Below are 122856 nucleotides of genomic sequence, written 5' to 3' on the forward strand. Positions count from 1 at the left end.
TGTTACATTACCTTTGAGTGTGAGGGTTGCAACAGAAAATGATGCATTTATTGTTCTCACGTGGTATCGGACGGGATTATTGGAACAATCAAGGACATTTTGCCTGATAATTATTTGTATCCTCCTGTAACTTTACTGTACAGAGACCTAAAACCTCCAAAGTTTCAGGAGTAGTTGGTTGTTATAAGAAGTATTTGTGAACTCAAAATCAAAAACGTGGGATACTGTTTATCAATGATTTGGAGAGCCCAGCGTGTGCTCCCAGCGCAGGGGAAACAAACTCTGTTTGGAGACATTGAAACAATGTACGCTGTAGATGGCCGGGACAGACCATCATAACACTTATAAATGTCTTAAAGAGAAACTGCAAAGAAAGTTGAGGTTTCCTTCAGCATCCAAAGGCTCAGAAACAAACTGTGACAGGAAGAGGTCTGCAGACAAAGACACGACCGAATCAGAGGACACGTTCCTGAGAGTGAACAGCTGTGTGATGGCGGCTCACAGGAAAGCAGCTTCATAGTGGTCGTAGTGAGTCCAGTTTCAGCTGTGAGAAGACTTCAAGCTGCAGGTCCTTTAGTTCATCACACAGGATCTTTGTACGCCGTTGAGTGGGTGAAAGGACGGTTCCACAGTGAGTGGCATCAACTGTCAAACACGGAGGAGGAAGTGTGATGGTCTGGGGCTGTTTGCTGGATGCAGGGTCAGTGACTGGTACAGAGTGAGGGGCTCCCTGAACCAAAACAGCTACCGCAGGACCCTCTGGTGTGCATCTAGTCTGTGAGGGCTTCATCCTACAGCAAGATAATGATCCAAACATAAGTCCGAGCCGTGGCAGAACCACCTCAGGAACGAAGAACGAGACGGTAAGGTTGTAAACGTGGAGGTCCAGCACAGTCTCCAGACTGAAACCCCATCGAGCTGGTTTGGGATGAACTGGACAGAAGAGTGAAAGCAAAGCAGCTACAAAGTCCACAGATATGGGAGAAGATTAGACTTCTGTTGTAGACAGAATGCAGCGGCTGTGTTCAGCTGTTACATCTGCCAAAGGAGACACTTTAAAACATATTTATATGATTTTTATTAAATAAGGGTAGCATGGTGGCATGCCTGTTGCCTCACAGCAAGAAGTTCCCGAGCTTAACGCCGCCATGTGGGTGGGGTCTCTCTGTGTGGATGTTCTCTACATGAGTGTGTTCTCTCCGAGTACTCTGGCTCTCCGCCACAGTCCAAACACATGCAGGTAGGAGGGTGGGGTTCACTGGACATTGTAAGCTGTCCATAGGCGTGAATGTGAACGCTTGTTTCCCCACCTGTCACCCTGTGGCAGCCGGGACAGGCTGCAGTTTGACTGTAGCCCCTATAATACATAACTATGCAGCCCAGTGAGTATAAAATCCACAAAACTACACATCAGGTTTTTCAGTTACAAACACGGGTGTAACTTCAGTTGGTTTTGTTTTTTGTTGCTTAAATTCACACAAAGTGTCAGAAACCTGCAGTGTGATGAAAACACTGGTCACCAAAATTCAAACCTAATTTTTCAGGATTTGTTGGGTTACCCCTCTGAGTCCAAAATATAATTGGACACTTTTGACTACAGTTAGATTTTACGTTTGTATTTTACCTTTAATTTTTCTCCTTGTTGTTGGTCGACATGGGACATTTTTTGTGATGACCTTAGAAAATTACCATTTCTTCCCACACAAACGTGACAATAGTACTCAGGGAAAAGAAGAAGTTATTTATATAAATATATGTCTACATCCTCCTACCTATCTATACATAGGTAGGTAGATGGAATTGGAAATGTTAAATATTTGGTTCTGATCAACGAGATCTCAGATTTGTTATAATCTTTAAAGCTGAGTGAATGTTTTGTCCTACCTGGATATAAGGTGTTAACCAAATACCTCCTCAAAAACTGAATATTGCATTTTTCATTAACCAAGTCAAGACCATCTAGTTTAATTTTATGTAAATTTGGAGTCGGTATATTTGAAAAATTGTTCTTTATCGTATTTACAAGGACTGTTGGGACATTCTGTGAGACCTTTTTATAGAGCTCGGATGAGCAACTCATGTCATATTTCTCATTAAGCCTGTTTAATTCAAGTATATCTCCATTTTCATCCATTATATGTGTCACAGACCAAATTTGTTTTGTCATCCATTCTTCCACAAACATAGATTTCCCCCGATTCAATATCACCCTATTGTTCCACAGTGGAACGTTGTGGGGACTAAAGTTATGTTTAAACATTAATTTCCAATTTAACAAAACTTGTTGATGAAATTTGGAACGTTTTATGGGCAGTTTACAAATTTCAAAATCACACACTAAAAGGAATTGGATCCCCCCAACTTTGTTGAAAATAAGAGATGGTATCAAGAACCAGATCTCATTATCATTTTTCAAGAAAGATCGGAGCCAATTAATCTTTAAAATGCCATTCATTATTTCAAAATCGATTGCTTTTAAACCCACCTCTTCATAATCTTTTATCAAGTCCCTGTTACTGATATAATGATGTTTATTTTTCCATATGAAATTAAAATTCACCTTATTGATGTCTTTTATAATTCTTGGTGGGATGGCTAGGGAACAAGCTGGACAGATTCATCTGGACAAAGATTCAACCTTGGTCAACATTATCCTGCCGAACAACGTTAAATCTCTCTGTAGCCAATGGTTCAGAGTTTTTTTGCATTTGTCAGTTGTATTCTGAATATTCTTTTCTTCACTATCAGCCATGCATTTAGTTATCCAGATTCCAAGATATTTGATTTCATTTTTGACAGGTATATTGTACAAAGAAGAGTGAGAACAATTGTGGATACTCATGAGTTCACATTTGTCCAGGTTCAGGCGTAGTCCAGAAGCATCAGAAAAGATCTTTATTGTATCTAAGGCCAATGGAATTTGTTCTTTATTTTTTAGAAAGACTGTTGTATCATCGGCAAGCTGACTTATTATTAATTTGTGGTTATTTATGTCTAATCCTTTGATGTTTGAATTTATGACAGTAATAGCAAGTAATTCAGTGGCTACAATAAATAAAAGATGTTAGCATAACATAAACAGTGAAGCTGGAGGATGAACGCTAACTTTTTTTCCTCTCGATAAAAGTTAACGTGAGGGTTCCTCATGGTTAGAGACAAATGCAGTCGCATGGCAGGATGCTGTAAACAGACCAAACTTCAGCCAGGGCCCTGTTTCAGGAAGCCGGTTTAGTGGAAAAACTGAGTAAGTATACCCTGAGTTAACGAAAACTCTGGGTTTTCGGTTTCAGAAAGCGAGTTCAGCTGAAGCCTGAGTGAGTCACTATGACGACACACTCCGTGAAGCTAACCTGCCCCCTAGCAGGTTTACTACAACTAACCCTGACTGTCTCCGCCCCTTTGTCGGAAACCTGACAGTAGGAAGTGTCGGACATGGCGTGTCCCTTCCTTGAAGAGCCAGTAGATCGTGAAGCCCAAATTCTCCACAGAGCTCTCCGCCGGGAGAGAGTGATCAGAGCGCGTTTGGACATTTTATCATTTCCTGATGATTTTCTGTGTGAACGTCACCGTTTCTCAGCACAATCTATAAGTTATTTGGATAACATCCTCAGGCCATATATTACGCATGTGACACATCGCGGACATGCTCTCAGTTCATTACATATTATTTGTATTGCACTTCGGTTTTTTGCAAACGGGAGCATTCTGTATAATATTGGTGACGCTGAGCACGTTTCCAAGGCTACCGTCTGTCGGGCAGTCAGGAATGTTACAGTTGCACTGAAACGTCTCCTGTACTCGTCTGTGGTGTTCCCCGGTCACAGACCCACAAGATTTATCAAAGAGGGATGCCACAAAATTGCAGGTATCAGGATGACCAAAACTTAATTTATGATGTGGTGATACTTGAACTACTACTTAAATTTTACATTTATTTTCAGGGTTCCCAGGCGTGATTGGCTGTATAGATGGCACTCACATTCCAATCATTGCTCCTTCAGTAAATGAAGGAGACTATGTAAACAGGAAGTCTTTCCACAGCATTAATGTACAGGTACATAGTTCCCTGTAGCATTTCAAACTAACAAATTATTTTATCATAGTAATGGATGCTAATTTGTGTTCTCTGCACTGTGAAGATCATATGTGATGCTGCCAACATTATCACAAATGTGGAAGCCAAGTGGCCAGGCTCTGTCCATGACTCACAAATATTCCGTGAATGTACACTGAGCACAAAATTTGGACATGGTGAGTTGAGAATACTGTAAAATATATAAAGACCAATTGCTTCAGGGACATTTGAACTGAAGTGTATCCTTCTGTCTTAGGAGAGTTCACTGGCTACTTGCTTGGTGATAGGGGGTATCCATGTTTACCCTATTTGCTTACCCCTTACTCTGACCCTGAACCGGGCCCACAGCAGCGATATAATCTGGCTCATTGCAGGACAAGAGCCAGAATTGAAATGACTATCGGAATGCTTAAGGCCCGGTTCCAGTGCCTGCAAAGACTCAGGGTCACCCCAGAAAGGGCATGTGACATTATTGTGGCATGTGTGATTCTTCACAACATTGCCACAATTAGAGGAGAACACTGTCCTTCTGAACCAAACATCAGCAGTGATCCAAACCATGAACATCCTGACCCTCCCACGGACATACAAGATGGAAGAGCAGTCAGAGACACCATATGTCACAATCATTTCTTTTGACCCATCACCTCAACATGTTGAAAGAAGAATAAACAGATTTTTGTTCAACTGGCTTTATTGGTCGCCTGTGTTTCCTGTACACAAAGTATTAAAAGATGTAAACCTCATAAAGTGTCTCTGTTGCTTCCTCCTCTGTAACAGCTGTCAATGTTTCTTCATTATTTTCCTGTAGTAAAGAAATAAACAACATTGCTGTTCTACTGTAAACTCATATAATCTGTGGAGTATTACTCACAACTGCATGTTGGTCTGGCTCAACAGGAGGCTGCACCAGATGCAGTACACCACCACCATCAACTGATAGAATATGAGGTTTATTCAGGTCACTTATGACTTACAAGGGACCAAATGGCAATTAACAAACATACCAATCAGCTTACACTTCATTGTCATTATGCTCTCAAAGACAACCAAGACTGAGGGAAGGCAAAATCAGTCGGAAAATAACTTCACTACAAAATAATTCATTATGGTAAAGAGTTTATCAAATGAATGAGCAGCACTGCAAAGGTGACTGTGAAGAAAGGATGTATGCACATCATGTATTATTTTGAATTTACCCCCTATGTAGGCACTTGTGTCTTGCGGGGTTATTGACTCAGAGGATGTCCCCGCAGAGATGCCTTCGGCCACAGGGCGCCCACTGTTTTGGCTGAGGGCCAACTGCTCAGCCTCTGTGAGTGGTGGTGGTGGAGGACCTCCACCTGTTTTTCGGGCCTCCGCTTTTTTTCTAGTGGCCATAACGGGTCACATTTGAGCATACAGAGTAAGCAAATATGTACTTGTAATGTGCTCAGATAATTTCAATAAGTGCTTACAGAAAGAAAATTACTGTAGCCTCTAACTGCAATTGATTTACATGGGACAAACAGACCAAGCACTATGGCTCATAATACAATTACACCTTACCTGTTTGGACTATATTTTTATATTTCATTTTTACTTGCTGCCAGGAACGTTTGGGGCCTGTTGGGTTGCACCTGCGCTCACATCACGTCACAAAATAAAATGTATAAATTAACAAATAAAATAACATATGATAAAATAACGTGTTAAATGGGTGGAAATCCCTCGATCAATGTTTATATTAACACTCACGCATTGACTCTGTCGGCTATGTTTTGCCATGCATGCTCCCTTTCTTTTGCAGCTGAGGCTGTGTTACTTTTTTCCGCGGAATTTGCATGTTATCGGCATATGCTGCCATCAGAATTTCGGCCTCAAGCGCTGTGAAATACATTGACCGCGCCTTCTTTCCCTCCGTCTCCATGGTGACTCGCTTAATCTGTGCTCCGCTTATCAGGGCTTTATGTATCCTCGTCCGCGCACTTCACTTGGGGTTGACGCAACTCCGCGTTGATTGAACTAATTGTTATCAGCCTTTCTGAAACGGAATATTCCGAGTTGGACAGTTCGGGGTTACTCAACCCTGCGTATCGTTTTTCACTCTGAGTTTTCTAAACCGGCTTCCTGAAACAGGGCCCAGGAGAACAACTGAGATAATCCATCCACAATACGAGGTTAGTCATTCATATACTGCTGCATGGGCTGGGCTGCAGCTACATGGTAAGGTTTTAAACACTGAGCTTTAAAATAAACAGTGATGATGAAAACGGAGAGAGACCGACAGTGATCACTGACTATTTTAGGGGTGTTTCAGATTAAATAGAACAAGATACAAAGCTTATTTTAATAAACAACAGTGTCATATGCAAAGCTAGGATGGCACTAGGGGTGGCAAGAGAGCATTTTAGGGTGGCACATGCCAGCCCATGCCAACCCCGTAGATCTGCCTTGTCGCAATATCGACGCAACATCGTCACTAATCGGCTTCCATACTTCAGTCCCGCTGCCTTTGAGGACGTGACGGGTCGGGTCTGTGGGCGGAGCTCGGGTGGTGGGTTCTATGCTGTGATTGGTTGGGAGCGGCTCTTTCCTCGCGGTGCTCCTCCCTGACTCCCCACCACATTCAGTCCAGTACCGGCTGCGGAGGGTCGAGTCTCACCGGGGAGCGTCTTCAATTTGTCCACATCGAGCACCGAGCAGCCGCCATCATGGCTCTGACCGCCGACGCAAACTTCCAGAAGCTGAAGCAGTGGCACGAGGCAAACGGCGCGAGCCTCAACATGAGGGCCCTGTTCGAGTCCGACCCGGAGCGTTTCGGCCGGTTCAGGTGAGGACAGCCGGAGGACGTATCCCCGTGGTTGGAGGTCCTCAGCGCTCCGCCCGGTTATCGATTCTCCTTCTCGGACTGTGACCGCAGGTGACCGACAAGGTCACCGATCCGCTCCGCGCGTTTCCGCTGTAAGCCCCCCCACCCCGTACTCCCTTCGTCATCATCGCCCCCCGCCCGGGTACTGAGCCCGAAACCTGCAGACCAGAGGCCCGACACCCGGTGGCTCCCTCCTCTACCGATATGGGTTACTGTTAGCTGCTTGCTAAAACGACTGCTTCCATTATCGGACAGTCTGCAGAGATTTCCTGTTTGTGCCGAACCTGCGCACGTGCTTACTAAGCGTTCACCAACACACCACCAGGCCCTCGCAGGTGGGTCTCAGGTGTGGGGTTGACCTCATACTGACGTTTACGTTGCAGACTGTCACGGGAGCGACAGGTTGCCTGTGGCGCGTCTGTCCGTTAATGGAAGCAGAAAACCTGAAGGAAGTTTCAGGTGTTCTGCTTCCATTATCGGACAGACGATAATGGAAGCATTAGCCCTGACATCGGGCGAGCCCCCCCGCCGGGCTCGCCCGATGTCAGGGCGGGATGCGGGCGGTAATGAAGCACAGGAGCCGGGGGTGGGACAACCGGGCACCGGTTCTGCCCGCGGGTACGTGCGCTGTGACGCATCCGCAGACAGACTGTTGAGGGTGATGCTGCTGGTCATCACCCTCAGGCGGTTGCTCTGTTGTTGTTCAGGTCCTGTGTTTGGCTGCTCTGTGCGTGTCTGTGAAACTGGGTGTAAATAAAGGTTTTTGGCTCTGCTCACAGCACCACCCTGCAGACGGATGATGGCGACATCCTGATCGATTATTCCAAGAACCTGATCAACCAGGACGTCTTGGCCATGCTCCTGGCCCTGGTGAGAACACACTCGGTCTTTGATTTTGAAAGGCAGCTGGAGCTCACCTGTAGCAGCAGGTTCAGCTAAAGGTGAGCGGAGGAGGCGTGCCTTATCTGCTCAGAGCTCCAGTGAAACAGGAAGGTTTCCACACTTTATTTGGAAAGAGAAGCGTTGCGCCACGGCACCAGTGGCGGGCGCCGTGTCGACATGTCACCGCTTCCTGGTGGTGAAATGAGCTTCCTGAAGTCACCTGATTGCTGCCCGTGTGTTTCCTGTGTGCAGGCCAAGTCTCGGGGGCTGGAGGAGGCGCGGAAGAGGATGTTTTCCGGAGAGAAGATCAACTTCACCGAGGTAACGCCTCCTCACACGTCCACGTAGAAACTAAAAGGGGAACGAAGGTCACGTGACCGCTTTCCTCTAGCTTCACTTATCCATCATTAATCCCACGAAGGTGTTTATCAGGTCGATCGAGCAAAGGTTTGTAGAGCGAATAAATGATTCAGGTGTGTGTGTGCACTCGCGTTAAAGTACACCTGCGCAGGCTCGACCTGTACGCATCTAAATTCCAACTGACACTCAAACGCACCACGATGGCTTTATTTTGTTGGTTTCAGAGACGCTCTTCATCCTCCACCTGACACCGCGCAGACTCAGAGCTGCTGACACACACACACACTGAAGGTCAATGTATTGCTCAGCAGCGGCTGATTGAGCAGCTCCTGATCAACACGATGGATCACAAATCTTAAATATTTACGCAAACACGTTTGTATCACTTAAATCAGGCTGTGTGGTGACGTCATCGATCACAGGAAGCTGTTATAATTTTACCAAACACTGTAAATGGCTCCTGTATCAATAAAGTTCAGCCTGTTTGAACGTACTGATGGATCCTGACCTGATCGGGGGATTCCACAGATCTGATTGATCAGTATGGTGATGTCACACCTGCTGATCTCTAACCTGGGAGCAGGGTAGGGTCACAGCATCTGTTGCCATGGTGATATATCCCAGTGTGAGGTGGCCCTCAGACTCGGAGGTGACTCCGACATCAGCGCGTGCGTTTGTGTGAGGGGGTCGCTGCTAACCCCGTTGTTGTTACCGCATGCGCTCACAGGGCCGGGCCGTGCTCCACGTCGCTCTGAGGAACCGCTCCAACACGCCGATCCTCGTCGACGGCGAAGACGTGATGCCCGAGGTCAACAGGGTGCTCGACAAGATGAAGGCGTTCTGCCAGGTGAGTGTGTGTCTGTGAGCGTGTGTCAATGCGTGTGACGCCTGGAGGTCGTGACCTTTGTGTCGTGCGTTTACAGAAAGTTCGCAGTGGTGACTGGAAAGGCTTCAGCGGGAAGAGCATCACTGACGTGGTGAACATCGGCATCGGAGGCTCCGACCTGGTGAGTGACCGCTGAGCTCTCGCACGCGCGTCAGCAGTCATGTGACTCACTGTGTTGTGGTGCGTTCAGGGCCCTCTGATGGTGACGGAGGCTCTGAAGCCGTACTCGGCGGGAGGACCAGACGTTTGGTTCGTTTCCAACATCGACGGGACTCACCTGGCCAAGACGCTCGCCAAGCTGAACCCCGAGACCACCCTGTTCATCATTGCCTCCAAGGTCACACACGCCTAACTCCTGGGTCTGAGCGTGCTCAGTCGGTTGCTTTCAGTTTCGAGAGACTATTGGTTTGAGTTACTGTTTGCTAACTCTCCGTTCCTCACTCTGACCTCCTCAGACCTTCACCACCCAGGAGACCATCACCAACGCCGAGTCCGCCAAAGACTGGTTCTTGCAGACCGCCGCCGACGTGAGTAGACCCGAGCCTGACGCAGCTGCTCTAAAACACACAGTCGCTTTAAAATGGAGGCAGACGGGGTCAGGGGGTCGGGTGGTGATCTCGCCATCACGCTCACGAGCTTCTCTCCTCTCATCCTCCACAGAAATCTGCTGTGGCCAAACACTTTGTGGCTCTGTCCACCAACTCAGTGAGTCACACACGCAGACACACACACACATGCAGACACACGCAGACACACACACACACGCAGACACACACACACACACACGCAGACACACACACACACGCTCTCATGCACACACAGGCAGACACACACACGCTGCTCTAATCAGATCATCTGCAGCCTCTCTGTCTCCGCCTCCTTCAGGCTAAGGTGAAGGACTTCGGCATCGACACGGCGAACATGTTCGAGTTCTGGGACGTAAGTGCGCCTGTTACGATGATGAGGAGGATGATATGACTATGAATGCATGTGACTCGGATGGTTTTCAGCGGCGGGCTGGTGACGTGTAACCTGGGTAACAGGTTTTTGAGTCGACCCTCGTTATTTATTTAATAATATTCGTTTGTGTTGATTCTGGCTCCTTCACAGTTAAATTCATCGCTTTTCTTCAGATTTAAGGAGCTCGTCATTTTTACCGTAGTCGGAGTTCCTTCGTGTTTCTCGTGAGGTCGCTCCTGTCGTGACCTCGGTTAACGCTGCCATCCTTCTGCTGAAAACAAACTGACAGAAAGCGGCTCAGTGCGAGCTCGCTGCTTCCTGTCACTGCTTTTATTTTGACGATCTGCTGCCCTGCCTGTGCTCTGATTGGTGGAGTGACTGTGTGATGTCATGTTTGCTTGTCCTCAGTGGGTCGGAGGTCGCTACTCGCTGTGGTCGGCCATCGGTCTGTCCATCGCTCTGCATGTGGGTACGTCTGTGACTCTGCTGTCGCCGGGGCAAAGTTGTCAGTCAGTGATGGCGTCGTCCTGTCAGAGGAAAGAAGGATTATTCTGGACTGAGAATCAAGCAAAGCTGCTCTGCAGCGAGCTGAGCTTCAGCCTGTTGATATGTGCACGACTGAGTTGTTGTCCCTCCTTCTGAGAGCCTGATTGATAAACTCTGGTTTGTTTTGTGTTTCAGGCTTTGAGAACTTCGAGCAGCTTCTCTCCGGAGCTCACTGGATGGTACGCCGCCGTCTCTTCTGCTTTCTTGCGAGCGAGTTACTTCACGTTCGTCCGCGGGACAAAAATGGATTTCAACACGTGTTATTTGATCGTTGCGTCACTCTGAAATGTTTCCACGCTTCCCGTCAAGTTACTGAATAGGACACTTTCACAACTCGGGCTCGAATGTGAAAGGCGAGAGAATGGCGCCCTTTGTTTCTGCACGCGCTCTGTGCACAATACTTGCACACGCTCTGCTGACTGCAGGTGAACATCTCACCTGCAGTCAGCAGAGCGTGTGCAGCCTGACAGCAGGAGCATGTCACTCTCCTCCCCCCTCCTCCCAGGACAACCATTTCCGCAGTGCCCCCCTGGAGCAAAACGCCCCCGTGCTACTCGCCATGCTTGGCGTCTGGTACATCAACTTCTTCCAGGCAGAGACCCACGCCATGCTGCCCTACGACCAGTACATGCACCGCTTCGCCGCCTACTTCCAGCAGGTCAGTGACGCAGGGAGGCGGGTCTGCAGGTGTGACGCCTGCGTCACGTAACGCGCAGGAGACCACAGAAACCTTACATTACATCAGACTGCGGCGTGGGGGTGGAGTTTCGTGTTCATGATGAATGTCGGCGCTGATGACCCGTCTGTTTGGTCTTCAGGGCGACATGGAGTCCAATGGGAAGTACATCACCAAAGATGGCGCCCGCGTCAACTACCACACTGGACCAATCGTGTGGGGCGAGCCGGGGACCAATGGGCAGCACGCCTTCTACCAGCTCATCCACCAAGGTGAAGCTCCACCCTTTAATTATGTAACAGTGACCGCTCGTTAGTGAACATCAGGGCAGCTTATCACACCTGCAGCCCCAGCGTAGGTCACACAAACCTTCATGATCCAAGCACAGGTGAGTTAAAATGGTCACAGACGACGTGCCGCGTACCTGGAGCGCCCGAGCCTGAAGCTGAAGCTCCTCCCCCTGTGGAAACACCTGTACAGGTCCTTTTGTAAACATAATCAGATGTCTTTTATTTAATAAGAGACGTGAGAGGGGCACACCTGAGTGTCTTTGATCTGCTGCTTATTGATCTGAGAACATTCGAGATGCTGTGATTGGATACCACAGGGCTCCTTCCACAGATGATTGGTGGCGTCGAATGCTCCCCCCCCCCCCCCCCCCCCCCCCCCCACAGCAGAGGGAGCCGGATTATTCTGGATCACTGAGGCCAGACAGAGTTTTCTTCTTTGGTCTGATCTGATTGGAGCTCGCCGCCTCGTGCGTCTGAACAGCCTGTGATCAATATCCAGAGTTAACAGACTGCTTGTCCTTCCTCAGGCACTCGTATGATTCCTGCTGACTTCCTCATTCCTGCTCAGTCTCAGCATCCAATCAGAAACAACCTCCACCACAAGGTCTGGACATTTAACGTTACCTTAGCCAGGCTGAACTGATTAGCTGGAGGAACCGAGAGCACACCTGGATGATGTAACGCCTCACGGGTGTTGTGTGCTTCATGCAGATCCTGGTGGCAAACTTCCTGGCTCAGACCGAAGCGCTGATGAAGGGAAAGACTCCGGACGAGGCCCGGAAAGAGCTGGAGGCCGCCGGCATGTCGGGAGATGCTCTGGAGAAGCTGCTGCCGCACAAGGTAAGAGCGCACACCTGGACACACCTGTGTGTGACCATCAGAGTAGAAACAGTCAGGTGACTGTACAGCGTGTCGACGTTCCAGCGTTTAAATGATGTTTTTCTCTGCAGGTGTTTCTGGGGAACAAGCCGAGCAACTCGATCGTTTTCAAGAAGCTCACCCCGTTCATACTGGGAGCTCTGGTCGGTGAGTACTGGCTTTTTAATCAAACGTGCTGCTGTGGGCGGAGTCACTGCAGGTGATCTCCGGTTACTGTAAACTTCAGTTGCACCAATAACGTCTCAGGTGTGTCCATTTAAAGAGGAGGAGTCTGACACAGCTGTGTTGTTCTTTCAGCCATGTACGAGCACAAGATTTTCGTCCAGGGCGTCATGTGGGACATCAACAGCTACGACCAGTGGGGGTGAGTCACACCTGGGCGGGGCTAAACTCGGGTTTAAGGTAGATTAAGCTTCCACGTTTGGGTTTTATTTTACAATTAAACATATTCATTTTTTTAAAAATTTTTAACGATCTTGAACGGTCACTTTGCTGCCACTAATAGACCTCCATACATTCCCTTTTTTAAATAACTTAACCCTTTAGAGCCGGTCGGAGCGGGCACGCTCTGTTTTGCGTAACTATTTTTAAATTATTAGAAGACAGGGGCATTGGTACACTTTTATTTACAAAGCTATGCTTGAATTGCTGCCTCCTTATATTTGTACTTTGGTCACAAGGACAAATAGTGGTTCTTACTCCTTGCGCTCAAATGATCAGCTGCTGTTGTCTGTTCCCCTTGTCCGCACAGAGCTGGGTAAGAAAGCCTTTGTCCACTCTGCGCCTTTTTCATGGAACATGTTACAGAAAGACTGGAAACTAACTGAATTGTTGTCTTTAAATGTTTTTAAAACTAAACTCAAAGGCCTACAGGCTGCCTCAATAATGTGTAATTGTTTTGTGTAATTTTAACTTTGTTTGTTCGTATGTATTTGTCTTGAAATGTGCTGCCTCTTGGCCTGGACTCCCTTGAAAAAGAGGTCTTTGATCTCAACGGGACATTCCTGGTTAAATAAAGGTTAAATAAATAAATAAAATAAAAAATCCCGGCAGCACTGCAACCACGTAAGCTAGCACAATATTTTTTATTTTTTTTTGCATTCCTACGTCCATCAGCGCGAACTTTTGCATGACCGCCATGTCCTGCCCGAAACCGGAAGTGACGTCATTTTCACGGAAATGTAGTTTTTTTGTTTTTTTTTTTACCATCAGGGCCTCATGAGCCTATACTGGTGTTTTTAAAAGTTATGTTTGACTTTATGACTTTCTGTGTCGTTTCTGGGATGCTTAGGACTCATATTGCACTGCTGGAAATAGTTTATTTTGATGCATATGCTGCTTTTTTGCAAATTTGCATTATAATATTTATTTTCGTTTTTCCTGCAGTATATGAAAATTGGTGTATTTCAAAAATAAAACTATGAAGACACTCAAAATAAATTTCTTGTGGTGGGAAACTAGTTTGTGCAACTTTTTTGTATTTGCAGTTTTGAGGGATAAACCTCTTAAATTTCTCTAACTACAAATATATGTTAACAAAGCAAAAACGATTTTCAATTTTTTTGTAGTTTATTGCACTTTTTTTGCAATTTATGTAATTACTATGCACTTAATGCAGACATATTATTAAAATCTGGGCTATAATTGTTGTATTGATGTATAGCAACTTGAAATGCTCCCAAAGATGGCTCCACAGCATGTAAAAATATAATATAAGCTCTGGCGGACTTGGTTCTATGGTCGGTCTTAAAGGGTTAAAGTTGTTGGGTTTTTTGTATTTAAATTAAAACAATGAATTTTCACTGTATTTATTTTATCACGTCTTAAAACATGTATTCAGAACTGCTTACTCTTCATCGTGACTCCGTCTTAGTCTAGTTTTACATGTTTTCATTTTGTGCTTATGTCAGGTAACCTTGAGGGTCTTTAAAGGCGCCTTTTATTATTATATATCCAGTTGTTCAGTGATGACGTGACGAATCCTACTTCCGGGCCTAAAGTCTGCGTTTAATATGGCTTTTGTGTTGTTAACATGTTTAATGTTTTGTATTTTCTTATATTTGATCTCAAAAAGCTCCTAAAACAGTCAGTGATCACTGTTGACCTCCCTCGGCTTTTATTACCGCTAATCATTTATTTAAGCTCAGTTTTTAAAACCTTAGGATGTAACTACAGCCCAGCCCATGCAGCAGTATATGAATGACTAACCTCGTATTGTGGATGGATTATCTCAGTTGTTCTCCTGGCTGAAGTTTGGTCCTTTTACAGCATCCTGCCATGCGATTACATTTGTTCCTGACCACCGAGAACACTCACGTTAACTTTTATCGAGTGGAAAAAAAGTTAGCTTGTTTATATTATGCTAACATAGCTGTGTCGCTAGCGGTCACGTAGCACATCATTATATAGCAGCTAGCCAAACTTCAGTAACCCTACAAACGTCACTGCTGTTTAGTTTTCTGTCTTCATTTATGTTGGAAGTGATAGCAGAGCTGTACGTTTTAATTTGTTTCCAAAACCCCGCAGTCAGGACATGCTATATTGTATTTAGATAGAAGCTAGCGAGCTAACTCCCTGCTAACGTCTAACTCCGTTAAATGTCATAAATTCCGTTTTCATGGATTCCTGGATGTTAAACTCAGTTGTTACACCTGGTAGAGCAGAACGCTGATCATTTTATTAAAGATGAAAGACTTTAGACAGTTTTTCAACTCTCAGTAATGCCACAGTGATCGTTTGATATATGGACCTGCAGCGGAGTTTAGACCCAGACACGGCTAGTGACGTCAGACTGAACAACCGGATTTAGTCAAACTTGCCTCATTGGTACCAGCGGTCTTCCGTACGTTTCCCTTACAAAATAATTGTTGTTGACCAACCAGCGTTGCTGTGTAAAGTTGTGTTGCTGAACCGCCTCTTTCCGCCACAGGGTGGAGCTCGGGAAGCAGCTCGCCAAGAAGATCGAGCCGGAGCTGAAGTACGACTCGGAGGTGACCTCCCACGACTCGTCCACCAACGGCCTCATCAACTTCCTGAAGAAGAACTTCGCCTGAACGTTGAGCCCGCGTTAGCCGACCTCATCCTCCATCCTCATTGGCTGAATGATGTTTGTCTTGTCGTACGCTGTGAGCACTTCCTGTCTGTTATCTGTGTGCTAAGAGTCTTCACGTGTAGACGAGTCCTGAAAACGTACACGTTTGTGTAGGTGACCATGCCCAGTCAACTGTGACTTTCAAAATAAAAGCCTGTTTGTCGCCAATGCTGTGTTTGGTTTCATTGTGAGGTCACAGGAAATGCTTCTGTCCAATCAGTGAGCTTGTTTAAAGGAGAAGTCTGCTTCAGCAGTCAGGTAATTACTGATTACTGATCAGGTGTGATGTTGGACTGGCCTCGCTGGACGACGGGGGGGGTGCTGAGCTGAAGCCTCGCGCTGATGTTTGGGGCGGGACGAGGGAAATGCTGTTGGCGCTGCACAACAAGGCCGTGCCGGTGACACATGAGCAACAGGTAACGCACACCTGTAATGCTCACTGGTGCTGATTTTACACACCTGCTCTGAACTTATCATCCAATCAGAGGTCAGCAGTTTAAGATAAAGTAGGATGATTTTGATCTGGATCAAGCAAAGGTGCTCTTATTTTAAAGCCCTAATATTGAATGAACTCTTTAAAGCCTGCTAGGAGTTTAACGTTTGTGTGGAGCAAACATTGATTAAAAACAGCCGCATGCCTGCTCCGACCTCCGTGCACAAATGCATCGTTTGTGCTTCAGTGAGCGCCAGCCCGCTCAGACTGGACGAGCAGGAAGCGATCAGATTTCTGATGGCTGCGCTCCAACTGGCACTCAGTTTACCCTCAAGGGTTTTTTTGCACTAATAAAGTGGAGTAAAGTATTTTGTCAATTATATCATCAGTTATTGCAAATTTTCAAATGTATATCGTGATATTTTTGGTCATATCGCCCTGCTCTAATTACCAGGCCTCTGCAGAACTTCAACACATGCTGATGAGGCCGTTTAAATCAGCTGTGCTGGATCAGGGACATGTCTAAGACCTGCAGGACACCACCTCGAACAGACTGTAGTTAAGAGGACAGGCTGCACAGTGGGAACATGGAGCTGTCGTGTTGCTGCCATCCGATTACAAACAGGCTCGTATTCTTATTAAAGATGTTCGTTTAAGTGGAAATATCTGAATTACACATTATCCTGAGCTTTTTGATCAGGGTTGAATTTATTCTGAAATAAATAACTGAAAGTTAAAACATCAATAACTCAAAGGTACAATTTCTTTTATTTTGAAATTTTAATTTATCCAAACTTCATGTGTGACTCTGAAATTATTTTCAGTTTGAAGTTTTCTAATTATTTCCATATATTTACGTTTATATTTGTTAACACTTTACGTTTCTAAGCCGTCATCTCTAACTGGTTTCCTCTCAGTCACCTTTGGGAACGAGGGGGCCGCCACTCGCCGCGGAGACGAGCTTCTTGCCACCTTCTCCTCCATGGCTCGGGCGGAGGAGACATCTACGCGGTGTTCTGGCCCGGATGTCACGGCAGTCAGCCGAGGATCCGTCTCCCGTGGCGAATGCCGTATGTCACGCTCTGCTGGCAACCCGGCCCAGACCGTTGTACGTTCATTGACCGCCGCCATGTTCGACCCGTTTTTAAACACACCAACTGCCAGGCGGCGGAGCTTCAACACTCGAGCTTAAACGAGACACTCTGAAATAAACACATCCTCCATCTTTTATTTACAGTCTGTGTTTTACTTCTTCAGAGGTCTGAACTAACCTTCACCTCCTCATGACGAGCAAACAAGTGGAGGAGGCGTGGCTTTAAACACCCCTCAGGTGAGTCACATACAGAGTTAAAAAGCAAACAGGGAATAAACATGCAGCTCTCAGGAGCTCTGAGGCTGCTCGTGTCCTCGTGGAATAAAAGCAGGATGTATAACATCCACACAGCTGCTGCTCCACGCCAGCCTCACGTCTAAAAACATCTGGAGCGCGAGCGTCTTCAGTCCTGAGGCTTCACGAATGCTCTCTTCGCCACCTCGTGGTTCTCCTCGTCCGCCTCCTGCGCCACTCGCTCTCGCTTCGTTGCAAACTTCTTCTTCATGCTTCCAACTAAACTCTCGTACCTGCCGAGAAAAACAGCAGATGAGAGCCTCGCCTCACGCACTGTGTGTGTGTGTGTGTGTGTGTGTGTGTGTGTGTGTGTGTCTGTAATGAGCTACAGTAGGAACACGCAGCGCTTCAGCATCAGAGGGAAACAGTTCGTACCTCAGAGCCATTTCTTCATCTGTGACGTCTGTTTGCATCCGGCTCAGGTCCTCCTCTTCCTCCTCCTCTTCCTCTCTGGGGTTCATCAGAGCCATCAGCTTCTGCAGGGACACACAGGACGGTTCCAGTTTAAATGCTGCAGAGCAAACACTCAGAGAGACTCGTCGTCCTGGGGTCAGGAGTCAGGGGGTAGGACAGAGGACCCAGGGTGAGGAGTCAGGGGGTAGGACACACCTGAAGCCTCCAGGTGACAGAGGCAGGGTCGTACTGGGATGCTTCTGCTGCAGTTGTACAGCTGAGATCTTACAGCAATATTTAAACATGAATAAAACAGCTGGTCGTTTCCATGGTAACCTTAAGTCAGACAGTCCCTGCTGGTTTAAATCGAGGCTGATTATTGTTAAAAAAACGAAGAACAAACTGATGTTTCTTAGCTCTGTGTCCTCCCAAACACAGCAGTCAGGTAATCTGACACTCCGCGAGGTCAGGGGTCAAAATAAAAACAGGAAGTGGGCGTGAAATGACACACACCTCGACTTCAGGATTGAAGCCTCTGAAGGAGAGTCGGCCATACTTCAGATCCTCGCAGGGAACGAAACTCCTCTCCTCGATGATCAGGTTCCTGCAGGAGCAGAGACGCCACAGTATTAAGAACACCTCCAGAATAACATCATCCGCCTCCATGATCACATGACCTCTGACCCCTAAGTACTTAAATCACACTTCACTGTGTTCAGACTTCAAACTAGACTCCATTCAGAAAACTGCACATTAAGCAGCTGCATGAAGAAAGTCCTTTAACGACGGTGCGGCGAGGCTGTTATACTCCTAGAGTATTTAAAGTAGAATGGGAGGCAGAGCCTTCAGTTTTCAGGCCCCTCTTCTGTGGAACCAGCTTCCAGTTTGGATTCAGGAGACAGACACTATCTCTACTTTCAAGATCAGGCTTCAAACTTTCCTTTTTGCTAAAGCATATAGTTAGGGCTGGACCAGGTGACCCTGAATCCTCCCTTAGTTATGCTGCAATAGATGTAGGCTGCCGGGGGATTCCCATGATGCATTGAGTTTTTCCTTTCCAGTCACCTTTCTCACTCACTATGTATTAACAGACCTCTCTGCATTGAATCATATCTGTTATTAATCTCTGTCTCTCTTCCACAGCATGTCTTTATCCTGTCTTCCTTCTCTCACCCCAACCAATCACAGCAGATGGCCCCGCCCCTCCCTGAGCCTGGTTCTACTGGAGGTTTCTTCCTGTTAAAAGGGAGTTTTTCCTTCCCACTGTCGCCAAAGTGCTTGCACATAGGCTCGTATGTATTATTGTAGGATCTACTGTACAATATAACGCACCTTGAGGCGACTGTTGTTGTAATTTGGCGCTATATAAATAAAATTTAATTGAATTATACATTTTGCTTGAACTAAAGTGGGCGGAGCCTGAATGACGCTCATACGTACTCTTTAGCCTTGAGCTCGGGTAGGTCCAGGTACCAGTGCTCATCACTGATGATCCTCCGCTCGTCCTCCTCCAGCTGCTTCTTCGTCTCTGCATCCAGACGTCTCTGCATGAACTGTGGACACACACACGTCACCTTCAGCTGACGTTTCTGTGAGGTTTTAACCACACCTGCGCTCATGAATGATTTACTGCACTCAGCTGTGATTGGCTGAGGTCTCCCTGCAGAGAACCACAGCTGTTTTTCTCAGTGTGAAATCTTCCACATCTGCAGACCAGATTTTTAAAGTAAAGGTGAAAATCAGCTGAGAGGGTTTCATTCTGATTGGTCAAGGCATCAGGCCCCAGAAACATCTTCTCCACGTTGGTTCAGCCTCCCCAGGAAACAAACCAGCACCCTGTAGGTTGTAACCGCCCCCTGGATGTCATATCCGGTTCTGATACAGTTTTTAAAGCATGAATTTCAGCCGTTGTTCCCATTATTAGTGACGTAAAACAAATACCTGAGCATCCACACCGGTTCAGATTCGCATCACGTGACAGATCATTTTAAAGTCAGAGCTTATCTTTAGTGTCTCATACTCATACACACATTATTTATTAATAAATTACATTTACAGCCTGTTATTAACTCTGCTGAACGCCGATTTACTCTCCAAGTCACACTTGACATCAGGTAATAAAATTTAGCTTCTGTGTGAGATTTAAAACTTCATGTGAAGCAGAAAACCTTAAATCATCAGATTTCTGAGTGGAGTTATGCGCCGGCGCATTACAAAGCTAACGTTCTGCTAGCTATCGGCTGCTAGCTGCTCTCGCGTGTCCGTTAGCACGCGCAGCTTCACTCACCTTCATCCGCAGCAGGTTTTTGGACAGCTTCACCGACTCACTCGCCATCTTTAATCCAAGAGAATGCGGCTAACCGAACCGGAGGACCCTCGGTGCTGCACACCGAGCTAACGCCACGCTAAACAGAGGCAGAAAGAACCGAGCGCCGAGCTGCTTCTCCAGCCCTGCTAATCGAGCTCTGATGTGCAGCCCAGGGGCGGATCTAGAGAAATTTTCTTAGGGTGGCATGAGGGTGGCAAAGAAATCAAATGGGGTGGCAAAATCAAAGCCTTTTCCCCCCAAACACTCATGCAGGTGGTTACATGTGGTTACATGATTCAAATGCAGTAAGTATGCACGTTTTTCATATAAATATAGTCGATAACTTAATTATTGTCTGTAGCCCACATGATTACACACTTTAGTTACATAAAGCATGTGAGTTTTGATGCTATGTACTGTATAGCCTGTATGATAAATAAATATGTAGCCCAATAAGTATAAACTCCAGAAAGCTACACAACATGGGGCGCTTCATTTACAAACACAAGTCTAACTTAAGTTTCACTGTTTTTGTTAGAAAACAGTCACATTGTTGCAGCTTAAATTACACAAAATGTCAGAAATCTGCACCGTCATGAACAAACATGTAAACCTCATTTTTCATGATTTGTTGGATGAACCCACTGAGGTCTGAAATACAACCGGCGATGTGTGACTCCTTTGAGTTTACGTTGTTTATGTCCAACACAGACATGTTGGGTAAATGTTTATAACTTGAAATGCAAATATAAAACGTACATTTTATAAACATAAACAACTATTTATCTAAAAATGCAGCCAATACACCGTTTGTTTCATTTTCTACAACCATTTAAAAATCTTACTAAAACTAAAATGAGAGAACAATCAGGTGTGGCAATAAGATGCCCCACAAATGATGTGTGCCAGTAAAAAACAAGTTTGTCCACCAAAAGACAGAAGAGCACAGGGACAAACCTGCAGGCCCGACAACAGCAGGTGTATCACTCCGCTGGTTTTCTACTTAGTGACAGTGTTTACGTTGCAAATGTGCCTCTGACAGTCATTAGTGCCCTCACTGACACACTAAACATACGACTACACAACAGAACGACTACACAACACACTAAACGTCACAAATCTGCCACATCTAAACTCTCTCTCTCGCTCTGTCTCGCTCGCCCTGTTACCGTCACTCCCCAAACTTTTCCCTCTTCCTAAACAACCAAATCCCACATGTTGACTTTTTTTTAATTGGTCGACATGGTGCATTTTTCCACCAATAAGAAAGAGGTGGCTTTTTTCCTTTCTTTCCTGTTTTCGTGCTGTCCTTACAAAACGCTTAAAACACACACGTGACGACAGTATTTAGAACGAAGCGTGGCTGATATATATATGATCATAACTCTGGATTTACTGGCCTGTAATTAAAATTTAAAAACTTTGAAGTCCGAACTTTCAATGTGGCTGAAACAGAGACTCAGCGTGGCTGCAGCTTGTTGCTGTGTCAGCTTACATCAGTCATGTGATCTGGGGCCCGTTCTTCGTACGTCGCTTACTACATCCAAGATCAAATCATCGCGCTAACCGTGAGCTCGCTAATCCGGTTCTCCGAACACACCTGCTGTTGACGATTAGTACAGCTGGATGAAGTAATGTGAGATCACTGGGTGTCGTAAAAGGGGCTACGCATCGATAGTGGAAACATTGATCGGCAACCCTCTGATTGGTCGGCGAAAATGTCGAAGGTGCGCGCTCGGTATTTTTCGGCAGCAGAGCAAGAACTCATGAGTGAGGGATTTCAGGAGTTTCAGAGTTTAATCAGAACGCAAGGGAACACTGCAAAGGCTGCAAAAGCAAGGAGCGAGGGCTGGCAGGAAGTTGCTGACAAATTAAACTCGTAAGTAATTTAATAATAATAATAATAATAATGGAGTGGATTTATATAGCGCTTTCCAAGGCACCCAAAGCGCTTTACAATGCCACTATTCAGTCACTCTCACATTCACACACTGGTGGAGGTAAGCTACGGTTGTAGCCACAGCTGCCCTGGGGCAGACTGACAGAAGCCAGGCTGCCATATCGCGCCATCGGCCCCTCTGGCCAACACCAGTAGGCGGTAGGGTAGATTTATTATATTATATTACATTATATTATATTATAATATGTTATATTATATCCCCTTTCACATTAGAGCCACAACAGGACCCACTAGAACATGGGAACAAGTAAAAGTGAAATATAAGAATATTCTACAGAATGGTAATATTTATCACTTATATTGCTTTTAGTCTCTTGGAAAGAGACCCTGGAATACTCTGTTTGTTTGTTTATAACAGCAACCAAGAAAAGGGCAGAGCAACAAAAGACAGGTGGTGGTCCTGCACCCCCTCGTCAACAAGTTGGTTAAGTAAATAATACCCTCACGGGAAAATCGATATCTCTCAATGAGCACACTGTCGCGCTGAGCTAAAGGATCCTGTCTGTCCCGCAATATACGCTGAATTCTGAGGACTCTCCTTATCAATCTTGCACCTTCCGCAATGGGTTGGTCGCGTATACGGACAGGACATGGCTGCGACAGGCTTCCCAAATCCACCTTCGCTTTTATAGCCGTGGTCTCTCATCTTGATTACACGAAGTAATTTACAATTACTACTCTGAAATATGAATTACATCTGTAATAATCACATACATGTAATAGAATGTTAATAGTACATTTCCCTTTTTTAGGAAATGACCTGTATGTATCTGTGTGACATCAATAAAAGGATCAAGTGCTGCATTATCTTTAGTTACATTGATGTTATTTATTTATGGTGAAACAGTGGTGGAATATCGCTGTTGCTTTCATATAAATGAAGCGGACATACCTGCGTGGCCGCGATCTAATCCTGTTTACATAAAGTAAGCCTGCTCCCGAGCAGGTTTACGCTTACGGCTCTGTTGCTATGGCAGCAAGTCCCGGATGAGCTTCGGGGAACCGAACGATCCAAGATCACGCGAAATCGTCAACAATCTAATCCAGCTAACCTACTTAGCGAGGTACGAAGGACGGACCCCTGGAGGTGCAGCGTGTCCGTGGACCACAGAGGGTTAATAACACTCACCTTCCTTCCATTTCCACAGTGTAACATCCACCCACCTGTGTAAAATCCAAAATTCCCATGGTGTTGTTCAAAATGTGCTCTGGCACAATCATGAGCATCGCTTGCTGCTGAAAACAAGAAAAAAGCCGGTCCTGCTATGGGCTGAACCATTTGTTACTGGTGCAGGGGGGACACTATGCAGTATATTCAGTTTTAGCATTTATATTCACTGCTGACTGTAACTACGCTCAAACTGTTAATGCTGTCTTACTTTAATAAACAACACTGTCATATGCAAAACTGGGGTGGCAAGGGATCATTTTAGGGTGGCACTTGCCACCCCATGCCACCCTTCTAGATCCGCCCCTGGGTGGCATGGAAATCAAATGGGGTGGCAAAATCAAAGCCATTTCTTTATACATATGCAGGTGTTACATTCTGTAATATGCATTATAAATGGTTAAAATACATCAAGTGCAGTATAAGTAAACGCATGTTTTATATAAACATTCTTCTTATTTTCTCAAACTACATAATTAAACATCTCAGTTACATAAAACAACTCCAGTTTGGAATTTATGTACTGTATCCACCATATAATAAATAAGCATGTAGCATAATAACTATAACACACAGAAAGCTACACAACATGAGGAGCACAAAGTCAAAGTAAACTTTATTGTTATCTCTGCTATACACAGTACAGTATATAGAAAGACGACACAACGAGGGCTGTGAGTTCGAGAGTCCGATGGCTTGCAAGAAAAAGCTGTCATGCAGTCTGGAGGATCAGGCCCGATGTTATGATAGCGTCTGCCGGATGGAAGGAGAGAAAAGAGTCCATGTGAGGGGTGTGAGGGGTCAGGCACGATGCAAGAGGCCTTACTGATGCAGCACACAAGATGTCCTGTAGCAGAGGGAGAGATGTTCCGATGGTCTTGGCAGCTGTTTTAACTACAAGTTTCTGACAATGACAATAAAGACATTCTATTCACACTGCTTTTATTAGAAATAATCAAACTGTTACATGTTACTACACACTAACTACACACTAACTACACACTCCAAGAACACTAAATGTCACAAATCTCTCACATGTCAGAACTTCCTATTGATGTCGTCTTGCCGTCGTCACATCCAAAGCTTGCCTCTCTCCCCAAACAACCAAATGCCATATAATTTTTTGATTGGTCGACATGGTACATTGTTCCACTATTCATTGCTAATTGTAGAAAGGCTCAAATTCCAAATAAAGAACATTATCATATGCAAAACTACGGCAGCAAGAGATTGTTTTAGGGTGCCACCCCAGTAGATCCGCCCCTGCTGCAGCACCAAGTTTATCAATAATGATCAATAATACTTTAAGGAGTCTGTATCTGTATGCTCATTTATATTCTATCTATCAATCCCTAAATGTGATCAGCTCCTGATCCTTGGACTCACCTCTCAGGAATCTAAAGCCCCTTCTCCATTAGTACCTACTTGGATTGACTCGACACGGATCGACTGGTTTTCCATTACAATCAAGTACCTCCTAATGTTCATGGTCGTTGTCATACGTTTTTTTTTTTTTACATTTTTATGTTCCCCTAAAAAGGTCCAGGGGGTGAGGGGAAATAACGAAATGTGTCCGGGTCAAAAAAAGGAGACAGCGAGACAAAATGGTTAAATTAAAGAGTTTTAGGGGAGTCACATGATGGAGCGTTTGGGAATGGCCGCGCCATAGAGAGTCTCTGACCCCCATCGATCCTACATTAGTTTTAAAACAAGGTAAACGCTCCCAAATAATATATTTCCTCACTGCGGTGACTTGCTAGATCAGTGTCCTTGGATTTATTGAGAGACATGGCCACAGGAACTAAGAAGAAGAGCGTGCAAACCCGAATCTCCACGGTGGCGGCGGGGGAAAGTAATGCTAGCAGTGCCAAGGTTAGCCCTGCTAGCCAAGAAGAAGGGCCAAAGATGGATATAAGCGGCCTGTTTGCCGAAACGACTAAGCTTGGAACTATCCTAACTAGTGTTGCGGCCGATGTATCTCACATCAAGTCAGATATGGTGGAATTTAAAAACGCTATAAGTGCAATCCAAATACGGATGACTGAAGCTGAGGGCCGCATTTCAGATGTGGAAGACAAAATGAGGAGCATAACAGAAGATAATGGCAAAAACGCTAAAAAGCTTGAACAACTTTGGGCCCGAGTAGACGACCAGGAAAACAGAAACCGCAGAAAGAACGTTCGGCTTATCGGTCTGGAAGAGGGTCTGGAAAGTGGTGGCAGCATAAATGATTATGTGATGAAGATACTCGCGGATGGCCTAGGTCTACGAGGGGAGGAATATGAGCTGGAAAGATGACACAGAAGTACGAGACCACGCCCGGGACCTGGTCAGCCACCTCGAATCGTGCTGGTGAGATTTCTCCGTTACACTGCACGACAAAAAGTTCTCATGACTGCTAAGCAGAAGAAAGGAATACTGTGGGAGAACTGCTTCTTGTCATTTTATAAAGATATGACCGCGGAGCGAGCGGCGCAGAGGAAGCTTTTCTCCCCAGTAATGAAGAAGCTATGGCAGCATCAGATAAAGCACACTCTGGCACATCCAGCAAAACTTCGATTAACATGGAAAGGCCAGCAGAAGAGCTTGGATTGAACCGGCTGTTCAAACCCCCACAAGGCTGCCCGCTGGGATTGAAATGATGGGAGAGGCGTGAGTTTCTCAAAATGGGCTCATTGAGTCAGCACGGATAAGCTCTTGGAGAGGCTACGGCTGCTGTGAATACTCAGAATAACATCTCTGACTGCAGACTGGATACATCTCGGGGAGGCACACTGCCGTGAGTTCTCAGAATCGGCTCCTTGAGCACATGAAATGACAACATCACAGAACGCAAGTATGGCGAAGCTCGCGGCTCTCCAGCGGGAGATTGAGAGACCAGTGTCGGACTGTAGAACTGCTTTGAAATTCATATGAGCTGTTCGCACTAAAGTAAAAGCCACCATCACTTCATGTGGATACCCCTTTGGCGCCAGCTGCAAGGCCGGAGCTGAACAAAACACCCTGATAACGACTGTGTTTAGTCTGTTCTTCCCATTCCCTGCAAGGCCACCTGGGTTGGCTGGAAGACTGTTTACTTAGCCTGGCAGGGCGAAGGACACTGTCTCAGCTGAACTATGGACACACACACAAATACATATTCTGATACTGATAAGCACTCACCGACGCATCACCCTCCCTACCCCGGATCCAACGCCACCTCCAACGCTTACCTCCCCCATGATGTGGACATCGGGTCAGCTGGAGGCGCAGTCAAAGATTGCAGCGGTCCCAGATCAGATGTCCACACTGGAACTCTTTGCCATGTTGCTGTCTGTGTTTATTGTGCTATGGTGTGTTGATATCTGTGCATTCCTGTATTATCCTTCTGTGTTACACATTTCAATGTTTTTTTCCTGCTACCTAGCCTGACCTGTCTCCCCAATGTGATGTTTGTGTATTGTAAGTACGGTCGGCAAGGTCTGTCATCTCGGTTGTGGGCAAAAGACCTAAAACTGACAAATAAAGGCTATCTCATCATCTCTCATATATAAGAGACAAATATTGTTCGTTTAATACGTTGGCATTATTACATTTGGCTCAATGCTTACATGTACTGTATAAACACATGTTCATACTTTTATTCCACAATCAGAGAGAAAGAAACAGAGAGAGAGTGCAGGACAGACAGACAGGTGGCAGTCTCAGGTGTACACACTGCTACACAACAACACCAGAGAAGCAGGATTTAGTGTTTGTGTTATTACGAGTGTAAACAAGAAGAGTTCCAGATGGTGCAGTGGACACATGTGTGACTGCTGTGATTAAAGCATCTTTCTTTCAGCTTAACGAGTGAACCGTCAGCTCGTTCAAACACACGTTAAAGTGCGTTTGGCTCGACACCACCGAACAGAGGCAGCAATATAACACAGCTCACATTAACAGTGCAGTGGATCCTGCTTGTGCCGTGATATTCAGGACTGCAAACCGAGCAGCATCACTGACTTTCAGCCTGTTGTGTTTGTGGATATATGACTGACTTTAATTATCCATGAAATCATCACAATCTCTGTGAGATTAAGGTCGACTATATATATATTTAGAAGTAGAGGCTTTAAAACCAAGTTAACACTGAAAGTACAAACATCACTAATGTCACATATCTTTGCTGACATGTGGCCAACAGTAATGTTTTAATGTTCTTCATTATTAAACATTCGCACATAGATAAGTGACGTCATATTCAGTACTTACTTTTGACAGTTCACTCTTGGCCGCTCCCTTCTGCCGTATTTTGTGCCTAGCAGGGCGAAGGACACTGTCTCAGCTGAACTCTGGACACACACACATACACTGATATGCACACACTCATCCCCCCTCCAAACGCCTTCGACGCTTATTCCCCTCCGATGCTGACGGCGGATCAAGGAGACTAGCGCACGCAGGCCCAGATGTCTCTCACCCTTTACCCCCCCTGTTGCTTGTCATGTGTTTCTTTGGTGTATTAAGAGTGTTTTCATTTGCAGAGGTGTTTTTTTCTGTTCTCAGACTGATCTCCCTGATGGAGCTCAGTCTGGGGGGAGTTATTTTTTCTCCTTATCTTTCCTCATGTGGTGCATTTTCCATTGTTAGACCTCTCTGACCTGTCTTCCCCATGTGATGTTTGTGTCATGTATGTATGGTCAGAAGGGTAAGTTGGCGCTGGCAAAGGTCGGCAGCCTTAACCCAATTTCCTTTGGGGTCAACCTTCAGGATCAATAAAGTTTTATTGAATTGAATTGAATTGAAAATTCTCCACACCCACCGCCGCGCTATGAATTGTGGGACATATGGGACCACGAAGCGTGCACCGGACCACGCTTGATATTTGGGGAAATCGACGGCGCATTTGAAGTACACTACGAATTGGGACAGCCGTCGTCGCGTGGCGGTGACGTAATCACACTCAAAATGCGTACTTCAAGCGTGCGGTCTCTGAATTGGGACACAGCCTAATTTGCATTTACGTGAAATGTTGTCTTCACTTGTATTAACATGTTTTTGGTATGAATTCTGCTGTCTGTATTCTATGTATCATATGGCAATAAAAGTAGTTTTATCTTCAATCCATTGTTTATTTGCTGAATTTTAAAGCAATTACAATTTTTTTAACCCAAATATGACTGTAATGTAACCATTGTGATGGGTTATGAGCTTTCTACCCAATTTTTGGTAACCTCAACTTTAATCAATGGTCAATTCAACCCAGTTTTTGGATAGTTATCCTAACCCAGTATGCCAAATCAAACCAGTAACCCAGGGTTGGCTCGGTCTATATTTGACCCAGCACTGGGTTACAAATGCAGTTATTTTTAACCCAGCAGCTGTTAGTGTGTATTAAAGAATGGTAATGATCAACTGCTTTTCATCCAGAAAACTGTTGTTCATGTTAGCCAATGTGAGCAACATTTAGCCAACTTGTGCTCTCATTTTAGTTTTATTTTGCCCCTCACCCCAACCAGTCAAGGCAGATGGCCCCGCCCCTCCATGAGGCTGTTTCTGCTGTAAGTTTCTTCCTGTTTAAAGGGAGTTTTTCTTTCCCACTGTCGCCTAGTGCTTGCTCATAAGGGGTCATTTGATTGTTGGAGTTTATGATGTAGAATTTAACTGCACAGATGTAGCCCCACCAACTGTTCTGTCATCATTACACACGAGGATATTTTGATATTTAATGACAAAAAAAGTTGAGTTACCTAAAACACAGGTGCCAAACTCCAGCCCTCGAGGGCCGCTGTCCTGAAACTTTTGCATGTGTCCCTGCTGCAACACACCTCAATTCAATTAGCAGGTTATTAGGAAGACTCTGTAGAACGTGACTGCATGCTGAGGTGGCAAATCAGCCATTTGATTCATGTTACAGTAGCTCATGACTGAATGAGCATGGTGCAATAAAAGTGCATTTAGAAGCAAGTGTTTTACATTTACTTACATTTAATTGAGCAGCATACTTGACTGTACGCGGAGGCTTGCCTCCAACTCTGTATATTTTTATATATTTTATTTTATTGTTGACTCTATTTAATTTGTAAAATGTGTACACACACACACACACACACACACACACACACACACACACGTAGAAACACACGTTTAGTATACATCCATCCAGTAATGCATATACTATTATATATTGTACATATATTTATTAGTCTCAGATTTAGCCATTCTTATATTTTGCTTGTTCTTATGTTATTGTATTTTTGCACACCTCTGTTGCTTGTGAAGCTCGCACACAAGAATTTCACTCGCATGTACTGTACCAGAGTACCTGCACATGTGATGTGCAGAGATGGGCAGTAACGCGTTACTGTAATCCGATTACTTTTTCAAGTAACGAGTAAAGTAAGGGATTACTATTGCAAAAACGGTAATTAGATTACCGTTACTTTCCCGTAGGAACGCTGCGTTACTGCGTTACTAAAACCGTGATTTTTTGCGAGAATGTCTCACGACAGTGACGTAAGCGAGTGCGACGTTCGTGACAACAGCTGTGTGCAGATCAACAATGGATCACATATCGAGTGCAGAGAGAGTATGAGCGTGCAGCGTTTAAAGCGTGGAAGTACTGACCTTACTTTGAGTTTGATTCCATAAAAAGTGACAAAAACATTAGTGTCCGCTGTGCGTGGGAAGAAAACTTCTTTTTACAGCGAAAAAACCCCTAAACTTCCAACAAGCACCGAGTAGCTACGACGTAATGGGAAACTCACAGAGAAACTCGCGGATTCTTCCACTGACCGCGGCACACCTGCACCAGGGTAAACCTCCGCCTACCCCACTCCTGCTTTACAGGTGAAAATAGAGCAACAGGACCGCTGAGTCTTTGACTTTATTTAGTTTCTGCTGTGTTTTACTTGCATCTATTTGAAAGACTGAGTGTAAACACAAAAAATATTTTATTTTATGTGCTGGAATGTGCAGAAAATAGGTTTAAATGTTAAACTAATTTATTCCAGTCAGAGAATGTTGCATATAATTACATTTTTGCTTGATGCATAAAGTTAAAAGATTAAAACTAATAAAACAAGTTTTAAAAAGAGACTTTTCCATTTGATTACATTTTGTATGATGGATTATGCAGAAAAAGTAGAATTGGGCTGAAAGATCTATCGCTCTATCACCTCTTCAGGTTGTAAATCGTGTTTTTAAAAAGTAACTAAGTAACTAAGTAATTAATTACTTTTGAAAATAAGTAATCAGTAAAGTAATGGGATTACTTTTTGGGGGAAGTAATCAGTAATTAGTTACTGATTACTTTTTTCAAGTAACTTGACCAACACTAGTGATGTGACAATAAAAGTGATTTGATTTGAGATCTGGTTTTCTTTGCCAAATGATGAAAAAAGTGACCACCTTATAATTGGTTCACATTGACAGAATTTATTTGTCTTTGTTGGTCTCTTTATAAAAATGTCATGCCCTCTTTGTATTTCTCCAGTAGTTACTCTTGAATTCTGTTTCTATGCGATGTTGTTAACGTTTACTAACTGGTGTGAGTGCGGGGAAATGTTAGCATGCTCACACACTAGCTAAGCTAACAAGGCGCTGACTCAGTAAACCGCCATATTGATCACCATTGTTGCTCTACTTTACAATACCTCTGCTCCGGCTGTGAGTGCCCTCCCTCTCAGCCCGTACCCACCCTTTCAGGCACCACAGATCCCAACAGTGACATAGCGAGCCAGTTCGAGTTGGACTTTGCCCTCCCCCCAGTCCTCCAGTGCCAGTCTGGACACCTGGCGTGTACAGTCCAGCCTGTAACTTAACCAGAACTGGTTGTTGCCTCCTGTAAAATGTCGTTTTTGTCTTTTTGATCCACTCGTCCATGCGTGTATGCAGAAGCATAACTGTGAAGATTAACATTTTAATAAACACCTGTCATGAACATACATGTCTTCTTCCCCAGGTGTGCACTAACTGCTGTGCTAGGCTCAGTTTGTGCCCAACATGCTGAGGTCCCCTGGGTTCCAACAGGAACCTGGCCATGGAGAAGGTGGCCAACTCTGTCCTCTTCCCCTGCATGCACGCTGCATAAGGGTTCACTGGGTTTATTATCATGTGTGAAATATCAGTGCATCACGAAGAGAAACTGCTCTTGGTTCGTCTATAGGATGTTCAGCTTGTTGGCTCTAGAGAGGACCAAAGGGTGCTTCCTTGTGATGAACACCTCACATCTGCATTTCCACAGCATGGAGCACAAATTATGTGTAGGATCTACAGCATGAGTTAAAATGGTAAATGGCTGTATTTGTATAGCGCTTTACTTAGTCCCTATGGACCCCAAAGCTCCTCACAGTACATTCAGTCATCCACACACTGCTGATGGCAGCTACATTGTAGCCACAGCTGCCCTGGGGCGCACTGACAGAGGCTGCCGGACACTGGCGCCACCCGGCAACAGGTGAAGTGTCTTGCCCAAGGACACAACGACCGAGACTGTCCAAGCCGGGGATCGAACCGGCCACCTTCTGATTACAAGACGAACTGGCAACTCTTGAGCCACGATCGCCCACTGAGTTCCAAAGGCACGAAGAAAAAAAGCCCTCACTGTGTTTGAGTAATTAAGAGTTCTGATCTATGGGCTGATTTAGGAAACAGGATGAAAAAAATGGAAGAATCAGTTATTTAGAAGGAAAGGTAACTTACCAGTAAACAAATCACGCTTCTCCAGTCCTCTGCTGACATCATTGACTGTTACCAAATCACATGATCGAGTTCTGCTATATCTCATAGGATACTGTAACTGGGAATCAGGTATGATCTGTGAGGAATTTTATTTGTGTTAATCCAACTAATGTCATTAATCACACGTGCACATCATCCATCTGTATAAAGTCGGAGTTATTTGGAATTAGATCTTGGAAATTATATCTAATGATTGTAGAACAAAGTTCATTTCTTTTTGCCTGTGTGGTTTTCTGTAAATATACTTGAACAGGTCTAGTTACCACTTTTTTTAAACCCTTACGGGCGACCATGGCTCAAGAGTTGGGAGTTCGCCTTGTAATCGGAAAGTGGCCGGTTCGAGCCCGGGCTCGGACAGTCTCGGTCGTGGGCAAGACGCTTCACCTACCGCCTACTGGCGATGGCCAGAAGGGCCGATGGCGCGATATGGCAGCCTTGCTTCTGTCAGTCTGCCCCAGGGCAGCTGTGGCTACAACTGTAGCTGCCTCCACCAGTGTGTGAATGAGTGGATGACTGGGTGTGTGAAGCGCTGTGGGGTCCCTAGGCGGGACTAGTAAAAGAGCTAAACAAATACAGGCCATTTACCTTACAAGGTAAAAGCACTGGGAATGTAAACCATTACAAACAACTTATTTGTCCTCTTTTAAACAACTTCAATAATTTTAAAAGTAAAAGATCAAGAGAAGAAGATAAGAAATGAAAGGAGAAAACCAGAAATTACACTCAGTTAATTACTTTCCATGGCATGTTTCTGAGAGCATACATGTTTCTGGGTCTCCTGTCAGGTTCAAGCAGCACCTTCATCCTCAGCTCTGCTGCTTCCGTCATCACCAGAACTCCTCCGTCAGTCCGTCACACCCGTGCTCCACCAACTCCACCGGCTGCGGTTAAACACTGTTCAAGTTCAAGCTTCTCCACCTTCTCCACCTTTAAGTCTCTACTGTTCTTCTCTGAACACATCTTCGCCCTCTCAGGTCCTCCGTCCATCACTCTCCACTTTCCAGCCTCTCAGAGCACACTTCCTTCCACCTGTCACATGACTCCTCTGTCCTTACTGATGTTATATTCATGTTTCTGTGAGGTGACTTTAAATCAAACGTATTATTATTCATGTGTTTGGGAGGAAGCCGGAGAGAACACGAGAACACGGACAGTTCCCTGTTGTCATTAACAAATGTACTCAAACAGAAGCTAACCTGGCATCATAACTACAGTGCTGACTTTGGCCACACCCCCACTCACCTGTTGGTTTTCGCCCTGTGCTCACAAACACATCGATAAAAGCTAACGCTCCAGGATCTGTTTACATACTCATGTAAATATGCACATGTGCAAAAATGATGTTTACAGTAAGATGGGTCTCTTATGGATGATAAACAGATAATCCAAATCTCAGATTAGCTCATAATCTCTGATGATGTTAGCTATACAGGGCACATAAACAAGCTAAGTGACATAGTGAGACCTGAACAGTTTGCACTTTGGCTCATTAACATGAGAGATACAGCGAACTTGAATCTGATGATTTAACCTGTTGTAACGTTTGCAGTACACAGACGGTTCCAACTGAACTGAGCAAAAACAGCAAAACACAAAAACAGCTGCGTGAACGAAAAGGTCTTTGTTCTGTTTTTGAATGTACACACAGTCGTAACTGATCTCAGGTGAGCAGCAGCTTGTTCCAAAGAGCAGCAACTGAAAGCAGATCGGAGATCTGATCCTGGAGCAGCAGGTGCTGACCCCCACCCAGAGCTACCACAGGATGACCAAAGACGCGGCTTCAGTACTGTGTGGTCAGATTTCCATGGTAGAGTCAGCCGTTAATCGCTAATCATCAAACATCATGAATCAGACCCAATACCAAAATTACTTTTAAATACTTTATTGCAGGACAGTACTGCAGTACTCTGGGTACTCTGACCCACTGTGAGCTGTTACACCTCCACAGCTGGCAGGGGCTGTGCAGGGGTTTACCTGCTAATCCAGGTGTGGATGGCCGCTCCACCCTCAGAGGAACTCCTGGATCACTACCTCCTTCAGAGAGTGGGAGGACGCTTCCCCACGCTCGGCATCTCTCAGAGCGGTCAACTCATCCTGCAGCTGAGCCACGGGCCGGCCCAATTGGTACCCGAGGTCCACCAGCAGCTCCAGCAGCGGCGCTCTGTAGCGCGTCAGTCCGTAGCGCCTCACCGGAGGCAGCGCTCTCTGAGCGGCGGAGAACGCCCGCTCCGGTTCGTCCAGGTCCCGGTAGCAGACAGCGAGGGCGGCGAGGGCGGGCACGAGGAGGGTGGGCTTCTGCCAGGGCAGCAGCTTCTCCTGGATGTCCAGCACGGTCTGCAGCAGCTCTGCGGCTGGCCGGAACTGCCCCGCCCGGAGCAGGCCGTGCGCCCGCTGCTGCTCCTGCTCTGTGAAGAAAGCCGAGAAGCAAGGCGAGTGTCTGACGCAGCGCGTGGCGTACAGCTTCGCCAGGTAGTCCTGCAGCGCCAGGCGCCGCTCCCCGATGCTCTCGGGGGAGAAGTTCCCCGAGAGCATCTTGCGAGGCAGCTGCACCTCCTCCAGCTCCTCGTCAAACTCCTCCAGCAGTTTGTGGTGGAAGCGGGAGAAGTCGCTGTAGCGGCGCTCCACCGAAACACGGCGGGAATCGAAGCTGCCAGAACGCATCACCACCACCTGGTAGAGCTGCAAACAAACAGAAAGAACCGTGACCTTTGACCTTTAAAGTTTAAAGTTAACTCTGCTGCAGCGCAAACAGCCAGTCAGAGAAACAGGCTGGACTTCCTGTTCCCTCTCAACGGTGAACCCACCGCAGGCGTCTTTTCTCTGAGACGTTATGCTGACGATTACATTCATTCATACAACACCGAATCACGACCGATCACCTCGAGGTGCTTTACACTGTAACATAAAGACTCTACAACCATACAAAGAAAACAGAGAACCCCCAACAGTCATGTGACCCCTATGAGCAGCACTTTGGCGACAGTGGGAAGGAAAAACTCCCTTTTAACAGGAAGAAACCTCCGGCAGAACCAGGCTCAGGGAGGGGCGGGGCCATCTGCTGTGATTGGTTGAGGTGAGAGAAGGAAGACAGAAGAGAGACAGAAGTTAATAATAACTAATGATTAAACACCCAGTGCATCATGGGAATCACCCAGCAGCCTACACCTATTGCACCATAACTAAGGGACTATGTGCTTCGTCCTGATGATGATGCTGTGTTTTGGTCCTCTGGGGCACCATAGACAAGCAGAAAGTTGCTGATGTGTCAGTTTGACTATTTCCTTCATTATGGAGCACATTAGCTTCTGTGACCGCACGGCATCGGTTACCTGCACTCATCAATGAACAGCTCCCTGACTGAGTTTTACATGTTTGAGGTTTAAAATGAACACACCTGACAGTGGCAGGCAGGGAAACTGTTGGGACCGCACAGCAGGTGGACAGGTGAGTGCAGGCAGGTGTGTTAAAGCTGGTCTTTGGGTTGCTTATTATCTCAAATATGTCTCAAATATGATTTCACTGCTCAGCCAGTGCCTCTTATGACCAGAGTTCACCTTTACTGCTTCCTGCTCCAACAGCCACACCTTTGGAAAATAAGCCCCTCCTCCTCAGGTTAAACTTTCACTTCCTGCGGGCTCACCTTCACTGAAAGTTAGCTGGGAACATTTACAGGTTAGCCGCTTTGCCCCTCATCCTCATCCTCTGTCTGAAAGAATCTCTTCTGATTGGCTGTCCCTCAAAAACAGAAGGTATTTCACCTCTATGACATCACAGGGATCCAAGAGTATAAAAACTGCTGAGCAGAGTGTTTGGAGTCGGCTGGTGGGTGTGTTTCGGTGTCTCACCACGTATTTGTGTAGCACGTGCTCGACGATGCGGGTGGAGGGGATCTCAAAGAGCAGCCGGACGGGTCGCTCTCGCTGCTTCACCGCCCTCCAGTTCTGCTGCAGCTCCTTAGTGGTTAAACTGGAAGAGCCGGGCAAGTCCTCTGAAACAGCAAACACAGCGAGTCAGCACCCACTGCTGGACTGGCACACCTGTGGAAAGGCTGCATTATTAGGGGCGGGGCCTCTTTGACTCTACGTGCTGCTTTAGCAGCTGCCAGCCTCTTTGAAACCCACCTCCCTACCAGCTCCTCTTTTCACTGTTTCTGACGTGAATCATTGGCTGCAAACACATAAATATCTGCCAGATTAAAGCTCAGCGTCACTGTTTACTCGGGTGGAGGTCTGAAATGTGAGTGAGACTTGACCTAAAAGTTTGACGTCTCAGTTCAGACAGAAGAATGAAGAAGAGGAAGGTTAAAGGTGAAAGATGACAGAACCTGGAGTCATTGCGTCCACCTCAGTCAGGTCTTGGGCTCCCTGCTGAGCTTCTGCCATCGGGTCCAAACTGCTGATCTGAGGCCAGAGAAGCTTGCTTATCCTCCTGATGTTCACTCAGTGATGGGCAGCTGTGTTTTCTGGCTCTGCTTCATCTCTTTTGGATTTTTTTATTCCTGTAAAGATCAAAGCTGCCAGTGTGGCTCCTGCAGGTGAGTGAGGGGTTAAAAAGGCCCAAGCGGGCCTGCCGAGCGTCGCTAACAGAAGAACGTGCTGCACGTTTGCGTGCTGACAGACGAGTGCAGGCAGGAGGAAGTCGACTTCAGCAAACATGCTGAAGAGGAAGTGAAATGAAAGACCAGTGTGTCGTAAATGGTGTGTGAGAGAGGTGCTTGTTTCATGGCTGCGGAGCAGCAGGCGGGTGGAGTTAGCTAGCAGAAAGCAGTGTTTTGCATGCAGCTCCTCTCTGCTCCTCTAGGGGGAGCTCTGAAAGCTCTTTAAGCTTTAATGTCCATCTGCAGGTGTACAGGCAGGTCAGAGGTCACAGGCAGACACCACTGAGTAGTCTTTATTAGATTTACCTTGACATGCTTCACAGTGTTAGAGAGGAACTCAGACGAGCCCTCTGAGCAGCTTTCTGTGACAGAGGGGAGGAAGAAGACCTCCAGCAGAACCAGGATCAGGGAGGCAGACGTGGTTCAGACGATGCTTGCTGCGGTTTAACAGGATAAATCAAGCTGTGACTCATCTGCACAGCTGAACTTTGACCTATGGTGCTCAGAAGGAACTGAGACTAAAGTAAAAATAAAACCAGTCTCAGTGACGGAAATAAAAATGAAAGCCAGACTTTAGAAAAACAGGAAACCTGACCACAAAACTACCCCCCCCCCCCAGCTGCGTGTCTCCACCCCTGCATGATCACGTGCCTGGCTCAGGGCGGCAGCAGGGCGCAGTTTTAGAGGAAGCACCTGCGCAGACTCGGTTCTTCTGTGCTGTGACGCTGATCAGCTGTTTCTCCGTCAAAGTGAAAGTAAAAGTGTTCTCGCTCGCGTCGCAGCTCCAGGATCAGCTGATCCGACAGGTTCGCTCTTCCTCCTCCGCAGGTGTCCTGGACACGGTGAGTCAGGTGCCAACATCACGGCAGCCCGAGCCGTTATTCCTCGCTCTTAAGGGCGATCGTGGCTCAAGAGTTGGGAGGTCGCCTTGTAATCGGAAGGTTGCCGGTGTTGTGCCAAAAAGTGATTGTCTGCCAAAAACTGATTTCCGGTATTTGCCAAAAACTGATTGCTCGTATTTAAACTGCTTTAAGTAACTTGTTGGGCTATAATATGTGAAACATATGTCAAATGCATCCCTCATGGATGACATAAAGTCATCTTGAGCCACAAACAACATTCGTGTAACAAGGTAGAAGCCGCAATCAGTTTTTGGCAGTGACTTTTATATAACCTTTATTTAAACAGTTAAAAAAAATCTCATTAACATTAAAAATGTCTTTTGTAAGAGTAAGTTGGCCAAGAGGACAGCAGAAATGGCAGCAAATATTACAATATTTCTGTAAAAATATTTTAAGTGGGGATAAAGGACCGGATTGGTTATAATGTAAGTACAATAGCAGAGAGTTGTAAAGATACTTGAAAAACAGATATTGTTTTAATTCTCTATATAACCTCTTTGTAAACCCTGTTCACCGAAGTCTATTTACGAACATACGTAAAGATATTACACATAAAAAATACACAGAAACATTGGAAATCAATTTTTGGCAGACAATCACTTTTTGGCACAACACCGGTTCGAGTCGTCTCGGTCGTTGTGTCCTTGGGCAAGACACTTCACCCGTTGCCTACTGGTGGTGGTCAGAGGGCCCGGTGGCGCCAGTGTCCGGCAGCCTCGCCTCTGTCAGTGCGCCCCAGGGCAGCTGTGGCTACAATGTAGCTGCCATCACCAGTGTGTGGATGTGTGGATGACTGGAGGTGTAAAGCGCTTTGGGGTCCTTAGGGACTAGTAAGGCGCTATATAAATACAGGCCATTTACCATTTAATAACCGCGTGGGAGGACACGGTGGAGAGGTGATGGAAACACAGTGGCTGTAAAAGGAAGCAGGTCGCACTGCCCTAACCCGGCATCACCAGAGAGATGCCGAAATTAAAGGATGATTTATTCATTAAGGGAACAAAGTGATCAAACCTACCTGCCTGTGTGCAAAAGTAACTGCCCCATAAACCTGATAACTGTTTATTGTGTTTGAGTTGGTACAGCATTTAGGAGAGGAAGTTCAGTAGAATACAGTAAAATGCAGTAGAACATGCATCGGTTTTGACAGCAGGCAGCTGATGGCGTGCTCACCGTGCCCACCTGCACCAAACAGGCTCAGACACTGATGTCCACTTTTCTGTAAATAGTTATTATCTGACCGACTCTTCCTGCTCCTTTATTTGTGAATGCTGCACAGAGCGAGCGTGGTGGAGGTCTCTGTTTCTTCATTTCATTTTAAATACAGACGTTCAAATATTCTGGTAAGCTCTGGTTTCTGCTCTGACTCTCAGCAGCTGAAAATGACAAGCCAGCGAGCTGAAGATGCCACGGAAACCAGCGAGGTGTTCCAGCTGCTGGAAAAGTACTGCAGCAAGAGGTCAAAACAGCGCTCACCTGAGATGGCAGTGAGGACGATTGCTGCCCGCCGTGTGAAAGGAAACGTCCCAGGTTGGTTTGAACTGTGAGCACGCAGCTGGTGCTTCCTCCTTCCTCTGCTCACCAACACGGGAAAGATTCTCTGTGGGTCTTCTGATGTGCTCACCTGTGTGCTCACCTGTGTGCTCTCTGGTCAGTTATCTTTCCTCAGGGTCCAGCTCCCAGTGCAAGTTTCCAGAAGTCTCTGGAGGTTGTACTTGATGGAGAAGGTGAGTGAACAGGTGTTTCTCTGACGTCCTGTCCGTGTCGAGGCTCAGACTCATCACGCCGACCGCTCAGTTTGTTTCTCAGGTGAGTCTTCCACCTGTGATGAGGTGCACAACAGGACGCTCAGTACCTCAGCGCACACGGATGGTGAGTGTCCAAAGCGGCAGCAGGACGCTTGTGTGAAGGTGAGAATGTCGGAGTCCTTTTACTCTGCCTGTTCTAACGAGGCGTCTCGCTGTGCCGCAGACATCGTCCAGAGGCTGGTAGAGCTGATCAGAGCGGAGGGAGACGACATCGACAGGAAGGTGAATCAGACGCGTAGATGGCTGCGGCAGGTAGGCAGCTCAGTACTGAACACCGGTGTATTTCTGTCAGATCAAACAGAACCTGGACCTCCAGCAGCAGCTCAGAGACCTGGACTATGACATGTTCAAGGAGCTCACCTCCAGCGTGCAGAGCCTGGTCCACCCGGCGGAGCGGGCGGCACCCTCTGAGGTTCACATTCAGAGGCAGAAGATCGCTCTGGTCTTCGAAGTGACCAGCAGGCTGTCAGCCACGAGTCTGGTCCACCAGAGGAGGGTGCTGAGCTTTGGAGAGCAGTACATTCAGGAGAACCACTCGGCTTGGGTGGAGCAGCACAGAGGCTGGGTGAGCATGAAGATGTGTTAGAACGTGAACTGTTAACTTTCACTGATGTTGAAGCGATTTCTGTGAAATGAAAACGATTTCTGGGTATGTTGTCTCTGTCCAGGCTGAAGCTTTCAGCATCGACTGAGCCGCACGAACCTCAGAGGAATCTCCAGGTGGAGGTCACCACGCTGTCAAAGTTCAAGTATTTGAGCCATATTTGTTTTGTAAAAGTAGAATTTTTTAAAATAAACTTTTGAAAAACACACATGCTGACTGAGTGTCACTGACAGTCTTTGTAAACTGAGAAGTTCTTACACCCATCAAACTCTCGCTCCGCCTTCCTGGACGGTCAGTGACCTCGCAGCAGCCATGTTACTGGTCACACGATGTCATTACAAATGCTCCAAAAGGCTCCAACAGCACAAACACGGTGCAGAGCTCAGCCAAGCAGCTACAGCCACCTGTGTCACCATCCACCTGTCAGTCAAAGAGGCCACGCCCCTAACAATGCAAACTTTCAATCAGCTACAGAGACCAAACGGTTTGTGTATCAGACTGTAAACATGTTGATCTTAACACAGGAGTCTATGAGTGCTGACTTCATTCAGTTCAATTCAACTTTATTTATACAAATCACAACAACAGTCACCTCGAGGTGCTTTATATTGTAACCAGACCCCACAATAACACATACAGAGAAACCCCAACAATCATATGACCCCCTATGAGCAAGCACTTTGGCGACAGTGGGAAGGAAAAACTCCCTTTTAACAGGAAGAAACCTCCGGCAGAACCAGGCTCAGGGAGGGGCGGGGCCATCTGCTGTGATTGGTTGGGGTGAGAGAAGGAAGACAGGATAAAGACATGCTGTGGAAGAGAGACAGAGATTAATAACAGATATGATTCAATGCGGAGAGGTCTGTTAACACATAGTGAGTGAGAAAGGTGACTGGAAAGGAAAAACTCAATGCATCATGGGAATCCATGGCAGCCTACACCTATTGCAGCATAACTAAGGGAGGATTCAGGGTCACCTGGTCCAGCCCTAACTATATGCTTTAGCAAAAAGGAAAGTTTGAAGCCTAATCTTGAAAGTAGAGATAGTGTCTGTCTCCTGAATCCAAACTGGAAGCTGGTTCCACAGAAGAGGTGTTTCTGTGCCGTAGCCTGACTGTGACACATCGTGAACGTTTCAGTCTGTCGTCACAGTCCACTGAAACTAAAAGTCAACCACCTGAATTCTTTATTTTACCAACAAAAACATGTCTTTAGTTTCTGTTATTTGTTAATGATCCTTCAGAGGGTTGTCTCTTTACTTTTAAGTGTTTATGAGTCACATCTACCTCTTTAAAACCCTTTCACCTCTTTCATGAGACCAAACCGTGTGGAAGGGGGTCGGTTTAAAGGAAACGTCCCAGTTTAAACCGTGACGCTGCAGACATTGGCGGTCCTAGCCTGTTTGGAGCGCTGGGCAAGCACTCCCTCTGCCCCCCCCCCCCCCCCCCCCACACACACACACACAGGCAAAACATATTAAGGATTGTACATTAACATAAAACTGTTGTACACACACACACATATGGAGAGAGAGAGAGTATGCATAGTATGCAAACAGCTACCAAACAGCCATCATAATTCGTCATACAATGAGAACAGGACAAATCAACAACTGACACTGACTGATTACTATTAAAATCTTTAACATAATGTATTGTTTGGAGTTTAGTCTGTTACTGTTGCTATTTTTACCATTTCTTCTTGGAGCAACTGTAACTCACATATTTTCCTCAGGGATTAATAAAGTGTTCTGATTCTGATTGGTTCAGGATGACCTGCCATTATCCAATCATACATCTGCTTACCTGCATCTGTTGCTCGTTTCTCCTCCTCTTCTTTTCTCTTTTTTCTAAACTGAGCACCTGATGGCTTTGAACTTTTCTTGTCCATCTTGGTTTTAATTTTGCACTCCAGCATGAACACAAATCCCCCAACCCGAGGATCACCACATAACCTAACAGACCCTAACACACCGACACCTTAGTTCACAGACTCCCTTTGTCTAAGGTGCATTTCTGGGATTTCACACAACCCAGGATTCAGATCATGAATCCATGATGGGCTTGGATTTACATCATTATGAATGAAATGTGCTTTATTTGGAAGCAGCTGGCCCCTCCCCTTTCCACAGGTTGTGTGACACTTTAAATCATCAAACTGTAAATTTTAAATTGTTATTGATCCTTTACCCCGAGTCCTAAAGTGTATATTTATTTTCTTACTCCTCTTTGTTTACTTGCACTGCTGTAGCTGGAGCCTCGTCGTCTCGTCTCTATATGCTGGACTGTCTGTAGCGGAGATGACAATAAAGTTTACTTTGACTTCAGCAGCGAGCACGCGCACCGAGGGCTCTCGCGCTCACTTTACGTGTACAGAATTTCTAAAAAACATCGGTGCAGATTATACGTCTGTATCAGGATGTCTGGTGTTTTCGTGTTTGTTGGTTTGTTTTTATTTTGTTTTATTTTGTGAGTTGGTTATTAGATGCTGCTCCCCGCCCTCTCCTCCCTGTGGCGCAAGCAGCAGGCGCACCTCGCAAACGGAGGGCGCCCTTACTCCCAGCAAAGGGGCGATAGAAAACCGATCAGTGCCTGTGACATTCCCAGTATGCGCTGGCTGATGTTGGGGCAGCATGAGCATTTTTTTTTTTTTTTTTTTGCCGATGCCCGTGATGCCGCCCCCCACCACGATGCCGCCCAGGCAACCGCCCGTGTCGCCCGTATCTAAAACCGCTACTGCATGCAGAAGCTGAAAGGAGGTGACTCGGTAAAAGAAGGAAAATCACTAAGTAGGAATTATTAGTCCGAAGAGCCAGGGAGGGACTTTTTTCTGGGCTCATCAGAGGATCTAACAGATCAGGAAGTAAACACCTGTGTCAGGCTCTTTTAGCCACGTCACTGACAGTAAAAGTTTTATTATGTTGGTTCTGATGAGTTTCAGCTGGATGTGTTCCAGGCTACGTCTTTAAATCCAGTTTGAAATGCTGCTGCTGTAGGAGGTCGCACGTTTTGCTTGCTCTTCATCACTTTTAAAAACTCGGCCTAAACTTTTGGCGCTGTGCACAATCGTGCGCCGCCGTATTTTGCAGACATGTCCTCGCCGTCTCAGCTCTTCAGGTCACTCATTACAGGTCGCACCTCGTACTCACCTTTCAGGTCGTAGCACCTACTATTTGTGAGCATCTCCCCTTTATTATCAACTCTGAGGCTTGTCATCATGTGCTTTCTTTCTCAGTGTAACCATCACCCAGTGTTTAGTTGTAGGTTGTGTACATTTACTTCATGTCTTATCTGTGTTTAGTCGTCAGTCTGGTCCCTGTGTTGGTTTACCTTTCTGTTGGTATTGAAGTGTCACCTGTTCTGTTAGTTCCTGTTTTATTTTGATACTTCTTTGTGTCGTGTGCAGTTCTGCTTCATTAGTCACATTCAGTTCACTTGTGTTCCCCAGGTGTCTCCACTTTGCCCATTCGCTTTTGTGAATTTAAACCCTTTGTCTGCATCCTTTGTCGTGTTGTTCCTCATATTCCTGCTGTCTAACCTTAGTTTCATGTTTATTCTCTTCTTCATAAGTTCCCAGTAACAAAGTTGAAGTACTTCCACATCTCATCTCCTTCGTCCTGCACTCTGTCTGAACATGGTTAAAAGAGAGAGGGCACTTCTCCTTTCTACGAGCAGCAGATTCAAACCTGGCTTAAAGCTGGGCATGGGGCCATGAAGCCTGGAAACAGGATCATGTCCCACCGACACAAACTCACTGAAAAGCCAATTCTGATGGAATGACTTTGAGTCTCGGTTAAAAGTCAAACATCTCTCGAACACCCTAAAGCCCCCAGCTGTTCCCCACCCACAAACATCTGGATGACACACTGAGTTTGTACCATGGTGGGGGTGAGTGTCAGAGGACTTCAGCAGACTGTAACCTTGGACTAAAACCACAGGTAGCCCCACGGGCCGATGGCGCGATATGGCAGCCTCGCTTCTGTCAGTCTGCCCCAGGGCAGCTGTGGCTACAACCGTAGCTTGCCTCCACCAGTGTATGAATGTGAGAGTGAATGAATAGTGGTATTGTAAAGCGCTTTGGGTGCCTAGAAAAGCGCTATATAAATCCAATCCATTATTATTATTATTACCCGTCGGACGCCCTCTGCTCGTGCAGGCATGATGCTCTCACTGCAGGTAAAAATGAAGACACAGAGACCTGCGACACTCGGGAGCTTTAATGGTCCATCATTTACAGGCGTGTACAGAAGCAACACAGCAGCACAGGAAGTTCAGTCAGCCGCGGCCAATCAGCTGAGAGCGCCGCCTGTTCAGTCCACAAATCACACAAACCCTCAGTCAGATCACATGACTCACTGATGCTCTATAGTCACGAGACCTCAAAGCTCATCAGAGGGGAGGACCTTCAGACGGAGCGTTCACACCAAGCACGAAGGGAAGCTTTCACGCTGTGACATCGAAAACGAGACAACAAGAAGAGAGGCGAATGCGTTTTGATCCAATAAACAATGTATTCACCCGATCCTGCTGGCAGGAAGTATGGAGAGAGCTCAGACGGACGCCAGAGGAATCGCAACGCGAATGAGGCGGGAGTCGCACGATTTCGCTTCTTGTTCACTTTGAGCCAAACTGTGGATCCATCACACAGCTGAGAGAGTGCCATGGTTGCCTGTGCAGTTTGGCGCCAAAGTAAAGGAGAAACAAGTTGTCGAGGCAAAAATTTACCAAAAGTTCATTTCTACGATGGATGGCGGTTGGCTGAAGGGGGTTTTGAAAGAGGTGAGTCAATGTGCGAGGGTCTTATTGGACATCCTTCTTACTCACGACATCTTGCTCTGATGAGCTGATCGTACTGAGCTAACCGCCGCCATGCTTTTCAGCAGTTCAGCCCGAAATGCAGCGAAAGAGACGGGATTCAGACGAACGTAGACGGCTTGAAAGTGTCAAAAACAGGCCTTTGACTCTTTGCAGGCAGTCAAACGGAGCAACACGGGGACGTGAATGCTGCACACAGCGAGGTGAAACTTTGCTCTGTGGTTCGTGTGAACGCAGCTTTGGATCGGCGTGGGAAGCCTTACAGGGAGCGTTCCTCGTCCTGGATCTGCCTTCATGAGGAAACACCTGCAGATGCTTGGGCATGGTCTCGGTGACCTTTGACCTGGTCAGTAAGTCGTCATTGATGGATTCGTGGCGCTGTGATACAGACTATGAGCCGGTATGATAGCTAATAACTTCCTGTGGTTGCTACATTGGACTCAGAGGCGTAGATGGACGCGTGATGGCGGCTGATGTTCTGCAGAAGCTTGGTGGTGCGTCCCCAGCTTCAGATGCCCATATAGGTGTTCATCTTCCCCAGGGCGTCGCACACAGTGGTGAGGTCGCTGCGCAGGTCCTGCACCACGTCCTCGATGCTGCGGGTGTCTTTGAGCAGGTCGACGCTCTGAGTGTACGGGTTGTAGTACACCGAGAACGGGCGCTTTATCGTCTTTGCAAACTCTCTGCGGGAAAGGAAGCACGCACAGGAAGTCACGGCGGGCTCGGTCCAGGCAGGAGTTTAGTTCCTGTTCAGACTTTAAAACATTCACGATGCGTTCAGTGACTACTCGCTGCTTACCTCATCTTCTCCTTGGCCTCCTCGAAGCTCTCCGACACGAAGTAAACCTCTTGGAAGGTGGTGATGAGACACTCCTGGTTGCAGGTCGTCTTCGGGTCAAACATCTTTACACATGCCTTTTCAGACAGGGCATGCTGGGAAAAACATCAGCAGACAAACATCACTTCCACCGTGCGTGTGTGCGTCTGTGTGTGCGTGCGCGTATGTGCATTGTGTGTGTTACCCTCAACTCTCCAATAGACGACAGTAAACCGGCTCCATAAGCTCTCAGCTGACCGTCCTGTTTGCACAGTCCGAACTCGATGGTGAAGAAATAACACTGAAACACACGAGGCTCCATCACTGATTGATCACTGATTGGTTCCTTTAAAAACTGGTTTCTATGGCATCATGTCCAAACCTCTGTGTTAGAGACATCAGCTGTTCAGATGGCCTGTGCTTTCATGTAATATCATTTTGCACCACAGGGGGTGTAACCACGCTAACCCTCACAAACAGAAGCTCTGAGCAGCAGCTGGGTGGGGCTTCTGTCCCATCTCTGTGATGTCATGGAGATGTATGACTATAAAAAACTGTGTGAAACTGAGTCTCTAGAGCGCATGTCTTTGCGTTGTTGATTCTGTTTTGTACTGAGTTACAGGGCTTCAAAGTAACTGAGTACTTTTACTCTGTTACTCTAACAGAACAGATCCACTTTAAAGTGATGCTGTAAAGTTAAAACATGTTGGTGATGAAACATGTTTTTCTAGCGCCACCATCAGGTGACACTTCATCATTACATAAGGTGAGAATAGGACTCTCATCGTTCTCAAACAAAACATGAAGAAATAATTTTCGAAATTAATATAATTAACGTGTAATAGGGTGTAAAATATTTAATCTCATACAGCTGCTATTTTTAGTACCATTACTCTTAAAGAGATATTTATTTATTATTTTACTGGCTTATTTCAATTTCTTTTATCCTAAGTCTTCCGTAAACCTCCCACAGCTGGATTCGAACCTCTGCAGCGTTACCATGATGATGAAACTCACTGTGGCGAGTTTCTGAACGTCCTCGTCAGACGCTCCCAGGGAGGCCAGACCGATCTCCTGAGAGAACTGGGCAAACTTTGGATCAGCCAGTAGGGGGACGTGACCCAGCAGCTCGTGACACGTATCTCTGAGAGGAGGAGGAGGAGGAAAGATGGATCACTACAACTACTGAATACACAGAGTGGATTTCACCTCTTTGTCTGCGTGATGCTGAGCTGGAAATCATCAAACTCATCAAACTAGAGATGGATGAAAGGTGGATGTGAGGTGGAGGTACTCACGGCTCGGGGGTGTAGAGCGGGTCGGTGCTGTGCCGGATGTACTGAGTGCAGTTGAAGACTCTGTAGGCCAAACCAGCCAGGAAGTCTCTGGGAGACAGATAACCTGCCACCGGGCGAACGGTGAAGCCAGAGCGCTCTGAAACACACAGGAAGCCACACAGGAAGTGAGGTCATCATCCTGTTCAGCTCTGGCCCGTTCTCATCCATCAAAAAACATCACCGTGGAGGGATTATGTCATCAAAGAGGCGGGGCAGCCACCAACAGCGCTTCATGTTTCAGCAGAACTTCTGGAATCTGTAATGTGACTCATGGGTCACCTGAGTCCAGGTAAGCCGCTCACCTGGACTCAGGTGAACGTGTTCAGAGAGACGTACCTCTGAGGAATAGTGAGACGTCCTCCAGCTGCGGGATGTTGTCCTCTCTATAGCCACAGTGCTCAGTGAGCAGCGGCAGGTTCTTCAGGTACTCTTTGCAGGCGTGAGTCGGATACAGTTTGGTCAGCTCTCTGAACACCACGCCCCACGTCTTCACCTCCTCCTCCGTGTACTCGATACGAGGGATGGGCTGCCCGCTGTGGGGGGAGGGGCACGCGAGACGTGAAACACGTGAGAGGTGAAACACGAGAAAACACGACGAACGGACGAACATACTTACAACTTATAATTCATGGCCACTTCCACAAAGTACTTCCTGCGCTGGCGATAAACATTATCTTTAAACCCCTGACAGGAAGGAAGAGGACACACAGTCAGAGTACAGATATCCCATCATGCCCAGCTTTCTGCCACCTCTGCGTGCACCTATGGGCTGCTCGCAGCTTTGCTGCCACTCGTACGTCCCACCAAGAAAGGCTGACATCTGACACGTTAGCTGGACCTCCTCCAGTGTGTCGAAGCCCCAAAGACGAATTTATTTTGTGTGGATCGAAGAGCGGGCAGGTGTGTGTAAAAAGCCCCGCCTCTTCCACGTGAGGGGGCAGATGAGCAGCACATTGAACTCAGCACCTCAACCTGTGGGGAGGAACTCATTCTGCAGGTCTCACTTCCTGATCTATGCCACCTACAGGCTGGACAGCTGCAGACTCAGTTAAAGTTTTCCTCTTGAATGAAAACAGCTATAGGAGGTCCAGAGGTGAACTCAGAGATGAACCCGAAGACCCGAAGGAGAAACTTAACACCCTGACCTGCACACAAAGGCCCTAAACACTGCAGTCTGGCCCCCTCTTTGTCTCGAATGCAAGATGAACTCACGTTGCAGGCATCTGTGAGCTGTTCTTTATAAATAAAGTTGAACTGAAACGACTCACGGGATGGTCGGCGTCCAGCTCGGACCCGTACATCAGCACTCTGTGAGAGCACTGATCCAACTCGGAGATCTTCATGGGAAACCAGGGAACCTCGTCTTCATCTGAGAAGAACACAGAGAAGTCTCACAACGCTTAAACACTGCGGCCTGTCAAACCTTTACATTCTGTATGATAGCTTTTCATTTCACAGTGTTGTCCACTACCTGCTGTTAGTGTCTGTTAGCTGCAGTTTTAGCTGCTTTTAGCTTGTGTTGGCTGCTTTGTTAGCCTCTGTTAGCCTGTGTTAGCTGCAGTTTTAGCTGCTTTTAGCTTGTGTTGGCTTTTTTTAGCCTCTTTTAGCCTGTGTTAGCTGCAGTTTTAGCTGCTTTTAGCTTGTGTTGGCTTTTTTTAGCCTCTGTTAGCCTGTGTTAGCTGCAGTTTTAGCTGCTTTTAGCTTGTGTTGTCTGCTTTTTTAGCCTCTGTTAGCCTGTGTTAGCTGCAGTTTTAGCTGCTTTTAGCTTGTGTTGGCTGATTTTTTAGCCTCTGTTAGCCTCTGTTAGCTGCAGTTTTAGCTGCTTTTAGCTTGTGTTGTCTGCTTTTTTAGCCTCTGTTAGCCTCTGTTAGCTGCAGTTTTAGCTGCTTTTAGCTTGTGTTGGTTGCTTTTTCAGCCTCTGTTAGCCTCTGTTAGCTGCAGTTTTAGCTGCTTTTAGCTTGTGTTGGCTGCTTTGTTAGCCTCTGTTAACCTCTGTTAGCTGCAGTTTTAGCTGCTTTTAGCTTGTGTTGGCTGCTTTGTTAGCCTCTGTTAGCCTCTGTTAGCTACAGTTTTAGCTGCTTTTAGCTTGTGTTGGCTGCTGTGTTAGCCTCTGTTAGCTGCAATAGCTTGTGTTGGCTGCTTTTTTAGCCTCTGTTAGCCTGTGTTAGCTGCTCTTTTACAATGTGAAAATGTCAAAACTATTTATCAGGGGAAAAGTGTGATTTTTAGGACACTAACTGGCAAAATGTGACAATATCAGGAATGAATGAGCGAGTTTATGCATGTTTTCATGTATTAGCTCCCTGACTTCAGCTCAGGAGATGAACTTGAGCTGCGGAGGAAGACAATATGATTTTGCTTAGATGTCGAAGACATAGTCTCTTTCCTTCCTGTTTTTGTTTCTTTGGTGAAGGGGACGCCTTCTCCAGTGGTAAAACAGGCGTGGTCATTTAAATATCGCTCCACGGCACGTGAACACCTACGACTTCTCTTCTCCTCCACCTTTGCCGTTTTATGCACGTGGCTAGAAACTGGCCACTTTAGTCAAAACAAGATGAAGAGATCCAATCAGAACTAATCAGGTACTACAGAAAAGGTGGGGTGAGTGTGAAGTGATCCAATCGGAAGTGACCTCATTGTGCAGCGTTCCATCTGCTCCTGATAAACAACGAGGGAGGGGCGGTTCAGCCCACTCCCATGAAAACGTAACAGAAGAGGGAGAGAAGAAGAGACGCGGTCTTTGTAAACATCGTGGAGAATCACTCACCGCTCAAAACACAAATTTTACATTTTAGATTTGAGTCACTGAATCAACTTCAGATTACGTCTGCTGTAATCGCATCACATTTAGTTGACTAAAACTAAAGCAGTAGCTGTTAAGACAAAAGCAGAAAGCCTCCAGAAATCCAGGTGTGCGCCTGAGCGCGCTCATACCTGCTTCAGCACACCACACATGTGCTGGCGTATTGAAAGACACGATGTTGACGTGGTCTTTGAGATGCTCCAGCAGCTCGTTGAACTCTTTCTTGCTGCAGCTGCAGTCTGCAAAGATCTCCACCTCGTTAGGAACTCGCTTCGACATCCGAGACTCGATGTGGTTCAGGTTCACGTGCTTCTCCTGCAGGAGGACGCGAGGACAGAGAGGGTGAAGATGGAGGTGGGGCAGAGGTTCAGGCGTGATCTGTTTTTGAGGGCTTCCTGACCTGAAACAGTCTGAGAGCTTTGACCAGACAGCCGACCTCGTTCTTCAGAGAAAACACCACTGCCGTTTTCCCAGAATCCTCTGTGCCCTCTTTGTCCGGCTTCTCGTTGATGGGACAGAAGGACGGACGCCTCGACTGACAGCAACAACACAAACATGACAAAGAACGTGAGGTTATTGTGACAAAATGAAGCGTTTCAATCAATCAATCAAAGCTTTATTCGCCACATGAAGGTTGCCCCCCCCCAAGCTTACACACACAACAAAGACATCACATGGGGATACAAGTCGGAGATCGGTAGCGTTACAGAAAAACACTGAAATATACACTACAATGGGAAAGTACAAGAGGAAAAAAAGAGACCTCTACTCATGCTGTGCTTCCATGGTAGGACAGCACAAGAACAGGAAACAAAAAAACTCCTCTGCACAAAAAGCACATAAATGTCCACAGTACAACTCTGTGAAAGACATGACAAGCCACAGGATTGGGTGGGGGGTGAGGAGTAATCTGAAGCGAACACAGCAGCCGCCCTGCACAGCGCTACCATTCCAGCGCGGCACACAGACCCGCCGTGTTCCCCCGCAGGAAACAAGCATCGAAGGCGTTTGGAAAGGGAGGGGGATGAGTGCGTGCTTATCTCTTGGCGAAGGTGGTCGCACTTTTCTCCTCTCCTCCTTCCCCTTATCTTCCCTGCTTAGCCTCTTGTGTCCTTGTCTTGTCTCGTGTGCATTACTTTCCCTGGAACAGTCTCTCACTGTCGTTCTCTAAAACCTAAAAGAGGAATTATGGATTTGATCAACTGGTCTCTGAATGCTATTGACACCCTTTTCTCAACGAGAAGTCTGGGCTCGGGAGAGCCCGAGTGCCCTGGAGGGACTTTCCCTGCCGGATACACGATGGACGGGTGGCAGAATCGGAGGATCATGTGCCTGGCGGGACTGTCGATCGAGGACGCTGAAGATATCTACCTATTCGGAACCATGATAACAGGGTTCTTGCTGATCTGAGCTGGCTTGGCCCTGGCTTATCGGAGAATTATGAGAGTAGAACCAGCTGTTCAAACCCCCCCCCCAAGGCTGCTCGCTGGAATCGAAGCGATGGGACGAGGCGCGACCTCTCACAACGAATGCAGCATGGCTAACACCTTGGAGACGCTTACAGCTGCCGTGAAGACTCAATAACACCATTGAGCATATATTGGGATACATCAAAGAGAGGCCTGCTCAAAATGAGACCCTTGAGCGAAAGTTGGATCACATCGCAGAACGGCTCACTGCAGTTGTGGGGTCTCAGAATCACAAGAATGATAACACCACGGAACAGAAGTTTGATACCATCATGGGGAGGCTCTATGATGTTACTTACGCTCCATGATGTTGTCATTCTTTTGCTCAAAGAGCAGGTTCTGAGAACTCACGACTGCAGTGCACTTCCCCAAGATGTGATCCAATTTGCGCTCAAAGGTGTTATTCGAGCGAGCCCCTCCAGATGTAATCCAGTTTTTCACTCAGAGGTCTTGTTCTGAGTATTCATGGCAGCCGTGCGTTCTCCAAGATCTTATCCATGCTGCACTCAATGAGCCCATTTTGAAAAACTCACGCCTCGTCCCATCGTTCCAATCCCAGCGGGCAGCCTTGTGGGGGTTTGAACAGCCGGTTCCGCTTCCTTAATTCTTCCATAAGTCAGGGCCAAGCCAGCTCCGATCAGCAAGAACCCTGTTATCATGGTTCCGAATAGGTAGATATCTTCAGCACTCAGGCTCACCCGAGCCCAGACTTCTCGTTGAGAAGGGGTGTCAATTGCATTCAGAGACCAGTTGATCAAATCCATAATTCCTCTTTTAGGTTTTAGAGAACAGACTGTGAGAGAGTGTTCCAGGGAAAAGTAATACAAAAAACACGAGACTAGACAAGGACATAAGAGGCTAAGCAGGGAAGCTAAGGGAGAGGAGGAGGAGGAGAGGAGAAAAGTGCGACCGCCTTCGCCGAGAGCCAAAACAGATGTTTAGAAGCATCAACCAATCAGGCCTCTGACTATGCGATGGAGGTCTCATTAGCAGGGGCGGATCTAGAGAAATTTTCTTAGGGTGGCAAAGAAATCAAATGGGGTGGCAAAATCAAAGCCTCCCCCCCCCAAACACTCATGCAGGTGGTTACATGTGGTTACATGATTCAAATGCAGTAAGTATGCACGTTTTTCATATAAATATAGTCGATAACTTAATCATTGTCTGTAGCCCACATGATTACACACTTTAGTTACATAAAACATGTGAGTTTTGATGCTATGTACTGTATAGCCTGTATGATAAATAAATATGTAGCCCAATAAGTATAAACTCCAGAAAGCTACACAACATGGGGCGCTTCATTTACAAACACAAGTCTAACTTAAGTTTCACTGTTTTTGTTAGAAAACAGTCACATTGTTGCAGCTTAAATTACACAAAATGTCAGAAATCTGCACCGTCATGAACAAACATGTAAACCTCATTTTTCATGATTTGTTGGATGAACCCACTGAGGTCTGAAATACAACCGGCGATGTGTGACTCCTTTGAGTTTACGTTTGTATTTCACCCTCAGATTGTTTCATTTTATTTTCCCCCATTGCCTTGTTTGGTATCTTTTCAACTCAACTGAATTTATTTTTTTTACTTTCTTTTTATTGTTTTCTTTAAACATTATACGGGGGGGTAACAACAAAACAAAACAACAACAACAAAAAGATAAATACAACAGGTAGGATAACAAAACAAACCCATGTTGGATCTCCTTGTTTCTACAGTTTGATCATTTCTCATTATCAGTGTGTTGGTCTTTATCCTGTTGGGTTTATGTACTCAGTCCATTTCTCCCACTTTTTATGGTATTGATCTTCCTGAGTCCTTATTCTGTAGGTCAATTCTTCCATAGTTTGTATTTCATCTATAATTTTGATCCATTTGTCCTGTGATGGTGGGTCTATCTTGTTCCATTTTCTTGTAATTGCCTTTTTACAGGCAAAAAACAACTAAATTCAGCTCAACTGACTTTAGTTGTTTTTTTACTGTAAAAAAACACAGACATGTTGGGTAAATGTTTATAACTTGAAATGCAAATATAAAACGTACATTTTATAAACATAAACAACTATTTATCTAAAAATGCAGCCAATACACCGTTTGTTTCATTTTCTACAACCATTTAAAAATATTACTAAAACTAAAATGAGAGAACAATCAGGTGTGGCAATAAGATGCCCCACAAATGATGTGTGCCAGTAAAAAACAAGTTTGTCCACCAAAAGACAGAAGAGCACAGGGACAAACCTGCAGGCCCGACAACAGCAGGTGTATCACTCCGCTGGTTTTCTACTTAGTGACAGTGTTTACGTTGCAAATGTGCCTCTGACAGTCATTAGTGCCCTCACTGACACACTAAACAAAACGACTACACAACAGAACGACTACACAACACACTAAACGTCACAAATCTGCCACATCTAAACTCTCTCTCTCGCTCTGTCTCGCTCGCCCTGTTACCGTCACTCCCCAAACTTTTCCCTCTTCCTAAACAACCAAATCCCACATGTTGACTTTTTTTTAATTGGTCGACATGGTGCATTTTTCCACCAATAAGAAAGAGGTGGCTTTTTTCCTTTCTTTCCTGTTTTCGTGCTGTCCTTACAAAACGCTTAAAACACACACGTGACGACAGTATTTAGAACGAAGCGTGGCTGATATATATATGATCATAACTCTGGATTTACTGGCCTGTAATTAAAATTTAAAAACTTTGAAGTCCGAACTTTCAATGTGGCTGAAACAGAGACTCAGCGTGGCTGCAGCTTGTTGCTGTGTCAGCTTACATCAGTCATGTGATCTGGAGGTGCAGCGTGTCCGTGGACCACAGAGGGTTAATAACACTCACCTTCCTTCCATTTCCACAGTGTAACATCCACCCACCTGTGTAAAATCCAAAATTCCCATGGTGTTGTTCAAAATGTGCTCTGGCACAATCATGAGCATCGCTTGCTGCTGAAAACAAGAAAAAAGCCGGTCCTGCTATGGGCTGAACCATTTGTTACTGGTGCAGGGGGGACACTATGCAATATATTCAGTTTTAGCATTTATATTCACTGCTGACTGTAACTACGCTCAAACTGTTAATGCTGTCTTATTTTAATAAACAACACTGTCATATGCAAAACTGGGGTGGCAAGGGATCATTTTAGGGTGGCACTTGCCACCCCATGCCACCCTTCTAGATCCGCCCCTGCTCATTAGGCCCTCCCATGAACCTCCTCTGAGCTCTTCTCCTCCTGCCTGCAGCTTCTCCCTTCACCTTTCCTGTGGATTTTAATGCCACCCTGCACCTGAGGGGGCGACAGTGAGTCAGCCCTCAGTCCAACGGGACAGGAAGCAGCACCTCCAGGTCCAAGAGGAGCGTGCAGGCAGGGTGGAGTGGGTGGAGAAAGAGTGTCAGGGGTTTGGAGATGTGGAGATGCTCAGATGTTTGTTGGAAGTGAGCAGTGTGGACAGAATCCTGTCATCAGGGGAACGGCTCAGACTCAGAGAGGCTGAGATGGTCTGAGCCTGTGCAGAGGAGGAAAGGTGAAGGGAGAAGCTGCAGGCAGGAGGAGAAGAGCTCAGAGGAGGTTCATGGATGCAGTGAAGGGAACATGCAGAGGGTCGGAGTGACAGAGGAGGGTGAGTCGTCTGTGTCCTGTGCAGATTTAGCTCAGACTCCCACCAGCAGGGGGCAGTGTTTGAGCGGGAGTCAGGCTGAGGTGCTTCTGCTGCTGTGAATGAATTTAAACTGTACCAGTGTGTCTGCTGGCCACCTGACCTTCATCAGCTGATGGAGCCTTTTCTCCACCCTAAACCTTTTTACCTGCGTGCTTTTGTTTCCACTGCGTAAACACAGTTCTGTTTCTGGTTGGGTGACTTCCTCTCAGTAACGCCATCAGTATGATCGCTTGCTCTGATAGGCCGGCCTCATAAAGGCGTGGAGCGTTATCTGATGCAGACGGCGACAAATTTCCCCAGAACTGCTGTTCAAACACACGGTGGCAACGGCGTGAAGCAGCTTGCTCTGACAGCTGTTAGCGTCATGAAATAAAGATGTGGAGCTGCCGACGGATGCTCGGACAAACAGCCCATAGCCTAGCAACCGACGACACGCTGCTTACCCAGAACTCTGACAGCAAAGACCCCACAGTGAGCACGGACACACAACTCTGAGTGTGTACTCTGAGTCTACTCTTTACCTCATGCTGAGCCTGGACATTATCTTTCGCTCTTCTTCAGTGTCTGGATTGTGGACGGTTTTTGTTTTTCGTGGACGAACTTCGATCCCTGTGAGCCGACTGGCAGGAAAATGCCGCCTGCAAAGCTGCATGGAGGGAATATTTAACGTGTGATGTAAACGATGCAGAGCCATCAGCCTGACTGCAGGTTTTTCATGTTGGCCCAGAGAAAAAGAAGAAATATTGCTTAAATACAGTCCAGAAACATCACTTTAGGCTGACCGTTTCATGCTAGGGTTTAAATTGTATTTGCATTTGTTTTTCTGCTTTTCTTTGACAGATTTCCTGCCATTAGAAAAAGATGTAAATAGAGAGAATGGTGCAGAGATAAAACAGAAATAAAAGGAATAAATAAATTAAAGTGAATGTAAATAACGAGTATCACAGAAAGAACTCTGTAACATAAATTCATGTCAGATTCATTAGTTCCTGTAGATTTCTTTTGGCACATTTGTTCCTCCATAAAGCAGAGGGTCGAACTAGAGTGTGGAGATGAATCTTCAGTTACTGATCTGATCGCTCTGGGCAGTTCTTTTTAAATCGTTTGATCTGTTTCTGCTGCCTGGATGAATATTCTGAGCTGATGGGATTACTGCCTTGCTCAAAGGCTCTTCAGCAAGAAGGTTGTGTGATGAGCCAATTCAAGTAAAAAAGTACTAAAAGTAGAAATAATTAGTTTGACTTTGAATTTTTGGAGCAGAATTTGAGAAATAAAAAGTTTCTTATTATCTTCTCCTGATCAGCAATCAATAAAGTCCTGAAGCTGCTCTCAGCTACAGTACTCGAGTAAAAGTACCCAGTTAGTCTAAAAGGAGGAGGATGAAGACTCCTCACCATCTGTCCGCCGGTGTGCCGCTGCCGCTGATGCTGCTGGTCAAACATGGCCGAGTCCAGCGACAGCCCGCGCCGCGACCAGTACTTGCTGGAGAACATCATCATAGCCGGTTGCATCCTGGGGATGGGTTCGCCATCGTCCTTCATCACGTGGCCCGACGCCATCGGGAACCAGTGAGTGTACGAGTACCAGGACTCCAGCCTGTCGCTCTGCCGCCGCTCAGGAGGACGAAGAGGAGGATGCTGCTGCTGATGCTGCTGGAGCTGTGAGCCGCTGCCGACCCGCCTCCTCAAAAATACTCCCCCAGGAGGGGGAGGGGGGGGGTAAGCTCCACCCACAGCAGTCTCCAGGTGGGCGGAGACTTTGGCAGCAGAGTGACATCATTAGAGCACACATAGCAGCTCAGAGACACACCTGAACACAAACACACACTCATTTTCACATCTCCTTGAGGACATTGAGCTGATGTAACACTTTACCTGCTGTCTCACTCTAACCAATAGGAGCTAATGCCTGACCCCAACAATGACCTAACCACAGCTGAGGACCGCCATTTGGTCCTCCCAATTACTGGTCCCCACAAAGATGTTTAAAGGAGCACACACACACGCACACAGGGACCTGCGTGTTTAAAAGCAGTGAGATTGTGATATTAATGCCACGTTATGCCCCTGAATAATGACTGTGAATTATTATGTAGTTTTAGTTTGCATTATTCTCCTGAGTTACATTTGTTAAACTGCATTACATTAGGCTGCTGGCTTATTGTGAATGAATGATATTGTTTATGATGCATGATACTGCTGAGGTATAAGAAATACTGTTTTCAGAGTCAGGACCTTGTTTTCTGATAATAGAGGAGACAGAGAGCTTCTGCCTGGTAAAAGGTCAGAAGCATCAACGGGCGGGGTGAGGCCGAGTGCATTTGGAGGTTGAGACACACACACACAGTAGTTAGACTCATGTTTAGGTAAGAGTTCAAATAATAGTTTGCAAAAGCTTGTGATGCAAAATTGTGTCTGCCTAAGGGACAGTTTGCTCCAGGAGATAAGCGAGAGTTATTAACAGGAAGCACCTGGCCTCGAGACGGAGAAGATGTCCTTTTAAATGTGTCGAAAGTCGTCAACAGAACATTAGTGGTGTTGAAACGTATGCATGTGTTGTATCTGTTTGACGCGTGAGGGGGCGTCATAAACAATACCCTGATGTTATGAAAACAACTGCTTGTGTATCGTTGGGCGGAGATCGATGCTGTCGGCGTGCAGTGTTCATGTCCCCACGCGTGTGTTCATTAAATCATCCTAACTCTCCTGGACCAATCGTTGTCTTTGTGCTCACCCTCAATATTTCAACTCGTAACACCCTGACACACCTGGTCACCCCACCTGAGCGATTTCCCGCTGACGTCGAGTGTCATGTGACAGGTAGGACATAAAGAGTAAGAAAGGCTCCACGGCTCCGCCCTCTCCGGCTTGGACGGACCATACAACTCCCGCAGGTGAGGGGCGTGTTTCCTGCTCTCACACACCTTAAATACCTGCCTATGTTCATAAATCCTGTCACACAGCTGACCTTCACCCACAGAAAGTCATGTGACCACAAATCAAACATGATTCCCACCTGTACATCCTGCTGTGGCCCCGCCCCCCCGACTGCCAGACATCAGAGAGGGTGGTTTGGTTCGACTGTAAACATCTGCAGCTCTCGGCCTAATGAGCTTTGAGTCTGGAATGGCGCCGTGCTCTGATTGGTCGTTTCAGATCTTAAACTTCAGTTTGAGGTTTCATCAGCTGTGGGCACAGAGGAGCGGAGTCCTCTATTAAACCTGTGGGCGGGCAGGTGATGGACGGCTGATGGTTGGCTGATAAACGGCCATGATGGCAGCCGCGGTTATCAGCGTGCGGAGACAATTTCCTGCCACACAGGAAATGAAAGCTGCATCGGGAGGAGCCGCGGCTGCTTTGTTCCTGAGGCTTTATGAGCTGATTGCAGGTGATACCTTCATCTTCCTCCTCCTCCTCGTCGCCTTTAAAACCAAACTTCTCCAATCTAAGGAGGCAAGGAGGGGGAGGTGGTGAGGGGGAGGTGGAGGAGGAGGCCAGGAGATATCTGACAGTCGCATGAAAGCAGCTGAGGTGACATTTGGAGCAAACGGGAGGAGGCGTGACATTTATGAAGATGAATCGAATCATTTCCTCACATCGATGCAAGCAGAGCAGCTGCCCTCCACCTCCCCTCCCACTCTGACTGTGCAGTGGCGCAGCTCTCTGATTGGAGCTTGGCCCTGCAGGTGTGTTTTCCTTCTGCGTGTGACACAAAGCGAAAACGTCCGCGCGAGCATCATCGTAAATAATCTGGCCTCCCGTGACGAGCTGCGATGCTGTGTCCAGCTGTGGTCTCCATGGTTACTGACAGGTCAGCTCCAATAAGAGAGAGAGATGGCACTCAGTCCTTAACGTATTTTAAGGTGGAAGCAGACCTACAGCTGCTGATATTTATGAGGACAAAGTTCAGCGTGTGTGGGTGGAGGTGAACATGGTGCAGTCGGACTCAGTGTCCCCGTATGCTGAACCGTCCCAGCAGCAGCGACCACAACACGCGCAGGATGTTTGATTGTATTCGGTAAATCCTGAGTGTTTGACTCACATACACCACAGATTTCAGACAAACTGAGCCTCAGGATTCAAAGAAGTGTTTGTGCTGACGTCGGTGAATACGACCCCAGACGCTCCTCCTCTCAACGCCAGCCTCGTTCATATCATCTCCACAAATCGAAGAGGATTTAGTTTTTGTAGTCCGCCTTCAGCACCCTGTAGTTTCAACATGCGTCACGTTAAAGAGCAAAGGGTGTATTGCACCACTTCACCTCACTACAAGCAGCAGGCGATTTTAGACCCAGACAGGCCTCAGGGCTGTGTGCTGCTACATCATTGAGTCTACAGGAGGTGGAGGCCCTGAACCACTCAGGACTCCACCCAGCCACCTGTGGCATCAGTGCCTAGTAGGGGTGCAACAATACACAAAATTCACGGTTCGGTTCGATACTTTGGTGTCACGGTTCGATATTTTTTCGATACAAAAAAAATGTTCATGCCTTTTAATTTGTCATTTATTAAAATTATAAATATATATTTGAACTCAAACGTGCAGTTTTTAAATTTAATGTTGCTGAAACAACAAAGTAAAAAAATAAATCCAATGGAGAAATCTCTCATCTTTGGAAAAGAGTTTATTACAGAGAAATGTCTCTTTCCAAAATAAAAGCTCTACTATATGCTTCTTCTGGGCTATATTCTCAGCAGCATGTTAAACATATCAGGTCCCTATAAGGAGAATCATGTGCTAACAGCTGTCTAAATGACTCGGGTAAAGTTTGTAGCATGCGTGCTTGTTGTTTTTGTCTTTGCACTAGGATGATGTCGGAGTAAATGTGCAGTCATATTCGTTGTGTTCCCACTAGTGCTGTCAGGTTAATCTGAAATGACGTTAACGCCACAACACGGCAAATCTCCGTTAACGAGCTACCGCGGATCGCCCCGTGCGTGGGGCTGGGCGGCCAACACGTTAATGAGCTAACTGCGCTAACGCACTAGTTCCCACCCATGTAATTGAGCATTGCATGGCACATCCAACATACTGTTTTACTTTAGTCCATGACTCGCTTACCTTCAGGGTCATACGTCACATGAAAACCAAAATAGTTCCAAACGCCAGATCTGAATGAGGGTGGGGGAGGTTCAATTTGCCATGTTGCAACGAGCTTAGCTTCTGTCTCGCTAACTTGTGCTGCGCTCATTGGATCTGCGCTCGACAGTGCAGCCTAGGCGGAGTAGTCGAACGCAGATTCACTGAGCGCTCAACACAGACAGCATCGTCAGAAGGAAAGTTGATAAAATAAATTACAAATGTTGTATTGTTCGATACATATGCGTACCGAACCGAAAGCACTGTATCGAACGGTTCAATATCGATACCAGTATCGTTGCACCCCTAGTGCCTGGGTAAGGCTACAGCATTACGGAGCTGTGTCCTCGTTACATCAGGCAGGCGATGCAGACCAAAGAGCTCTACTGCACCACCTGTTAGCGTTCCTCAGGTGGAGCCATGCTGGACGCTGAGGTCGTCTGCACTCACAACATGAACCAGATTCAGTGTTTCAACCCTGAGAGGAAACTGTGTGTGTGTGAGTGTGATCCAGATGTCACAGCTGAGACGGTTTCACGCTGCAGGAAACAAACTTTATTTCTTTGGTTTGTTCGCCGTCGTCATGGTGACAGAAGCTGATGACGTGGAGTCTTTAATCTGATCTCAGAACAGAGAAAAACGTCAGAGCGCCAACAGGAAGAGGAACACAGGCACCTCCTGTCAACAGAAAGAGCTCCTCCCTCTGTCACTGCATGGCCAATCAGGGCTCTTGTTGGCAGAACTTCCTGGATCTGAAGCCTCATTCATTCAAACTACAGCCAGACAACTGCTCCACCCTAACCCTATCTTTAACATATCTGTAACACTCAGGAGGTGGAGCCAACAGGTGAATGATTGCTCAGTCACTGGTTGGCTCCACCTCCTCTTCATCAGGATGAATGAGGCTTCAGAGTGGAGGAATGCCCGATTAGAGCCGCACGATACAAGAAATTACAAAAATAAGATTCTTAATAATCTCTTTACACACACACACACACACACCCTCCTCCAGTGAGGCGGGGCCACAGATTCACCCCGCCCACACACAGTCCATCTCCACTCTTCACTACGATACAAAGGCCCCTCTGCCACTCTGCTCGCAGCTGCTTTCTCTCGAGTGTCCGTTGGAGACGCCAACCTCCCGCCGAGCTGGTCCGGAAGTCGCCGCCGAGCCGCAATCGGTCGAGCCTGCACGGCGAGACTCGACGTCAAAGCCCAAGATGGTGGCGACAGGGCGAGGGAGGTCCTGAGGAGGAGCAGACAGGTCAGGGTGAGGGGTCAGATGGACGTACCATGACAGAAGACGCTCCCTGCACTCACCTTGCAGCTCCTGATCTGCAGACAGATGCCCTCAGCTTTCTGCAGGATCTCCTCGATGTCCAGCTTCATGGAGAGCTCGTTGATGTGCTGAAACACACAGGTCGGTGAACAATCTCAGGTGTGCACAGATCTCCGGGCAGCTTTGGGGCGATGCTCACCTTCAGGATCTCGTTGAAGCCGTAGTTCTCCTCCATGATCTTCTGCTTCTCTGAGTCCAGGATGGCGCAGCACACCAGCAGGTGAAAGTTCTCGCAGGGCAGCCCGGTCCACATCACCTGAGGATGAACCACACGTGAGACCACAGGAAGAACGACACCTGTCAGCACCTCCGACCCCGCAGGAGGACACCAACCTCCCAGAGCCGCAGCACGTCCACGAAGCTCAGTTCCCTCTTGAACCTGATGAGCAGCCAGCGGAAGCAGAAATACAGGTATCCTGAATCCTGAGACTCTGAGACACAGACAGAGGGGGCGGAGTCATTCAGAGCCGCCGCTATTCACAGCAAACACACACGCACAGCTGCAGGCGGCGTACCGAGGTAGTTCCAGAAGGCAAGGTCGAGCAGCCTGAGCAGCGAGCTGAGCTGGATCAGCTGAGTCTTCATGCCCTGCATCTGCTCCTCAAAGTTCTCGTGCTGCAGGACACACGGCGGTAAATCAGCACGCGGTTAAACGTCCGAGCTGTCAGAGCAAAGATCAGACTCACCATCTGGTCCATGAAGGCCACGAAGCACCAGAAAGCCTCGACCTCATTCTCCATGACGTAGAGGATGGGCGACAGCAGGTCGCTCATGCCCTGAACGTAACCTGCAACACAGAGAGCTTCCTGTCACGACCAGGAAACAGGAAGCGGCGCCGTACCTGCGGAGGCAAAGCGTTCGCTCACCCAGGTCGAAGTCGTACATGCAGTAGGTCATGAGGATGTCGTGCAGCAGGACCAGGCCCGGGTTGTCGATGCCCTCGTAGAAGCGGTTCGTTCGGTCTGTTCGGTTCACGTCCTTCTCTGAGAGCGCAGACACATACGTCACATGACCTTTGACCTTTACCCCCTCACGGCAAGCTGTACCACCCAACTCAGAAGACCAAAGCGGTCGTTGCTCAACTCCCGCAGCTCTCCCTCCACCTCACCGCGGCAGTAACTGAGCATTCACTCGAGTACCTCACTGAAGTACTGCGTTCACTCCCCGTACTGCAGTATTTCACACGTAAAAACTCCTTTAACTTTACAGGTAACGCCTCAGATCTGATCCCGGCGACAGTGTTACGATCTCACCCACCTGCTGCACCCGACTCCACGCTGACATCATCTCCAGCATCAGAGCAAGAATCAATCGCTCATCAATGCTTCTGATTCTTTGGCACATCAAACATCACAAACACCTTCAAATGTGACGTCATCCACCCGCTACACTGGACTGCTCGCCATCAGGAGCCCCGCCCAAATAACCAAACAAGGCCTGAGCCGAGGTGCTGCTCACCGATCAGACTGCGGTAGTCTCTCAGTCTGGAGTTCCTCCTCTCCTGCTCCTCACTCACAGATTTCCACTGCAGCTTCATCCTGAAGTATTCATCACTGACACACACACACACACACACACACACACACACCCCTCATGTTAACATGATATACACACCAGTCAGGGTAATCAGGTGTGTGTGTGTGTGTGTGTGTGTGTGTGTGTGTGTGTGTGTGTCTGTGTGTGTGTACGTTTTCTCTCTCTGCAGGGTCTTCCTCTCCTCGTGCGTGCTCTCCCAGGGATAATACCCCAGCAGGAACTTCCAGGCCTCCTTCCTGAGGGCGTGGCACAGACCCTGCAGACGACACAGACGCGTCAGGGCGTGGTCTCTGCTCGTTTCAATCAGTGTCACAGGTCAAAACACCAACGAGTGCTTTACAGTAAACTCAGGCATAAAAACCAAAGTGAAGATCAAACAGCCCAAAACTGAATAAATGAGTGATGCTGCTAAGAATCACGTCAGCTGATTGGTTCAGAGCTGGACACACCCACAGACACGTACGTACCCCCTTGAAGACGGCGTGTTTCAGGTCTGGGACATCCTTCATCCTCCCGTCTGCATCCTGGTGTCGCGCCCAGTCGTCTGCAGTCAGCGGCGACTTCCTGCTCACCTCGGGCCTCGTGCCCAGGTCGATCTGACGGGGTCAAAGGTGAGCAAAGAGCATCACACGGCTGACACACCCGCTGCCACGCGTCTGCCTAACAGCCAATCACATTAGACCCCTCACCCTGGTGATGACCTCGAAGCCCGGCTCTTCCTGCTGGTTGATCTCCAGCCCCGGGATGACCTCGCCCAGCAGGTCGGCCACCTCCTCTGGGGGGCGCTGTTGCTGCTCCTCCATCCCCCGCAGCGCGTCGAATAAGTAGTTTGTGACTTTGGAGAAGCCGCCGAGCGTGGTGACGTACGGGTCCCGCTTGAACTTCTGCAGGAGACAAACGCAGAGCTCATCAGCCGACGGACGCCGGAACAAGATGGAGCGCACGACTCCAAACGTCATCTGAAAATAAATCCTACGACGTGTTTTCACAGACAGAATTCTACGTGTGAAACCAGAGCAGCCAACAGCCCACCGCAGCGACCTCGCTCACAAAACCAACACACAGATTTATTTAGTTTGAAATAAATGCGCTGATGCACAGCAGCTTCCACAGAAACATCTGCGTGAAGATCACACGTTAATGTGTCCGTTTAAATCACCATGGTAACAGCTGCTGAACCCCTCACTGTGAGGACCATGTGATGCTCACACTTTTATGTGCAGCATGTTTCAGTGCGACAGAGTCCCTGTGCGCACGTCGCCGCACTCCATGACGTTGACACGTCGCATGCTAAAACCTCATAAATGTGTTTCTGTACCTGCAGTACACCACAGGAAGCTGTGGGGGCAGCATCGCTGCATCACCTGCCCAGACTGCACTCAGCACACAAATAATCGAAGAGAAATCAGACAGGTTAATCGACGACCAAATAATCTATAGTTGCACCCCCGTGCGCGCGTGTGCGTGCATGTTTGTGCATGCGAATCCAGATGTTTGAGCCTAACAGCTGGCAGTGAGAGATGGTTAAACTTCTTACGTGAACCAGGCCGAAGTTGTTGTCGTCCAGAAGGTTCTCGAAGGACTGCGACAGAGCTTTGTTTGGCGTGCTGACCAGCAGGCACGTGTGGTCGCTGGGAGACCTGCAAACAGGAAACATGTGACCTCAGTAACAGCTCACAGGATCAACGCCGGCCTTCTGATAACAAACGGGTGCTTATTATTCACGGCGCGAGCGGCAAATCAGACATCAGAGGAAGCGCTCGTCTCTTTGGGGTGTACAGATTCTATCAGCCAATCAGCAGGCAGCACGTGGGCGGGACGTCATTATGAAGCCTGATAAGAACTTTAATAACAGCTATCTGCCCCCGCCTCACCCGATATTTGGATCAGAGGACGGGAACGCTGCCGCACGCCTGTGGAAATCAGCCATTAGCATATAAATGACCCGAGAGAGCGGCGCCGGCGCCAAATCCCCCCGCAGCCCCCACCCCAAGGTGGAGTAACATTTATATGTCTTCCTGACTGAGAGTAACTTGAATAAACTGTCTGTGACACAAACACCAATAACTTGATCTGTATGTGAACCTGACCAGCCCCCCCCCCCCCCAAAAAAACAAAACAAACAAACAAACAAACAAACAAAAAAAACAGCCCTCCTTGAGGTGGAGGGCGGGGTCAGAGCTTAACATCAACCGCTGGACTCACTCTATGAGCAGAGCGAACCTCCTCAGGCTGTCCAGGAACGCTCTGCTGCCACCCTGGTGGAAGTGCAGATGTGGCAGCGGGGTGGAGGAGTCCTTCAGCTGCAGGATGATGAAGGTCCAGCCCTCCTCCCTCACCGTGACGGAGCGGAGGTCACTGACACTGAAGGCGAAGGCCAAGCGGCTCCTCTCGTGGCTGCTGTTGAGAGAACCTGGAGACAGGAAGCAGGGATTAGAAAAAACAGGGATTTCAAAATAAAAGCTCAGATCAGCCGATGCACCCGTCTGGCTCAGGCTGCTGAGAGTCTTCACGACCTGCAGATGCAGCCCGGCAGCTCGAGGCTAGGCTGCAGTCGACAGCATTAAAATTCCTCATCGCTGCCTCATCGTCTCTGAATCTGAGTCACGTGATTCCAACATGCCGAGCAGGTTAAAGCAGCCGCTCACCCTCCATGTTGGAGCTCCGCCTCTTCCTGAACGACACGGCGTTCACCATGTCCCACTCTGTCTCGTAGCTCAGCTGAGCCTCCAACAGCTGCTGAGACTGTGGACGGTCCCCTGGACACTGAGCCCACTCCACCACCGAGCTCGAGTCCTGCGCACACACACTCTTAAATCACCTTTACATGAAGTTTTATGTTTTTTTTGGTTTGTTTAAAAATCTGTTCTTGGAAACTTTGAAGTTTGAATGTAATCAAATCAGGAAATTCGGTTTGTTGATACTCAATTTGAGTCAAAGTTGAACTCTACTGAGTGGGAGTATTTGGACAAACCTTCCCAGCACAGAGCATGTTTGAGGGGTCGACGCCGTCCTCCAGAGGTCTATACTCCACCACGATCTCGGCGTCCTGACGGCGAGGACACACATTGACACATTACTTCATCGATCAACCAAACAAATCACAGGAGCGTTCAGGAAGAAAGAGCGCTTCTGTTCCGATCGCATAGATCTATAAACAATCAATAACAGTGACAAACCGGAGCTTTATTCCAGCCAATCATGTGCAGTTTAACAGGTCTTTGATTAAGCAATCAGGTTATCGCCCTGGTATCAAACATGCTGCTGGTGTGTGAGGATGTTTTTCTCTTCAAGTCGTTCCATCGCAGAGACATTCTGATACTTAATCGATGACCAGGCTGACTAATCGATACCAGAGTGTGTCGGGACTGTTACCTTTTCAAGGATCCGGAGGGTTCCTGAAACCAGGAAGTCTGGCTCGATCTCCTCATCACTGCTGGGATGGAGGAAGACTCCCTCGTGTTCAAATATCACCTGTGGAGCAGAGTCACAGTGAGGTCAGCTGAAGGATCAATACAGCAGGCAGGAAGTCTGATCACATCACATGACGTCTGAGGACTCAGGGCATTGTGGGAAAAATAACCTGCGATACAGCGAGAAGGTGGCACACCTGTTCACACCTGTGCCACCCGCAATCAGAGCTTCAGATAAAACCACTGATCAATACTAATCAAAACAAATCAATCAGGTTCCCCTGAGATCAATCACGCAAACTTGAAGCGGTCTGCTGAGGTTCACCGGTCCGCCCAGGGACCACTGCACGCTAGCTTAACCCAGCCTGTCCCCTGAGAGCCCCGACCCTCAGCCCTACGCCGCCCGCAGACAGCGTCCGGGCCGGAGAGGCGGACAGAGGCCGGCGGATAGCCGCCTCCCGAGGCAGCTGCGGTCGGTGAGCTCAGTGGCTATCCGAGCAGCGGCGGCGCAGAGCCGGAGGACAGAGCTCCCGGCCCGACAGGACGGAGCTCTCTTCTCCCCGCCGCGGAGCTCCGGCCTCCGCGGCAGAATCCCGGAAACGCGATCATGTTTTACCTTGAACGCAGGCTCCGCCGCCATGTCTGGACTCACTCTCCCAATGACGACGGAAGCTCACGTGACCACCAACTTCCAAAACACAACCGACAGCTCAGCTTCCGGTTTAAAAAGGTCAGCTTCCGGTTAGAACCACGCCCACTTCAACGGGTCAGCTGACGGCCCAAAAAAAAAAAAAAGACAAAAGAGCTTAAATTGAAGTAAAAACTGACAAACGCACGGATAGATGTTACAGCCCAGGGGCGGATCTAGAGAGATTTTCTTAGGGTGGCAAAGTCGAAGCCCCCCCCCAAACACTCATGGTTACATACGGTTACATGATTCAAATGCAGTAAGTATGCACGTTTTTCATATAAATATAGTCGATAACTTAATCATTGTCTGTAGCCCACATGATTACACACTTTAGTTACATAAAACATGTGAGTTTTGATGCTATGTACTGTATAGCCTGTATGATAAATAAATATGTAGCCCAATAAGTATAAACTCCAGAAAGCTACACAACATGGGGCGCTTCATTTACAAACACAAGTCTAACTTAAGTTTCACTGTTTTTGTTAGAAAACAGTCACATTGTTGCAGCTTAAATTACACAAAATGTCAGAAATCTGCACCGTCATGAACAAACATGTAAACCTCATTTTTCATGATTTGTTGGATGAACCCACTGAGGTCTGAAATACAACCGGCGATGTGTGACTCCTTTGAGTTTACGTTTGTATTTCACCCTCAGATTGTTTCATTTTATTTTTCCCCCATTGCCTTGTTTGGTATCTTTTCAACTCAACTGAATTTATTTTTTTTACTTTCTTTTTATTGTTTTCTTTAAACATTATACATTAACAACAAAACAACAACAACAACAACAAAAAGATAAATACAACAGGTAGGATAACAAAACAAACCCATGTTGGATCTCCTTGTTTCTACAGTTTGATCATTTCTCATTATCAGTGTGTTGGTCTTTATCCTGTTGGGTTTATGTACTCAGTCCATTTCTCCCACTTTTTATGGTATTGATCTTCCTGAGTCCTTATTCTGTAGGTCAATTGTTTGTATTTCATCTATAATTTTGATCCATTCGTTAACTAACTACTTAATTAACGCTCTACGTCTCTGACCTCTGCTCCTCAGTCGGTTTCTTTCTGGTCTCAGTTTGTCGAGGACGCAGACTGGATAAAGGTCAGTAACAAAGTGAAGAGATTTTATTTGGAAAATTCACCTTTACTCAGTTGTTATGGAATCATGTCACTACGTTCATCTCTAACAGCATCTTATCAAAATCTTTTCTACCAAAACGTATTTTGGTTTAGACTTTAGTGAGAGACTCTCATTAATCAAACTCCACATCCATAAATGTGACTTCTCCACTCTCAGGACAGAATCGGAACAATTTGTTCCTCTTACAACAAGAAAGCTTTAAAACCATTAATAATCTCACGGTGTCTCTCGCCTTTCCCTGTTTGAATCTGCATTTCTGTCCTATTTATTTGTACATACTCTTCCACTGTATCATAATTTTGCACTACAATTTTACATCGTGCAGTTTTCTGCTTTTTGTTGAAGATTCTGTTGAAATAAAGTTGGAGAAAAAATTGTTTCTTTCATGAGCAACACATCCCGACATTTCAAAATAAAGTAAAGTCTGGAATGATCAAACTCTTAGAAATGAGACAAAAACGGATTAAAATGAGGTTCAATGTTTTTATTTCATGCCTCACAGTGACTGCATCCTCCTGGAACAGCTGGCTCCACCTTTGGCCACACGTGAAAAATGTCTTCGTCAGCCTAACAGTTTTGATATTGTCACACACTGATGACATCATCAATGAACCCGATCAGTGTATTGAGACACAGCAAGAACTTTATGCTGAAAGGTGAACACACCTGTGGTCTGCAGGCACAGGTGAGACGCCTGCTGGCTCTCCTCAGTCAGAGGCTGTGTCCCAATTAAGAGACTGCACGCTTGAAGTACGCGCACTACGCGTACTACAAGTACGAGAAGTGCGGAAGTGAGAGGCTTGTGAAATGGGACGGTATACGCTTCGTCCTGCTGTTCAGGTTGCCTAGCAACCATGATACTAACCGCGAGACACGTTACATACAGCTTTGTTTGACAGAAATGAAGGAGAAAAATGTTTTGTTGGTCATTCATTTTTGTCATGACATCACTTTAGTTGAGTATCTGAGGCTGAGACCACGGCACTGTAAAACATGATTGTTGGGCTTCATTTCTGTGCTGAACAGGGGCGGACGTGGGGGTGGCTTACTGGGCTTAAGCCCGGGTTGTTTTGTCAGAAGCCCGGGGTCTTTTGGAGTGTAATTTTTTCATAGTTAGATGCCTGGCTGACAACTGTATAAAACAAAAAGTACACACAATATTCGAAGCACATAGTGCACACTGTGGGAATTTACGACTGTGCGTGAATCCCCCCTGATATTGGTATGATCCGAGCTCAGGCACTAAGCGGCTGTCTCCCAATTCAGGGTCTGCAGCCTTAAAGTATGGACTTCAAGGCCAATTACGTCACAGCGGCGCGACGAAGGCTGTCCCAATTCAAAGGCTGCTCGAAATGCGGCCCTCAAATGCGTCCTTCATTTCCCTGAATTTTAAGGATGTGGCAGTGTAGACTTCGTGGCCCAACATATCCCAGAATGCATAGCGTGGCGGTGGGTGTGGATAAATTTGCAGAAAAAAAACGGTGGATGAGGGGCGGCCGAAGAGTGAACTTTAAGTACTGAATATGACGTCACTTATTTATGTGCAAATGTTTAATAACGAAGAACATTAAACATGACTGTTGGCCACATGTCAGCAAAGTTATGTGACATTAGTGACGTTTGTACTAACTTGGTTTTAAAGCCTTTACTTTAAAATATACGCCGTCCAATAGCTGAGCTTCATCTTACAGAGAATGATCAAAGCTCATGTAGCAACGAACAAATGAACAAAAGATTTTCTCCTTCATCTCTGTCAAACACAGCTGTATGACACGTTTCCAGCTGTTAGTATCATGGTTGCTAGGCTACCTGGGCACCGCAAAGGAGGCTTTTTTTTAAAAAAACTTTATTGACAAACAACAGTATCAGCGCAACGGAGGCTAGACCGGCCCATTACACAAGCCTCGCACTTCCGGCCTGAGCGGTCTTTGAGTACGCGGCCCTTGAGGATCGTTGAGGCTGCGTACTTTAAGGCTGCAGACCCTGAATTGGGAGACAGCCAGCGACTGAGCGAGAGGGCGGGGCAGCTGCTGCCTGTGAGTGCGCTGTTGGAGAAACGGAGCCAGCCATACTAAGGAGAGCTTAAGTTTGACCAGGTACCAAAGCAAATCATTCGTACCGTACAAATAATGTAAATATGACGGTGCATCACGAAAGATTGATATCAAACTGATCACTTGACCAATATTATTTTACTTGCTCTTCAAGTGAATCAACAAATGGCGAAATGAAAAGCCGAACAAATGCTGTTTCTTTAGAGAGTTTTAGCTTACGTGTGTTTATTTCATATTCTCAGTTCTTACCCTCCCCGACTAAATCGGTTTCAGTTATGTACTGAAAGATAAGAATGGACATTAGAGGGTTCTTTCAAAGAAAAACTCAGGTAAATGTTATTTTATATATTATGCTTTGTATGTTGTTCAGTATATTTCTATGCAAAACAAGAGGGATTTCAGTACACAGCAGGATATTCACATTTGTAACCAGATATTTACACTTTAGGGAGAAAACATTTTTACTGTACAACATCAATTTAGAGTAAACTTTTGTTTTAGATAAATATTGAAATATCTTTTGAATTAGTTAAATGTCAGAATAAAGAGAGACAGAGCTGTCTATTTATTATCACTTTGATCAAATTTAGGAGTCCATGTACACTAAGTTTATTGTTAATTAATAAGAAACTCCAGACGATTCCATCCTGAGCTGAAGAAGCTTCTGATAGGTTAGTAGAGTCCATGTGAGTAAACTGGTGGCACAGCTGTGGATGCATATAAGGCAAAACACAGAGTCTGTTTCTGTGACATGGGAACATCAAGAGATGTCAACCAAAACACCAGGAACAGAACTGTGGAGCTCCATAAGTGTGGCTCAGTTTGAATACAATTTGGTGCCATTTACAATTAAGAAATACAGACAGTTTCTCTCTTTACTCTTAAAGTTAACAAATATGTTTTTATATTTATCTAAAAAAATAAACATTTAGTCTGATTTGATCTTACAATTAAAAAATTGTTTTTATCTGAAGGGTAAATATCTGGTTTCAACTGTATATTTGATGATTGTCAGCACAAAGAGGGAGAGAGAGAGAGAGAGGAACAGAGAGAGGAAGAGGGGAGCAGAGAGGGAGATGGAGAATGAGGACAGAACAGATGAACAAGAGCAGGTGAGACACACATGTTAGTCAAATGGTTGTTTACCAGAAGTATCACCGTATCACAGGTCCTCGTGTATCTCGTACCCAGTGTTTCTTTTTAGGTTTGTTATTTTTCAAATTCTATATTTATTAAGTTCTGCAGCTTGTTTGCACAACAAGGCTAAATAATTATATAAACTTTTCTCAATCTAAATATTGTACTTTGGTAGAATTAAACAATAAGTGTAGTGCAGGTCTATGATGGTTTTTAGTGCTGCTATCATCTAGTTCTGATTCTGGTTCTGTCTTGGTTAAGTCCTCAGTAGTCCTGATTTTGAACTGTTGTAGTCCTGCTTTAATTCAGGATCAGTTCTGGGTCTGGTTGAATTGGGGTTTAGTCCTCGTGTCTTGATGTCTGGCTCCGCCTCTGGTGCTGAACAGTCATTTAAGATTAGTTAGTAAATAACAATTAGTTAAATGGTAAATGGCCTGCATTTGTATAGCGCTTTTCTAGTCCATAGGACCCCAAAGCACTATACACTACATTCAGTCATTCACACACTGGTGATGGCAGCTATATTGTAGCCACAGCTGCCCTGGGGCGCACTGACAGAGGCGAGGCTGCCGGACACTGGCGCCACCGGGCCCTCTGACCACCACCAGTAGGCAAACACGGGGTTAGTATCTTGCCCAAGGATATTTGGCATGCAGCCAGGATGCAGCCTGGGATCGAACCACCGACCTTCTGATTGGTGGCTGACCTGCTCTGCCACCTGAGCTACAGCCACCACCAATGTTGTTGTTCATGAGACTAAAGTCAACTCCCTGTGGCAATGTAAATATAATATGGCCAATATTATAGTATTGTCAGATTATTATGATTGATTTTATATATATATATATATATATATATATATATATATAGATAGATATACACACACACACACACACACATATATCACTGACTTTCAGCTTGTTGTGTTTGTATGACTGACTAATTATTAAACATTCGCACATAAATAAGTGACGTCATATTCAGTACTTTAGTTCACTCTTCGGCCGCTCCATCTTATTAGGGAACTTCCATATACATAAATGTAAATTTCTAAACTCAACCCCATCATTTAATTTGTTTTTGATTGAAATTGAATATTACTTAAACTCTCTTAAATTAACTTCCAATAAAAAAGGTTTATCATTGATTGAAATTCATTCAGAAATGTTTAAGGAATGAGCTGTCACAACTTTCAAATACAAAGTTGTTATGAAGTCTGTCACATTCCCCCCTTTTTTCTTTTTTTATCCTTTATTTATTTCTCCTTCTTATTTCATTGTGCTGTATATTGTTACTCTTATTTGCCTTGTATGTCTACTGTACGAACTGAACTGGAATGACTGACTGTTCGCTTTATAATTCCAATAAAGTTTGAAAAAAAAAAAAAAACCTCTTCAGCCGCTCCCTTCTGCTGTATTTTGCGGCAAAATTATCCACACCCACCGCTGTGCTATGAATTGTGGGATATATGGGACCACGAAGCGTGCACCGGACCACGCTTGATATTTGGGGAAATCGACGGCGCATTTGGAGTATGCGTTTGAAGCACACTTTGAATTGGGACAGCCGTCGTCGCGTGGCGGTGACGTAACCGCACTTAAAATGCGTACTTCAAGCGTGCGGTCTCTTAATTGGGACACAGCCAGAGAATCACGTCAAATACGACTGATGTGAATGTGTCACTTCCTGGTTGTGACAGGAAGCCGCTGCTGGAGGAAGTGACACGGAGGCAGTGAAGAGGCACACACCCTCTTATTTTAGAAAATAATTTAATAACAGGTGAATGTAAAAAACATCAGTGGCAGGACGCGCATCTCCTCTGCTGCTAATACTCTTTAATCAGCTGATTGACAAAACAAAAGCACATTGCACATGAGTCTCAGAGGGGCGTGGCCAACAGCGGCGGTGGTCGGTCCAGTCTCTGCATCCGCTCCCTTTCTCGCCGCGTCGCCTCAGTAACACTCAGTTTGTTTAACTAAAGAGTCCACAGACAGGCGACGGCGGCGTCCTCTTGACACACACACACAGGCGCCAAACACACCCTCAGCACCCCCCTCCCCCCGCCGGGTAAATGAGATATAAAAGGGAGGGAAATGACTCCAACTGAAAAGTGAGGAACTAAAGAAAGGTGATGAAGAGTGAGGGCGGCACTCAGCTCTCGATACTTACACTCACACCGACGCGCTCCCGGAGGGGGCGTGGCTTCAGCGGCCGGGGAGGGGGACGTCTGGCTTACCTCGTCTGCTCTCACTCAGTCACCTACAGCCTCTCATTATTGATCTATTATTGATCAGTCTGATCAGCCGTCCTCGCCGAGCGATGGGCCGACGCCCCCGCTCACGCTCACCCCCGCCCGCTGACAGCAGTCCCACAGCCGCCGAAGGCGCTCCGAGGCCCCGCCGTCCGCTGCCTCCAGCAGCAGACGCTACAAGGGTGTGGGGGGGACAAAGGGAGGGATAAACAAAGGTTGGGGGGGGGGGTGGGGGGGGCATGCGGGAGGGGGACGGGGACGGAGGGCAGGTGAACATGCTGTATACAGGTGAGTCAAACTGTTTATAGTCACATGGTCATATAATACGAGGCAGTACAAGCCAATCAGCATGGGCCGACGCCCTATCTGAACAGCTGATCTCAGATCTACTACAGGGCCACACACTCTGACCAATCAGATTCCAGCATTTCTTTTCCCAGTCCAAGTTTTTAGGACCCCCCCCCTTCAGATCTGAGAGCAGCTGTCCAATCACAGCTTGTCTAATGTGATGTCATTATCTGTGTGTGTGTATATTACATGTTTCCACAGGGCTGCGCTCAGTGGGAGGTTCTGCAGGGCCTGCTGGAACATGTGACGCACCTGAAACACAACAAGGGGGCGGAGACAAACACCACTGAGTGCTCAGCTAGACTCCACCCTCTTTTCTTGATTTGATTCAGTCTCAGACTCACCTCAGCTCGCTCCTTTAGCTCCTCCTCCACAGCAATTGCTCTATGAACATACGCACACACACACACACACAATCAGGACGCAGTAATCATTGATCACTGATCTGGCGGGACTGTCGACACGCACTCACATTTTCCAGCTGCTCAGACACTTGGGGGTGTTACCGCTCAGCATCCGGGCCTGGAACTTCAGGTGCTCCACGTTCCCATCCAGCCACTCCTGGTGCAGCAACCTGAGCAGACACACAGCAGTGACATCGCTGATGTGGGCAGAGCTAAACTGTCCCTGCGGTCGGATGATTTAAATCCAACGACAAACAGGAAGTAGATGTATTTTCCATCTCATTACTGGAGTCAAATCACTGACAAGTGGCATTAAGCTCCACCCAGTCCTCCTCCAAGTGTGTACCTGAGGCCCAGCTCAGTGTTATTGGGCATAGTGTAGCACAGTCTCTCCAGAACCAGTGCATGCTGGGATGGCGGCAGGCAGCTCAGGTAAAGCGCGACCACCTGCAGAGGGAGACATGACATCAGCAGACTACAACTACAGACCTGCCGCTGAGCAAGGCAGCGAGCGCTCACATCTGTGTGACGACGGCACGGAGTCGTGACATCACGCAGGTGAAGATGGCGTGTGGCAGCAGACTCGACCTCTGACCTTGTTGTGGAAGCGGTAGCAGCTCCAGAACTCTGCGGCGTTGAAGGGGAGCTCGAGTCTTGAGGGGGTGGTGCTGAGGCAGCGCTGGACCAGGTCTGAGAACGTCCTGGACTGTGAGGCGGCGGTGGCGGCGCGGGCCTGCGGGCTGCAGCTGAACGTCAGGTAACTGCAGAGAGAGGGAAACTGTGAGCAGCGGGCGCGTGCGGTCGAGGAGGAAGTACCTGTGGCAGGTGAACTCACTCCATCCACAGCCTGTGAAGTTCCTCCAGCTGGGTGACCGCCCCCAGTGCGCGCTCAAACGCCTCTGCCGCGTCCTCCACCGAGCCGTGCAGCCACTGCCACCGACTACAACGACAGTGAGCACGTTAACCCTACTGCGCCCGCTTTCATCATCACCGCAGGACGCCATTTATGAAACCTTAAACACCAACCAGTGAATGAGGTGGAGGAAGCTCATCTGCTGGCTCAGCCGCTCCTGCAGCTCCTTCTTGATGACGGGACCTCCCAGCAGCTCGGAGGAAGAGGAGAAGCCCAGGATGTGCCTGAGGGAGGAAGAACAGAGCGCCATCAGCTGTCCGTGCGGACTACAGCTGGGAAGACGGAGGCGTCGGGACGTACCGCAGCACATCTACGGGCGTCCTCGGACTCTGCTCGTCCTCGCAAAGCGACAGCACGAAGCCTCTGAACAGCGGCGTGATGGCGCCCGCCTCCTCCTGTGGACACAGAGACTGTTCTTAGCGTCGAGAGGCGGAGCTTAAACTTTATTCACAGACTCACGGTCGAGCTCACCTGAGCCATGAGGAACTTGCAGCAGTGGTAGAAGACCTCGGCGTTGTGGGGGCATTCGGCCAGAGCGTGGAGCCACATGCTGACCGCCCGGTCGCCGCTCCCGCCGTGCAGGTGGAGGTCGGCCACAGCGTCTCGCAGAACGCACGACTCGGGACAGAACTCGAGCAGCGACTCGCACAGCGCGACGCCCTCGCTGTACCTGCGCACACACACAGCGAGGCGCTTCATAGACCACGATGTCACCGAGCACAAACAGATTTGACCTTTGACTTCACAGCTGTTCACAAACCTGACACGATGACATCACACGAGAGAACAAACATGGCGCACTCCGCACTGACCTCACAGGTGACCTCGCGTCACCACACCTGCTCCACTGGTCAGGTACGGTGCGGCTCACTAACCGTGTGGCGAGCGTGACGAGGTCAACCGACCAATCACAGAGTCAGAGCGGTCTGAGGTGGGCGGGGCTCTGATTACTCGAATGTTCATCCCGCTTCCTCACAGTGTGATGTCAGCAGCGAGCTCACCTTTGTAGCAACTTGTAGAGGAAGATGAGGTTGGTGTGCAGAGGAAGGCAGGCCAGCGTCCTCTCGCTGTCTGATGCGTGGTCGTCGCTGCACTGACGGACGCCATCTGAGAGGAAACAGTCACACAGGAAGTGGAAACCAGTTAAGCTTAGGGAGACAAGAACCTCGCGTGTCTGCTGGGTCGCAATGCCATACCTTGGAAGAGAGCGATGAGGATGTCGGCAGGCGTGCTGATGTCCTGCGGCGTCCTCCATGGCAGCAGGAACGGCTCCCTGCTGACTACACGGGACGGGCCGGACTCCGCGGGGTCATACAGGCACGCCGGCAGTCGGTCGAACTCCGTCAGGTGGATGTAGGAGAGCCAGAGCAGCGCCCGGTCGGCGGCCATCAGGTGGTCGGCGATGCTCCGGTCCTGAGGTGACTTCAGAGCGTTCTGAGAGGAGAAATCCAGACAGCAGATGTCACGTCACATTAGTCCCGCCCTCTGGAATACAGGTGACAGCCAGTCATGTGGCCCCCAACATGGCTGCACACTGACGTAAACAGCTGTGACGTTACGTTTGTGGTGCACAGCGTGAGGCAGGTGCCCGAGGTCGCGGCTCACCTGCAGGACGGCGAGCGCGCTCTCCAGCCGGCCCGTGAACAGGCTCAGCTGGACTCTGTAGAGCAGCGCCTCCATCAGCTCGAAGGACAGCATCTCTGTGACTCCAGACGACGCCTCGGCGAGGAGGAACTGCAGCAGACGCTCGCACACGTAGTCTTTCCCTTCAAATGAGCTCTCCAGGTTCAGGTACTGAGCAGCAGAGGTCAGAGGTCATTATGACATTTACCTGATAAACAACGCTAAAACCACCAACGCGCCACTGTTAGCCCGCTGAGCTGTGCGGTGAGCTAGCGGCTCCTGCGAGCAAACCACGCTCACTTACGTTCCACCACACTCTGTAGTCAGGGGCGTGCTCCACCGCCATCTCGCACATCTCCTGCACCTCCTCCCGGCTGCCCCGCCTGGAGAACAAGGACAGGTAATGGCTCCACACCTCGGGATTATCGCAGTTGCTCTCCAAAGCGCGTGACAGCGTGTTCAGGGCGGCTTCCAAACACTCTGCCGCAGAGCTGCAGGGGACAGATTCAAGGTTAAAGGGGGTGGAGCTCCGCAGCACAGACCTTGAGGTAGGCGGGGACTTACGTCTCGCTCTGACTGAGGTATTTGAAGGCGAGCTTGATCCACAGCTGAGTGTCTCGGGGGCTCTCCAGGACGCTGGCCTCCAGGTTGGCGATGTCGTCCGTCTCACTGATGAAGTAGCGTTTGTCCTCCGAGGTGACGCACGCGTCCAGAGCAGAGAGGCCGGCGTGAGCGCCGCTGTCTGCACGCACACAGACACACGTGAGCTCACTCAGACCTGCCACGGAGGAAACGACGAAATCCTCCCCGTTCACTAACCTCTGCCAGGTGTCACGTGACCGGCCGCCATCCCCTCGTCGCCGCTGCCGTCGTCCTCGGGACTGAGGTCACTTTGCGTCGATGGCTTCGGCCTCCACCTCCTCGCATCCTTGTAGGTGGTGTAGGGCGGGACTGAAGATGGAGGGGACAGGTGAGAAGCACGGAAGCGGCTGGAGCAGTGGGCGTAACGTTACGGGAATGCTGACCTACCGTGGCGCTTGCTTTCGTTGACTTTGCTGACGAGGAGGACGGCCTTCTGGTCGACGCCCATGCGGTCCTTGTTAGAGCCGAACAGCCTCTTCATGTACTTCTCTGCAAACAAACACAAACACCTGAGCTTCCACGTGACACACCTGCCGACCACCAGACCGAGGCTTCGCACCCACCGCACCTGTGGCGGCGCACACGTCCTCGTCCGAGCTGCCGTCGGAGCAGCCGATCAGCGACAGGTCGTAGGACAGGATGTCCTGGAAGAGCTGGTTCCCGCTCAGAGTGCAGTTCCTCATGTGCTGCCTGCGGCGCAGAGGGACAAACATTAAACAGGAAGAGCTACAGACTCAGGCGGGTAACATTATCGTCACGGTAACAGGGCGACACATCACGCAAACGTGCCGCTGCGTTGTTTTACTTTGTGGTGTGACGTCCACCAGCGATCAGCGGGGTGTGTGCACACTCAGCGGTCAGGCTCAGGAATATAACCCGCACGTGCCCGCACGTGAGGTTTCACAAAGACATGCAGTGATTCTAGTTGCTCCGTGTTGCTGGTTAACCAGCTTTTATCCGACTGTTCAAACTTTAAACTGTTCTTCTCTCTCTGCTGATGCCGGCTATATCTTTTGGTGCTCATAACTTTCACACTAGGGCTGGGCCATATTATACCGTTCACGGTAATACCGGTATAATGTTAGGCAACGATAGGAAAATGAAATATCGCGATAGAATGGGAGTAAAACGCGCGTGCGCAGTGCCTTTGTTTTCATACGCACATGGCCGATTGTTGAGTGAAACAGATGAACCAGAACTGGTTTGTAAAAACTAACCCAACTTCAGTGATGTGGAACTGGTTTGGTGTTTGTCCGTCAGATACACGACAAAGCACATTTTTTTGCAGAACATGCAAGCGGCCGTCGTTATTGTCATATTTGTCTGACTAAGATGTTCTTAAATCTGGGAGTAATCTGGGTCCTAAACTCCGTATTCTTCAGGTCAAACAACACTGCAGCATCACAGAGTTAAAAACTGTCTAAATTCTTTCATCTTTAATAAAACGTTCAGCATTGCTGCTTTACCAGGTGTAACTATAAAGTTTAACTTCCAGGCGTCCATGAAAACAAAATTTATTACATTTAACGGAGTTAGAAGTTAGCAGGAAGCTAGCGGAAGTTAGCTCGCTAGTTTCGCTAGTTAGCTAAGCATGATATAGCATGTTCTGACAGAGAGATTTCTGAAAAAATTCAAACGTACAGCTCTGCTATCACTTCCAACATAAATGAAGACAGGAAACTAAACAGCAGTGACGTTTGTAGGGTTACTGAAGTTGGGCTAGCTGGTATATAATGATGTGCTACGTGATCGCTAGCGACACAGCTATGTTAGCATAACATAAACAGTGAAGGAGGACGAACACTAACACTTTTCCACTTATAAAAGTTAACGTGAAGGTTCCTGATGGTTAGAGACAAATGCAATCGCATGGCAGGATGCTGTAAACGGACCAAACTTCAGTCAGGAGAACAACTGAGATAATCCATCCACAATACGAGGTTAGTCATTAATATACTGCAACAACATGGGAATAGAGCAGCTGCCAGAGGATTCAACATTAATGAATCAATGGTACAGAAGTGGAGGAAGCAAGAAGAATGAGTTTAATAAAGTTTGATTTATCTGACTGCTTTGTTTCGCTTAATGTGCCTTACAGTGGGGCAAAAAAGTATTTAGTCAGCCACCGATTGTGCAAGTTCCCCCACTTAAAATGATGACAGAGGTCAGTAATTTGCACCAGAGGTACACTTCAACTGTGAGAGACAGAATGTGAAAAGAAAAATCCATGAATTCACATGGTAGGATTTGTAAAGAATTTATTCGTAAATCAGGGTGGAAAATAAGTATTTGGTCACCTCAAACAAGGAAAATCTCTGGCTCTCACAGACCTGTAACGTCTTCTGTAAGAAGCTTTTCTGTCCCCCACTCGTTACCTGTATGAATGGCACCTGTTTGAACTCATCATCTGTATAAAAGACACCTGTCCACAGCCTCAAACAGTCAGACTCCAAACTCCGCCATGGCCAAGACCAAAGAGCTTTCGAAGGACACCAGGAAAAGTATTGTAGACCTGCACCAGACTGGGAAGAGTGAATCTACAATAGGCAAGCAGCTTGGTGTGAAAAAATCAACTGTGGGAGCAATCATCAGAAAATGGAAGACATACAAGACCACTGATAATCTCCCTCGATCTGGGGCTCCACGCAAGATCTCATCCCGTGGGGTCAAAATGATCATGAGAACGGTGAGCAAAGATCCCAGAACCACACGGGGGGACCTGGTGAATGACCTGCAGAGAGCTGGGACCAAAGTAACAAAGGTCACCATCAGTAACACACTACAACGGCAGGGAATCAAATCCCGCAGTGCCAGACGTGTTCCGCTGCTGAAGCCAGTGCATGTCCAGGCCCGTCTGAAGTTTGCCAGAGAGCACATGGATGATACAGCAGAGGATTGGGAGAATGTCATGTGGTCAGATGAAACCAAAGTAGAACTTTTTGGTATAAACTCAACTCGTCGTGTTTGGAGGAAGAAGAATACTGAGTTGCATCCCAAGAACACCATACCTACTGTGAAGCATGGGGGTGGAAACATCATGCTATGGGGCTGTTTTTCTGCCAAGGGGACAGGACGACTGATCCGTGTTAAGGACAGAATGAATGGGGCCATGTATCGTGAGATTTTGAGCCAAAACCTCCTTCCATCAGTGAGAACTTTGAAGATGAAACGAGGCTGGGTCTTCCAACATGACAATGATCCAAAACACACCGCCCGGGCAACAAAGGAGTGGCTCCGTAAGAAGCATTTGAAAGTCCTGGAGTGGCCTAGCCAGTCTCCAGACCTCAACCCCATAGAAAATCTGTGGCGGGAGTTGAAAGTCCGTGTTGCTCGGCAACAGCCCCAAAACATCACTGCTCTCGAGAAGATCTGCATGGAGGAATGGGCCAAAATACCAGCTACTGTGTGTGCAAACCTGGTAAAGACCTATAGTAAACGTTTGACCTCTGTTATTGCCAACAAAGGTTATGTTACAAAGTATTGAGTTGTATTTTTGTTATTGACCAAATACTTATTTTCCACCCTGATTTACGAATAAATTCTTTACAAATCCTACCATGTGGATTCATGGATTTTTTTTTCACATTCTGTCTCTCACAGTTGAAGTGTACCTCTGGTGCAAATTACTGACCTCTGTCATCATTTTAGGTGGGGGAACTTGCACAATCGGTGGCTGACTAAATACTTTTTTGCCCCACTGTATAATCCCGTGCACCTTATGGTCCGAAAAATGCGTACTGCACACTGCAGTTTAATGTTGCAAAGCACCTCTTTTTAACTTCAGTGGATATTATACATGGTTATGCTCAGGATATGTCAGCCCATTTCTACTGGAAATGCCTTTTGGTTAAACTTTCAGCAAGGAATTTGCATTTGCACTGATAAATTTTTATAAAGCTTTAATGTACATAAAAACCAGCTTCTTGTTTAAGTGAAAATAAATGGAAGGTTGTCTTTTTGCACTAGTAATGTTGTGGAGTTGTATTTTGTCTCGCATCAATTATATCGTCAGTTATATCGTTATCGCAAATTTTCAAATATATATCGTGATAAATATTTTTGGCCATATCGCCCTGATCTATTTCACACTTTTTAAAATATTAAGATTTCTATGCCGTTCTTTGGCCCATTAAAATGAATGAACAAGCGTAGAGCTGGGCGATAGAACGATGACGATATGTATTGCGAAATAACTTTTTCTCGATAGAAAAATTAAACTATTGCGATAGACCTCGCCGCTCTTGTCCTCTTAAAAAAAAAAAAAAAAGAAGGACAGCCAATCCAAATGAAGTAGCGCAGAGCCGAACCAATCACAGCCGCAGTGTCACGTCACGTGACTTGTTACGTACAGCACAAGTGCCAAGCCGCACATGTGTATTTGTTTTGGGAAGCAGCCAGCCGCCGTGCCGCCGGGTAATGGAGGAAATGAGTGTGCCGACTAGAAAAATCAACCGAGAGCGTGACCGAAGGTTACCGAAGAGAAAACAGATGATGGTTCCAACGCCGGAGAGATTGTCGAACGGAAGAGCCACAGAAGCTCCGTAGTGTGAAGGTATTTCTGCTATTTCAAGTCTGACAAAAACAAAGCAGCCACTGTAAATGTGCCGAAAGCAAGTCTGGAAATACGATAAAGCGGTGCAGCTCAGTCTCTGACTGGAAGCGCTGATTCATCATTCGGCTTTTGTCAGACTGAAGTAACTGTTAAAACTGTTTGAAAAGCTCAGCTATACAACAAGGACAGATTGAGAATTTCCTTTTAGTTCTCAGTTTATTTGATATTGACAAAAGTTAGTTTTGTCTGTTCTTCTGTAAAACAAACTAAGATTTATTTTTAGAATTAATATTTTGTTTCTAAGTGGAATTGACAGTTTAGTCTGTTTCGTTTGTTCTATTTTGAAACTTAAACGCTTTAGCGGCTGCCTTTTGTGTAGTTTGCAATATTTGCCTTTATTTATCTGAAAAAGTCTCATGTTCCTTAAGTACATCTACCCTGTTGAACTTATTATGGGAAATAAATATTTAAATAAAAACAAGCTGCTGATTATTTCACATTTTACTTGTGAGCAACGGCACATTTAAATCTTACAAATATAGTTATTTGGCTGATATCGTGATAGATATCGTTATCGCCTGAAATGAAAAACACATATCGTGATATGAAAAAAACCGCCCAGCTCTAAACAAGCTCAGTGCGATGAGCAGCGGTTCTCAGAGCAGGAGGCCCGGGTTTGAATCTCGCCCGTGGAAACATGTTTCACGAGACAGCTCAGGGAATCGTCTTGTATTTCTGATAATTCATTACAATTCTGCAATTTTTATGATTTCAGCAGCTTTTCTAATGTGTACTTCAGCTTCTTCAGCTTTTCAGCAGATTCCACTACACGGCATTCACACCGCACTTTCGCAGGAAATGCAACTTTTTCTAGTTTATGTCTGTGAGCACAAAGCTGACACTGGGAGACTTTGTGTCAAAGTAACTGAGGATAAAAACATGAAGCAGACTTTCCTCACTGCAAAAACTCAAAATCTTACCAAGTATATTTGTCTTATTTCTAGTCAAAATTATCTCATTACACTTAAAATAAGACACAATCAGCTACAGGGCAACATTTCAGTAAGCTAAAGGAACTTGTTTCAAGACAGTGAATCTTGAAACTAGAGAAAAACTAGAGATTTTTCACTTGTTCCACTGGCAGATTTTTTCACTTATTTTAAGCTAAAATATCTTGTATTAAGTGAAAAAATCTGCCAGTGGAACAAGTGAAAAATCTCTAGTTTTTCTCTAGTTTCAAGATTCACTGTCTTGAAACAAGTTCCTTTAGCTTACTGAAATGTTGCCCTGTAGCTGATTGTGTCTTATTTTAAGTGTAATGAGATAATTTTGACTAGAAATAAGACAAATATACTTGGTAAGAGTTTGAGTTTTTGCAGGCCTGCCTTTTTATAGCAGATAACCTTAAACATATTCTGCAGTCGATCAAACACTGAAGAAAACCATAAATCAACATGTGAACGTTACCTGAGGTTTGATTACAGAAGCTGAGCGATCGTTTAGGTTTAAATTTCTTCAGTTTGAACAGCAGAGATGAGGCTTTGATGTCAAAGTAAAACAGCGAAAGTCATGACGAAGTTCATCAAACGTGAAGCTCAGTTTGATCTGCTTTTGCTGCTGGTTCAGTGAACTTGGGTTAGAATAATGATAATGATGATAATAATAATAATAATAATAATAATAATAATAATAATAATGGATTGCATTTTATAGCGCTTTTCGGGACCCCTCAAAGCGCTTTACAACACCACTATTCATTCACTCTCGCATTCACACTGGTGGAGGCAGCTACAGTTGTAGCCACAGCTGCCCTGGGCAGACTGACAGAGGCGAGGCTGCCATATCGCGCCATCGGCCCCTCTGGCGGTTAGAGTGATGCAACCTGCAGCTTCAGGATCTGTGAGCTTTTGGCCTTCAGCCCGACGGCGTGTCTGTGGACGTGCCGTCAGGTGAAAGATCCACGCTCTGTTTTTACATCCTCGTAGCTGCTCTCACTTACTGCTTTAGCTGTTTGTTGAAATATTTCCTGAGCTTTAACCGGAGATACATTTAAATGCAAAAATCGATTCAGGATTTAATGAATTGATATCACGTTATTCAAATAGTTTGTTTTGTTGTTTTACACCCCGCTCACCATCTGCAGCCGTCGTCGTTGCACGTTCCCGTGAGGTCGAAGCGGCAGAAGCACTTCTTTGCTTCGATGGCGTTGCTGTACGTCACCGAGCTCAGAGACAGCTTCTCCTTGGTCCTGTAGTACGGGCTGAACCTGAGCGGGAGGACACAGCTGTGAGCCGACCGCACAGACCACATACGAGCTCTGCTGCTGTCGGTACGACGGAGCTACCTGTAGGACCTGAAGGCCAGCAGAGGGCTGTGGTACGGTCCGAAGGGAAGCGGCCTAAGCTCCAAGCCGCCCGACGAACTCACCGCTGTCTCCACCTCAGCCGGAAACACCTGGATGACCGGACACACAGAGCGTTAGCGTGAAATTCCCCCGAGACCTTCAGCTGCCCCTCTGACAGTCTCCGCTCACCTGTGCGGCGAGGGCGGGGTCCACGTCCTCCCCCAGCACCTGCAGCTCCATCAGCAGCAGATCTCCCAGAGGTGTCTTCTGTCTGTACAGCCGCTGCAGGGCGTCCACGTCCAGCCCCGCGAACATCTCGGCAGGAAGCTCCACGCCTGCCGAGCCACTGGGCAGCGCCTTCACGGGCTTGGCGGCAGTGCCGACGTCTTTGGGCGGAGCCGAGCTCGTGGCGTCCAGGTGGGGTTTGGTGAAGGAGCAGCTGGACTGACGGAAGGAGGAGCGACGGCCGCCTCTGGCCGCAGCAGCGGGTGCAGGTTCTGGTTCGTGATCCTCGGCCTCCGCGGGGTCCTCGCTGTCCAGCGTCAGCTTGTCCTGGGAGAGGTCGTGCAGCGAGGGCTGCGGCGGCGGCTGGACCTGAGGGTCCGGGGGCGTGGCGGATCGCAACGGCGGCTCTACGGGGAGCTCTGGCAGGACGCCTTTGTTTCGCAGCACCTGCGCCTCCTTCAGCTTCTGGATCTTCAGCGCGTACTCAGACTCGAGCTGCTGCAGTCGTTGCTTCTGAGCGATGAGCTCGGCAAAGTGGCGCTCAGAACCGCGGGGCGCTGCGTCACGCCGCGGCAACTTGCTGAGCTGGAAAGGATAACGTTACGCAGGGTAAACACACCTGCACACAGCGGCGCTCCATCAGAGCTTTCTTATAGTTTTATCGGCGGGTGCATGTAACCACCAACGCCTCTGAATCCATGGTTACCGGCGCCGTGAGGAGCTGCGTGAGCGCAAGCGTCCTCTGTAACAGCCCGAGTTCGTTTAGCCAGCGCCTCCCCACTGTGGGTCCCACCCTGATCCTTGCCTCAGCTGTTCATTAGCTGACTGGATGGGTAATTAGCTTTATTAGCTAACCAGCCAGCTAACTACAGCTAACTGCCTCACCTGTAAGTTTCAACAGCAATTCTTCATGCAACTGTTTTTTCAGAATAAAAGCCTCTCTGGCTGAGTGTTTCTCTGCTGAGGAGACAAACACACAACCTGCAGGTTCCACAGAGAAACAGGAAGACTCACCGCGGGCCGGCTGGAGTCCGCTCGCCGTTTGGGCGCCCTGCCGGCGGCCAGGTGAGCCTGCACCAGCTCCTGCTCCAACCGCACCGCCACCGTCTTCTTCACGGAGACCCGCTGCTCCACCCGGTGGACCTGCAGAGGACGTGGAGGCGGTCAAACGACACCAAACAAAGAGACTTCACAGCAGCCAGGAGGAGTCTGAGCTTCATGTCCTGCATCTGAATGCCGCCGTGCTGACGCCACACTGGGGTCGTGTAGATTTAAGAGAAACACCCAACAGCGAGTTGGGGCGGTAAAGTTGGCGTACCTGCTCGCGCAACTTCCTGAGGAGCGTCTTGTTGGCGCCGACGATCCTCTCCGACGCCTGCAGCTGCTCCCTCAGTTTGGCCACTTTGGCCTCGGCGGCCTTCAGCGACTCGTTCTTCTTCAGCTCCTGCTGCAGCAGGTGTCGCAGCACGGCCTCGTCTCTCTGCAGCAGCTCCCTGAGGGCAGCAGACTCCCACAGTCAAAGCGGCGCCACCGAAAACCTCACACCAGCTCCAGGTGTGTTTTAAGAGCTCACCTGTGTTTGCTGAGCTTCAGCTCGGCCTCGCTCAGCTTCAGCTCCACCGCTGGCTTCAGGGAGGAGTCGATGGAGTCTGCAGTGGCGGGCGAGGCGGAGCCACGAGGGCTCTGTTCCTTCATCATCCTCTGCCTCTCCCTGCTGTGAGCGTGCACACCCACAGAGTTAGTAAAAGTCTTTGTGTGTGTGTGTGTTTGAGAGAGGTCACGTGGGTACCTGGCGATCTCCTCTTTGAGTAGGCGGTACTCGGCCTTCTTGGCGTCAGGCAGAGCCTCTGGCGTTCGGACCGGGTTGTTCTCCTTCTCAGAGGCCGACGCTCCTTTTGGCTTCGCCGCCTGAGAAATAAGAAGTTCAGAGTCGTGACATCATCACGCAACGCCGCAGACACATTCCGGCTGCACAACGATCGTCGTCGTGCCCGGACGGTTCAGGTGAACGCACTCACCTCCACCGTCCTTCGGGCCTCTTTGATCATGAACTCCAGGCCGCCAAACACCGCCTGCGATGAGCTGCAGGCGTCCATGTCCGAGTCGCTGTCGTCAGAGTCGTTGAGAGAAACCACCACCGTCTTATGTCTGGGCAGCTGGACAGACAGGTGAGGGGCAGACAGGTGAGGGGCAGTTTCAGGCTCCATGTTTGTTTCTAAATAAGGAGCGGTGTGCAGCGAGCCTCTTACCACAAGCGGTGCTCTGGCGGCGAGGTGTGCTCTGGCGGCCTTGTTTGGGCGGGGCTGAGGCACCGTGTTCAGACTGACCGTGCTCAGGTTTCCTCTGGGTGGAGGCTGAAGGTCTGCAGGGGGAGGCCCACCTGGAGAAGGAGGAGCACTGGAGCTCTTCTGCAGAGAGAAAATCATCATCATCATCATCATCAGCACAATCTAAACATGACATCATCACGTGACGCCGCGGACCTCCGAGACCACCACCCTCTTGTTGGCCATAGACATCAGGCAGGTCTCCCTGAGGAGCATCTCCTCCTCCTCCTCTTCATCAGCAAATGGAGGTTTTGGGGGGGGCTCCAGCTCATCTGGGGGAGGGGGGAGGGGAGGAGGTGGGGGAGGAATGGCGGAGAGCAGTGGGGGGAGGAAGGGTTGCGAGAATTCCTGAGGGGTGGAAAGAAAAAAAAAAAAACAGACATCAGCGAGCTCCTCGGAAGGTAACCGTGGTGATGAGGAGGAGGGGGCGTACCATTCCGAAAGGAACGGGGTCGGCGCCGTACAGGTGAGGGATGCACGCCGCCTCCTCCACAGACAGCAGGTTGCTGTGCGTTGGCGACGGGACTGAAACGCAGACAAACCAGTTTAAACGGGAAACAGGAAGCGAAAGGTGCGTCAGGTGCACCTCCTGCCCCCTTACCTGGCGAGCCCGTCTCACTGTCCGTGTCCATCGCCACCTCGTCGTAGTTGTCGTACTGGTAGAGGTTCCCCGAGGTGTCCAGGCCCGGCTTGCCTGCAGACTTGCGGTGGTCCCGGTCCCTGGACTGAGCAGACACAGGTGAGTCAGCACAGGTGAGAGTCAGGTGACCACACTGGGCGTGCGCACACGGCACCTTACCTTGCTGCGCGTCCTCTTCCTCCCACCCACCAGTTTCATGAAGCGGTTATATTGTTCGTCCTGGTTGGACAGGTCGCGGATTCGCCGGATCTCGTCCTCCCGCTTGCGGCGCTCCTCCTCCTCCTGCCGTCGCTTCTCCTCCTGCTCCCTCTGCTGCTGCAGCTTCCACGTCCTCACCTGCTGCTTCCTGAACGCCTGCTTTGCCACCGAAACTGTGAGACACGTCACACAGGAACACTCAGAGCCAATCAGAGCTGGCCGCTGTTTTTCCGCTTCACTTCTAAGCGTGCTCACATTTAAGGCGGCACAGCCCGCACATCTGTCTCACCTGGGCTGATCTTCTTGGTGATGTGAGCCTTCCCCGGGGGGCGGGCCCTCTCCAGCGGGCCTTTAGGTCCGGCTTTAGGACACGGCTTGAGTCTGTCTCTGTCCTGAGGTCTGGGCCCGGTCTTGTTTCGCTCGCGGTCCCTGTCCTGAGGTTTGGACCTGGTCCTGGTCCTCTCTGTGGCGGCTGCGGCAGTGGAAGCAGACCTGGTGGTGACCCTCTGCCTGGCGGGTGGGGCGGCCCCGGGGCCTGAGCTCTTCTCCTGAGTGGCTTTAGTGATGCGTTCTTTGCTCCGCCTCATCACCTGCTGCTCCTTCTGCTGCCACTTCTTACTGGCCGACTGCAGAGCGAGGAGACGCAGCTGCAGCTCTGACAGCTCCTCCTCCTCCACCACCACCACCTTCTCCGTGGCCTGACCACACACAGAGGAGACGTAACGTGACACAAACCAAACGCCATCGAAGCGAACGGCTGAATCTTTTCCCTGCGGGTAGCAGCTGCACGGCCTCACCTTGTCTGGAGAGTCCTCGCTGGACGCCGACGACTCGCTGGGACACGGCGGCGGCGGTTTCTCCTGCTCCTCCATGATGCACGGGTCACACGGCCTCTCGTCTGCGGGCTCTCCTCCTTCTGCTCGCTGTTCTCCCTCACCTGGACACACATTGCACAGGAAGTGAAAACACAGCGTCTTCATCAAAGGTCGCCTGCTCCTCACTGCACGGTGCTAATCAAACTCTGGTTTGGGGGCCGTGAGGGGACTCTGCAGGGTGGACCGGCGTGCGTTGTCACAGTTTTCACTGCTGCATGAACCGAAGATCCCGGCAACATGACGACCTTCAGTTCCATCGTTAAAAGGCTCATTTTTTAGATTCGTTCTGGCAGAAAGAGGCGAATACCCTGTCATCCTGTTACAGCTGCGGGGAAGAAGGTGGAACTTCCTGTTTAGTGACCCTTTAAAGGACAAACAGCTGAGCTGAGCCTTGCACTGGGCCTCTCACGGTCCTGACACACACCTGGCACCTGGACCGTCAGGGTTCAGACACTGAGGCCGTACCCAGACTGCAGAAGCGTTTGTCACACTCGGGCCGAGACATCCCCAGCTGACCTCCGGAGCACCATCTGGTGTTAGCTAGCTCGTGAGAACTTGAGCTTTTTCTAAGAGCTCGCGCCGTGTGAGCTTGTAATACCTGAAAAATCTCTCTGCCCCATTAAAGTGACAGAACAGCGAAGTGGACAGATCAGCAGGTCACATGTGCGACATCAGCAGAATCCCACAGCGCCCCCTACTGTTGCAGTAATAAGCAATGTGGCAACCAACCCCGGTCCACCCTACAGTGAAACGTCCTTTCAGAGGATCAATCGGAGAGTCTGCTGCATCGGTACGGTGTACACTCGTGCCGGCGGCCTCAGTCTGCTCACCGCCGCTCTCGCGCGTCCCCTCTTCTGCTTCTTTGGCACCTTTTCCTTCCAATTCTGCTCCGTTATCTGTGATTGGCTGATCCCCTTCACCTGTTGACACACAGAACAGGAAGCTGTAGAAACACTTTACACAGCAAACAGGAAGTGATTGGTCCTCAACATGGTTTAAGTCGCCAAACAGGTAAAAAGGGGCGCGTCTACAGCTGCGATGTGAAAGCAAACATTCGGATAACGAACTCACCATCAGGCTTCGCCCACTTCTTCTGCAGCTCGTCCAGGTCGGCCGGCGTGGGGAGTTTCTGACGAAGCGGTTTGATGTTGAAGGCCTGGAACACTTTCTTCCTCTCCAGCTCCGACACCTCGTCCGCGGCTGCTGCCGGACTCAGAGCCAGGCCCGGTTCAGCTTTGGTGTCCGTTAGAGCGGCGGCTACGCACTCCACCACGTCGTCCCTGACTGGTGACGTCCGTGGCTCCAGGGCCATCGTCTCCTCTTTGCGGATGCACTCGAGTTCGATCTGGATCTGTTTGTATTTGGACAGCAGATCCTCGAAGGACTCGTCACCACTGCTCTCCGGCCTGGGAGCGCCGTGAGCCACCTTCCTGAGCCGGTTCCTCCCGAGAGGTTTCTCTGAGGTCTGCGTTAAAGAACGCTGATCAAGAATTACTGACCAACAGGGATCAATACTCATTTCATTTTTAAAGTCATGATTTAAAAGAAAAAATATTAAAAAATAAAATTTTCAAAAAGACTTAAATCTTTGCTACCAACGAAAAGCTTCATTTTTAAGAATGTGTAAAATTAAAAAACGAACAAATTAAGAAATCCTCACAAAAAAAATGTCCATGTAAAAGAAGCAAATTTCTCCTATCATCGGATTATTGATCGCAGATCAAATGGCAGAAAACTCGCAGCCCTCTGAAAACTAATCAAAGCTTTCTCAATTATGGAACTCATGATGTCAGTTCGTCAGCTGAACCTTTGATTATTGGCTTCACATCCAAACATTACTTATTAACGCACTGTGTGTGTGTATTTGTAGTTTGTAGAAGGCTGACCTCTAAGCTGTTTGTTATACACTGCACCATCTTTCATCTGTAACACTAAAACTCCGCTTGTGGGATCAATAAAGTATTGATCTATTGATTTGGGCTTTTCACAGCTGTCTTCAAGATCTTTTCAATATGATCGATCAATCAATACATGAACGAGGAAATAATCGATCACTGATGTAACCGTGTAGCGGATGAATGAGGACAGCTGATGGGGGAGTCGCAACCACACATACGTCATCACAGCGCCGGTTTCGTTTCCTGCTGTCACGCACGCACCTGGTGGAGTGTGAAACGTGAACCAGTCGAAGCCCAGAACACTCACAGATCAATGGGCTGTTCATTAAACCAATATGTAATCAATGAAACCCTGACCGGCTCCTCGCGGGCTGCCTAATTCAATCACCGTCCCGGGGGAGAGGGCACGTGACACAGCAGAAAGGATACGCTTCCTCGCGGGGGAGCTGTGGCTCTCTCCGGGCAGGTACCGTCCGGGAGGCGGCCTGCTGTTGCCCCCCCGGCCGCCCCGGCTCCAGCCCCCGGGGCCTCCGTTCGGCATGCCGCGGTGCCGGAAGCGTCCCAGTGCGCCGTGGCTCCGCTCCCAGAAGCTGGACCGCGGCCCGGGCTCCCCGTGAGAGCCGAGCCCGGGAGGCTGCTGCTGCGGTGGCGGGGAGGGAGGCCGGTCGGGCCCGCTCGGCCCGCACTGCTGCCGGTGGCCGGGCGGGAATGGGCCGTGAGGGCCGAGGCTGTAGGGCATGAGGTGGCGGAAGTCCGGCGGCGGGTGGCCCAAGTGCGGCGGCGCGCCGTGCGGGTGCTTGTGCGGCTTTCGCGGCCGAGGAGGAGCACCGCCACGGGGCCTGCTCCCATCCCCCCGCCGTGGAGGCGCTCTCTCCTCGGTGTCATCATCGCAGATCTCTCCGTCTTCTAGTTCCCCGTCCTCCGCGGGGGATCGGTTCGGAACGTCTACGTCCATGTTGGGGTGACCGTCTGCAGCTCCCTGCTGGGGCCAAACTCAGCGGCGGGACCAGGAGCTCATTCCGCGGCTCTGAAGCAGCTTCGCGGAGGTTCTCTCCGCTCTGACAGTTAGCTCTCTGTTAGCGCTCTGCTAGCTCCGCTGCTACCAACAATCACCGCGATAAAACCCGAGACTTCGCGAGACCGGAAAAAGCACGTAAAAGCAGAGCTGTGGGTTTTTCTCTTCCTCCCGGGAGGCGGGGACTCCGCATGTTGTTCTTACATTATTTATTGTTTTTATTTTGTTGACAGTTTTTGTTTGAGTATGTTTTGTTTTAATTTAATTTTAATTTATTTTGTTTTTTATTGTTTTTATTTTTTAGTTTCTTGTTTTTTATTTGTTTGTTTTCATTTGTTCTTATTTAATGTCATGTTTATTTTGTTTATAGATTTCGTTTTGTTTCTTTTTTTTTCTTTTTCATTTATTGTTTTAACTGGTAGCAGGCTGCAGTGCTTCCTGTCCGCTCAGGCCTCTGTGTGACATCACTGATGGTTATTCTCGGTTCCCTCAATCAGAATCAGTCTCTGTGTGTTTCTGTTAAAGTGGCCACAGCAAGAAGGCCAGATCTACCACCAGCATATATAATAAAGTGAGAGCAGTGTGTTTTGAAAGGAGAGCTTATATTTATTAATGCGGTGAATGCAGAGGTGAAGCCAGAAGAGGGTGGCGATGAGACACAGTGAGGAGCAGGAGGAAGGTGTAGGAACTGAGCAGAGGAGCAGGAAGGCGAGCAGGAGCAGCAGGTTGAGGAGGACGGAGATCAAGAAGATGAAGGACACAGTGGAGTGGAGCATGAAGTCCTCGTGGGAGGTTCTGTGTGGAGCTGCAGGTGGACACAAGTCAGGAAGATCATTGGAGTCACGTTACTTTAAATCACACAGGTGGCCTCGGTTTCTATTAATCATTTATTATTGATTATTTATTCTGTGAATTAAAATTTCAGTTTTCCATTTTAAGCAGAAGGTGATGCAGCAAACGGTGGATGGTGACTCAGAGTGGTTCTCACAGCTGCTCGATGACCCCAGTTTCCTGAAACGGACATAAGTCACACCTGTAATCGCTCTGTGTCACCTGTCAGTGTGCTGGTGTGGATGTGGACTTTGCAGCTGCAGGTTTTCAGATCCTTTCGAACCTTCCAGAGAGACTATGCTCTTCCTTCTTTGTTCTGACAAAGCTCTGAGAAAGTTTGGTACAGTTTCAGATTTTCAGAGCTTCAGTGGGTGTTAAAAAACATTCACGGTGTTTCCTTTCTGCTCTTGGTGAAGCGTGAGAAAATGCTGATGTGACACGAGGGTAACGTACGAACTCAGGGGGTCAGAGAGCAGTCGGACAGACGAGTGATCCACGTTGTGACTAGAGATGGCACGATACCACTTTTTTATGTCCGATACCGATACCGATATCATAAATTTGGATATCTGCCGATACCGATATGAATCCGATATAGTGTGTTTAATCAACAAAACTGTTTTTTAATATCTTGCTGCATTTTGTATAAGTTCATACTCAAGTTTAAAACAACAACTACACTAAAGCTATTCTGTTATACCTGTATACAAAAAAAAACATTTCATAGTTCAGCAATACTGATCAATCTAATAAACTTAAACCTACACCATCCTCCCTATTCTGGTATTTTAAAGAGTACTTAGCATAAATATTAAGCAACCTAACTAATAGGGTTCCAACTCCCAGCAACAACAAAAATAAATAAATAAAAAATAGGGAACCACCCCTCACGCTCCACCTCATGATGCTTAATCGACGTAATCAACCTTAATTTGATGCAGTGTGAAAAAAATGCACAGAAATCAATTATTTTTCAAGAAATATTAAATAGATTCAACATCTTTCTTCAACAGAGCTGCAGACTGCACAGATGGTACCTTCCCAAAGGAAAAAGTACTATAGCTTACTAGGGTATATTAGACTTAACAGTTACTATATCCAGTAATTGACTTCTATTCATTTTACATCAAATTAAAACTTTGGGTGTCAGATAATTATTTATTAAAAGCTAGACATTTTAAATGAGAATAAGAAAGAAAAGTATGTCTTTGTGCCCCTTTTCCCAGTTAATGCCCTATCGGCCCCCCTGGCTAAACTTTGCTAGATCCGCCCCTGCACAGTTACCAGCGTCAGCTACGTAGAAAAAGATCCTCGAGTAGAAAGTAATAATAAATAAATTCTAACAACAGCTGATCAAGCTTAAACGTGCTGCTGTTGTTCAGCCGCTGGTTTCCTCTTTCTGGTGCAAAGTGGGCCAAAAACAAACAAGAGACAGACTCGCGACAGAAAAGTTTCATGATTGAAGTAGCAGCAGGAGAGGCAGTCGCTTGTTAAGCTTAACGCAGGAATGCTTTACAAACATTCAGAGATGGACTTACACACTTGCTTTACTTCTCTCGGGGATAACTTTGTCGGAGATGAAATGCCGGGTTGCTAGCGAAGCTCCACATGCTATCCAGACCACCGACAGGTCCCGCATGCCACAGCTGCTCTATCACGTGATGCATACTGCTCCGACGTGCTAACGTTCTGAGGTGAGTTACGGCGTGTTGCAAGTTTTGTGAGGTGCTTTCCTGATATTTAATGGATCGGATTACATTTTTTATTTTTCTCCGATATCCGATCCAGTAATTTAGGTCAGTATTGGACCGATACCGATACGTAATATCGGATCGGTCCATCTCTAGTTGTGACCAGGATGTTTCTGTCAGGATGAAAAATTAAACAACTGAAAGCTTCACTGCCAGCCGGAAAGACTTAGTATGACAGGTGAAAACTGATCTGACAGGTTTCCACTGAAGGTGTTTTCTGGGAGCACTGGGATGTTGTTGTTCTGAGGAAAACTCAGGGCAGTTTGTAAATCAAAGCCAGAAGTGTTGTTTTAAATAAATAAATAAATGTTAATAACGTGAGGCCCAGTGGGAGCTTTGGCTTTAACATCACTTGGTTTTCAGAGGAACAAACATTCATGTGTACAGATTTGATTCTGCTGACTGAGCTGCTCTGATGCCAGGTCAGAGACAGACTCTCCAACAAGATGTTCAGAGCGTATGAAGGTGAGGAGGTTCAGTCGGCATCAGTAAACACCAGGTTTAAAATCATATATATATATTATTATATAGATCCCTTCCCAGACGCCTTAACGTCCACTCACATCCTGGGCCATCTGACCTCAGGAATTCGCATGATAAGGTGGGGCCAGGTTTCACAATGAACTCACCCGAAACTCTGGCTGATTGGGACCCACACCCAGTTTCACACCTTGGCTCAGGCGATTAGAGGATCATCAGGGGTCCTTTTGTCCCTCTGTGGGGGGAAACTCCCACTAGGTTTATATCTGGGACTCTCCACCATTTGACCTTAGAACTGAAGAAGCTTCTCGGATGAGAGGTGAAACGTCTTCAAGCAACTTAAAGAAGTCCAGACGCTTTTCTTTGCAAGCTCCTTTGTCTCTGAGTATTGCACACCTTGTGCTTTTGGGCACTCCAGTGATGTTACAGCTCTGAAATATGGCCAAACTGGTGGCAAGTGGCATCTTGGCAGCTGCACGCTTGACTTTTCTCAGTTCATGGGCAGTTATTTTGCGCCTTGGTTTTTCCACACGCTTCTTGCGACCCTGTTGACTATTTTGAATGAAACGCTTGATTGTTCGATGATCACGCTTCAGAAGCTTTGCAATTTTGAGACTGCTGCATCCCTCTGCAAGATATCTCACTATTTTTGACTTTTCTGAGCCTGTCAAGTCCTTCTTTTGACCCATTTTGCCAAAGGAAAGGACGTTGCCTAATAATTATGCACACCTGATATAGGGTGTTGATGTCATTAGACCACACCCCTTCTCATTACAGAGATGCACATCACCAAATATGCTTAATTGGTAGTAGGCTTTCGAGCCTATACAGCTTGGAGTAAGAGCTCATGCATGAAGAGGATGATGTGGACAAAATACTCATTTGCCTAATAATTCTGCACTCCCTGTATAAAAGAAAATGTCAATAAAAATACAAAAAAATCAGCTCTGAACTGTTTGCTTTTTATGTTTTGAGTTGTCTTGATTTTCAATTCAATTAAATTCAAAATTTATTTGTATAGCACATTTAAAAACAACAGAGTCGACCAAAGTGCTTCACAATTGGTTAAAAACAAGAGAAAAAAATAGAGAAACAAATACAGGTAAATAAGAAGACAGTAAATTAACAATAAAAACATAAAACAGGCCTGATGGTACTCATACTGAACTCGAATTAAAAGCCAAAGTCAAAAAGAGTTTTAAGACGCGATTTAAAAGACCGAATAGACTCTGAAGTACGAATCTCCTCTGGCAGATTATTCCAGAGTCTGGGTGCTGCTACTGCGAAGGCCCATCTCCTCTGTGCTTCAGTCGAGACCTCGGTTGTGCTAAGAGCATCTCAGTGCTCTTTGGGGTCGTACATGTTGAGGAGTTCGTTTAAATAACAGGGCGCCATATTATTTAACTTTAAAAGTAGGTAAAAGAATCTTATAATCAATACGATATTTTACAGGGAGCCTGTGTAAGTTTGCTAAAACTGGAGTGATGTTCATACAGTTTTTAAATACTGAAGCTGGCCCTACACCTCTGAAAAATGAACGATCGGGGGAAGGAGTTCAGAGAAAGAAGAAAACTCACTGGGTCAAAGTTTCCGTCAGGAATATAAAATCCAGTCCCAACGAGATAAAAAAGTCATTTAGGATGAAAGTCTTGTTTGACGGTGACCTGTTGTTTAGCAGGCCCATCCGAAGCGTGATTGAAGTGTTGCTAACAGGAGCACGTCCCAGTGGACGAAGGTTACTGAGATTCACGCCACCTCTGTAGGACTGCACCCATCGCCAGACAGGTGAAGGCTTCGTCGGCAGGACCGAGGGAGCAGGAGGTCCAACAGACCGGATCCAGCAATGGAAGCTGAATCTGTAACTGGACTGGTCCCAGAGAGGACGAAAATATAGTAGCACATCTGTAAGAGTACAAGGTTTCTTTACTCCATGTGATTTCAGGAAAGCCTTGAAGCGTACCAGGATGCCACCTCGTTTTCCCCGTCTTCTAGAGCGCTTCCTGCGAAGAAGGGTAAATGGTAAGCGATGTAGGCAATCAGGTAGATAAGATTTTCTGGCTTGCTTTCTGAAGGAAACGGTTTCCAGGGCCTAATCCGTGGATCGACTTCCTTCGAGGCGTGGACGTCTATCAGCAGAGAATGTACCTTCACCTATCAGCAGAGAATGTCCCTTAGTCTGTAACACAGTCAAATATATTCTCAAGTAATATTCAAGCATGCCATTCAGCGTGTTAGTACGAGCTCGGGAGCAGCTTGGGAGAACAAGAAAACAGAGACTGCTTTAGATTGTCTTCCCAAAGTGACTCAACTTTATTCACAAGTACAACAGTTTATATAGAGGGTAAAATTCATGAGACAGCAGATTATCAGTTTAAACCAGTACAGACCAAGATAAGGCAGCGTCTTCCTGCCCATGGGTGAAGAAGCATCCTTTGTGTAGTGTATCAGTTCAGCTACAATTGTGATTATCTCAGCGACATATTTTCAAGGCACAAAACGAAGAGTTCTTACATTAGTGAAATCTGAAACAAACCATTTGGCCTCAACAGGCGTCTCCTAAAAGATTAAGAAACTAATGTAGCTGAGGGAGTGATCTCTGTGGTATTTCAACCTTGTACCAGCCTGTGATTCTCACACATCAATTCTTGGGTCAAAGAGAAAAATAACTAAAACAAAGGGGCCTTATTGAATGACAGAGTTTTCCTGCATAATGTCACTATAAAACAATATCCAGTAAATGCTACCATGGTACTAAAATACCTAACAGTTCCCCTCTTTTATTATTTTTAAAAATAATAACTCAAATAGAAAGGAAAAATCACAAATGTAATAACATAATATAAAAAGCAAATCATAAAATGTAATAGTTCACAACCTAATGTTCAATATACACATCAGGAACATCATTGGTAACATCTGGCACATCCTCAGGATCAATTTGTGCTAATTGCAAATACATTGAAGTAGCTGTACTAGTAGCTATATGGGTTATCATTGAAAATGTGGCTTGCAGAAATGTGAACAGGGTTGCACTTTACAATACGAAATAGTAAATAAAAATCCTAAGGTTAATGCAGTAGATATGATTAATAACCTAAATATATAAAAAAGACAGTTCTTTAGTCGTCTCCTGGCCTGGTCCCAGGTTCGTGTGATGACAATGGGCATTTCATTTTCTCCATTATCAGGATGAAACGAGTCTATCTTTATCAGGTTAGACATTGTGTGGTACTCTAGGCTTTCTGTTCCTGCTGGATGTTCGAGTACCTTGTTGTTGTTCAGGCGGGGGATCAAAGGGCTTTCTGAGTCTTGGCTCTTTCCGGCGTTGTGTGTTAATCAGTGATTGTGTGTGTGTAGGTGTATTGGATCCGGGCGCTGGCTCGCCTGAGTCGTCATCTATAGGTGTATTGAATCCGGGCGCTGGCTCGCCGGAGACGTCATCTACTTGATCCGACGCCTTAGGTGGTTTGGTGGGGCTGGTCTTAACCCTGCTGGCATGAATCCACTGAGGTTGTCTGTCTGTGAGGATGCTGGTTCTTCGTCACTGCCAGTACAGTCTGGGGCTGGAACACGCGCGGCCTCCCAGAGTGTCCTTGGTTTTAGTGACTTCTCCAACACGCATCTCCTTGTCTCCACTTGTGGAACCGTGGAGGGGAAAAGCTGAGAGAGACAAACTTTCTGATAGTTATTATTCAGTTTTTCTACCAGGTTGTGAACATCAGTGGACAATGCAATATACATCACCTTCTACTAGCGGTGCCCCTCTGGAAGTTGACCATGGTGTTGGAAATAGTCTTATTTCAAATGGAAATAATTTGGTTACTGCAGATGGAGTCATAATGTATGAAATGGAAAATCTGGTTGTGGTAAATGCTGATGTTTTGCTTTTGATTTTCCTACATTAGTTCGTGCACATGTTAGACAGGTTGCTAATATGCTTTTACTGCATGTGATGTTTTCTCAATTACAAATCTTGATTTTATTGCCCCTATTACCCCTCTTTGTCCGACATGACTCACACAGTGAAAATGTCGGGCAAGGACTGGCATCAGGGAATATGGGAGGGCAATCAAACCCTTAAGATTTTGTATAAGCCATCTCTGTCATCTAAGGTACAGTCATTATTCTCCCAACAGGTGTAATCACATGCAGAGGCTTGCTCTTGTATAAATTTAAAATCAACATTTGTGTCTAAATAGTCTGGGAGTGTAACAAGTGGCAGCTGTAGGGGCACAGATAATACTTCCTGCGGAGGTGGGAGCTGTGATGCAGCTGCAGCCTTGGCTGTCACGTCTGCTAAGGCATTACCTGTTGCTTCGTCTGTGTCAGCTGTACTGTGTCCTTTCGTTTTTACAACTGCAACGGCCGATGGTAGCTGTATAGCCTGAAAAAGTCTTTGCACAAGATCAGAATTAGCAATTTATTTTCCATCAGCAGATCTAAATCCTCTCTGTCTCCACAATGTGCCAAAGTCATGCACAGCGCCAAATGCATAGCGGCTGTCTGCGTAAATTGTCACATGCTTATCCAAATGTAGCTCACAGGCGCGTATTAAAGCCATGAGGTCTGCTTTTTGTGCTGAGTGAAATGGTAATGAGTGAGCCTCTAGTATGATGTCAGGCACTGTTACCACTGAATAGCCACAAAGAAATGAGTTGTCTCTCGGCCTTGAACAGGACCCGTCCACATAAACCGTGGCTGAGTCTGGGATAGGTGTTTGCTCTAAATCTGGACATGGTGCTGTGGATTCCTGTATACGTGTCATGCAGTCATGATCGTCAGGGTCGTCTGAACCATCCTGTCGGTCAGAGGAACACAGCATACGAATAAGTAAGTGTGCTGGCGAATTGGGTGTGCTGCTTGCTTTTATAGTGAGATTTGCTGTTGAAGTCAGTGTAGCTTCATAACCTGAGCGACGTTGTGCGGTCATGTGTTGTGTAGTTATGTTTGCTAGAATGGTCGTGACCTGGTGATTGGTGTGTAGAATAGTGTCATGTGAGAGTGTGAGCTTCTCGCAGTCCCTTATCATGATAGAGCAAGCTGCTACTGCTCTCAGGCAGGCCGGCATTCCCTGAACAATTCAGGCAGCACCTTTGAGTGGCGGAGGTCAGCACTCCCTTTAATGCATTGAAAGAGGCAGTCATTTCTGTGGACCACAGTATTCGAGGAGGCTTGTCTTTTTTACAACAGTCACGCAGAATGTGGTCATGAAAAGAACAGTCTGGTATCCACTGTCTGCAATAGTTCACCATGCCCAGGAAGGACAACATTTCCTTCTGTGTAGTGGGCCGAGGGACGGAGGTCACAGCTTTGACCCTGTCTGCAGTCATGGAACGTTTTCCGTGAGACAGTGTGAATCCCAAATATTGAACAGAAGTCTGACAGTACTGCATTTTCTTTGCTGATGCTTTGTGGCCAGTCTTTTGGAGGTGCTGGAGAAGCATGTGTGTAGCAGTTTGACATAGTTTTTCACTCGGAGCACAGAGGAGGAGGTCATCCACGTGTGGATCAGGGTGCAGCCCTGGAGGAGTAAAGCTGTCCAGGGTAGCACAGATCACCATTGAGAAAGCAGCAGGGCTGTCTATCATGCCTTGAGGCAGACGAGTCCAAGTGTACTGCTTATTTCTATGTGTGAATGCAAATAACGGCTGTGTGTCTTCATGCACAGGTACTGAGAAAAAGGAGCGGAGCATAAATCCACCACGGTAAAATGTGTATGCAATGCATGTCAATATGCTGTGAACATCTGAAACGAGAGGTGGCAGAGGAATGTTGACTGCATTAATTTGCCTTAAGTCTTGTATGAAACGCCATACGCCAGGTTTGTTAGGCTTTGGCACAGGATTGACAGGAGTGTGGGCTTTATTACTCCTGTAGTCAATAAATCTCCTATCATGACATCTAGGGCTGCGGCTTTTTCCGTGGAAATGGGATGTTGCTTGACATATACTGGCTTGTTGTGTTTTAATAGGTGTACGTGATAAAGTGTACAGTCAATAAATCCTATATCATTCTCACTTTTAGACCACAATGTCATATTCTGGTATTCAGCTGGCAAGGTAAGTGCAGAAATAGTACAGTCGATAGGGTAGGTTAGATCTATGTGACGACATGGTGTAGTTATGTCATAAACTATGTCTGAGTTATGTGACAAAATCACTGTTTGACCTTAGAGAAACAAAAGTGTGGCTCCCAGTCATGGGATTACCTGGTAGTGGCGTCTGTACACGTTTTTTTTTTGGCACAGTGTGTGACATAGAGTACCGGACAAAAAGGATGTTGAGTTCATTCTCTGCTGAGGGTCCAGCTGACACAGAGGATGTTCCTTCTCCATCATGTCGGTACATAGGGCAGAGAAAACATAAGCTGTTATCAGTGTCAGCAAACATTTCACCCTTTATGTTAAATGAAATACACAAATTCATTTTTGCTCTGGGTGTCTGCGGCTGCTGGAAAACTGAGCCACAATAAAAACACATATCTCTACTTTTATCCTTCCGTCCTCTGAAACTTCCTTGCTGTGCTGGAGCGGGTAATCCTGCATACATTAGTTTCTCACTTTCCTCTGAGCCTTCTACATCAAAATTCAACTTTATCTTAACACTTTTAGCTTTCGTGGTAGTATCTGCACTGGCCTTCAGTTTTACTGACCTGTTTTCTGGCGATAATCGTTCGGGATAGGGCTCCAGAAATAAATTAGAATGCATTGAACTTACAGTCCGTAAGTTGTAAACAAAGTCAGTCACATAAGCACTTCCACACGTTCTGGATTTTTGGTTTTACAGGTACTTTAGATTTTTTATCGGACCTGTCTGTGGTCTTTGAATAATTCTGACCCATGTTCAGTGATTTCCAGAGGGGTTTACACGCTAGGAGGATTTAGGTTAGTATTTATTTTTGCTGTGGCACACCTGAGGTTACTTGATTTTTTGCTAGCAATTTTATCTTTTTAGTGAGCAACTTCTCACTTTTTAACGAGCAACTTCTCGTTTTATGACCCCAGGCAACTTCCTGTGTCCTTTCTGCTGGTGAGCAACTTCTTAGTTTATGACAGCAGGCAACTTCCTGTGTCCTTTCTGCTGGTGAGCAACTTCTTAGTTTATGACCCCAGGCAACTTCCTGTGTCCTTTCTGCTGGTGAGCAACTTCTTAGTTTATGACAGCAGGCAACTTCCTGTGTCCTTTCTGCTTTTATTTACAAAACAACAGGCAACTTCCTGTGTTTCTATGTGGGCCACTAAAGAAGGCTCCTCAGTGTATCCCACTTGTTACTATGTGGGCCACTGAAGAAGGCCTCGTCAGCGTATCCCGTTTCTATGTGGATCACTGAGAAAGGCATAACACAGTCTTGTAAAATAAAAGACGAGTGCCTACCTTCGTCAGGATCCCACTTCTGACACCAAAATTGAAGGAAACGGTTTCCAGGGCCTAATCCGTGGATCGACTTCCTTCGAGGCGTGGACGTCTATCAGCAGAGAATGTACCTTCACCTATCAGCAGAGAATGTCCCTTAGTCTGTAACACAGTCAAATATATTCTCAAGTAATATTCAAGCATGCCATTCAGCGTGTTAGTACGAGCTCGGGAGCAGCTTGGGAGAACAAGAAAACAGAGACTGCTTTAGATTGTCTTCCCAAAGTGACTCAACTTTATTCACAAGTACAACAGTTTATATAGAGGGTAAAATTCATGAGACAGCAGATTATCAGTTTAAACCAGTACAGACCAAGATAAGGCAGCGTCTTCCTGCCCATGGGTGAAGAAGCATCCTTTGTGTAGTGTATCAGTTCAGCTACAATTGTGATTATCTCAGCGACATATTTTCAAGGCACAAAACGAAGAGTTCTTACATTAGTGAAATCTGAAACAAACCATTTGGCCTCAACAGGCGTCTCCTAAAAGATTAAGAAACTAATGTAGCTGAGGGAGTGATCTCTGTGGTATTTCAACCTTGTACCAGCCTGTGATTCTCACACATCAATTCTTGGGTCAAAGAGAAAAATAACTAAAACAAAGGGGCCTTATTGAATGACAGAGTTTTCCTGCATAATGTCACTATAAAACAATATCCAGTAAATGCTACCATGGTACTAAAATACCTAACACTTTCCAAATCAAGCATTCGGGGTTTTAGTGGCCGAAGGTTCAGAAGAGTTTGGCGATCATAGCCGAGTAAAGCAGAGCCATCAGGGCAACATAGAAGAAGATAGGCAACAACCAGCAGACACAACCCAAAGAGACGGCTTGTCGTGCACGCTGGCACCATCTTGGGGATTTTTAATCTGTTTGATGCTTTTTTCCAAGACAAGGAAACAATTCAAGTTTCCAGTTACCCTCCACAGTGACTCCACTTCTGTTATTAATTCTGCTGATAAGGAACTGTTCAGATTTGAAGCTTTGCAGGAAACTCGTTTCATCAGGGAATTCTGAGCCTTTGATGAAACGAGCTGGGGGTTACCTGCAGGGGTAAAAGGGTGGCATGGGGTGGCAAGTGCCACCCTAAGAAAATTTCTCTAGATCCGCCCCTGGTTACCTGTAGAGCAAAACAAATAGAGCTTGAAAATGTGATGTCAAAACCACAAAGGATTGTAGGTATGAGTGGCAAGCGGTACTAGCGCACGCAGGCTTTCAATTGAAATCAGTCACACAGCGATAAAAAGAAACACAGAAATGTCAAGAAGCTGTTGTATTATTAACTGCAATAGCCGGTCGCATGACAGCCACGGGAAGCCGACGGGTAAAGAGATCGGTTGTTATCAGATTACGTCGTTGAAGAGAAATTGTTCGAGCCATGTTTCCGAAGTAACAAAGAGGCGACGGATGGCCTGGATTGCAGCCGTTCAAAGACCAAATATAACGTCCCAGAACACTCCAGCTCACAGGTTAGTCTGCTCCAAGCATTCCCACAAAGGTCAGTCTGCTGTTGTAGTTGTTACGTAATTTATCATAATTGTTGATGTAGGTTACAAATAAGTCTTATATTGATTTGAATTGAATTTGTTGCACTATGCTGCTTTGTTCGCGGTGGCTTTGCGGGCTAATGTTTGTTGTGTTTTGTAGGAAAACCAGCCAACAAAATGCAGGAATGTGATCCAGGTGGATGAAGGAAAGGGGAGGCAGGAGGAGAGCCCCGAGGCGGTGAACTGAACTTCAGGTAAGAAGTTATGACCTGCAGTCTATCTGGGTCAGATATAAACCAAGTTTAGGTGGAGTTTATTTTCGTTGTGCTGACTTTTTCGTACTGTGTGAGCTAGCATGACGGAGTTTCTATACAGCTGGGTGGGTGCTATGATGTTACTGATAGTGAACTTTATTTTATTCATAAGGTTAATTATTAGAGTTTCCAACCGTCCCCTAAAAAACGTAATCATCTCGTATTCAGAAAAAATATTACACGTTTCGTATTGAAGTGAAAAGTAACACAGTTTGTCCCGTAATTCAGCTACAATGGAAAAGGCACAAAGCTGCAGTTATTCTGTGTCTTTGCTGCACAGCTGCCTCTTCTTCTCTCATCCTCCCCCCCTCCCTCTCCTGTTTCTACTTCAATCATGAAAACTGATCAATGATCAGCTGATCAGCTCTCTTGTTTGTTTATCGCCCACTTTGCGCCAGAAAGAGGAAACCAGCGGATGTCGCGCTAAACAACAGCAGCAGGTTTAAGCTTGATCAGCTGTTGTTAGAATGTATTTAATATTAATTTCTAGTATCAGCTGATGTTTGCTGGAGCCACAGCTGTAAAGCTGCTGGTCATGATGTCGGTTTGGATATGTGGTGAGAGGGAAACATGAAGATGAAACCAGGAGATGTCCTTACTGAATCATGTCTTTTATCCTGTCTTCCTTCTCTCACCCCAACCAATCACAGCAGATGGCCCCGCCCCTCCCTGAGCCTGGTTCTGCCGGAGGTTTCTTCCTGTTAAAAGGGAGTTTTTCCTTCCCACTGTCGCCAAAGTGCTTGCTCATAGGGGGTCATATGATTGTTGGGTTTTTTTCTGTATCATGAAGCGCCTTGAGGCGACTTTTGTTGTGATTTGGCGCTATATAAATAAAATTGAATTGAATTGAATAGAGCTGAACAGGTGATGGAGAAACAGGTTTACCTTTTAGGTGACAGGAATGAGTTGAAGTTATGAACTGTTTCTGAGAGACAAATAACACCAGGATCCTTTTCTAAGTAGCTGACAGCTGGTAACTGTGCAGGGGCGGGTCTAGCAAAGTGTTGCCAGGGGGGCAGGTAGGGCATTAACATGGAGAGGGGGGCACAAAGAAATACTTTTCTTTCTTATTCTCATTTAAAATGTCTCGCTTTTATTAAATAATTATCTGAATCTTATAACAAACGATTGATAGATTGCGCATCTGCAGTCTGGTGTTACCTACATCTTCCTATTCAGAAGGCAGGATTTCTGAGTTCTGAGTACAATCAAAGCACCACGACTGCAGTTTTTGTGTTGGATGTAAAAAGCGCACATGACGCTGTGACGTAGGCTAGAATCATGGCGGCGGTCGACGACGGTCCAGGCGTGGGATTTCTCTCGTGGAAATTTGCACATTATCTTTTCCTTTCTGTTGGTAGGTGGCACAGTGCACTGTGGCAGGATAGTGCTAACATGTAAGCAAGCTAGAAGACTGGCAGTCTTACTGGGTATCCAGTTAGCAACACATTAACAAGAGAATTCTGAGTAAAACCAAAGTTACTGTTGGGTCTGTGTTTCCACAAGCCCCGCTAATTCTAGAGACTTATTCATCATGAAGAAAACAAGACAGTCGATCAATCAATTATTTGCGCAAGGGAGGCCTCGTCTGTGTCCACCACGAAAATGACCTCCAGATCTGACCTCCTCCTGCTGCCTTTTATTGAGAGACAGTTCACACAAAACACGTCAGAACAAAGCCACGCCCCCTTGGTTCTAAGACAAAGCATTTTATGTATATGTGTGAACTTCTGTAAGAATGTGTGTGTGTGTGTGTGTGTGTGTGTGTGTGTGTGTGTGTGTGTGTGTGTGAGAGAGAGAGAGACCTCCTGCTGACCAAAGGGTCGTAAACCCAGGAAGTTTACATCAAAAGAAACAGATCTTTCAGGTAGGCTGTATCTACAATAAAACCTCCCCCAGCACAGAGTGGTTGGAGAGGTGGTCAGGATCAAAGGAATGGCTTTGATCCTACTGCTTAAACTAAGACTGTACAAATTTAAGAAACACAATGGCAACATTCAACAATTAGACTTAACAGTTACTTTCCCTAATAACTAGTTACTTGAAAGTAACGAGTAACTTGAAGTAACTGAGTTACTTTTGATAGAAGTAACTAGTAATGTAACTAAGTTAATAATTTAAAGTAACTTACCCAACACTGGTTAAGAGAGAGAGCGATATCAAAACAGCCATGAAAAGTCCCGCAGTGTTGTATTGAAGCAATCAAGTGATGAATAACTGTTTTCCAGTATGTTGTTTTGAAAAATACTTTTTTTTGATTGTTGATTTGTTTTTCACCGAAGCAGCTAATAAAACAATTTTGCCTCTTTCTTGTAAGATTCTAGACTTGTAGTCAAGACCGCTTAAACCAAGACCAAGACAATACCAAGACCAGAGGGTATCGAGACCAGGACAGACCGAGTCAAGACCGAGACCGAGACAAAAACATCTTTAAACTGCAGCCAGATGCTGCTTCGTTTACGGGTCTCGGGCATATTTATGTGTTCTTGCTCTCGCACAGCCCTCCTCACCGCTGTCCACTGTCTCACTCACTGAGAGGACAGACGCACGCTCCACTTGACTGTCGCGTCTCTCACCCTCTCTGCTTTTCACATAATGGTATTATCCTATATCCTCGCATGTGATTGGCCACAATATGGCGGGATTGGAGCATAGCTGAGCCACTGTGTGAGAGCTGAGCAGCCAAAGTAAATTAAGTGAGGAGCGGCTCTCGCTCAGTGGGAGTCGACTCTGATTCACTACAAAGCGCTCTGTAAGCACGGCTCTTAGAGCTGACGCTTTTGAAATGACACATTATTGAACGTTACGTTGTGTGTCATGGATACTGGTGACTCCAAATCTCCCGACCACTATGTCGATCTGAGACAGAGAGACTGAGACAAAACCGAGACCACGTAAAAGTGGCCTCGAGACATCCAGCTCTATAAGATTCTATAACAGAATGAAACAATAATGCCAGTAATAAATAAAGACAATAAATTGAATGAATTACCAAACACTTATTTTATTTCTATTGGATCTGAAAATGTTGTGTAACACTACAACCTGAAACGACACATAGATGTGTCGGCCTGTAACAGCAGCTGTGAGATGAAATCGTCCAAATCACCAAAGTAAACTGGAGCTGGGCTTGTTGCAGGATCTGAAGTTACTAAACGTGTTGTGAGTGTGTGAACTCAAACTTAGGACCATATAATAATAAATATGTGCATGATGAAGGTTGTGCAGCACGCTAACGTCCTTACTCCACTCTGTGCTCGTGTGGGTCTGACTCTTTCACTCCTTTGATTTTTTTCCTCGTACCTTTTTTTTGCCTCTTCGTCACGTCTGTCTTCGTACGGAGCTGCCGAGTTCTCCGTCGTTTTGTACATCACTGTTTTTGGGGCAAATAAAATGCAAGTAGGGATTAAAACCGCAGAATTAATGATTACCGGTGCTAAAAATGCTGGCGCTTGATGCAGTGTTTTGACACAACATACTGTTAACAAACACAGAGGCTTGAACAGACATTAAATTCACATCCATCTGTTTCACTTTAAACATTTAAACATTTACGTGACATAAAGACATTAAAACTCACGTTAAAGTCACAGCAGAGCTTCTGTTAATTATTTAGCTTCCAGCCGGAGGCGCTGCTGCAGCAAACACAAAGGTGAACAATGCTTCACCCCAGGGGAAAATGACAATCGAGTAATGACCAAATATACAGCAGGTTTAATAACAGAATGATGCTGGTTAACTGACCAAATCTGTATAAGAAAAAAGATAAATATTAGATACACATCAGGTTTAAAAACCAAGTGAAAAAAGATTAAGGTTTTTTTAGTTGCTGATTAGCGATCAGATAAACACCAGATAAATATCAGGTACATATGAGGTTAACGCAGATAAAAGGTAAACTGGTAAATCCTCCCCTGGGTCCTGATCCCCTCTGACTCTAACGACACCATGAATGCTAACATGAACATCGTTGTTGTGTTTACATACACTGCTAAGATGGTGAAGGGTTGCTTACAAGGGGGACTGAATATGAACATATACTCAGTTACCAGTAGGGGGCTCTGTGACTAAGGATGATGGAAGGAGAGAAGAAGTGAAGTGTATGGTGAGATGTAAAATGGCGAACTACTGCTGAATATATACGTTCCATTACAAACCAAGCCGTCTCCGTTCTTCTGTCGAAACACCACAAATTGGCGACGAGGATGAGTGCATCAGTTCCGAGTCCACCATCTTTTCTTCCACATGTGGGTGAGCCGCCGATTCCATTTACTACATGGCGGAAAATATTCGACAATTACATGCTAGTAATCAATGCCACGGGAGACGCATGGCCGGATGCTAGGAAACGCGCTGTTTTGCTACACTGCTTGGGCCCGGAGGGACAGCGGTTATTCTACACGTTACCGGAGCAAGGTGATACATATGCTGACGCCATGAGCGCACTGGAGAAGCACTTTGTGCCGAAAGTGAATGTCGTGGCGTGCCGTCATACATTCAGACAGCGTATTCAACGAGCGGATGAGACTGTTTCTCAGTATGTGGTGGCTCTGAGAGCATTAGCTTCATCTTGTAACTTTGGACAAATGGAAAGTGAAATGATAAGAGATCAGTTGATCTCCAATGCTCATCTCAGCGCTGTGAAAGACAAACTGTTACTGGAGGATGAACTCACACTGGATAAGGCTCTAACTATTGCGAGCCAGGTAGAAGCAGCAGTCAAAAACGCTACTCTACTCTCCACACCCGGCTCGTGTCCGACCGCGCCTGTTCAGACAGTCGACGCGGCAAATTCCCACTCTCACCAGAGGAGAGGACCTCGCCCCGCTAAAGGCTGCACTCCAGACCAACGCAAACGGGGAGGTTCAAAGCAGCAGCAGCGGAAGTGCTTCAGGTGTGGTTCTCACAAGCACTTAGCTAATGATAAAAACTGCCCGGCTGCTTCTTCAAAATGCAATAACTGCGGGAAAAAGGGACATTTTGCCAAGGTATGTAAGTCGGCAGTCAGTGAAGTGAGAGAAGTAGTGGTTCCAGAATTGGCAGTACTGTGCGTGCAAGATGCTAAAATGATGGCAGCTATTCAAGATAAGCTTACCTGCACTGTCGACATTGAAACTGTACAAGGTGGCTCTAAGACAGTAGAGCTGATAGTAGACACTGGAGCTTCTGTGTCTATTCTGCCAGAAACTATCTACAGACAGTATTTTGCAGACTGTTCACTGGTGCGACCTAAAGTCAAACTAGTTACTTATGCTAAAGATGAGTTGGCTGTGATGGGTTGTCTGCCTGCATCAGTTGCACTGCATGCACAGAATGAAAAAGTTCCTGCTTCCTTCTACATTGTCAAAGCTGGTTCCCCGCTATTAGGCCTCGACCTCATTAGAGCACTGAACGTCTGCATCGTCGGAGGCAAAGTGGACCGTATTCAGGATGAAACTGCAGATGAGCCGGATTCGTCTAACCAGAAGTCTGCTGTGTACAATGTTGATCCTATTCCACCAGCTCAACTTGGATGTGTTAAAGGGTTCATCCATAAAGTACAGGTAAACAACAATGTGCGGCCTCTACGCCAAAAGCTGAGACGCCTGCCATTAAGTGTACGTACAGAGGTGTCAGCAGAACTCTCTCGCTTACTCAAAGCTGGCATAATTGAAAGGATCGATGCAGCTGAGTGGGTGAGTCCTTTGGTCGTGGCCAGAAAGCGAAAAAAGGAGTTGAGACTGTGTGTTGACCTTCGTGAACCCAATAAGAGCATTATTGCTGACTGCCATCCTCTTCCTCATATGGAGGATCTGTTTTCTGACTTGGCAGGTGCCACTCACTACAGCCAGATTGACCTCAGCTCAGCATACCACCAATTACCTTTGCATCCGGAGAGCCGCAAGCTGACTGCTTTCATCACTCATGAGGGACTGTTCCAGTTCACACGTGTCCCATTTGGCCTAGCATCAGCACCTTCGGCGTTCCAGAAAATGATGCAAACGGTCCTGAAAGATCTGCCTGGTGTTCGCAACTACTTGGATGACATCATCGTCTACGGAACATCAAAGGAGGTGCATGATACACGCCTGCAAGCTGTTCTCCAACGTCTCAGAGATGTCGGCCTGCAGATTAATGCTGGGAAAAGTTCCTTCTGCCAGTCACACATCACATTCCTGGGCCATGTAATCTCAAAGGAAGGCCTACGTCCAAGCCAGCATCACCTTACTGCTATTGCTGAGGCTCCTGCTCCAAAGGATATGGCTGCATTGCGCTCGTTCCTGGGTTTGTCATCCTGGTTCAGTAAATTTATTCCAGATTATGCTACACTGGTGGAACCACTGCGACAGTTGCTGAAAACAGACATGAAAGTTGAACTCCAGTGGAACGAGGCAGCGCGTGAGAGCTTCAGTGACCTGAAAAAACTCCTTCTGGAAAGTCCCGCACTTGCCGTCTATGACCCTGACTTACCTGCTTTTATCACCACAGACGCATCAGACTATGGGCTAGGCGCTGTGTTGACACAGTTACATCCAGATCAAGTGGAGCGGGTTGTGGCGTTCGCCTCCCGAACACTGTCTCCTGCTGAAAGAAAGTACTCCACCACAGAAAAGGAGGCGTTAGCCTGTGTCTGGGCGGTGGAAAGGTGGCGTACATATGTATGGGGCCGCAGATTCACGCTTCGTACTGACCACCAAGCTCTTACTACCCTTCTCAGCACCAAAGGTATGAACAGAGCGGGCATGAGAATCGCACGATGGTCTGCAAGGCTGATGTGTTTTCAGTATGATGTGCAGTACCGTCCTGGTGTTCAGAATGTCATCGCAGACTGCCTCTCACGGGTTCCCCTGATGTACTCCAGCACTGACATTGATGCTGAAAAAGACCTTCTCTTGGAGATAGCTGAAGTTTCTCCTCTCTTGACAGCGACACCGTTGACGGATTTTAAAGCTGAATGTGAGGACTGCCCTGACCTTTCTCTGCTGCAACAGGTTATCCGCTCAGGCTGGCCTAAGGTGAAAAGGTCTCTCCCACCTGAGATACAGCCGTATTTCCTGGTGCGACATGAACTTGCTGTGGAATCACCGTTGGTTTTCCGGGGGACACGTCTGGTGGTCCCAAGGTCCCTGCGGGAAAAGGTGATATGCCTCGCACACGAAGGTCACCAGGGCATAGTTCGCACAAAGCAGCGGCTCAGAGAGCTTTACTGGTGGCCATGCATGGATACTCAAGTCCATGCGATTCTGTCATCGTGCTCAGTCTGTCAATTGTGTGACAAAACGGCCAAAACTGCTCCTGCTCCCCTACAGCCGGTTCAGTTTCCAGATGGTCCCTTTCAGCATGTGGCCGTTGACATTGTTGGACCTTTTGACCGCGGGTCGCAGGACTGCAGGTTTGCCATCACACTGGTCGATTACTTCAGCAAATGGCCAGAAGTAGCCTTTACTTCATCAGCTACTACAGACACTGTGATTAGGTTCTTGTCTTCAGTTTTTGCACGGGAGGGAAACCCTTGTGAGCTTACCACAGATAATGGACCACAATTCACTTCATCTGCCTTTGCTGATTTCCTGAAGGAAAGGGGCATCAAGCACATCAGAACAAGTGTGTATCACCCTCAAGCGAACGGGTGTGTTGAAAGATTCAACAGAGTGCTGAAGGACTGTGTTCAGGCTGCACAGGTGTCCCAGAAGCTGTGGAAGCCCGCCGTGACAGAGATGCTACAGAATTACCGTGCTACAGCTCATGCAACGACTGGAGCAGCTCCGTTCCAGCTTCTCAGAGGGAGACCCATGAGAACAAAGCTAAATGTCCTGCCGTTTCCCAAAGACACAGGACAGTATGACCAATGCAGGGCCAGAGTCTCTCACCAGCAACGTAAGAGTAAACGCTACACTGATGCAAAGAGGGGGGCAAAACCTCCCCAGCTTGTGGTCGGTGACAGGGTGCGGATACGTAAACCTTTCCGAGTGGGGAAGGGAGAGAGACAGTTCACTGATCCACTGTCAGTGCAGCAACAGACTGGACTGAGCACCTTCATCTTGAGTGATGGAAAGAGATGGAATGCAGCCCGTCTCTCACTCTGCTGCGCAGAGAATGCTGAGCCGTTGCAGGCTGGTGACGAGGTTGAAAATAACACAAGAGAAACTCCTAAAAGACCTTCTGTTCCTAACAGACCGAGACAGTTACCAGCTTGGACCAAGGATTATGTTATGAAATGAGTTTAAAAAAAAAAAAAAAATGAAAAGAAAAAAAAGTGAAAAAAACACGCTTGAGCTGTTGGGTGCTAATGTTAAGTTCCATACTGCTAGTTCTGAGGTCCAAGTATAATAGAGGATTGATTTACTGTGATTTATTTGTGAGTTTTGTGACTTAAGGTTGTTAAGTTACTACAGTAACCTTAACGGTACAAGTATTCATTATAAAGGACGATTTAGGCACCATAACAAGATTGTATGTTAAGATCACGGGTATAGTTCAAACACCCAGTAATGTTATAAGTGAAATAGGTATTGAAAATGCTGTCTGGTTGCAAAGTTTACTACTGATAATGTTCTGTGCAAATAGTAATGTTGCCATACTAAGTAAGTAATACTGAGGTAGTAGAATTCTGTGAGAATGAGGAGAGATGTTGTGTTTACATACACTGCTAAGATGGTGAAGGGTTGCTTACAAGGGGGACTGAATATGAACATATACTCAGTTACCAGTAGGGGGCTCTGTGACTAAGGATGATGGAAGGAGAGAAGAAGTGAAGTGTATGGTGAGATGTAAAATGGCGAACTACTGCTGAATATATACGTTCCATTACAAACCAAGCCGTCTCCGTTCTTCTGTCGAAACACCACAATCGTGTTATATAATTAGTAAGAGCTAAAGCCAGGACGGAGACCAGACACCCGTCAGGGAGGTGAGCTCAGAGCTTTGTCACATGTGAGAATGTTGCGATGTGGCATCTACCAAACAACCATTTTATTTATTGTTTATTTTAGCATTTTGCTCATTCTACATGTTGGCGTCACCAGAACGAAACAGGTGGTTTGTTCCTGTGTTCAGACCCACATTCTGGCTTCAGTGAAAAGATGCGTGCCCCATCGTTAATTAGAGAGATGTCGTAGTTACAGTGCAAGAATATCATCCCTTTAGTGTTTTGTGCTTATATTTATTTATTTGCTTTGCAAAGGCCCGTGGGGCTGTTGATATTCATTCCTGTTGTGTTGACAATGTGATTCTCGGGGAGCCGTGATGTGGTTTCACTGTTTCACCGGTGCACCATGAGCTCCGTGCTCATGCTCAGCTTTGTTGTTCGAATAAAAGCTCCCTTCCTGTGACTGTGCGGTGTATAGGGCACGGAAATGTGCCATGTTCTGTGGAAATGTGGTTTGAGGAGACTTGTCCCAATCCAGGTTTTAATTTGGACCCGAAACAGGAAGCACTTTGTGATGTCACGAACACAATTTACGTACAGCATCAGCAGCTGGCGGAGGGAAGCAAAGGCTCGGTCAGGGACGTACCCGATGGTGTTGAGGTTGAAGAAGGGAACACAAAGGCTACTGCGCTTTCTTATTTAAAAATGAAATTGGTTGGCAAGATGGCGTCGTAGCGCGAACACCCGTCTCGCTGTGCTCCGGTGAGGTCCCCCGATTATCCGTCTAAAATACGTGTTCACCTGGTGAAACGTTACAAATGTGCGTGGGAGTAACTCTATAATGAGTCTGGACGACTATTTTTCTAAAATGCCTAACGTCAGGTCTAAGAAAAAGACAGCTCCGGTTGTGCAAGCTAGCGACATTGTGGGTCCTATGGCGGCTGAGCCTGAAGAAGCTAACGCCAGCGACACAGAAATCTCCGCTGACGCTGAGGAAACTGGGAGTGATATCGACCCGAATATCCTTGCGGCTCTGAGTAAGATAACTGACAGCATTACAACTTTATTGGATGTTAACGTTGATACTGTGCTGGCCGCAATCCGTGAACAGACGTCTCGGATCCAGGCTCTGGCGACACGGGTGGGAGACGCCGAGATACGGATTTCAGGCGTGGAAGACACGGCAGGTGTATTGCAGGCGAAAGTGGCTCAACTCGAAAAACAAGTAACTGACATGGCAGACCACATGGACGATTTAGAGAACCGCAGCCGCAGATGTAACCTTCGCCTGGTCGGGCTTCCCGAGGGCACGGAGGGAAATGATGTTGTCGCCTTCATGGAGTCATGGCTCCCCTCCTATCTCGAGCTCACAACTAAAAATGGGAAGATCAAACTAGACCGCGCTCACCGCTCTCTAGCACCGAGGCCGGGCCCCAGCCAGCGCGCCAGACCCATCATTATGAAGCTTCACAACTTTGCTGATAAACAACGTGTGATGGCCGCAGCTCGGCGCCTGGCTACGCAGCCGAACCAACCAACAGGTCGGATCAAAGTCTCCTTCTTTAATGATTATTCAGCGGCGGTAGCCAAGAAATGCAAGGCTTTCGACGAGGTGAAAAGCTGCCTGAGGAAGAAGAATGTGGATTGTGCGCTTCTCTACCCCGCCACACTGAGGCTGTTTGCCAACGGCAAGGAGAAGAGATTTAACACACCGGAGGCAGCTGCGTCCTACGCGGACTCGCTGCCCTGAATCCCCGTAACCACCGGAGTACTCCTTTTCTTCACACTATGCCTTATGAACCGGTGTGAGTACTTGCTGAATCTAGGCGTATATGACTCTTTTTTTTCGTCCTCGCTGCTTATAAGCGACCAGGTGAAATCTTCCACCCCATCGGGCACCGGACGGACTGTGTTTTCGTCTATGGGTAGGCGTGAGTTACGCGCGTGCAATGCCCTTCGGCTTTCCCGACGGGCAGGAGGAGATTGGTTTTTCCCGACATGTTTAGTAGGGCTGTTGCCAAATCACTGTTCTTTGAATGTTCCGTCACACAGCTCTTTTTTTTTTGTTGTTGTTTTTTGTTTTTTTCCCTGTTTTATTTTCAACCAGGGTGTGGTGAACCCTTTGGCTCAATATGCTTTGTGTGATACATGAATAAGTCTAATAATGAGTAGGCTGCGAATATGCACCTGGAATGTACAAGGGGTTCACAGCCCTATTAAGAGGAGGAAGATATTTACTTGTCTAAGAAAGGACGGTGTAGATGTTGCTATGTTACAAGAGACACATCTTGATAATAATGAACACTTGAAGTTGCAACAAGGATTATATGGACAAGTGTTTTTTTCATCCTTCACTACAAGAAGTAGGGGAGTGGCAGTGTTGATTAGGAAAAATGTACCTTTTGTAGTAACTGATTGCGTTAAGGATCTGAAGGGCCGCTACGTGATAGTCAAAGGGATTTTGCAAGGCCAAAATATCTTATTACTGAATGTTTATTTTCCACCTGCCCACCCAACTACCTTTCTTACCAAAATGTTTCTGGAATTAGCCCCATTTCTTCCTAACTCTACCGTTATTATTGGTGGTGATTTCAACTTAATGTTAAATCCGCTTATGGACAGATTTCCACATAGCATTGCAACTCCCTCTCCCCAGGCCAAAGCGCTTCACGCTCTATGCGACGAGTTTGGACTTGTGGATGCTTGGAGATATACTCACCCCTCCGATAAGCAATACACATTTTTTTCGGCTCCGCATAGGTCCCAAACTAGAATTGATTACTTTTTTCTCCCGAAAACTGACTTAGGTTCGGTAGTATCGTGCGACATAACAAGTATAATCATCTCAGATCACGCTAGGGTAATCATGGATCTCGATCTTAAAGCTGCGCTTCATAGGTCCCGCCACTGGAGGCTTAATACCATTATTCTTAAGGATGAGGAATTTACCTCTCACTTCTCTGCCGAATTTAAAGCGTTTTTGGATATCAACACCCCCTCAGCTACTACTGCCTCTGTTTTGTGGGAAACATGCAAAGCTTATGCGAGGGGCCTAATTATTTCGTATTCTGCGACAAAGAAGCGACAACGGATGGAGGAACAAAAATCTTTAGAGAGCGAATTGATGGATAAGGAGAAAACATATATTGCCTCCCCATCACCACCATTATGGCAAGAAATAACCGCACTCAGGTCAGCGCTGAATTGCCTTCTTACCAGAGATGCAGAGAAGAAACTTAAATACACCAGACAGAGGTTCTACGAGCATGGAGATAAGGCCGGTAAATGTCTGGCGTACTATGTTAAGAAGCGCGCAGAATCGAATACCATTGCAGCGATATCTGATGAAGGTGGCCACAAGATATATGAAAACAAACTGATAAATGACTGTGTTAAGAAGTTCTACGAAGCCTTGTACTCTTCTCAACAAGTCCCGGAGGGGGAGCAGCTGATGCATAATTTCTTCACCCAATTCGACTTACCAAATTTGTCAGAGGAACAGAAGACTGCCCTTAACAGCCCTATAACTAAGACCGAAGTGTTTAAGGCTATTAAATCACTGCGAAGTGGAAAGTCGCCAGGGCCTGATGGCTTCTGTTGTGAATTTTATAAACAGTTTCGGGATATTATTGTGGAACCGCTTCTTGATATGTTCAACCACTCCTTCATTACGGGTGAATTCCCGCAGACACTGAAGGAAGCCAACATTTCCCTAATTCTAAAGAAAGGGAAGTGTCCTGATTTGTGCGGATCCTATAGACCTATAGCCCTCTTGAATGTAGATAGGAAACTGCTTTCTAAAATTCTGGCCACCCGCTTAGAAAATTTTTTACCTGTGCTGATAAGGGAGGACCAGACAGGCTTTATAAAGGGTCGAAACTCAGCCACCAATGTTAGACGCTTACTGAACGCTATTGTAGCTTTCAAGCAAAAATCTATTGACGGCCTGGTGCTTTCTCTCGATGCGGAGAAAGCATTTGACAGAATTGCGTGGTCTTATTTGTTGTATACTCTGGGCAAATTCGGCTTAGGGGAGAATTTTATAAAATGGGTCAAAGTTATCTACAATAATCCACAGGCAGCAGTCCTGACTAATGGACTTAGGTCTGATTACTTCAACACTCATAGGGGAGTTATGCAGGGCTGCCCCTTATCGCCCCTTCTATTCGCTCTGGCCATAGAGCCTCTTGCTGAGGCCATAAGGGCGACGCCCACAATACGTAGTTTAGAGATTGGACAGCTGTGTCATAAAATAACCTTATACGCGGACGACATCTTGATTCTTTTGACTAACCCTGTAACATCCGTACCCAGTCTCATTGAGGTGATTGACAGGTTTAGCCATTTCTCTGGCTATAGAATCAATTTGGCTAAGTCAGAGGCTATGCCTCTCGGTACTCTTTTCACAATGCCGGCTACTGTTCCTTCCTTTCCTTTTAAATGGTCTCCTAATGGATTTGTGTATTTGGGGATCTTTATTACCCCGTCTCTCGACCAATTGTACAAAGCCAACTTCACACCCTTATTTGGCAAACTCAAACAGGACCTAGAGCGGTGGGCGTCACTTCCTGTCTCCTGGCTAGGACGCATTGCCCTGATCAAAATGAATGTGCTGCCCAGGCTATTGTATCCTATCCAAATGATCCCCGTCTTGTTCTCTAAGAGAGTACTGAAGGACATGAATGGTTGGCTCACCTCTTTCATCTGGAACAAGCGCAGACCCAGACTCAAGATGGCAGTGTTGCATCTGCCAAGCTCCAGGGGCGGCTTGGATCTACCTAATATTAGATTGTATCAGCTTTCTGCCCATTTAAGATTTGTGAGCGACTGGGTTAGGGGTAAAACCTCAATCTGGTCGGATATTGAGACAGCTCTGTCACAATGCAAACTGAGCGATCTATTATTTTGTAATGATTTTAACGGAATTAAGGCCCTTTGTACAAATCCTGTAACAATCAACACTCTAAAAGCGTGGCGAATTGTCCGCCGTCTTGAGGGAAGATCGAGAATAACATCAACCTTTACCCCTATAATGAATAACCCTGCTTTCCCTCCGGGTTCTTTGGACCCCGGCTTTCAACGATGGTCTGATAAGAATATTAAGTCTCTTGGTGACCTTTTCTCGGGTGGTGAACTCATGTCGTTTGAACAGCTTACCAACAGTTACGGCTTGCCTAGACAGGATTTCTTTCGTTTTTTGCAAATACGACACTATATCACTCACAATACAACCCTTGCTGAGCACCCTGAAGTATCTGATGTTGAGAGGGTTTTGTTTGGGCAACAGCTGACGGTGTCTCTGAGTTCATTTTACCATGTGCTTAATGCTTTGACTACCACTGATGCGCAGGGGATTAGAGGTGTGTGGGAGAGGGAACTGTCGGTAACCATAGATGAAGATAAGTGGGATACCGTTTGGTCTCTCGCAAAAAGGATTTCAATTTGTACTCGGACAAGAGCAATCCAATTTAAGATTTTACACAGATTACACGTATCCCCTCACCGCAGACACCTCTTCAGCCGCTCTCTTTCCCCTGTGTGTCTTAAGTGCAAAACTGATGTAGGGACTTTAACTCACTGTTTTTGGTCCTGTTACAAGCTTCAAGAATACTGGGCTGACATTACAGGTGAACTGGGGAAAATCTTCCACGTTGATATAGAGATGGACCCTTTGTCCCTGATTCTAGGTCTTCCAAGTGACCGCCTAAAAGCGGCGGCCAACAAAAGATTGTATAACACTCTAACATTTGCAGCCAGGAAAAATATCCTCTTACAATGGATCAACGATAGGACTCCCACTGTCTGTGGCTGGCGCAAAATAGTTTTTGAACTGATTCCTCTGGAATACCTCACACACGTTATACACCACAGTGTGGGTCAGTTCTATGGGATGTGGCACCCCTTTTTGGACTATATTGGACCGGACCTTTCCGCTATCTTATTCAAAGGACTACTACACTCGTGATCACCACCCGGGCGCTGTAAGACTGACTCACCACCTCTTGTATGTTATATTTTGTATTTTGTATCTTGTATTATGCCTTATTTAAGAGCTGTTGTGTACGTTTTGTGTTTGTACTGTTTTGTTGTTCTGTGTCTACTGTCGAGACACTGTCGTGTTAAAGGAAAATCTGCAATAAAAACAATGATGAAAAAAAAAAATGAAATTAAAAATAAATCAATGGTAAATGGACTGGTTCTCATATACCACTTTTCTGCTCTTCTGAGCACTCAAAGCGCTTTACACAACTTGTGCATTCACCCATTCACACAAGCACATGTTCATAGTGCTTTCTAAATAACATTCACACTCCACTGGATGCATCAGAGAGCAATTTGGGGTTAGTATCTTGCCCAAAGATATGTGGCATGCAGACTAGGGGAAGCCAGGAATCGAACCACCAACCTTGCAATCAGTAGATGGCCATTATTACTTTGATCCCAGCAGAATGATGGACTCAAAGGTAAAACTGGTGGAGTATTGGAGCATGCGTAACACACACACTGGTTGTTCTGTGGTGAATGACATCTGTCCATACAGTTAGGTGTAAATACCTCAGAAATAATCCCAACACGAAGCAGATGTGACTGAAATGTAGCTTTGACAGTCACAGCACGTCAGACAGCTGCAGCCCGCTTGCAGGGTTGGGGTCCTCTGCAGGAGGAAGGAGGCTTGCTCAGCCAGGTTATCAGCAGTAATCTGGAGTATTGCTTCTGGTTCAGTTTAAACGAGTTCCTCTTCATCAGCCACTGATGAAGAGGCTCGTCACTGCACTCAGAGGGTCAGGGTCGACCTTTCTGTCCCAACCAATGACTGTAGAAAACGTCTCTACAAAACATCTCTATCGCCCCCTGGTGTCTGTCTGCAGTATAGGTCATAAACCCCGCCTCCTCCATGTTAGCGGATTGGGACTGGGGCAAAGCTGGACTGGGACAAAAAATCGGCCCGGGCATTTTGACTAGAGACCGGCCCACCAGGATAAAGATTGAAAATGTGACGTCATTCAGGGGTAAAACCGCAAAGGATTCTGGGAACTGTGGCAAGAGGTACTAGCGCACGCAGGCTTTCAATTGAACTCAGTTACACAGCGATAAAAAGAAACACAAAAATGTCAAGAAGCTGTTGTATTATTAACTGCAATAGCCGGTCGCATGACAGCCACGGGAAGCCGACGGGTAAAGAGATCTTTTTTTTTTTATCGGATTACGTCGTTGAAGAGAAAATTTTTAAGCCATGTTTCCGAAGTAAGCCGACGGATGGTCTGGATATACCAAATATAACGTCTCAGAACCCTCCAGCTCACATGTTAGTCTGCTCCAAGCATTTACACAAAGGTCAGTCTGCTGTTGTAGTTAATGCGTCATTTTCATAACATAATTGGTGATATAGGTTACAAGCAAGTCTGGCGCTGAACAGAAATTGTCGCGCTATGCTCCTTTATTTATTGTGTTTATTGTGCATAAATAGTGAATTGTCCTGACACAATATTGCGTTTCGCTTCTGTTATTATGGTACATTGACAAAAACATATACTTTTATTCACAGGATAAAACAGTTGTTTTGTATCACTAATTGCCCAGTGCGATTACAGCATACAATATTGTTGTTACTGCTACATTTCTGTGATGCTACCAGAAATTATTTCCACTACTAATTAATTACCGTTGAGCTCAAAGGTTATATTAATAAACGGTTAACGAATGTGTATTTATGACGACGATTTGTGAGACTGGTAAACTTATGATACGTACGATGGTCTTTCGTTCTACATGGTGCATTTCAAGGTCCTGCACCCATCCGTCGGTAAACTGTACCTGGGCTTGTTGCAGTGACCTGAAGTTACTAAACTTCATGAGTGTATGCACTCACTCCAAGAACCGTATGATTATAAATATGAGCGTGGTGAAGTTGGGCAGCACAATAACGTCTTTTGTCCCTCTGTGCGCTCGTGAGGGTCTGACCCTTTCACTCCTTTAATTTTTTCCTCGTATCTTTTCTTTGTCTTTTCGTCGAGTCTGTCTTTGTACGGACCGGCATTGTTCTCCTTTGTTTTGTACATTCCTTTTTTGTACGGCAAAGAAAAAACAAGAAGGTATTGGAACCGGAGAATGAACGTTTTGCGGTGCTGCAAGTGCTTGCATTTGATGCGGTACTTGGATTGTTTTGCCACGAGTTCACGGCATGCAGTGCGCGAAAATCACGTGATTGCTAAACAAGGGGGCGGGTGCATCCGGCCTCCTCGCCTGAAATTGGTCCAGCCCAGAGTCGATCATGACCAATTGGCCAATCCAACACCTTTCGTTATATATACCCTTCCTAAAAAAAAAAATAATAATAAATCCATCGGCCCATAAAAACAAAAAATCGCCAGCGGTCCACCGGGCAAATGCCCGGTATGCCCGATGGCCAGTCCAGCTATGGACTGGGGTCAGACTAAAATAAATTAATTCTCCTCAGATAAATTTTTTCAAGGGATGTAATCTGCCAATTTAGTAAACTGTACTATAGTGATGGGCAGACGAAGCTTCATGAAGCACTGAAGCTTTTCATCCAGTTGCTTCATCCCAGCGCAAAGCTTCTTGAAGCTTCATTTGCTCTAGTAGGACACCTACTGGACGTAAAAATATTAGTTGGCATGAATTTGAAGAGTGTGGCCTTTTGCACACAGCCTGTAAATGTCAACAACAAAAGGAGTGTGTAAAACATCTATATTGTAGTGATGGCAGTATACTGTGTATATTTATGCTGGCATTATGGAAAATGATCATTTACTCAGTCCTGGCTGCATGCCAAATATCCTTGGGAAGCGTATCTGTAACCGGAAGGTCGCCAGTTCGATCCCCGGGATCTCTGTCCTGGTCGTTGTGTCCTTGGGCAAGACACTTTACCCTACTGGTCATGGCCAGAGGTGCCGATGGCGTGATATGGCATCCTCGCTTCTGTCAGTCTGCCCCAGGGCAGCTGTGGCTACACCTGTAGCTGCCTCCACCAGTGTGTGAATGTGAGAATGAATGAATAGTGGCATTGTAAAGCGCTTTGGGTGCCTTGAAAAGCGCTATATAAATCCAATCCATTATTATTATTACTAACCCTGTGTTTGCCTGCTGGTGGCGCCAGTGTCCGGCAGCCTCGCCTCTGTCAGTGCGCCCCAGGGTGGCTGTGGCTACAATGTAGCTGCCATCACCAGTGTGTGGATGTGTGGATGACAGGATGTAGTGTGAAGCGCTTTGGGGTCCTTAGGGACTGAATAAAGCGCTATACAAATGCAGGCCATTTACCATTTATTTACAGTTAGTTGTTATCGGCATATTTCATTTACTGCTTTCTTTTAATAATTTAGCACTGAGTTCTGAGGACCTGCTTCAATCTGCAGTGTTTAATTCATGATGACAGGAAAGAATCTTTGATGAGATGAATATGAAATAAAATGAAATCAAATGAAATAAACATAAACATGAAATAAAATGAAATGCAATAAATGTAAAAAGAAATGAAATAAAATGAGATTCATATGAAATTGAATGAAATACAATTAGATAAATAATATCTAAATTATATAATATAAATATAAAATAAAATTTAAAATGAGATGATGATGAGATAGCCGTTATTTGTCAGTTGCAGTCGCCCACAACCAAGAAGACAGACCTTGCAGACCGTACATACACAAACATCGCATTGGGGAGACACGTCAGGGTAGGTAGCAAAAGAAAAAGCAGAGAAATGTGTAACACAAAAGGGTAAAAAAGCACAGATATCATCACACCATAACACAATAAAACACAGACAAGCAACATGGGAGAATATTCTAGTGTGTACTAAATAATAAAATGAATTAGATAAATATGAAATTATTTGAAATCGGTTGAAATAAATATATGTTTTTATATCAAATAAGATCGTGGTTCAAGAGTCGGGAGTTTGTCTTGTAATTGGAAGGTTGCTGGTTCGAGCCCCGGCTTGGACAGTCTCGGTCGTTGTGTCCTTGGGCGAGACACTTCACCCGTTGCCTACTGGTTGTGGTCAGAGGGCCCGGTGGCGCCAGTGTCCGGCAGCCTCGCCTCTGTCGCAGAGCCTGTCAGTGCGCCCCAGGGTGGCTACAATGTAGCTGCCATCACCAGTGTGTGAATGTGTGGATGACTGGATATGTAAAGCGCTTTGGGGTCCTTAGGGACTAGTGAAGCTATACAAATACAGGCCATTTACCATAAATATGAAGTAATTTGAAATACAATGAGATAAATATAAACTAAAATGAAAACAATTAGAAAAATATGAAATAAAATGAAATGGAATTATATAAATCTGAAATAATTAAAAATACAGTGAGTTAAATACAAAATAAAATGAGATAAATATGAAATGATTTGAAATTAAATGAAATAAAATGAAATTAGATAAATATAAAATCAAATTC

General features: G+C 46.7%; 7 protein-coding genes across 9 annotated transcripts; 2 read left to right on the forward strand and 5 right to left on the reverse strand.

Annotated features, from left to right (window-relative positions):
* The first annotated feature begins 6637 nt into the window (after positions 1 to 6637).
* On the forward strand, positions 6638 to 15664 carry gpia (glucose-6-phosphate isomerase a). The gene is made up of 18 exons (XM_085465060.1): positions 6638 to 6887; positions 7706 to 7796; positions 8061 to 8129; positions 8896 to 9015; positions 9092 to 9175; positions 9245 to 9391; positions 9510 to 9581; positions 9715 to 9759; positions 9940 to 9993; positions 10423 to 10483; positions 10696 to 10739; positions 11066 to 11218; positions 11379 to 11508; positions 12054 to 12130; positions 12238 to 12366; positions 12477 to 12552; positions 12703 to 12769; positions 15335 to 15664. The coding sequence occupies exons 1-18, from the start codon at positions 6769 to 6771 to the stop codon at positions 15456 to 15458; spliced, it is 1662 nt and encodes a 553-aa protein (XP_085321186.1). The 5' UTR covers positions 6638 to 6768; the 3' UTR covers positions 15459 to 15664.
* A 1473-nt stretch (positions 15665 to 17137) lies between these two features.
* mphosph6 (M-phase phosphoprotein 6) lies at positions 17138 to 20192 on the reverse strand. Its single transcript, XM_085465061.1, has 5 exons — positions 19997 to 20192; positions 19150 to 19262; positions 18223 to 18313; positions 17692 to 17792; positions 17138 to 17549 (listed from the first exon to the last, which is right to left on the reverse strand). The coding sequence occupies exons 1-5, from the start codon at positions 20042 to 20044 to the stop codon at positions 17426 to 17428; spliced, it is 477 nt and encodes a 158-aa protein (XP_085321187.1). The 5' UTR covers positions 20045 to 20192; the 3' UTR covers positions 17138 to 17425.
* Positions 20193 to 33740: 13548 nt separating this feature from the next.
* snx20 (sorting nexin 20) lies at positions 33741 to 36617 on the reverse strand. The gene is made up of 3 exons (XM_085465293.1): positions 36173 to 36617; positions 35694 to 35836; positions 33741 to 34527 (listed from the first exon to the last, which is right to left on the reverse strand). The coding sequence occupies exons 1-3, from the start codon at positions 36228 to 36230 to the stop codon at positions 33856 to 33858; spliced, it is 873 nt and encodes a 290-aa protein (XP_085321419.1). The 5' UTR covers positions 36231 to 36617; the 3' UTR covers positions 33741 to 33855.
* Positions 36618 to 37137: 520 nt separating this feature from the next.
* Positions 37138 to 39959, forward strand: LOC146706820 (apoptosis facilitator Bcl-2-like protein 14). Of its 3 annotated transcripts, XM_085465296.1 has the most exons (7): positions 37138 to 37287; positions 38721 to 38877; positions 39003 to 39074; positions 39145 to 39219; positions 39319 to 39377; positions 39448 to 39720; positions 39824 to 39959. In XM_085465296.1, the coding sequence occupies exons 2-7, from the start codon at positions 38730 to 38732 to the stop codon at positions 39845 to 39847; spliced, it is 651 nt and encodes a 216-aa protein (XP_085321422.1). In that variant the 5' UTR covers positions 37138 to 37287; positions 38721 to 38729; the 3' UTR covers positions 39848 to 39959. The 3 variants fall into 3 exon arrangements, with proteins under 3 accessions (XP_085321422.1, XP_085321420.1, XP_085321421.1); XM_085465294.1 differs by having other exon boundaries at positions 39145 to 39377; XM_085465295.1 differs by having other exon boundaries at positions 38724 to 38877; positions 39145 to 39377.
* A 4001-nt stretch (positions 39960 to 43960) lies between these two features.
* Positions 43961 to 60194, reverse strand: tph2 (tryptophan hydroxylase 2 (tryptophan 5-monooxygenase)). Its single transcript, XM_085465063.1, has 11 exons — positions 56057 to 60194; positions 49931 to 50065; positions 49662 to 49845; positions 47996 to 48096; positions 47344 to 47411; positions 47064 to 47260; positions 46689 to 46824; positions 46408 to 46534; positions 45596 to 45691; positions 45373 to 45506; positions 43961 to 45256 (listed from the first exon to the last, which is right to left on the reverse strand). The coding sequence occupies exons 1-11, from the start codon at positions 56219 to 56221 to the stop codon at positions 45082 to 45084; spliced, it is 1518 nt and encodes a 505-aa protein (XP_085321189.1). The 5' UTR covers positions 56222 to 60194; the 3' UTR covers positions 43961 to 45081.
* A 79-nt stretch (positions 60195 to 60273) lies between these two features.
* Positions 60274 to 66757, reverse strand: tbc1d15 (TBC1 domain family, member 15). The gene is made up of 17 exons (XM_085465062.1): positions 66646 to 66757; positions 65992 to 66090; positions 65591 to 65665; positions 65265 to 65412; positions 64822 to 65029; positions 64154 to 64256; positions 63306 to 63500; positions 63084 to 63212; positions 62769 to 62872; positions 62539 to 62633; positions 61947 to 62063; positions 61767 to 61867; positions 61596 to 61695; positions 61414 to 61511; positions 61220 to 61336; positions 61062 to 61148; positions 60274 to 60987 (listed from the first exon to the last, which is right to left on the reverse strand). The coding sequence occupies exons 1-17, from the start codon at positions 66667 to 66669 to the stop codon at positions 60808 to 60810; spliced, it is 1980 nt and encodes a 659-aa protein (XP_085321188.1). The 5' UTR covers positions 66670 to 66757; the 3' UTR covers positions 60274 to 60807.
* A 6118-nt stretch (positions 66758 to 72875) lies between these two features.
* zfc3h1 (zinc finger C3H1-type containing) lies at positions 72876 to 91402 on the reverse strand. Its single transcript, XM_085465064.1, has 36 exons — positions 90730 to 91402; positions 89474 to 89860; positions 89233 to 89322; positions 88325 to 88464; positions 87817 to 88225; positions 87489 to 87700; positions 87291 to 87414; positions 87123 to 87214; positions 86846 to 87037; positions 86612 to 86770; positions 86381 to 86518; positions 86152 to 86270; positions 85936 to 86076; positions 85681 to 85855; positions 85377 to 85505; positions 84327 to 84947; positions 84138 to 84247; positions 83928 to 84059; positions 77810 to 77931; positions 77629 to 77730; positions 77419 to 77550; positions 77164 to 77341; positions 76904 to 77090; positions 76582 to 76770; positions 76173 to 76410; positions 75978 to 76083; positions 75448 to 75646; positions 75277 to 75371; positions 75090 to 75200; positions 74899 to 75003; positions 74659 to 74824; positions 74410 to 74510; positions 74132 to 74233; positions 74004 to 74043; positions 73849 to 73911; positions 72876 to 73485 (listed from the first exon to the last, which is right to left on the reverse strand). The coding sequence occupies exons 1-36, from the start codon at positions 91253 to 91255 to the stop codon at positions 73360 to 73362; spliced, it is 6258 nt and encodes a 2085-aa protein (XP_085321190.1). The 5' UTR covers positions 91256 to 91402; the 3' UTR covers positions 72876 to 73359.
* Between the last annotated feature and the right edge of the window lie 31454 nt (positions 91403 to 122856).

The sequence above is a fragment of the Copadichromis virginalis genome, linkage group LG7, assembly GCF_057382275.1.
Source record: "Copadichromis virginalis isolate Kocher_CV1m ecotype Utaka linkage group LG7, C_Virginalis_male_GT1.1, whole genome shotgun sequence".
Lineage (NCBI taxonomy): Eukaryota > Metazoa > Chordata > Actinopteri > Cichliformes > Cichlidae > Copadichromis > Copadichromis virginalis.

What these genes read in the sequence shown, in the direction of transcription:
- snx20 (XM_085465293.1), bottom strand. Translation starts at nt 36,230, where the DNA reads ATGGCAGAAGCTCAGCAGGGAGCCCAAGACCTGACTGAGGTGGACGCA. An exon ending in GGTGGACGCAATGACTCCAG is followed by an intron (nt 35,837 to 36,172) that starts GTTCTGTCATCT and finishes TTGCTGTTTCAG; the next exon opens with AGGACTTGCCCGGCTCTTCC. An exon ending in ACGTGCTACACAAATACGTG is followed by an intron (nt 34,528 to 35,693) that starts GTGAGACACCGA and finishes GTTTGTTTGCAG; the next exon opens with CTCTACCAGGTGGTGGTGAT.
- gpia (XM_085465060.1), top strand. Translation starts at nt 6,769, where the DNA reads ATGGCTCTGACCGCCGACGCAAACTTCCAGAAGCTGAAGCAGTGGCAC. An exon ending in GAGCGTTTCGGCCGGTTCAG is followed by an intron (nt 6,888 to 7,705) that starts GTGAGGACAGCC and finishes CTCTGCTCACAG; the next exon opens with CACCACCCTGCAGACGGATG. An exon ending in TGGCTCTGTCCACCAACTCA is followed by an intron (nt 9,760 to 9,939) that starts GTGAGTCACACA and finishes CGCCTCCTTCAG; the next exon opens with GCTAAGGTGAAGGACTTCGG.
- tph2 (XM_085465063.1), bottom strand. Translation starts at nt 56,221, where the DNA reads ATGGCGTCGGGCCACGTGATGAAGGACGATGGCGAACCCATCCCCAGG. An exon ending in TGTGTGGTGTGCTGAAGCAG is followed by an intron (nt 48,097 to 49,661) that starts GTATGAGCGCGC and finishes TGTTCTTCTCAG; the next exon opens with ATGAAGACGAGGTTCCCTGG. An exon ending in CGTCTCACTATTCCTCAGAG is followed by an intron (nt 46,825 to 47,063) that starts GTACGTCTCTCT and finishes TGTGTGTTTCAG; the next exon opens with AGCGCTCTGGCTTCACCGTT.
- LOC146706820 (XM_085465294.1), top strand. Translation starts at nt 38,730, where the DNA reads ATGACAAGCCAGCGAGCTGAAGATGCCACGGAAACCAGCGAGGTGTTC. An exon ending in GGTTGTACTTGATGGAGAAG is followed by an intron (nt 39,075 to 39,144) that starts GTGAGTGAACAG and finishes CCGACCGCTCAG; the next exon opens with TTTGTTTCTCAGGTGAGTCT. An exon ending in GAGACGACATCGACAGGAAG is followed by an intron (nt 39,378 to 39,447) that starts GTGAATCAGACG and finishes TATTTCTGTCAG; the next exon opens with ATCAAACAGAACCTGGACCT.
- zfc3h1 (XM_085465064.1), bottom strand. Translation starts at nt 91,255, where the DNA reads ATGGACGTAGACGTTCCGAACCGATCCCCCGCGGAGGACGGGGAACTA. An exon ending in CACCAAGAAGATCAGCCCAG is followed by an intron (nt 87,701 to 87,816) that starts GTGAGACAGATG and finishes CGTGTCTCACAG; the next exon opens with TTTCGGTGGCAAAGCAGGCG. An exon ending in TTCCTCCACCTCATTCACTG is followed by an intron (nt 75,004 to 75,089) that starts GTTGGTGTTTAA and finishes CTGTCGTTGTAG; the next exon opens with TCGGTGGCAGTGGCTGCACG.
- mphosph6 (XM_085465061.1), bottom strand. Translation starts at nt 20,044, where the DNA reads ATGGCGAGTGAGTCGGTGAAGCTGTCCAAAAACCTGCTGCGGATGAAG. An exon ending in AAAACCTGCTGCGGATGAAG is followed by an intron (nt 19,263 to 19,996) that starts GTGAGTGAAGCT and finishes GTGTGTCCACAG; the next exon opens with TTCATGCAGAGACGTCTGGA. An exon ending in GATGAAGAAATGGCTCTGAG is followed by an intron (nt 17,550 to 17,691) that starts GTACGAACTGTT and finishes TTTTCTCGGCAG; the next exon opens with GTACGAGAGTTTAGTTGGAA.
- tbc1d15 (XM_085465062.1), bottom strand. Translation starts at nt 66,669, where the DNA reads ATGGCGGCGGAGCCTGCGTTCAAG. An exon ending in TGGCCTTCATGGACCAGATG is followed by an intron (nt 61,696 to 61,766) that starts GTGAGTCTGATC and finishes TGTGTCCTGCAG; the next exon opens with CACGAGAACTTTGAGGAGCA. An exon ending in GCTTCAACGAGATCCTGAAG is followed by an intron (nt 61,149 to 61,219) that starts GTGAGCATCGCC and finishes TGTGTGTTTCAG; the next exon opens with CACATCAACGAGCTCTCCAT.